The sequence below is a fragment of the Pseudochaenichthys georgianus genome, chromosome 24, assembly GCF_902827115.2.
Source record: "Pseudochaenichthys georgianus chromosome 24, fPseGeo1.2, whole genome shotgun sequence".
Lineage (NCBI taxonomy): Eukaryota > Metazoa > Chordata > Actinopteri > Perciformes > Channichthyidae > Pseudochaenichthys > Pseudochaenichthys georgianus.
In genome coordinates, this window is record NC_047526.1 from 7580944 (window position 1) to 7725122 (window position 144179).

General features: G+C 40.6%; 2 protein-coding genes across 4 annotated transcripts; one reads left to right on the forward strand and one right to left on the reverse strand.

Moving 5' to 3' along the window:
• Positions 1-2733: 2733 nt before the first annotated feature.
• LOC117440266 (uncharacterized) lies at positions 2734-4103 on the reverse strand. Its single transcript, XM_034076568.2, has 4 exons — positions 3993-4103; positions 3640-3826; positions 3244-3371; positions 2734-3076 (listed from the first exon to the last, which is right to left on the reverse strand). The coding sequence occupies exons 1-4, from the start codon at positions 4101-4103 to the stop codon at positions 2753-2755; spliced, it is 750 nt and encodes a 249-aa protein (XP_033932459.1). The 3' UTR covers positions 2734-2752.
• An 8859-nt stretch (positions 4104-12962) lies between these two features.
• Positions 12963-113664, forward strand: cnih3 (cornichon family AMPA receptor auxiliary protein 3). Of its 3 annotated transcripts, none has more exons than XM_034075497.2 (8): positions 12963-13469; positions 33615-33683; positions 46142-46189; positions 81106-81218; positions 92027-92170; positions 92675-92730; positions 93837-93883; positions 110815-113664. In XM_034075497.2, exons 1-6 carry the CDS (start codon positions 13392-13394, stop codon positions 92700-92702), a joined length of 480 nt encoding a protein of 159 aa, XP_033931388.1. In that variant the 5' UTR covers positions 12963-13391; the 3' UTR covers positions 92703-92730; positions 93837-93883; positions 110815-113664. The 3 variants fall into 3 exon arrangements, with proteins under 3 accessions (XP_033931388.1, XP_071058039.1, XP_071058040.1); XM_071201938.1 differs by having other exon boundaries at positions 81106-81217; positions 92023-92170; XM_071201939.1 differs by lacking the exon at positions 93837-93883 and having other exon boundaries at positions 81106-81217; positions 92023-92170.
• Positions 113665-144179: the final 30515 nt, after the last annotated feature.

A 144179-nucleotide genomic window follows, 5' to 3' on the forward strand; every position in this document is an offset into this window, starting at 1 on the left:
CTGTCCATCAGAAAAGTCCTGATACATGTCACTGTGTCTGGTGTCATGAATGTGTTGACATACTTCCTCATTCTTGACAATAAACTCCAAGGTCTTCAAGATGGGTACATAAATGAAAGTGTCGTTGACTGGTACCTGTTCGTATATTCCAGAGATTTTGTTTCTCTTTGAATCGAATCGAACACCCAAGTGCACTTCGACTGGTTCGACAACCCCTCATTTGTCACTGAAATATTTCTTCCATTTACTGTCTGTGTTAAAGTCAGTGAAAGAATTATGTACATTTTTGAAAACTTCCTCAACTGCGATGCGACAGGCATTATCAGGAGGCACTACACTCAACACTTTGTGTGAACTTCATCAACATACTCTTCAGGGGCGGATTTAGGATTGTAGGAGGTCCGGGGCTTAGCCCAGGAGTTGTTGGGGGGGGGGGGGGCGCAGGGCGACAGTGCTATTTTTTACAAGTGGGGGGTGGACCGAACATCCTTTAGGGGGGTCGTCACCTCCTCTCGGGGGTCCGGGGGCATGGGAGATGTCCCAATCCGATCACGTGATCGGGGATCGGAGCCGATCACGTGATCGGAGCCGATCACGTGATTTTCAAAAAATCGGGGATCGGGATTTTTTTTATTTATAAATTTTTTTTTTTAAATGTAATGTTACAAAACAAAAATGACCATATTCACGTCTTAAAGTCATCCTGAGGACTTAGTTTTGGTTTAAAATTACACAACATCATGTATGTGTTGCTTTCTTTGGGCTTGTTTTCAGACCTGCTTATTCCTCTCAGAGCAACAGAGTGGGCGCAGTGTCTAATAGCAGCAGCAAGCTAACGAGAGGCTCCGTCCAGCTGGTGACTCGGGAGTCGGGACAGAGAACATGTCAGGAGTTTGGAAGTATTACAAATTGAAAGCGAAGGCAGTGTAACAGCCAGATGCAATGTTTGCAAGGCGGAGGTTCCGCGTGGTGGAAAGAACAGAGCTACGTTCAACACGACCAATCTAATACGCTACCTGAGAAACAAACAACAACAACAACACGACGAGTACACAGCGGCCACTCAGGTAACGGCACTGAAACAACCGACACTTTCAGAGGCTTTCAAAAGGAAAGAGAAACTGCCCCAGAACAGAGAAAAGGCCACAAAGATAACAGCCAAGATAGCTGAATTCACCGCGTTGGATGACCAGCCGTTATCTGTTGCCTTTGTTTTCTCTTAATGCATTGCATAAAGATCGGATCGGGAAAAATCGGTATCGGCAGATTGTCAAAATCAAATGATCGGAATCGGATCGGGAGCAAAAAAAGGTGATCGGGACATCCCTACCTGGGAGGATTTGTTTTAAATATTGAAGTTGAAAGCATCAAGCTGGTGCACACACTAACCCTTAACAACACCTCAAAGCGGACACAGGGCACTGGAGAACTCTCATTCACCTTTAATGAAGCAAGCTAATGCCTTAACTCACTCAAACAGTCGTTTACTTATTTCGGTGAAACCAATGTGCGTAGAGTTTTAAAGGATGCGGATAGTCTCACCTTGATTCTGGCGCATTGCTTATCGTTTTATAGATCTATTCTCATCCACCATCTTTGTTTGTGACGTAAAGAGTGTAAGAGTCACGTTTCTGAGTGGATGCAGTCACAGCCAATCGGAGTCTGATTCAGAGGGTTGCCTGTCAGTTCTGTTGCTATGTGTACTGAAACGAGAGCCGGTATAATTCCACGCGCGAAAACAAAATAAAAATTGGAATACGTTATTTTAGTGTCTTAAAAGTAGACTGAGGTCTGAAGGGTTAACGTCACATCTGAGGATCACTTGTAGTCATGTTCTGTATAACATATAAGGGTATTGACTTAGTGTGGTTACTCCATGTTTACTAGCTATAACATTAACGTTACATCACTCTTTGTCACTTCTTACTCAGTCAGCCAGAGCGCAGATATCACCATGAGATTCACTGAAACATCATCCGTGTCTTCACTGCTGGTGATGACGTTGTCGTCAGCTGCAGCTGCTGCTGCTGCAGCTTGTGGCGCCGGCTGCTTCGATGACAATCACTTTCTAATATCCATAACTGTAGAGGCGATTAGCTTAAAACTCGTCACTCGGAAGGATCACTTCTTCTTCAGGGCAGGCTACGCAGTACGCAGGCTAATGTCCCGCAGTGGCTGCCTCTCTGGTGGACTCCGGTACTGCACATTACTCCCGAGACATTTAAAAAAAAAAAAAAAAAAAAATGTTTTAAGTGAAACATCCGGGGCTTTTCAGAAAGCATCCGGGGCTTGAGCCCAGGTAGCCACCCCCTAGCGCCGCCACTGATACTCTTCCATGCTTTCAACAACGGACAATATAACACTATTGGCAACACCACTGCCCTGTAATTTGGCTATAATAGATGCACACATTTCTCTCGACTGATCTTTAGAGATAGAAGATCCAGACCCACTGGCCTGCTGATTCGGCAAATCTTGATCCATGTCAGAATCACCAACATGTAAAATGTCTTCCCTGAGAATAACAGCTTGTTGGACTGGTGATGAAGGATTATTGCTTGAAAGGACCCCATCCTTATCATGGTATTTCTTCAAGTGTTTTTTAAAACCTAAAAAACTTTTGAACTGCAATGAGCAGCCATCCTGAGCGCATATCAAATTAAAATGTTTTCCTGGATACAAGCCATGAACAAGCTTAAGGTGCCGAGTTAAGGATCCATGCGTATCAAGCAATAATCTGCATATGTAACACTTATACATTACTCACAAACTTAGTTCTCAGTTCCTTGACCTTGGGGCTCTCACTGGTGGTGTCAACGTCTATGTTATAGACAGTTGTTTGCAGAAATGTGAACATGCTTTTGAGTGCTGGATCATAGCTAGTGCCTAAGACAAAGTGAAGCTTAAAAAGTTCATCAATTGCTGCTAAGGAAGTGGTAGCCTCACAGGGGATGAGCTTCTTGTCGATCAGAATGAAGAAGTTGCCGACAGCCTCCTTGCTGGTCCCTGAAGCAAGAAGATATGGCTGGCTCGTGTCCATATGGCTCTGAAGGTGCTCATCCAGACTCCTACAGGACTGAAGGACAAGGCAAGCAACATTTTAATTTTACATGGCTAACTATGCGCATGTGTGTTTTTAGGAATAGTTTATATTTGCACTAGCCTAGTCCTACTTTATCATAGTGACAGCTCTCTGTAGTAGTTCTGGTGGCTAGATCTAACATTCTGAAACCTGCCACATACCTTGTGAAATACGACCAGATGGTCAATGGCCTGAGCTACACTGATCTTCTGGGTTTTGTTCCTTCCCGCAGGCTGGGGTGACAGGAGGTGCAGAAGGAGGAGGATGGATGCCATATCACTGTCCCACTCTGTAAGAAAAGAGAACTTCAACTTCTTTTTTTTTTACCAATCTGTATAATGTCCAACGGTTCATAGTGCATGTACAAGCAAAATACAAGACATGAAGTCTCACAACACAATAAAGTATGGAAAAAGTGAAGTGGCCTGAATACTTTTCAAACCCACTGTACCCTGGCATTCTCCAACTGTGTGGTCATACACTCCCTCCAGCCTCACATAGACCATTTACAATAGGCAATAAGACATGATATGACAATGCAGTTCCTAAAACCATACCTGGTGATTCCAGTGATGGTTCATCAGCCCTTTGGTTCATGGCAGACAACAACAAGCGCTTCAGCAAGGGTGTGGAAGTCAGCATTTCTGCCTGTTGGATGACCTTTGCTTTGAAGGAGGTTGGCCACTTTTCCAGTAGTTTGGATGGAGTTTCTGACCCAAAGAGGAGACTGAAGTCTTGGAGAATCTAAAACACATATACAGCACAAACGCAAGAACCACCATCAGGTTTTCAATTTACTACCAATGTCAATTTCACAGATGTAGATCATCTCCATTTTACTGAAGGTTGCTTAAAACATCTATCAAAATCACATTCATAATAAGCAAAAGTAGGAGTAATAAAATATTACCAATCCTTTAGTGTCCAGCAGGCGCGGGAATACTGAAAGGACAGTGGAGGATCTGTCAGGATCGTGGACAAGCTGCTGTCTATATTCCAGTGTGTCTCTCATCTTCTTCATGATGACTTCTCTGTCGTTTGTATGATTCATCACAGATATGAGCTCTTGAAATCTCTGCTCATCTGGATGATCATCACAGTGGCCTATCTCTCTCCTTAGCATGGGGCCTCCATTCTCTTCTATTCGGGAATCCTTGGACCTCACAGGAAGTCGCGTTGCTCTCTGAACGGACTGCAGTCGCCACGCTAGAAACCCACCGCCTTTCTGCTCGTCATAAAAATGCTCCTGACCGAAAAAACCAAAATTGACAATTCACCCATTGACAAACATTCACATAACCAATGGCGGCAGCTGCCATGCAAGGTGCAGGCATGCTCATTGGGAGCAATTCGGGGTTCAGTGTCTTGCCTAAGGACACTTTGACATGTGGACAGGAGGAGCCGGGATTTGAACCACCAACCCTGCAGTCATTGGACTATGCGCTACCTCCTGAGCCACAGCCGCACAAATGAATTAAACTACCCTACAGTATATATATACAACTACAGGAATTCTTAAATGCAGTAGCATGTTATAGAAATCCCACAGCATTCAAGGAACCATGTAAGCCAGGGGTGTCAATCTCAATTTCATTGCGGGCCACATCAGCATTATGGTTGCACTCAAAGGGCAGGTTGTAACTTTAAGACTATATAAAATGTATTATATATTACATTATTGCCTCTGCATTGGATTATTATCAGATAGGGTAATAACTACAGAATTAACTACGTCTGAATGTAGAAGTTTAGGGCAAATCATTGCAAATCTCTTCAATGAGAATGTCACAAAATAATTTTAAAAGAAAAGCCAAATTCTGGAAAAAAAGTCAAAATAAAAAAAGGAGGTGAAATAAAAAAAGAAACATTTAAAAAAAGTCAAACTCTGAAAAAAAAAGTCAAATTTGAGATGCATTATGGGACATGTAGTTTATGGACAACGTGCTTCTGTAAATCATCATGTAACCATATAATAAACATATCATTCTTTGCAAGCTTTGCTGGGGCCACAGAAAATGAAGTCACAGGCCGGATTTGGCCCCCGAGCCTTGAGTTTGATACCCCTGATGTAAGCCATCTAAAACAGTCTACTTTGATCATAATCAAGAATAACTCACATAGCCTGTCTTCCCATGTGGATCTTGGAGCGAGGGAAACAGGGTAACAACCCCCAGTGCATACTTCTCTTTGGTCAGTCGCTGAGGGATTCTCCTGTAGAGCAAAAACAGTCATTTTCAACATTTCATTCATTTAAGTCTAAGAGACTCAGTTTAAGAACATATAAACTTAATGAACTCAATTTATGTATAAATACAATTGCACCAACTTCATCCACACTTAGCCTATACATACATGACACTTTCATGCAAAGCTATAACAAATTAGAATCTTACCCCTCACTCTGCACCATGTCTGCAACTAGAATGTTCACCATCACTTTTCTTGTGGCAGGACTAATTGTTCCTTTTTCCTCATACTCCTTCAGCACATCACTTCCTCCTGGTTTGGTCAGCAGAACCTGTTTTATCAGCTTAAAACAAAACACAACAAAACTGACACCCGTTAAGTAAGCAGTAGGGATGCTCCGATCGCCAATTTCGGGGCCGATCGCCAAAATCAGTATCGGCCGATACCGATCGCCGATCCGATCGAGTAGGCGGGGCCTAAATGGAAGATTTAAACATCACCTTAAATCTTCCATTTAAAGTGATGTTTAAACTCAGTTAATGGGGCTCATTCACTGGAGCTTCCACAAACAACAATCAACTTAATTATTACATTCAAATGATGTCCATTATTCAAGTTTAGATTAACTTTGGATAACAACACGGGAGAAATTAGCGGAAGCGCTCTCTTTTCCTCTCTCCCTCTCTCCGTCGTTAAATATGTTTAACACCATGATCCAACCCTGTACTATATAGTGTGTTAACAACAGTCGGTGTTAATCATGTTAAATGTAACACCAAAACCACAACACTTTACCCCGAAAAGCTCTAACACCAGGATTTTCACACTGGCGAATTTGCTGTGCAGGTGTGGCATATCAAGAGGCTGGTTAGACAGCATGATTATTGCACAGGTGTGCCTTAGGCTGGCCACAATAAAAGGCCACTCTGAAACATGCAGTTGTGCTTTATTGGGGGGGTCCGAAAACCAGTCATATCTGGTGTGAGGGGTAGGGTTAGGGTAATGTTGTGAATCGAGTGGCCTGTGTTCGTCGTCCATAACATACGCCTGCCCATACCATAACCCCACCACCACCATGGGCCCCTCGATTCACAACATTACCCTAACCCTAACAGCTAGTGTTAAAGTCCTACAACCATATGTTGCCATGATGCTAACCTTTGATCAACTCTCACTACAGCTGTGACTTGTTCATTCTGTTATATTCAAAAGGATATCCAATACCATTAAATTCAACTTGCAACATTTCAAACAAATTAGACCCTTCTTAACTGTCAATGCTGCAAAGTCATACCTCCACTATATGATTCTATCCCACATTGAATACTGTTTTACAAACTGGTCGTTTGCTGTTGCCACAAACCTGAAACCCATAGAACAGCTGTACAAGAGAGCTATCAAGGTGTTTGACAGAAAGAAAAATTCATACCAGCACTGTACCATCCTTGAAAAACACAATTTATTGAGCTTTGACACTTTTAAGTCTTTTAAGAGTATGTGCTTTTTTTATAAATGTTTACATGGATGGACCCCCCCCCTCAGGGGAATTCATCCACAAAAAACACACTGGACGCTGCACTAGGTCAGAAACCAGAGGAGACTGTGAGGTCCACCGCAGACGGACCACTTTTGGACAAAATGTCCTCTCCGTTAAAGGCAGCTCGTTGTGGAACAGCCTCCCAACTGAGACACGGGATCGTCCCACTCTCAATAGCTTTAAAGGTCAACTCAAAGAATGGTTGAGAAACAACCAGACGTGTAATCACCGCTAAATGCCCTTTAACACAGGGGTATCTCCTCTTGCACTTTATGCATCTCTTGTATCTTCTCTTGCACCTAATGTCGTTGCTGCTATACTGTATTACCATGTCATAAATACTTGTGTTTGCCGTTCTTACTCTTTTGCACCTTTTGCATATCATGTATTTTGTGTTTGCTATGTTTGTAAAATGTAAACTTCTTAAATGTTTTATGTGAGGGATGGAAATGAGCTCAAAGCTAAATCTGGCACTGTTACGCTTGACACATTTGAATGTTTTAAGTGTTCATTACTGTGCTTTGTCCCTGCTAAATAAACAATTAAACAAATAAATAAAAGCTACTTTTGAGGAAAAATGAAAGTAAAGTCTCCCTTGGATAAATAACCTTCGGAAACCATGCAGAAAAAGCTTCTTGATTGGACACAAAGGATTATTAGTTGCTGTGCAACAACATTGGAAATGCCTATGGGAAATGAGCCCATTATGGCCCTGGCCCCTTTCCAAACAGAAATAGGTGCTAGCTGTTTATGCCAATTTCTGCCGTCTGAAATGAGCTGTAAACTGCTAACAGGGACTCATATAGCATGTCTGTGGAGCGTTCATCACAAACTGCTGTTGGCACAACTCTGACATGTTATTTTAAAATGAACATTCTGTCATTACTCAGTTGAACACAGTTTCAGTACATACTGCATGAATTTAGACATGCTCTGTGAACTAAGGGCAGACAGCGTCAATGTCCCCTCTGATTTAGATCTCTCTTTTAGGGTCAGTCATGTGTCATCATGTGACGGTTGCATACAGGAAACCACATATGATTTAAAGTGCTGCATCTCTAATGTTTGGCAGGGAGTATCTGAATGTGTTGCTAAAAAGTTGCTTTAGAGAAGAAAGCATCTTTTATAGGGCCGCACAGTTAATGGAAATGTTATTGAAATCACAATATGGACTGGTGCAGTATCCGAACGCAGCTGCAATGTAGACAAACCAAGTGAAAATATCTGAATGTATTGCAGTGCTGCCTACAAACAATATTCTACAGACCTAATGAAAACATCTTGTTTGGTACAGATCCTCTATACAAAATAAATCACACTATGATCATTATATTTGTCAATGACACTGAATATGTCATACAAGCGGCCGAGATGGGTTTTCTCCGCAGGGTGGCTGGTGTCTCCCTTAGGGATAAGGTGAGAAGTTCGGTCATCAGGGAGGGACTCGGTGTTGAACCGCTCCTCCTTCGCGTCGAAAGGAGCCAGTTGAGGTGGTTCGGGCACCTAGTTAGGATGCCACCTGGGCGCCTCCCTAGGGAGGTGTTCCAGGCACGTCCAGCTGGGAAGAGACCAAGGGGTAGACCTAGGACCAGGTGGAGGGATTATATCTCTTCGCTGGCCTGGGAGCACCTTGGGATCCCCCAGCTGGTTGATGTGGCCAGGGAAAGGAACGTTTGGGGCTCTCTGCTGGAACTGCTACCCGACCACGGATAAGCGGAAGAAGATAGATGGATGGATGGACATGAATAATGTTTCAAAAATAATCATGATAATAGAAATACACTTTATTTATATAGCATATTTGAGACGGTTACAAAGTGCTTCCACATAATGAAACAGAACACACACAGAAAATGAAACCAACTGTTGAAAAAAGTATAGTACTCAGAGATAAAAAATAATAAAAACAATATAATAAAAACCACATTAATCCCTCAAATAAATCACAATTGCAATATCATTCAAAAATAATTGCGATAAGTGACTGTTTCCAAATCGAGGAAAAATATTCTTCAACCCAATTTGTTTTCCTTATACATGTAATGGTCTGTCCGCTTGCAGTATCAGAAAGAAAATTAAAAACTGAAAATGCTGAGCAATGACACCGCAGAATCCATCTGCTGAATCACTTGTTGCCGGGCAGACTCCTCGGGCAGTGTGTCTCTTTAACCTGGCTTTTTCCTCCTCACAGGCCTCCTGTCTGTCTCTCCAATTCATCTTCTTGACTCCAGCTGTTGCTCTGTAAGTTTGTAGTATGAGTGGACTTTTTTTCTTCTTAGTGGAAGTGTTTCCTCTGGGCCAGTTAAATTGTTGAGTGGGATGAGCTGTACGTTTTGTTTTGTGTTTCATGGGTCGCACAGGACCACATCTTAACGACACTATTAAAGCTTCAGATTTAAACATTTCAAATGTACATAGACATTTTTAAAGAGATGTGATACTAAATCCTACAGGATGTGTATTTTCTTGTAAATTGTGTAACTTAACTTATTTTGTATTATATTTTGTATTATATCATAACTTTTTTTTAAACTTAGGCAAACTGTATGCAAGTTTATTTATATAGCACCTTTCAACACAAGGCAATTCAAAGTGCTTTACAAAAATGAAAGACATTAAGAAAAAGGCATTTAAAATCAGAAATTAAAAAGAAAAGCCAATAAAAGAAACATTAAAAGAATAAAATAGATGGATAAAAGTTACAGCGCAGTCTAAGATGTGAATAGTTCAATTAAAAGCAGCAACAAAAAGATAAGTCTTCAGCCTGGATTTAAAAGTAGTCAGAGTTGCAGCGGACCTGCAGGTTTCTGGGAGTTTGTTCCAGATATGTGGAGTATAATAACTGAACGCTGCTTCTCCAGGTTTAGTTCTGACTTGGGGACAGAAAGCTGACCAGTCCCTGAAGACCTGAGAGATCTGGATGGTTCATCATTTAGCAGGAGGTCAGAAATGTATTTTGGGCCTAAACCATTCAAAGCTTTATAAACCAGCAGCAGTATTTTGAAATCTATTATTTGACACACAGGAAGCCAGTGTAAAGACTTCAGAACTGGAGTTACTGCTGTAACAACGTACATTTCCCCTCTGTGGGACTAATAAAGGGATTCTGATTCTGAGATCACTTTATATGTGACTGAGTTTGAGTCTATAAGAACAGAACATACGATACCTAGTGTCAGCAGAAAGTAATTCAAATAAGAATTCCAAAGAAATTCAAATAAATGCAAAACAAATACATCTTAAAATATATTTTAAGATCATGTTTATCATCTGATTCGTCTGTACATTGCTGTTTTAGTCTGTGTTCTTCTAATTAGTGTCTACAGTGTGGCTATTGAGCCGTTTTCAGCGACGTGGGTCAAGCCCCGATCTAGCCTCTCTCTCTCACGGGCCGTTTCTGCAGAGCCACTATTTCAAGTATACTACGTCATAAAGTGGCGCAGAATGCTGGGCATTTAGCATGCATTGAAACAGTCCTTCGGCGCCTCTAGATGACGTAGTATACTTGAAATAGTGGCTCTGCAGCATGTGTACTCGACATTGAGAAACGGCCACTGTCTAAGTAAATAGGTGCTGTAAAAACTACACTGCGTATGCTCAGAGTATTTTTTTATTCAATGTGTGCGGCAAAAAAAATAATCACCATAGAGTGGCGAAGTCCCTCCCCTTCCGGGGGAGCTCCATGGGACCTTATTTCGGGAAAATTATGTATTGAAGTCAATGGAGAGAGAAAGATTATCTTTCGATCCCGTTTGAATTGTGCCACAAATTACACATATGATGTTTGTCCATTTAAAAGATAATTTTGCAAGTCAAACAAATAAATATGTGTCGTAAAACTGTGAAGTAACACATTTGTTTGTGTGAAACGCTTAATGAACTACATCTCTGGTCTCGCAGACTCTCACAACAACACACGTCACCAAGATGGCCGTCACTACTGTCTTGCTAAACAAGGGATTGACTACCCTCACTATCACCACAATGAAACACGTCCAGAAGAATGTCATGCAAAGCTGCCTGCCTGCCTTCCTTTGATTCTCTCTGAACTGCCTGATCTTTGTAATGTTTAATGTCAACCATTTGTGCAGATAGCATGAAGTAGAACAGATCGCCGGTGCTAATGTAGCATTAGCGTTAGCATTTATTTAATGGTGTATTATAGAAGGATCGCACCGGTGTGACAGTACTCTTCAAAGGGTTCATGAAATATGACTACTACTTTTACTGTTTAACATTTTGGGTTACTTGATGTTACTTCATGTTAAGGCTAATAAAAATGACAAGGCTAAGACTGTAATGCTAACTAACGTGCTTGCTACTAGCTAGGTAGCTAACTTGATTCAGCCACTTCTAGTCCTTTCATCAGACGGGAAGCTAAAGAACGAGCAAGACCCATTGCTGGTATGATAACAACCTGGTACTAAGCACACAGGCATCATGTTCAAGTTATCTTATCTTAGCTATCTCTTATATTTAGCCGAGGAAAACAATTGAGACATCAGTTATGACATGACTCTGGGAGTTGTAGTCTTTCTAGTTGAGTATTTTTCATAGTCTTATATTTCAACAGTTTTACGACTGTGACTTTTTTGACATGGAAATGATTTTTTAAGATTGACAAACATCATGTTTGTGTAATTCGTGGCACAATTTAAACGGGATCAAAAGATATTTTCTCTCTCCATTGACTTAAATATCATTTTTCCGAAATAAGGTCCCTTGGACCGGAAGTAGATGGGCGTGACTTCGCCACTCTATAGAGTGGCAAAGTCACTCTTTTTGTTCTCCTTTATTCAATAACATGTAGCCTACATGTACACACAGAAATAAATATAAAAAAAATTGTGGGAAAAAAAACATGTGATGTCAGGTTTCCAATCTCCAATGTGCAATGTGTGACATCAATTTTGTTTTATCTCACCGGAAGTTACTTACTCATTACTCAGCAGATTGTGTCCCTCTTGTTCTGTCAGCCAATCACATGTGATGAAAGAAGGCTGCCGTTTAGTCAAAAATAACGATTGTACTGTGGCTGCCTTGAGCTGTTGCTAGGCGACACGGTGCCCATGTCAAGTTCAGGCAGAGCAGATAAATCTGAAATCCCGTTTGAACAAAAAATTCAAAATAAAAGTCGCATTCAGCTCTCCTAAAACTATTAAAAACGGTGTGCTCACAAGTCACAACATTATTATATAGACCTTTGCAAAAAATACAAAACAGGTAGATTAGGCTACCCCCTACATTTTACTAATAAGAGCTACATTAAAGCAAGGTCCCATAGCCTACATACTGTCACTGTGTTCCACCAATGATATGCGATATCAATTATGGATGGATGGTTTGTTATAGTGCCACATTCAATTCAATGTATTGCCATTACAAAAACATAATGCCATCATTCCAAGAACTTGTAAATATGATGAATAGGCCTATATATATATCAATGTAAATGTCATGACAAATTGGCTAACTGTAACTCTCTATACCCAATATACATCTGTCGACAGGGATATAATAACATCCCTTAATATTTATTCAGGCATATACAGTATGTTTCCCAGATGTCTAGACACAGCATTAGGCCTCTGTGAAATTGTAATTATTCCTCTGACACAAGTGCAATTTAGAAAAGCGACAGACTGTGGCGCCAGTGTCCCAGTTTAAGTGAAGGGTAAGCCTCAATCTAAGCAGAGGGTTCCGTCTCTCTGAAGTCATCAATGATACTGTAGTTGTATTACCTAGATTTACCTGCGTAAAATAATAGTGGTTTGGTGTCATTTTAGGAACAATTTTAGAACTTCCTGAACGTCTCCTTACCCACTGAGGTTGAATATATTGAATTAAGTGGTGAATCTAATTATTTATCACAGATGAGCATAGCAAATTGCGTGGTTTTATTTTTTGTTGCAGACTCAGCAGTCACGCAAATACAAATACAAATAGTAAACTGTCTTTTTGAATCATGCGCCAGCAAGTTCCAGAATAATTTGGTAATATTAAAATGATCCAAACCACAGGGAAGACCTTGATGTCAATCCCTTTTGGAATTGGAGCTCGACATTTGAACACACCAGCTTCCCCCATTTTTAAATCCACCTGTTCACGCGCATTGCTGTGCACGCGGCCGCTGATAGGTGTGTGAGGAAGCCGAATTTTTGAAGAGCTCGTGCAGGGAGACACATCAGAGCTCCTCCCGCCGCCGCTGAATGGATTACCTTCAGTTCCAGCTCTCACGGATGCTTCTCAGCACACACTCCTAACCTCACTCTGCCTTCCCATGATTCCATGACCAGCGCGTGGACACTGCTCGCGGACCATGTCAGTGATTTGAGCCCCGCTTTGACTCCCCATCCCCGCTGCTGCTGGCTGGACGCACGGCTCTTCCTGCGGGGAGGTTTTCCTGCAACAATTTGTTTTCTGAGGGTCGAAATCATGGTGCCTGTACCGCATCGGCTCCAAATGGCACTGTGAGAACTTTCCTCCTCCTCCTCCCCACCCCTCCCCCTTATTTTTTTTATTTTAGATGTTTGTCATTGGGATCGTGCTTCTTTGGGAAATTAGCCACCGTGTCCCCTTTCAATTATGTTCACTTTTGCTGCCTTCTGCTACATGCTGTCTCTGGTCCTCTGTGTGTCCCTGATCTTCTTTGCAATATGGCACGTAAGTACCTCAGCATGACTTTTGTTTGATGTCACCAGCAGGTCGTATTGGATGCATGCTTTATTGTACGCAGGTGTGATAGTTGTGTGTAACAGTGCCACATAGTCCAGAGCCCTGGGCGTTTATTCATTCATTTCAAATGCATATGCTCCAGCTGTTACAAATGAAGGATATTTTTGGCTGATATTTCCTTTAATATGACAGGTACACCTGTGTCTTCAGCTCTTGCTCCATCATTCAGACGTGCATCCATATTTTGTCCCAATTATACCCTTTTTATAATCTTCATTCATGCTGACCCAATTTCGCAGAAAGGCTTGTCATAGTTACATTAAATGGCCTTCCTTCTATATCATATACAAAATCTAATACTGTTACCCCCAGCCCCCCCCTATCATGTCTCTGCTCTGCTTCCTCTGCCTTTAATCAAACCTCGGCCGAGCTGCTCACCAGTGTCAGTGTGACTGACTGCGTTATTATATTTGAATATTCTAATTATTTGCTCGAGGAGCGACATCTCCATCATGCAGAGCCTTATGTAAAGACAGATTTGGGTCAGGTCTTACAGCCTACAGCCTATTGCCCCCCAATCTGCCTTTGGCACGGAAACAGAAACAGACCTGATGCACTTGGGATGAAGGATCCTCCGGCGATTACAGCTAATGGTCGGTCAGACTGTCTGTCAGACAGCGGCCCATGTGTTTGTTTACAGAGCAGAAATAAAGAGGCCAGGACAGTGAGCGGGCATGCAGCCATGGAAGAACAGACACAACTGAGAGATCATGCACAAATATATAACCCCTCAATGATGCTACTTCTAAACTGATGAGGAAAGACCTCGACGACTCGCTATAGATAGACAGAAACCCCTTCTATTCTGCCTTTCATGTAAAATGCAGCACTAGTGGAAGGATCACGATGAAACACATTATGCTGTAGCTTCAGCAATAATCCATCGCACCAAGCTTCATTTTGCATTCTGCTTAAGACAGCAGAAATGGTCGAGATGCCTCCACAGATGATTCCCAGTTGCGTTGACGTACAGACGCGCAGAATAATAAGCTGGTGCTCGATACCGCGAGGGAAAGTCATTACGAAGAGGTGGAGCTGTGGAGGAACCGAGGCTGCACATTAACACCTGCCAACTGCTGGGGAGAGGCTGGCGGTTACTCTTTCACTTCTATCAGCCACGTTGGCAGGGAGCCATCTCTCCGTCAGGGATTTTCTTTCTTGGATTTCACAATCTCACCTAGTTTCAAAACCACTGCTGCCTGGACAAAAGGTTAGATTTGAATGCCTTGAGCTGCTGTGCATTGCTTAAAAGAGCAAGTGTGCTGAGTCCAAGTACCCAGGGTGAAATCAAGCTATAAATATAGTGAGTCAGGGTAAGGGAACATACAAAGACAGAGGCAATGAAACAGGACAAATTGAAAAGACAATTAGTAATGAACTGCAATGACTCAAACATATTACCAGGTCGGCAGCTAACATGAGCGGCTGATTCATGGACGTCAGGGAATGACAAATGACCGCACACAGTCAGACTTCTGTCTAATTAGCCACAATCAATCAAACCATAGACTGCCAGCACAATTAGCTTGTTATCTACTCCTCCACTCATTTCCAGGTAATGATCAATGTGACGTACATTTATTTTGAAGTGGGAAACACACCGAGTCCTCTTCCGTCCCCTTTACACTCACATGAGGCTATTTAGCGAGACACCTGTAAGTCAAATAAAGGAGTAGTCAGGATTCTTTTGGCATATTTCAAGATGGATCCCACACTTCAGTGATTTCAGACCCCTTTTTTATGTAGGCCTATGTACTATTAAATTCCGTCAACGTTAAAAGGATAACGCGTGAGATGATCTGAAAACGATCAAGCGTTACGAAATCAACACAAACTAATCACATTGCCAAGTTGACCCGAAGTTGTTCCCATAATACCACCACGGATGTTTACCATTTTATTGCATGGCCGTGAAAATGGTGGAATTGACCAAAAAGACATGTGTTGAACTGACTGGAGCCGTCTTTACATCAGTTAGAACCATCACTACCTCGTTGTAACGGCACACCGGCAACCGTTCGCTTTAGTTGTGAAAACAGATTATAATGCATTTTTCTGAACCATGCGGCAGTTTCTTGAAGTTCCTCGGGAGTGTGAGATGGAGGACAAAAAGCTCCCTTGAGGAACAGATAGTGGTTACAGTGTGATAGCAGCAGAAAGAATGCCCTATAAGGGACTGACACATTATACAGAGAAGTATCACTGTTCGTGACAGTGGCTTGGTCGGAAGATTGTCTGACTTTGTGGCATACATTCCGAAAGCAGGTTATAATAAATATGCAACAAAGACTATACTTGTTTATTCCCCCCCCCAAAAAAAGAAGTCAAAACTAGTATTGAATCTTGAGATCAATCAGGATCAATCACAGATTATTATTGTGATTAACTTGATTAGACTTTTGAAATTGATTGACAGCACCAATACTGTTATAAGTAAAAGGGGGCCGGCATATTAAATAGATACTGTATATTCAGAGCAATTGACTGAAACTAATGATGATGCAGGAGAACTGGATCTGGTGTCTCACAAACTGAAGGTTTTAATTTAAAGGCAAACAGAAAGGTAACAAATAGGGGAATACAAGTGCAGTCACATGTGCCAATATATATTCTTCCAACAGCTTTTCGGGTCTTCATATTTACCAAATTCTTGACCTGGTCGTGAACATATTTGCGAAAAACAGAGGCAACACCAAAAGATTAAGATGGATGTCATCTCCCTGGTGTGACCTAGCGAAGACCTACCTAAATGATTTCTAATAAATCAAAGATATGCTTAAAATCTGATGTGTGAATATATGCATTTAGGTATAGTAGTAGATAGAGATTAGCACTTGAAGGTGACAACAATTAAATATGACATGCCTATGGATAATTAGCATGTGCCAGTATTCTCCCTGTGGAATATAATGGTGATCCACTTCAGAAAAGATACAGCAGTTGTCAGAATCATCCTGTTTATCAAATGAAGTTCAACAGCACCGTCACCCATGGGAGCACTCCTAAGAAGGCATTTCAATTAACATACAAGGTGAACTGTGACCCCCCCCTGAGCTCTCCGGCTCATCGCTAAGACACTCGCACTCTGCTTGAGTGATTCTCCTCCCTTGGAACCGCGGCCCCTAATGTGCTCTAAGTATCATTAAAGGTGGGAGCGAGCCACACACTCCTCCGATGCTCCTCGGATGGATGGGAAAGCCCCGCGGTGCCAATATGATGCAGAGGTTGTTCTGGCAGCGAGACAGAGGGCAGAATATCAAAGAATCAGTTACGCTCCCAGGTGGGCTTCCCATTATACCGCAGCAATGGCATGGAAGGGGCAGTGGGATTTGAAAGCATGATTTGTATTGATAATGCTGATTCGCTTATATGCATGCTAACGAATGTGACCGTTAGCTTAGCTCTCCTGAGGTCCGTAACAGGTTGGCACACACACCCTGTAACAACAAATGTTCTTAAACTTTGGTTTTAAATGAGAAAGAAATGTTTTTAACAACGTTTTTAATATACTGGAGGCATTTATTAAGTTTGCTGTTCTCTTTAATTGTGCGTAAAATGATAACAAGGTAAGATCTGATCGAGCTAACTAAGTCAAGCTAACCGTCGCTGGTATCTAGCTTTGTCACATGACGGTGGCAAGAGAGCTGAATGTATTACACACACAATCAAACTTCATTATTCAAGCAATTGGTTATAACCTAAACATCTTTATGAAATTGGTGCCCTTTAAAAAAAAAATAGTAGCTATAGTCACTTTATTTTAATACTTTTTTTTGTTATAGGTAAATAAGTAAAAAGGCAGTAAAAGTATCAGTACTGGAGATACTAGTATTTGTTAATTTATTTGATCAAATAAACACACTTGTGGTGTTGTGATAAATAAATGCATGACAAACTGTAAAGAGAAACCAAAGGGTTGTCATCAACATTCTGAATTATTGGCATGAAGTCCCACAATTGTCTGACACTTAGCTAAAGCATCAACAAAGCAGCTGTCTCTGAGAGCTGCTATGATAATTTGTGATACACAGGGCCAATGATCTCTACCACTATCATACATAAGATTATCCACTTTAAGAAACTGACTAGCACATGGTTCGGCAAAATGCCTTTCTTTTGTTTTCAGCGAATGTGTACAGTTGTGCCGTAAAAGCAATTTTCTTCCTGATGTTGAGTGGTCTCCAGTCAGTGCAACGCATGTCTCTTGGACTGATTCCTCCACTTTCTTTGCCTTTTCACAACCATTTGATTCATGGTCAACATCAGCCCTGGAATTACGGGAGCAGGGAATGTGATTAATATGCGGGAATTTGAATTGAATGCATTAAGGTTTCCAGATTAAACGTGAGCACTAGCGCGCTAATGTTGACAGCCCTAGATACTATGCTAATGCTTCAATACATATTTTCCAGTTATACAATGACAGGGCTCATTCTGACTGAGAATACATTACCTGTGTATACTTGTTGTTGGAGTAGATTGGCTGATACAAGTTTTGAATATGGGACCTTTTGCGTTTGATTTAGTTATTGAGTGTAGTATCTAACTTTGCGCAAATAAATTAGTTGAATACTTTTTCACAACTGCCAATACGTTCTTAGAGACAGCAGGACATCTACACAATGGGTGGTGCACGCATCTACCGATCATAAATCTATGGATTAGATTTATGATTCGAAAATTATAAAAGTAGAGTAGACATGTGGATATTATCCGGCTGAACAAAACGTGCATTCATCTAACAGGTTCGTTCCACAGACCTTATTTCGAGCTATTTTCCAAAATCCTATGGAGAAATCCCATTGCTTTTTTGTCGAGGGAACCCATGCGGAGCTTACTTCCTGGTTTTAGGACGCGTCACTGCACCTCTCTATTGGACCCTCTTGTAGGTTAATATAGCCTGGCAATGAGGGTGTAATGCTTTTATTCCTTCTTCCTTCCACCCGCTTTCCCTTTCTGTAAATCATCTCTGCAAAGTAAATGCTGGTTTAAACACCACAGATCATGATTGTATGCACAGTTCAGGATGGATTAGCAGGATAGCATCGCACTTGGCATCGCTTCCTCGGGAGCATGACTCTCCATCAGGCTGAGATATTGACGTGGCATTCACAGGTTTAACAGAAGTGTCATGTGAATAACCATTCACACTGGGCCACCATAACTCCCCCTCATCTGTGATTGTCTCTCTGGTGTTCTGATGTGCAGGAGGGAGAGAGAAGCTAAGGGTGTGGGACAGTGGAGAAGGACTTGGAAGGAAATGCATTGAGATGAAATGTAAAGGATTAGCGTTTCGAATGACAGGAGGTTTATTTAGCCCGAGACACAGATTTGAAAGTGTGGGAGAAAGATTGAAACTGAGAAGCCTACCATGCTTTGTGCTCATTTCACTCAAACTGCCAAAGACCTAAGAATGTTCCCTTGATCTGATGCTTCAGAAAGCTGCACGAGTGATGCTGGTATGATACGGTAGAACAGGGGGAAAGGCCAGAAAGACTTGCTTCTTTGGAGTTTGCACTAGAGAAGATTTGACATAGATCAAAATGATGATCAGGCATGAAGAAGCAGGAAAACAGCTGATTTGAAGATGTGAGCATGCAGCACTGCAGATCAAAGGAAGACAGGAGTGATAAGTAACACAATTAAACCTCTGTTAGGAGTATGAAGCTTCCTGGTGGGTTGAGACGGATCAAGCTTTTCTAAAAGACAAGGTTGACAGCATGGGATAAAAACGCGGAATAGATGAAGAGAGATAAAGAGCGTAATAATGAACTAGAGACAGAAGAACAGACCACTTCACACGTAACGCTTTGTGTTGTGGGGAGGGCACTCTAAGTTCCCACGGTCTTCATCTGGATTATTCATGTCTTAATAACAGCAATGAAATAAAGATGAAGTGCCTCCAGCTCTCCCCTTAATGTAATGATTACTACTCTTTGCCGCTTTATCCAAAAACAATGCTCTCATTCAATATTTACTTTACAATACATAGGGTTCCAATATAGGAGAAATGGAGTATTTTCAATCCTCTTTATATGCATGAGCTACTATACAGGGCCCAGGGAGCAGGGTGGGGGCGCGGTGAATATCTCAAGGGAACCTTCGACGGAGCCCTGGAGACAAACCGTCTCTCTGGTACCTGACCCAATGGAGGTTCTAGACACATTTTACTGGGGGGGGGGCAAATCATTTAATGAGAGGCACATTTAAGCGGGAAAAAGGAGACGTGTTCAAGATTTAAGCTTTTTCAGTTCAGTATAAAGTCATAGGCTAGCGCACAAGGAAACAAACCATTATTGATGATAACATCATTTGTGTCAATTACTTAGTTGTAATTTTTGTTTAGTTACTTACTGTACCATTAACCTAAATGCAGTTAAGGGAAATAAAACAAATGTATTTGTTAATATTTGTTGGTCTTTGTTTTAGTAACATAATTTATTTCTGGAACTTTGTTTCAACCTGGCCCAGGTTACAGCACAGTATTGGCTGCAACACGATGACAAACTGCATTATAATAGATGTATTCCTTTTGAGGGGGGCCACAGGAGGGTCCAAGCACAGTGTTACAGGGTCATTTGGCCTGTTGCACCTACCCTCAGAGCCGCCCAGGACCTGACCAGGACCTCAGACCACACTCCGTACTTGGTCAGTTTTGGTAATTAAACCCATGACCTTCCAAGTCAAGTCCTGTACGAACTGATCCACTACCAGTCTAAAACCTATACAGTTTCTCAGATGGCATTGTTGCTATCTATGAGTTAAAGGCCGGTCAGTTGTAATTTTTCCAATGCATTGTTCGATAAGTGGGTAGTAATTAGGGCTGCACGATATATCGTGTCGTGACGATAATCGCGTTATGCGCATTCACATCGCAGGACGTGCGATTTTTTTATAAAACATTTTAGGACGTGCCCGTGCGATATTAAGTAGGCAAATTAACTCAAATACGTCATGTTACGATTATTTTGCTGCTTGCTACAAAAGGAAAAGTTACTGAGTGAGTGACATGCAGGCTCTGCATGCACAGCAAACCACCAATCACAATCATTCTTGATCAGATCACAGCAGGATAACCGAGCTAGCTCAGCTTGTTGCTCTGATAACTTAAGATCCAGAAGTCTGTGACTAAAATCCTTCATCCGGTTAAATATTGTTTAAAAAAATACCAATTGTATAGCATTCAAGTTCAAGAAACGATGATTTGCGAACAAAAAAAAACGGTCTTTTCTTCAATTCCTATATCGCAATATATATCGCAGGGGAAGAAAATATCGCAATGTCAGTTTTTTCCAATATCGTGCAGCCCTAGTAGTAATACTCATCTCATAATTCATGAGCTGCTATACAGGGCCCAGGGAGCAGGGAGGGAGTTCTATGCCTAGTTCAAGGACACCTTTGTCAGCGACCCTTCGTTTCCCAAGCCAAGTCCCTGATGAACTGAGCCACTACAGTCTTAGATTTGCAAGATGGCAAGATAATTGTAGCTAGCCTTCAGTTAAAGACGGTCAGTTGTACATTTTCTAATGATTTGTGGATAGTTTGGGTCCACTTTATTGAGAATGGTCTTTAAAAGACAATGCTGATTTATTAGAAACGCAGTCTTTGTTTAAAGTTCCCACCACAAATTATACTGGTTGATATTGTATTTATCAAAAGAACACACATGTTTACTGCATTCATTTCTGATAGGATCTTTTTTAGCATCTTATGTATTTTCATATGCTCAATTGGTATGTTCTCTAATAACCATCAATGTAGCCGCATATGTGCTTTTTATTTGGCTTTGCTCCTTTGTACATACAGTGGAGCCATAGATACAGAATGTTCTGGAAGGAAGACATTTTATGTAATTTGATCTTGTCACATTAAGAACGAGGTTACAGGTTCTTAGTTTTAAACTTCCATCTATCATACAGTATCTACTGGTTAATATTGTATTTATCACAATAATTTCAAGGATTTTAGTACTTGGAGGCAAAGCTCTCATCAAGCAGCCAGGTTCTAGTGTCAACGACAACTTCACCTTGTTCTGAAATTCAAAGATGTGTCGCGTGGTGCCAAATTAATTATTTTTAAAAGAAAAAAACAAAGGCAATTAGAGATTTCAGGCAAGATTGATACGACATTTTCTTGCGGAGCTTGATCTTTTTACTAGAATAAAACATTGAAAATTGATACAGAAAAATGTTGACAAAGGTATTTGAGATGGACTTAGCTGTTAAGATTGTTGTAAGCCAACTGTTGCAATAACAACTTACAAACTCCATTAAGCCTTTGTTTACAAGATAGGGACTAGAAATCTGAAATAAAAACTGTTGACATTTCCAGTTTTGCAGTGAATATATATTATATTAAATCTTATTTATTACATAAAAAAGGGGGATAATAACAGTTTCATGTATTTTGACCAATGTAAACTGTGATGCAGGCTGGCTGAATTGCGCACTAATTAACGTCATAAACCTTGTGAAAAATCTGAAAATTGACTGTAAATGGTCAAACATTGAATACACAATAAGGAAAATAGCCAAACTATAATTGTTCATTAGTGTTTTTAGAATATATTATATCTTTATTATCCAACAGGGTGGAATGTAGGTAGTAGATGACGAAGAGTAGCAGAAGAGGAGTGATATTAAGCTGCCCTGTATGTTGGCCAAAACAAACTGACAATTGACAAACTGGTCGGCTCTGTGGCTTGAGCTTTCTTGCCATTTGAAATATTATTTTGTCTTACGGTCTTTGTTTAACACAATAAGAAACGTCTGCAGAAAACTGCAGTATTCGGTCGCCCTATACTAGGCTTCAACCGGAAGACACCAAATGTTGGTATTAATCTCTTTCTGCAAACGTGTACAAGTACAGCAGGTCAAAGTTTTACCAGGAAGTTATTTTGAACACTGTTCACAACAGACAGTTTGACTAACAACTGAATTGTTCACCTTTTCTTATTCTTCCTAGTAAGCAAGTAAAGTATATTTATAAAGCGCTTTTCACACACAAAGTCACAAAGTGCTTGACAAAACAAGTAAGAGTGATTAACAATTGTTAACCCACTAGGTAACCCTAATCTGTATGAACCTGTATAATACTTGTTTCCTGCCATGTCAGACAACTTTATACGCAATATCAAATTTTTTAGAGTAAAATGTTATTTTTACCAAAACACTAGGATTTGTAAGCACTTCTTTGGAGGATGCTCTTCTGTGGCCTTGAAAATGCCATGATGTTTATTAAATACAAAGGAGGACAGAATTAATGCAAATAAAAGGGGTATTGACATTCAATAAAGGGCAATGGCTTATTTCTGAAAGCAGTGTCTTAATGAAAGGAAATTGGAGGGAATATAAAGAGGAAGAATGTGCTTTAAAGAGTAGGACATGGCAAAAAGAGAAGTGGATTCCTGTCCTCTTTGTTACACCTAGCATTTATCATAGTCGTAGTGATTATCCACCGTGCTCCCCTGAACTGTACAAACTAGGAAGTAGCTCAGGCTCAAGGTGCCCTAGGAAGACATCAGGGGGGAGAAATGCATAGCTGATACAATTGATCGTAATCTCAATGAAGCAAACAGTCAACATGGCTTCCTGGCACAAGGCACCTGAGGCTATGATGGAGGTGGTATTCAGTGTATAGTTGGGCTGGCTCTGCATCGATCCACATGTTCATTAAACCCTGCTGCATCCTCATCCATCATCCTGACTCCACGCTCTCTATTGTTCCAGAGAGGCATAGACTGTGGGATTATATCAATGATCCTAGTCATCACTTCCTTTTGTTCTTTCATTCCTATTTTAACCGTCATCGCACTAGCTCTTCACATTTAAAGAATGACGGATCATTGCCAAGTTGGGTTGTGCTAGCTTTCCTTTTTATTTGTATTCATAGGCTGAATTATTATTATTAATTACTATTCATCACACTGGTGATGTTACTAAAGACTTCTGGCAGCTTAAGAGAAACCACAGCGCAGGTCGTCACATTTTGAATGGTGACTTTAGATGATCAGGTTCCCAAAGCCCTGACGGTTTCCATTAACCAACCTTATCACTGCTTGGATGAATCACTATTCCACATTTTTCTTTTGTCTTTATATTTAGTCTTTTGGCCAACTCACAATTGACAATGTGATCAATTCCGGGATTTAGAGGGAACTGTATTAGCATTGATTTTCTTCTTTGTGATTTAGACTGAACAAACACACTGTCTCTTTTCAGGTACAGTGGTTGATAATAGTCTGTGCTGACAGAAGGGCAAATGAATAACAGCATTGAAGCAGTTGGGTTTAACGGAACAATGTTAGTTTATTCAATTGGCTTATTAAATCATTCATTCTTTCGATCCTACATATAAAAATGACCTTTTATGTCCATATAGTTATGACATCAGGATAAGATTAACCATATAAAAGGTTGATTTTTTCTTTTTCTTTTTGTATTTTCTATATCATTTGTATCTGTATAAGTCCCTTTTTGTGAGGGCAAAAAAAAAAAAAAAACAACAATAAAAAGTTGGTCAAAAAAAAAGGTTGATTTTTCAAATAGTACAGATAACTAAGATGGCCGACATGTGCAATAGCGCTACAACGGCCAAAAACACTTCCATAAGGAGAAAAGTGCTGCCCCTTTCAAAACGATGCAAAAAATAAGAACACAAATGGATCAAAAACACATGCAAATAAAGAAACATCTTCACCAACTGAACAACACATGCGAAGCATTTATAAAAACAATCACCAACTTGATGTGCGGTGACTGTTGGCAGAGTTGGTCTGTTTCATAATTGTAAATGTTTTGTCAGAATATTTGAAAAGACTAGGCTAGCTACTAGGGCTGTGCATCTTCACTGGTCTCACGATTCGATTACGATGATCCTGTCTTCGATTCGATATCACGTTGCATCCTCAATTTTCTATATTACTGCACAAGGCTTCTTTTTCATCAACGAATACATACAATGTTTCCATGGTAATGCAACTCCTGTCATTGCTTTTTGGACCCACACCAATGATCCTGCAGTAATGTCAACGCAGGACTATTTCTTGGACAGTATATGCTCAATTGAAATGCTGTCTAATAACCATCACTGTAGCTGCATATGTGCTTATCATTTGGCTTTGCTGCCTTGCAGAGACGGCGGAATCATGCATACAGAATGTTCTGGAAGCGAGAGATTTCCTTTCATTTGATCTCGTCACAGTAAAGGAAGGGGGTTAACAGAAACTGCCAGCAGTGTTTATTAGCATCAGGGAACTGCCTCCTCCAGCTGTCTCCCCCTGCCAAGGTGTTCAGCACAGATACCGGCCGTTGGCGGTTTAAACACAAGCCAACCAGCCGCTGGTGACCACTGCCAGCTAGAGGAAGCCTGTGTTGGACAAAAAGCACATGTGTACCTCCCGTTTGCCATGTGAGTTCGACTTTGTGTTTCCCTGCTTCACTCAAACTAAACGTGATAGAAGGTAGGCGGGGCTTATTTTATGTAGATACCAACCACATTTTCAAGCAATTGATCGATCAATCAAAAATACTTGAACCATATTAGAATACAAATAAATACATATTATATAGAAATAAGAAGTATAATTAAACATGTGCAATAAAAGTCATTTTAGCCACAGGGACACAATGACCTAAGGTACTCTTAGGCACAGAAACGAGGCAGGACGTCCTCCACAGGACAGGGACCTTCTGAAGACTCGGGCTAATGGTTAAGACTTGGTGAAGCTCTTGGTGCAATCCTTGTCGGCCTAAACAGTACGGGAGTCATCAATGAAAACTTTAATGGAAAATGTTGTTGATGTAAACGTTGCTGATAGAAACATTTCCAGAACAGTCCGGAAGCCATCAATGGAAACGTTGTTGTCGGATATATCCTGGTGCAGCCATGTTTCCTTGAAGCACATTCAATTACAATGCAGATATTCCATGTGACTTCTAGCTAACGGCGTTAGCTCCTCCAATCCATTAGCTAAGCTTAGCTAGTTGCCAATGATCAGATGGGGAAACACCCCTTATATGTCTCCATACAGCCAAACTCTCTTTCTTCCTCACTTCTTTTAAAAAGCTTCATGTCCTGTGTGAAAACACCATAATACATGCAATGTGAGTCATGCTTGATATAAACACATTTATTCTGCTTTCCGAACATTTGATTGCTGACAAGATAATGTATCACAAGCCATAAGGACCGACTCTGGCTTCTTCACTTACAACAGACTATTCCCACTCTTGATTACTCTCCACTTGAGAACATGACTACTGTATGCCTCTCGTTGGGGAATTCGGCAGTCCATGTTGTAAATGTTGCATAATGCAGAGAAACAGAAAGACTGCATGTATTGAATGGAGTTGAAGACGAATGGTTGTTAAGAATATTTACTTGTATGGAAGGCTTAAAATCCCAATGAATAATTGAGACTTTAACTAATTAAAGTGGACCTTATAGTTGTTCACACTAGAGTGGAGGTTCCTCCGATTGCGGTTGTTCTTGTTGTTGTTGTTTAATCTTGTCATTTCCATTTTAATGCCTTGAAGGTTGGAAGGAAAAGCTTGCCTTTGGTTGGTCATAGCTACAACTGACTAAATGACAGCAACAATTAGCATACATTTACATCATTTCAGTAAAAGATAACTAATAAGGCAACACTATGCTCCCCTATATTTCCCTCAGGGACACACCGCAAGGTTTCAATCCCGAAACACACTCCGTCATTTGCCAAGAAAGTAACGATGGTTCCAGCTTGTTCCTTAAATGTCTCATATGCAGGCCACTGCTGTGATATATTATCTTCAGCAACTAAAAAAATATGCCTGTAGTACAAGGCGACGGGTTCATAGTACACAAGTACATTTATTAATAAGATAACTCTTAATGTAGCACTTTCAGAGCGCTAATTATGTTTTATATTCAGTCGGAATGAGCAGAGGGTGGCTCGTAGAAACTCAAGCAGCATTTCAATTGATTGGCAACACCTAACATTACTCAAAACAAACAGCGCTGGTTCAGAAACAAAACCCGTATTTCAATTTTATAATGGTAGCATATTATCCTAGCAAATGTGCTTCTTGTTTTTCTGCTGCATAGTAAGCTATCTGTTAGGCTTTGGGAGTAACGGATTACATGTTGGATTACTACAACATTTCTACCAAGTGGGGATTAGCAGGAATTACAATGATACTGAAAAACTAAAAAGAGCATATAGTGTTAATTGTAAAAGGATCCGATTTGACTACAATTCTGTAAGCTGTACGGTTCTGTAGGCTCATACTTTAAGTGTGAATCTACGCCTTCTGCCTGAATCTGCTTTATGGTTTTCACTTTCTTTGGTTAATTTTTCTTTATTCAGCAGGTGAACCTTTATGTTCATAAAATAGTGCGTGAGAGCTTTACGGAGCGTCCACACTACAGCTTCAAAAATAGCTTGGAGCTGGGCGTGTCTGGAGCTTGGGGATTTTATTCAAGCAACACGACCAACAACCAATCACATGAATCTCCCGCCCCCGACATACAAAGCAAAAACCCCCGGGGATTTTATGGGAGCAATATATATATATAAACTCCCCAAACAGGCGAAAACCTAACAGTTTCCCCCTCTGTCTCTGCCTCCTCCCTCCATGCCTGGCTCCTCCGGTTTGTATCCCGGTAGGTGAAGAGGGTCTGGTCATACAAAACCGGGTGATTTGCTACGGCGATAGTTAGTTTCTCCTCCGACTTTTTTTGAAATATAGAAATGAACGGCGGGATATCTCTCCCAGCTTAGACGCGGTTTGATTGGCTACGGCTTCAGCTGTCAGATTTTGGGAAACGGGATTTGATTGGCTGGCGCTGGCTACTCCGGCGTCTCAGGCGACAGAAGTTGAACATTGTTCAACTTCTGACGCCGGAGACGCCTGAGACGGACCGCTCTGCTACCCACAATTCAGTTCGGCGAAAAAGCGCGGCTACGTGACGTCACCCCATTGAAAGTGAATGGGCAGATTGGAGCTTTCGACGCTGTCGACGCTGTAGTGTAGACGGGCCGTAACTGTGTGTATTAAACTAAAACGGAGCATTTTCTGTCGGATCAGATGTTATTTCTGCTTTTTTAAACTGTAGTATGTGCTCATGGGTCTCAGTGTTGGTGTGCATAGTCTACTGCTAATATGCTTCACGAAAGGCATTCAATTATGAGTCTAAGGATAGAAAATGCTAATATTATTATAATGATAGTTTTCCTATGAATAAGATCATTTTTGATACTAAATACTTGTCTAAGGTCACATTGTTCTGTTGTCTTACATAATGCACTTTTTTCCTGCACTTTTTTTCTTGTATTTATTTGCATTGATATTGTGGTAAAGAACAGTTATCAGGTTACATTACTTTTTTATAAAACGGACAAGTCAAATCAAGCAATCTGATTGGTTCTTAGCCGTGATATACTGAGCGTATACCACGGGTAGAATTGTAAGTTACTTTTCACAACAAGTCAGTATCCCTCCGCGTCTGAGAAAAACAGTATACCGTTGGGCTGAAAAGCAAACTGCCTGCGTCGGGCCGAACCACGCCCCTTAGCTGTGATATAATGAGCATACCACGGCCTGTCGTGAGCTATTGCTTAAATATAAGTTGTTACTCAGATAAAAACATTTTTAGGTAACTTATAATTGTTACGGAGTACATTTTAAAGTTATTATTTTGTTCATCCTGTGCTGTGCGTAATTGATGGTCAGGAGGTGCATGTTAGTGCGGTTAGAAACCATAATAAAGTCTTCAGTGGTGTTGAAACAAGAATAATATGTCTTCAAATATTAGCAATTTTTGATCCTGAGCCTCATATGTTGAACAGTGAGCGCATTGATAGTCGTACTGAGTTGAATGATCCTTTAAACCTGCTCAGCTTTACACTCCATTTTGTCTATAATGTTCTTCTCACGTGCTGCGCATAAAGATATAGGGGCGTGATGTTTCTGCTGCACTTTAATGTGTGTGTCTATCGGGACTGGGAGTGCAATAGAACGTACAGTTCTAGGCTGGGATTTACGCACCCATGAAGACTGTTGTGTGTGTTTGAGCTCTCCTGTCGGCCATAAAGAATGGCCCGGGGGAGGCTAACACACTATAACGGAGCGAGCCAATGAGGCAGGATCACTGCCAGGATCCGTTGGGAAATAACATGTAAAGAGCTGCTTGTCAGTGTGGGGGCGAGCCCAGGGAAATAACCCGGGATTGGTGCAAACCTCTGATGTTAATTCCACATACTGGGCTAATGTTCACATGTACAAACCCACTTGTCACTTGCTGCCTCCGTTCCTTCCTCATATAGCACGGATAACATCTTCATAGCACACACACCATAATCTATATATCTATTTGTTCTTACTCACACACTCTGTAACACTCACGTTGTTACTGTTCCCCTGGGGGAGACACATTGTAGCTCATATGCAGATACACACACACACACACACACACACACACACACACACACACACACACACACACACACACACACACACACACACACACACACACACACACACACACACACACACACACACACACACACACACACACACACACACACACACACACACACACACACACGACCAACTACTCAAGCAATGACATTTGTCTTGTGCTTTTGCCTTTATTGCAGCACCGATGGAACTGTTGCGTGTTTTATCTGCTGTTCATCATTACTTGTTCTGGTTATTACTTCCTTTAGTGCAGACGTGAGTGGGCGGCAGGATCAAATGAAGCCAATTCAAGATGTTTTGATTTATTGCGTGTACATGTTGTGCATCTGGGCAGATTTGATGCAGCATTTTAATTGGAGCAGATGTTAATGATGAGGAGGATGAAAAGCTGATACTGTACACATGGGAAACTTAGATACAGCTGTAAAGAGCTGTTTTGCCCTTTTTATTAAGCTGACACATTTTCATCCAAAGCAACTGACAATAAGTGCAATAAACCAGAAAGATACACAAAACAAAATAATTCAGCGGCTCTACTAAATAAATTGAGGTAACAATTTGTGTTGATCTTTTTAAATATTTCCAAATTAATCGATCATTAAATTAATCCGAGTACCCATTTATAATCTGATTACCTCAATTAGTTCAGTACTACAAACATAATTTTCTTTAATATAAATATATCTATACACACTGTATTACAAATAATGAACTTTGACTGCATCTGTGAAACAAAGGATACAGGAGGATACAGCTAATCAGTATGCTATGCATGCTACAGTAGCTTAAAACAAGTCGCTAATGTACCTTAGAACTTGTGTTACAGTGTATATATGCAGTAAGCAGCTGTTGTAAATGAAGCTGAACAAAAATGGCTACCTATCAGGTAACTTGATAGATTATTAGGTTAAAATCCTGTTGTTCCACTGCTATCAAGTGTTCCACTTCCAGGATGAATGCAGATTGCTCCAACTCAACATGCAGTCTAGCAAAGTCTGGGAAAGTCCAAGCGTGTGTTCAGTTTTGAAACTATACCGATGAAACTCAATATATATAAGTTACTCTAACTTAGTACATCCCTATAGTTGAGTTGATGCAGAATTTTTTTTTCAAAATCATTACATTTGTAAGTTACATTTATTTTGTTCTTTTTCAGTTTGACTGTGTGAGCCTCTCCGCTCACAGAGGGTTCAAATATGGACGGAAAGAGCAGGTTGGTTTATTATTAGCTCCAAACAAAAGTATCCACGGGTCTCCAACGTTGCACGTGTGGCAACCTTCACAGGTCCTTTTGCGACCTTCCAGGATCCCGCCTACTGCAAAACAGACCAGAACCAGGTTACGACATGCTTTTATTCCGGCACTGATTACCCGATTCCGATCAGCTGTCTGGCCTCCGGCCGAGCCACTCCCTTCACTCCAGCAGCCGGCGCCCTAACCACACCCTGCTGCCACAGACTGACTTATTCAAATGAGTTGTAAACTAACTAAAATAAGTTGAGGTAAAAAACTAAAAATGTTATGTTGAAAAAGTATATATTTTTAAGTGGAATCTACTATCCCCATGAATCGTTTTTTAGAGTGTACAAACTCAGAACAACAAAAAATGCAGGTATACTGGTAGGGATGTAACGATGCATCGTAAATCGGTAAAATATCGGTACAGATGTTTGCATGGCTGTGTCTTTAGTTGAAAGCCCGATCTATCATACTGATCATACAATAAAGCCATCGAAAATAATATGATACAGTACAAGTACTTTTGGGTCTCTGTGTTTCATTCAATCTCGGCTCTGTGTGCATGTGCGATCGAGACTCGCAGGGGCGGTTCTTGGGGGGGCCAACAGGGGCCAGTGCCCCCGTAACACTGACCAGGGACCCCCCTGTGGCCCCCCTTCAAAAAAAAGGCAGGGGCAGGGGCGGGTCTTTATTTAGCTGGGCCACCATGCGAGGACACACTAGGATCATACCATTATGTGAAAGAAGGGTGGGGGGGCAGACGCTCCAAAGACAGCAGGTGTAGTGGTACAGGCCAGCTACACAGAGCGACGGGGAGCCGGATTTAAATGCAAGCGCGTCGGAAAAAGTCAAGAAATTAGCGAAAACGGAAAAAAGAAGCAGCATCTGGCTGCATTTCAGTGATATTGGAGAAAGCAAAGCTGAGTGCAGGATTTGTAAAATGAAAATAACCTTCAGAGCAGGGTTTTTTTTTGGTAACCACTCAGGATGTATTGTCAGAGGTGGGAGAAGTTCAGATCTTGTACTTGAGTAAAGTACCAGAGTGTAGGAATACTCGGTTAAAATAAAAAGTCCTGCATTCAAAATGTTACAAGTAAAAGTACAAAAGTATTATCATCAAAATATACTTAAAGTACCACCTGCAGAGGGATCTAGATGCAGGTGTTCTCTTCCCCATAGAGACCGCCTCGCTGCACATTGTCCCTTGCATAAAGATAGATTGTGGGTCCCTCATAACATGTTGTACACAGTGGAAATAAACATTCTGGTCACCTCAACATCAGGAATCTTATCCATGAAACTCCTGAATCAAACCGTCACGGCAGCCTTACCGTACTGATCCCTCTTAACATAGAAAACAACACGTTAATTTACCAGCAGAGAGAAAATGGATTATTAAATTATGAATGTGACTAATAAAGAGCAGTTTGATTATTAAGTATTATTCTGTTGATCGATGTCATTACATTTGGTGAAAAGCACATAATGACTTGTTTAAAACTCGTTTTGTCAAAGTTTAGGACTTGGACTTGACTTGAACTTGCCCATCCTAACTTGAGACTTGACTTGGACTTGAGCGCAAAGACTTGAGACTTGACTTGGACTTGCAAAACAATGACTTGGTCCCACCTCTGCTGGAGAGTGTTGAGAGCTGTATCCATATATCTAGTCTCTTATACATACAGTTCAAGCTGCACTTTATTTTTATTTATTTGAAGGGATTTTTACAGAAATATCTTTCAGTCATTTGTCCGCAGCTCATTCTGTTAAAAATAAAAAATAAATCGTGAGAAAATCGCATTGTGAACTTAAAATCGTGCATATACTGCTTCAAATCTTTGTAAGTGCTGTTTCAAATGGGCTTAACTCTTTGGGTACTTTTTTTCGGGGGGGGTGTGTTGAGTTTAATAGTCAAGTACAACAGGTGGGTTTCCAAATGGAAGATGTGTAGACTTTTTGCTGCCCTGATAAATGGGGAGCTTGGTATCAATTTTGTGTTCGGCCAATTGGCTGATGTAGAGTGCACGTGCTGCACTGTAAGGTTTACCCATGTCCTGGATAGAGAAAGGGCCTGATCCATTTACAGGTAGGCCAGGACCAGTGACTTGAAGTGGATTTGGGCAGCGAATGGTAGCCAGTGGGTGAGGGTGAAAAAACAGTGAGGTTAAAGCCAGTCGTGCTGCTGCATCCTGGGAGAGCTGTAGAGGTCGGATGGCACTTGCAGGTAGACCAGCCTGGAGGGAGCTGCAGTAGTGAAGGCGTGACACATGTTGAACCTGAAGTCACAGAGCAACACGTTGGAGGAAACAAGTGATAAAGAGAACTGGAATGTGAAGAACATCCAAATGTGGCTGTCTTTTTGTCAACAACTCATTACATTACATTCCAAAGAAACAAAACGAGTTGGCATCTCTCAGTGCTTCTTCACATACCTTCTCAAAGATTGAAATCTTTAAAAAAGGGTTACAAATATTTTTGAATCATTTTCAAATTGCATGGAACTGAAGAAGAAGCAATGCTCTCATGGTCAGCGTCTGTCCGATGTACTAATTAGAAAAAGGGTACATGGTGAATGTATTATGGTCATGAAAACAGCCACATGCAGCTACTAGCATGCTCTTGACTTTTGTATTGCTTAATTACATTTTAATAAAATCTCATTAAGTAATTTTTGGTAGGTCTTTGTATTGTATCATCTTATGGCTGTTGAATACATTAAACAGATATTGACAATAAATAGTGTATTGTTTGTGTCGTATTATCGACAGCCATTTTGTTAAAGTATTGAAAAAAACCTGTCATCCTGGTAATATATTTATTTAAAACAATGAAGTGGCTCATTTATGTTTTAGTTTTTGAACAAATGAGGGCTAAAACAAGGGATAATAGGGATAATTGCACTTGTGGTGGTGTTTCACTTTAAATATGCTATGATAACATAGAGGTATGGATCATCTCGATTCTGTGTGTAAATAACACCCTGCATTCTGATTGGTGGATTGCTGGTTGGGAGACATACATCAAATTGTATTTATACAGCCGAATATCACAAATTTGCCTCAGGGGACTTTACAATATTTACAGCATACTGTACGACACCCAAAGAGAACCTCCACCCCCTGACGACAATTAAAGGTTGAGAAGAGATATATCTCCAAGGACGGATATGTGTGCGTGTGTAGAAAATAAAAAACTTCATAAAATTACAATACAGAAAAATGATAATGTGAACATATATGAAGAAAGATTGATCCAGGTGATCCAAATAATGACAGTGTCGTTAAGCAGGAGGCATGATGATGTGCTTCGACATTCCACGTTCTTATTTGTACTGATTATAAAGTCCTCACTTCTTCTCCACTCTTCTTTCCAGATCACAGCCTTTGATGAGCTCCAGGCCGACTTCAAGGTGCCGATCGATCAGGGCAATCCACTCCATGCGGTACGTTTCCCCCCGAAGTATTTTCACCAAACACTCTTTTTATTGTCTTAGTTTATGTGGATAGAAATTGCAGGCTTATATTGAAATCTACTTGAAAAGACACATTTCTCTGCCTCGCTATTTGTCTTCCCCTGTCTACATCCCCATGCTTTCTCTTTCTCCATTAATGTTGAATCAAGCAGCTGGTTGTGCACGCCTTCCTCTCTTCTGTTCCTGGCTTAAGAGCAGACTCCTGTTATAGGACTTGAGGCGACAGCATGAAGTATGAATGATAATCTTTTGCAAACATATTCTTGAATCCAAATGTAGATGAAGTAAAGTGACAAACCAACTATAAACATGGGATCTACAGTTGGTTTCCAAGCCAAACCATCTCCACCCTCGCAGCTCGAGACTCAGTTCCCTAAAGCTGTCTATATTTTGGCAATCTGCATAAGCAGGGGTTAAATTGGGCCAGGGCTGTCTGGGTCTCAGCCTCGGCACATAGACAATCTCTCCTTCATCATTAGGCTCACGTGTTGTAAATAAAATGCCTTTTTAAAATGTGTACTCCGCTACAGTGGCCGACCTGGAACGTGCTACAACGGGCCAAACAACTTCCAATAACAACTTCACCAACTTGATGGAACATGCAAAGCATTTAATAAAATGTCTACATAAACTAAACGCTGCAAATAAAGAACACTGCAAGAAGTTCAAAACACAACGGAAACGGGGACAATACACACAGCTGGGACCGGAGGAAAACACAGACACTCATCACCGAGGTCTCAATATCAATCGATCCAGCAGAGCAATAGCCTGCTGTAGGCAAAACACAGAATAGCCGCGTTCACACTGCGGTACTTTTCCCACAAAGGTTCATGCGAACTTAGTTCATGCGAACTCTTTAGTTCGCATGAACTAAGTACAGATCGCGTTCACACCAGAAAAAGTCCCTGGGGGTGGATTAGGCAAATGAAGCCGCTGACGTCACTTCTTCTTCTTCTTCTGCTTTGGGTTTACTGGCAGGCCGCAACCCACTTCACGGCGTATACTGCCACCCAAAGTCCCCGGCCGGAAGTCCCCGGAGTTGGGGACTGGCTTCAGTAGAAGCTGCTGGGAGTCCCAGCAGCTTCTACTGAAGCCTTCCGAGTAAATCGCCAGAACACCGACACCTCCTCATCTCCACCGCTCCCATGTTTTATTTTGTGTTGCCATAAGTTAGTCTCTTTGCGTTTCTGCGCTGGGCTAATGCTAATAATGCTAATGCGAGGATAATAAAATGGCGGCTTCACAAAACTTTTTGGGAGTTTTACGGGGCGTGGTTTGCAATCCGCCCAGCCAATCAGGAATATAGCTCTTTTCTCACAAAAGAGCCGTTCGAAAGTCCCTGCTCTCTAGCAGGGACTTTCGAGGGGGTAAAAAGTTCGCATGAGTACCGGCTCTTTTTTGGTGTGAACGCGATCATGAACTAAGTTCGCATGAACCTTTGTGGGAAAAGTACCGCAGTGTGAACGCGGCTAATATCAACAAAATATATGACATAGAATGAACTCATCAAAGCTGAAGTGATGGTCAACCTCATTCACTTTCTTTCCGTTGTAATGCTTTTAATCGTTATACGTTCCTCTCTCTCGTCTCCTCTTCACTACAGGGTGAAAACTACACTTTTCAGCTCTCTGAATTATGAGAGGATGTTTGGTAGATATGCCAGTACAGTGCCCCTTTGGTGATTATTCTTTTGCCGCACACTTTGAATGCAGCACTTTGAAATACTCTGAGCATGCGCAGTGTAGTTTTTACAGAACCCATTCACTTAGACAGTGAGAGAGAGGGGCTAGATCGGGGCTTGACCCACGTCGCTCAAAACGGCTCAATAGGCACACTGTAGTGTGTAGTCCATACCCAATGGGTGACCTGCAAAAAAAGTGATTCGCGGGTGGTATTTTATTTTACTGGTAGCTCGCTCAATAAGTAGCTCGCCAAGCAAATCCAAAATGTAAAAAATACACCAAAAAAAAGGGAATGTAATTAAAAGAATCTACCCTATGCATAAACAAAACCTCAATCATAGCGAACTCTATCTACTTACTACAACTCTATATCTATCCAACACCCCTCCTCCCCCCACAATGAATATCGACCAATCACGTTCTTGCAACAGTTTAAAAGGGGAATGATTGGTAAAATATGCATAAATAAAAAGAAAGAATGCTAACTAGGTAACATAAGATAATAATAAACAAGTTTAAATGATTTGTTATTGGTTGTGATCATATTCTAAAGATGTTTGGATTATTGTAAAGTTTACAGCTCCCTTTCATCTGAGTGTTGAGAGCCGGATCCATAAATTCATTGTGGGCTCAAAGTGCACCAGATTGATGCTTTTAACTTCAACATTTAAAAACATATATTTCACGGGGGTGCATGCCCCCGGACCCCCCTAGAGTATGCCCCCCACCCCCCCCGGACCCTAGAGGATGTGAGGTCCACCCCCCCCGGACCCTATTTTTGGAGTAACGCTAGCCGCTGCCATGTTAACTGAGACTCCTGCCTACTAGTGGGTTGCCAGGTTTTGCGCGCATGGCGCTATAATCACCCAATCACGCAAATATTTCATTTTAAAAAGTCAAGTCCTTTCAAGTCATCTATCTCAAGCTTAAGTCAAGTCTCAAGTCATGAATACCAAGTCAAAGTCAAGTCTGTTATCAGTGTTGGTCAAGCAAGTCTCAAGTCCAAATATATGCAACTCGAGTCGGACTCGAGTGAAGTCATGTGACTGGAGTCCCCACCTCTGGTAAACATGAACATAATACTTAGGCTTAATATACTTTGACAAACTTTGACAAACTTTGAGTCTCTTCGAGGTATTTCTCCACTCAACACACGTCCTCCAACTACATGACAACTTAATAACCTTCCACTACTTTGTCACTCTAAAACTCTCGAAGTGAGGAAACAGGCGAGTCTGTTCTACTTCATCACACCTCAAAATTGCTGCAGCAGCTATCAGGAGAAGTGGTGGAGAAAAATGTACATTAGCTTTGGCCAGCATCGACGGCTGGGGGTGAAGTTGTTTGAGGATTTGTTCCTTTTAAATCCCCCTCCCTCGAGTATTTGGGCTTTTACGAACACGATTGGCTGTTAATAATGCATGGCGGTATAGTAGAGCACGAGCAGTTAGTTTGGAGGTGACTTTGACTTAAGAGCTCCGGATCGAGCAGCTTGACTTCCACACGAGCAGGAGAGAGAAAAAAGTTGGATAAGGAGATGAAAAGATTGCAAGAGGTGGGTTATAGATGGAGATAGACAAGAGGTGAAGATGCAAATAAAGTAATTATTTAGCTTGAAAGCCATTTTGAAATCAGTGCATTAGATTTCCCCACTTTCATATTTTGTGGTATTTGCATATCATTATGCAAATAATACTCGAAAGGGGTACAAAAGGTTCCATCTCATTTTCTCTTCCTGTTTCTTTCTTCTCCCAGTATCCCATGTTTCCTAAATCCATCCATCCTTCCCTTCCTGTCTCCTGCCTTTAGTATGCAATGCATCTGCTGCCCAGTTCCAGATGGAAAAAAACCATGACTTCTCCTCTGAAGATATTCATCTAATTATATATTTGAATACGGTTTTTCTCTGGGTTCCACAAGCCCCTAGACCCAATTACTTTTTGAAGGATTTTATTTTTCAAAGCAGATATTCAAACAATAATTATGTTTCAAAGAATTTCCAAATGTCATTTTTGTGTTAAAGGATTTCTTAAAATAAATATACTTAAAGGTAGCATGTATGTCCTTTTCTGTAGGATCATTAAATAACCTTTGTTTAAGGTTTGTTTTGAATAAAAGCATGTGAGATTCCTCTGCAACAATCAAGTGATAAATCACAATTGATATGTTTAGCTCCAGTATATAGCAACTGCATTCTTGTTTGAGTACTTTTGACACTTAACGCACATGTTTGCTATCTTTCTCAAAGTAATATAAGAAAATAAATTAACGCCCCCCCCCCCCCCCCCCCCCCCAAACACACATCCACATTGTTGAGTCTGTTTTTGTGTGCCTTACCATCATGCATCGATAGATTTAGAGGTGTTAAGTTGTTTTTTTTGTCTTCACTTTTGGTATAGACCAAGGCCAGCTATCAAAGCAATTCTATCCATGACCTGATCTGATGACCATTTAGCCTCTTGGGGCAACAGCTGATATTCAGTCCGCAAATATCAATACTAAGACCTAGTCTTATGTGGGCTGGAGGTGTCTTTGTCAAAAGCTGACTCAAAACTGCACCCCCGGCGCCAAAACATTACAACTCCTTTATTTGCCCCGCGACGGGGAATTTCTATTATTATTACATGTTACATTACATTACATGTCACTTGTTAGACGCTTTTATCCAAAGCGACTTACATACTCGGTACTGTGGGCAATCCCCACAGGAGAAATTTGGGGTGAAGTGTCTCAGGGACACAACGACATGCTGACTACAGTGGGACTTGAACCTGTGCCCCCCCTGTCCCGAACACCAACGCACTAACCCACTACGCCACACGCCTCCCTATTATGACAGCAGAAGTGCAGATAAAGTAAAGAGAATAGACTGTCATATATTTATATTCATTAAAAAAATAACTAAGTATGCACACGTTATTATTAATAAAAAAACACGATAAGTAAAAAAAACAAATAACAGATAAGTACACCATGGTCAAATAAAATGGCAGTATTTATTAAAACAAATTAAATTGTGACCATATAAAATTAAAGAAGTACCGGTTACTGTTTGCCGATTGTAAATAAATTGAGAGAAAAGATTAAGCATATATTGCACAAACATGGCAGCGCCATCGCTCCGACACCTCTCCATCAATGCAAGTGTTTGTCTCATTAAACGATATCTTTAATAGAGTGATTTCCCCTAGGGGATTAAAACCAGTATGTCTTTAAGTTATTCTACAGTCAGTAGAATGGTGTTCCACCAATTTGGAGGTCGATTGTTTGATCTGCAGTCAACATGAGGAATTGTCCTAGTAGGCAAGCGTGGTAGCATAGACTGATAAAGAGCTGTGCTAATGCATTTACCATACAAGCTAAATTGCAGGAGAAACAGCCACTGGATAATACAGTTTAAGGACGCAAAGTTAGGTCATGTAATAACAAGTTGAGCTTTTTCATTAGATACATTAGTTTGTTAGCAACAGCATAGTTTCTCCCCAGATACCAATCTTTTTGTTTGGAATCTAAAACTCTAATTTTAATCTTCTGATTTTAATCTTCTTCCCGTCTTTTGAATTCAGCAGTATGATTGCTGCGCCCTGAATACAGCTATTATCATAATTCTCCTTCCCTCTTTCTCTCACATGCACAGTCACACATTTACAGTAATCATCCATATGATCCGCTTCTCACTAGCTCTTGCATAATGTCTCCCACCCAGCATTCGTTTCTTTTCTGTAGCTGTCTCTCTGTCTTGAAACCAGGCAGTGTAATTAGCACTTTCTGTCAGCTTGCCTCCTCGGGAAGGGAACCTCCCATTGAGAACAGCATTTCCACACAAAAGTCGTACATGCACACACACACAAGCTCATAGGGGTAATCTAACTATTAGTCTTTCCACAGATTTGTAGTCAAATGTGAAAGATGTACAAGTTTCTCTTTTTGTTTCCCCTTTGCATCTGTCTCTGCCACTCATTCACAATCCATTCTATGTCCAACTTCTGTAGCAAATAGTACAGTACATTGGGTACGCTGTTGTTTTTATCCTGGAAATGAGTAGATTCCAAGAAAAGTAGGGCTGCTGTTGCTGGAGGAACTGTGGCTCTGGTTGCTGATGTTTCAAAGGCTCATGTTCAGTCTATATGCATGTATTACATCCTTGTGTGGGATTTCCTGCATTACCATCCCTGCCAGATTGTTAGGGAGTCATTTCCTTACACAGAATTCAATTACCAGTTTAACATTTCTTTTTGTATTCATCCAAAGATGTGTTCAACTTGCTCTATTCCCCTTTGATATGTATAGCTCTGAACCCTAACCCAACACTAACACCCACCAACATTTTGTTTAAGATGAATTTGCACACATTCCCAATACAAAGGACTCTATCAACTCCAGATCTGATCGCCAGCAGTGAATATATAATATTATAACTTATTTTCGAACAATTATTTCCCTCCATAAAGCCACCAGAAATCATTGACAGAAAAGATCAATTTTAGAAAAACACTATTTCAGGAATCCCAGTATAGTCGGCAGATATCCAGGGAAGACTTTGAAGCGTCCCATGGCGCTTATTTGTGCCGGAGGATGGAGGAGCGATAACGGAGGAGCGATAATCGAGGAACCATCCTCCGGTGAAATCCACTCGCCCCGCCCCCTTACTGTGTGTCGCTCACTGATTGGACGATGCAGCGCATGCACTGATCTGATGCTTCTTGACATCAGAGCAGTTTCCCAGCGGAGTGAAGAAAACACAATAAACTCACAGTTTATACTGTGTTTTGTTTCAATTCATGTTTCATCTAGTACAAATATGTGATATATCTGAACAACAAAGTGGACAGAAATAATGATATTTATTTATTGGAAACATTTTTCATGATCTCCAATTCATTTTTATTATGAACACAATACAATTGAAAGAGAGACAGATTTAATGTCCGTCAGCAGGAACAGCTTTTTTCATTTTACATTTTTATTTATTGTCATTTCCATTCAGTCACAGCTGAGACATGAATTACGTGATTTGTCTCAGTTTAAAAGCCAAAGCAACACAAGTGTAAGTGCTGTGACTTAATGTTATTGTTATGCCTACAACAATACCGTTACGATAATGCAACCAACCTCTGTTCACATTTATTCAACCCACAATATTTCTGTTATGCTTTCTCTTCTCTCAATTATTTTCCATACATCCCTGGTGAGATGTATGGAAAAACCGGTACCGGTATGTACAACCGGGTTTTAGCCAGTAGGCAGTAGTGGGTCAGTAATGGTCGTCCACCAATCGGTGAACCTTCCACTGTTACATTAGTGGAACACTAAAAAGACATTATTTAATAACTAACCATAGTAACAGTTAGTTGATATATACCAACCCTGTTATTGGCACGGCCATGACATCATATTTGTGTGTTTTTTTCTCTTTAAAAAAAACCCTGAAGTCAGAAAGCTTGCTAGCTATGTCAAGCTAACAGACCTTCTTTCGATGTTTACTCCATTATTCACTATATTAAATACAATATATAAAATGCTGAAGACAAAGTCCTAACGAGGAGTAAATAGCAAAGTACAGAGAAAATAAGAATGAGCTTGGAGTGTTATAGTTACATTCAGTGACTAGCACTAGCATGGTTCTGGGTTAGCCATTAGCTAGTGTACCACCTAGCTGCTAGCACGGCCTATTTCATGAGGATGTGCTCATTCACATTGAAGTGCAAATATCTGATGTGACAAAATGCCAACAGGTGTATCTTTAGAAAAGCCAACAACATATACATTCTGCTTGCTGGCTGTACATTATTTCACACATGCCACTCCCCTAACATTGAAACATATAAAATAAGTACTGTGATGAATTTGTCTTTATTTGTGTTCTGCTGTGGTCAGGATTTGTATTTCACATGCTACTGTAATGCCATATTTTAGCTTGAATACAAACAGTTTCCAGTGAGGATGTTCACTCTCACAGTACATTCATTATGAAGCGATAAAGCTATAAGCAGAAGCAATTATTATATCTGAGTCTAAATCAGAGTGATAACTCAGGATGGAGATGAAGGAAAGAGAGTCTGATGTTTGTTTGTTTTTTATCTTTTTTTTTAATGTGAATTTTAGTGTTTTCATTAGCATGAAGTGTTGACAGCTTCTGTAGCCTTTCACAACGTTTAAATCAACTCCTCATTCACCGTATCACTCCATCTCCCTCGCCGCTGCACGCCTGTCTACCCCGCTTAGGTTCAAGTCTTATTTGAGACAGGGGGGGACATTTATCCCAAGCATTTAAACATACTTGATACAAGTGGAACATTAGCATTAGAAACACCCTCTTTCACTCCACCTTTAGGGCTCAAATGCAATTAAACGTACCCCGTACACTTCCTGTTTGAAAATATTCTCTTAATTGGTCTTCATCATTATTTAAAGGTCAATGTAATGCCCTACACCCTTCAACTTCCCATCTCCCCTTCCTCCAACTCTTTATACTTCCGCGCTGCTCTCGCTTGTCAAGCAAATTCTCGCTAAGTAACATTTCAAAGAGACATCAGCATAATTGCTTGGTAATGAGTAGACAGTTGCGGGTTCGTGCACACACACATACTGACAAACACAGACACACAATGCTGTTTGAGCCGAATATATTTACGTGTCCTCGTTCAAACCCGGCAGGATATGAAGGAGAGGGGGGATGTGAGTTCGCCCATCTCTTGATAAGGTGCGCGGTCTCAACAGGAAATAGACATTAGCAGTGGAGATAATTGGCTGGGCCTTTCATGTGCGTGTTTGTAAGTGTATATATGGATACGGTGTGTGCAGGAGGTGTAGAATGAGGTCATACCAAGGGCAGAGGGAGGTTTACAATTATGCGTTTGGAAGAACTTGAAAGACTTCCTGTACGCGCAGCAGCAATCTTTGAAATACCACTATGAATACACGTCTTTAACCCAACCACACTATCCTGCCGTTACTCCTTCCAATAATGGATTCCCTTTTGTGCCTGTCATGCTGCCACCGTACATTGCACTTCAAAGTCTAACGTTTTTCAAATTAATTGGCTTTTTCTTTCACTTTGAGACCTTTGAAATAATAAAAGGCGATGGCATATATTCTTCCCCATTTGTTCCCACGCTTCCTTCCGTTGTTACATGAGGTAACGTCCCATGAGGTATTTCCAGGAGATGAGAGCCAGAGTCGTGATATTGTAGTTGGCAAGTAATGCAAACAAATCACACACACACACACACACACACACACACACACACACACACACACACACACACACACACACACACACACACACACACACACACACACACACCACACACACACACACACACACACACACACACACACACACACACACACACACACACACACACACACACACACACACACACACACACACACACACACACACACACACACACACACACACAATTACGTTCCAAGAATTGGACAAGAAATGTGATGCCACGCTTATATTTTGTGTGCATAAAAGCAGTATTCTTTTGTTGCTACTTGCGGGCTGCAGATTTGTTTTCCTGACATACAGTAGCCTTACGGAATTGCCAACAAGTCCTCCAACTCATACGACCAAATTGGTCGATTGTTCAAGCGCTTATTACGACCTATAATCGTTTTAAAGTTTTCTACCTCTCGTGCTCCTCTTGACTGCAAACACTCCGGTGGGTCGTTTATTCACAAATAACCCTCTCTGGAAAATCCTAAATTGTAGGATAGTTTGGCCATTAAAATGCTTTTTGATTAGATTTCTTGCGAGAAGTGTATATTGTCCTTTTAGAATACACGTCCTGGATGTGTGGGATCTATAGTTTGATAGATATTATGAAGATGATTTGAGGTCTCGCCAGGAGAACGTGTAACGGCAGCGTCCATGTAAAGTTAGCGTCAACCCTCACGGGGTGAAAACAGTTTTTCCGGTCTCGAAGTTTTCATAATAAAACTGTATTCCCCTCACTGTCAAATGATTAGACAGTGATATCTGCAGTACTCATCCACTAAAAAACATCAGTTTATCCTAGTTAACCCTTAAAGACCTAGACAGAATTTTTGCCTGCCTGACTCTCCTGTAACCTTTTCTAGCAGTCAGCATCAAGTGCCTTACTGTACCTCATTTGATTCAGGAGAACCTCCAGTTCAAGTCTGGTTAATTCAAGTCCACATCTCACCTTAACTGTGTGATAATAGCTGAATTTACTAGCACTTTTCAAAAACGCCAGTACAAATGTTGTGTTTTTTTACTGTTTACTCCGCCAGGATCATAGGAAATGTCTTTTTTTTTATTTATAAAGCTGCATTTAGATGTTTTAAGCTTCCAAATTAAATTGAATCTGCATATTATGTTTCCTGAGCAAGTTACAGCCATTTATTACAATATTATCCGTGGCGTTTTTCACTGAAAAACACCAAGGATAATATGGAATAATAAAAACGAAATGTATTTCCATATTTAAATTATTGATCATGTTTGTTCTGTCAAAAAAAGGTTGAGAGTAAAAAAAAAAGATATTAAACCATAAATTCTAAAAGTACAATATACACTTCTTGCTAGAAATCTAATCAAAAAGCATTTTAATGGCCAAATTAATCCACAATTCAGGATTTTCCAGAGAGGGTTATTTGTGAATCAACGACCCTCCGGAGCGTTTGCAATTAACCACTAGAGGTGCTACACTTTAAAACGTGACTATGGGTCGTAATAAGCTGCTGAACAATCAACCTATTTGGTCGTTTTCTGTAGGAGGACAGGCTGGGAAATGCATATTCATGTATGTATTTATTTGGTTCTGCCAATCGAATATTTACTGCTTTGCTTTGTTCTTTACCAAGTTCTTTTGGTTATTTTGCTCTTTAGTGACGATATGCTCCAGTTGGTTTACCAGGCACCTGCTGACTTTGTCTGCTGTGATGCTACTATACAGTCATTGAGGACCATTGTCACAGAAAACATCAAATCCACTGCTCAAACATAGTTAATAAAAGTGACAAGAAAAAAAAAAAAAGTTGCTCTATCTATGGTAGGGCTAGCTTGCCAAGTCAAAAATACATGTATAGTGTTCTCCGTCTTTGGGTATGACGCTGTTGCCAAGGTAGGGGGCCTCACTGTCCATACAGTGAGTTAAAATAATGTATCATGGGTACTGTGTGTTTTAAGTATGACTGCCAGTTGTGGTTGTGCGTATGTGTATTTTTTGTTCATGCCTCTAGGAGCTCTAGTAAGGGTAGTCCCCTCAAGTGTTGTTCAGAAAGTTGGTCCCCAATGCAAATAAAAACCAGTCTGTGTGTACATTGTACATACAGTCATTGTCTACATCACAGCTCTCTCCCTGTGCCACACACACACACACACACACACACACACACACACACACACACACACACACACACACACACACACACACACACACACACACACACACACACACACACACACACACACACACACACACACACACACACACACACACACACACACACACTCTCTTTAATGTTCTGTGTGGGAATTTTTTTTATACACTTCGTTCCCGTGGTGCCACAGTTGTTGACGTTTGCAGCCTGCTTATTAGAAGCAGAAATAAAGTCAAACTGACTGCCCACAAACAGCAGGACGCTCAGATCAATTTATGATTTATAAGCAGCCGGAGTTATGCATCGCCCCCTGTGGAGCCAAGTCCTGAATGCGTCGCTATAGGAATTAGTTAATATTTGATGATGATGATGATGATGATGATGATGTTAAAAGCTTTGGTGATGTGGCGGCTGTTAGAGTCAGCATTGTGGAAGGTGCTGATTTAAGCATTTCACAGCTTTTAACACAAGCTGAGAACACTCAAATATATTATAGAAACTTCTATAAACACAATGATAACTAAAGTGACTTGAGGGCAAATGCACTCTAAATCCTCCACATTTCTTATGCGTTAACTTCCTGCTGTCAAACCACATATGTGGAATAAAAACTAAATGTAATGTCCTCCTAAGCTGGTCCAGTGAGGTCTTCACTTGTCACACCTTTCAACACACATTAAAGTGATATGAGGAAAGTCATACATGACCCTTACAAACCAGGGGCTGATTACACATGATCTTAAATGTATCGACCCCAAGACACCTTAAATGCATCACCAATACATGCATCTTTTTTATGCACCATTTTAAAAAAAAAAAAAAAAAAAACTATATTACTTTGCTCGTATCAAGTGTGCATTCCATTCACTTTTATGAGGAACAGTTACATACATTTAAGTTTCAGTTGTCTTTGAGTTGTGTTTGTGTTCAATGTCCAGTATGTGTTCACTGAACCTTGAAACAGTGCACCTATCCTTGGTTTACGACTTACAGTTTTATAGAAGTCAAGGAGAAATGACCCAACTCATAACTTGATTTCTTACCTCAGTAAACATTGTTAACATCAATTGATTCTCATTCTTAATTGCTACTTTCAAGTCTTCCTTAATACACTATGATGTTAGTTAGTTTTATTAGGATTTGATATAAACGGTTAACCAGTGTATCCTTTAGGGCGGGGCTACCTTGTTATTGACAGGCTTTGTCCGGTCTGCTTTTCTTTTTCTCGTCTTATTTCAACCCTTTCACAATATTTCAGTTCATGAATTGTAATGTTTTAGTTGCATCTTTCACCCAATGTCATCATAATGAATTGATTTTCATGAGTAAGAAGATGTTCTGTGAAACCTAGTGAATTGCAATCGTATCTTTTCTGTCTCCTCACAGAGGGAGAGGCTGCGGAACATTGAGAGGATCTGCAACTTGCTTAGGAAGGTAAGCAGAGAGGGACACACATGTTGGTTTATAATTGGATTGGTACCGGTCTTGTCATCGAGCATATAACCCCTTTGCTCTTGCTTGGTATTGGATATACTCATCACTTTTAGGGAAATAAGGCTTCTGCTTGACAATGAAGAATTAGATTTCTGAATATGTGGGATTATACTGCCGAACAAAACATGCAAGTATCATAAACGTGTGATTGCCAACTTATCTCTGCAATATTCCAAAATCCTATTGCTTTTTTGAGAGGAAGCCCTGGCGATGCTAACTTCGAGTTGGCCAACAACAATCTGTCATCACTGCACCACTCTATTTAGAGCTATCAGTATTCTACAAGTCTGGTTTCGGTAGTTCAGTATATAAGACATTTGTGATTCACTTCTCGTCTTGCCTCATGTTGAAATCAAAAGGGAGACAGAGATGGAGAGCCATGCAGACTATGTTGTGTGTCTGTGTTTAGCCAGTTTTCCCTGAGGCTTAAAAGAGGCCTCCTCCCAGCTTCAATGTGACATCTGTTTCTCCCTCCACCTCTCTGAAACTCACACTGTGCTGCACGTCTCATGCATGTGTGCACGCCACTGTGTGTTTGTGTGTGTTTATGCATCGGTTGCACAGCTAATCTTGGTTATCAGTGTTGTCAACTCCAGCCCTCGGGCCCTCCGCTGGCCCCTGGGAGGGAACATCCCCCTGCAGTGCTTTTGCAGAAACAAATACATGCTTTGACACACAAATAAGAGATATAACACACACACACACACACACACACACACACACACACACACACACACACACACACACACACACACACACACACACACACACACACACACACACACACACCTAGTTGCACTGTCCTTGCAGCTGTGACAGGGATCATGAGTGGTAACTGCACATGTGCTAACGCCAGCAGCAGTTAAAGAAGTAGAGTATCACCCAGTTTATGTTTGCTCTATGGCTTTCCAGTCAATATTCAATATATGAAAAAACCTATTCCAAAGCCAGAGCCCCTCTAAACCTGTGATGTAATCAATATGTCATTGGATTAGGCACCTCAGGGAATTTTGATTTATGTCACAATTTCTTCCGTATCAGTTATGGTTTGATGTTTAGTTTAAGCAGGGGTCACCAAGCCTGATTAATTGCCTGACAGATCAATGAACTGGCCCTGGGGTGATCAAATAGATTTCTGGCAGGTACAAGTTTTTGGTTTTGCAGTTTGAGCAGTTCCACTGTCTGATTTCCCACATGGATACTTTCAATAATCCTGTAGTGTAGTGAACTTGAAATGTTACCGGAGTAGTGTTTTACCATTTGGTGGCGAAACCTGTAGTTTTGACTGAAACGTTATTTGAAAATTCTGCAGAAAAGACTGGTGCATTCCAAGTAATGAATATTTAAAGGTTCCCTATTATACTCTTTTTCCCCAATATAGTTTAGGTCACATATACAAACATGTATCTGAAGTGTTTGGCTCGAAATACCAAACAGGTCATTGCAGCATGCCATAAACCCCTCGTTTCAGCCCTGATTCAAAAGTGCTGATTCTGTATCCGTAGCTTTAAATGCAAATTAACTGCCCTCCCCACGCCCCTCTGGAGTGATTGGTTTAAAAAAAAAAAACCCGCAATGGTGCTGTAGCAGGAGATTCAGGTGATAAGGTGGGCGGGTGTTACCTTGGTTGGTTATTGGCTAAAGGTTGCACAAGCCAATAAAAACATTACGATCAGGTCAGCTCATTTGCAGACAGGTTTTTATGAAGATGGATCAGGATAGAAAGTATCCTGAAAGTTTCACAATCTCTTAACACAGAGGGGATACATATGTATGTATAGAAGACATGACAACTGGACTTTGCATCATAGGTGACCTTTCAATTATTTACCACAAATAAAAGTACCCAGAGAGTTCAAATCAGCTGATGATAAACCAAAGAAGTATACTTGTTTTTGGCTTATCAAAAACATTTAAGAACTTTAATATTGATGTACTAAAAGGAGCCCTATTACGCTTTTTTGGGTAGTGTTATATAGGTTTTTGTGCATGTAATTGATCTGCAAAGACTCCTTTCCTTTACTGCTGTAGCATAGTGACATCACAATGTTACACTCACACTTCTATTGGCTAACACATTGTACATGATAGACTAAGCGGCGGGACATCTCTAAACGGTTAACCAATCACATCATAGCCGGCCAGCTAACCGATCAGAGCAGACTGAGCTCTGGTTTCAGACAGAGGGTGAAAAGAGGTGCTGCAGCACAGGCAGTATGAGAAGAATAAAGAGATTTTTGAGCATTAGAGCATGGAGACATGTCCCAGTAGAGACACTACATACTGATATGAACCTGAACATGACCAAAAAAGGACCCCTTTAATCACACTGATTAAAAACAATCTCTAAATCCTGCCCACTGATTTGCATCATTGCCTCCAAAGCCCTCATACAACCACAGATATCTATTTCAGAAGAGGTGGTAGCGTAAGGTAAGCTCAGAAGGTCTCAGAAGTAATCTCACAGTATTGATATATCATCATTTTGTCTAATGTTTGGGGAGATTGACGATCAGTAGTTTCTAGTGACGCGAGAAAAAAACGAAAAGAAAGGACATCCCTGCCAAGTGCCTCAAGGGACATTTGACTTTTTCTTACATGTATTCAAACTCATACATCTTCTCACAGTTTATAAACTGCATGAACACAATTTATGATCTATATTTCGAGTCTGCTGACTGTGCCTGTCAGCGGGAACGCCTGAGGTCGTGATGCAGAAGGATCTGCTGCATTGTAAAGCTTTTTTACACATTTCTCCAGCGCTGGTTCTTCCTTTGCTAAATGTATTCAGATCGCTCCAACTGGCACAGTCTCAGCACTTTGGTCCTGATTGATTTAGTTAAAAGCTTTGGCTGCTTTTCTTTTGTTGGCATATCTATTTGATAGTTTTTTAAAAAGAGGCACACACACATGCAGACATATGGACTGATTCCATTTTTGTTCTCAATAAACTGTGTTTCGATGGGTGTTGGACGCCTGTGAACCTATTGAAGGATTCAGCTTGAAGGGAACTGTTTTCTTTACTCTCAACTGTGTGTACGTGTGCGTTATTCATTGGATATGCACTCGTGTGGCTGGAAGCAATGAGCCGGCACGTTGTCACAGCAACTAAGCAAACCTGAGTTTACTTGTACTCATTAGCGCTCTTCTGCCTTTATTTTTGGACCTGTCTTTCCCCTTTCCCTCTCTCTCCTCCTCTATTTCAGCAACTAAATCCATCCCTCTCTCTCTTTTCTCAATCCATCCATTCCTCTATCTACACCTTTCTAATTCTAGCAATGCGTAGGTGACGGAGGATGGGCTCGGCATGTCATCATTTAGGTTATTTTTAAGGTGCAGTGCGTATCTTTTTTATTAATCTGGAAACATTAGCCTGTTTAATCAAATTAATGTACATTTATCGCATCACCCTATCTTCCTTCAGCAATTCCAGCGCACATTTTTACCACTAATTGCATGGTAGCATAACGGGTGCAAGCTACATGTATTGCACTGACTAGAAACCACATGACATCAGTAAGAACCATCACTAACTCGCTGCAAGGGCACGCCTAAACCATGATAAATGGCAGTCGTTCCATTTAGGTGTGATGCCGTGCTGTCTATAAACTCAACTTTAGCTGCCTTTCACCTCAGTTATAAATGGAGTAACAGTAATGTTTGCATTGCTGTATTTTAATGCAGCCATGGAAGTAGTGAAGATGAAACACAGTCACAGTTTGGCGCTATCAAAAAATTACTAATATGTCATTTTTAAAAATGTTGTTCTTTGTACAACACACAAACATTTTGCCATTGATGTATTTCCAATCACAATCCAACACGTCCATGGCTTGCCAAAAATGCCTTTATTATGCCTTTGTCCTCCTTTAAGTGCAAGGTTCTTTTGGAACAAAAGGTCCTACAACATTCTATAGGTTGAGGTCGATCTCTTTAAATCAAACTCTTAATGTTCTGGATCATTATATATATATATACATGCACATACGTCTAAAGCTGTCTTACCGGGAGTGACGGTGTGCCACAGGGGTCCATTCTCGGTGCACTATTATTTACATTAAATACCATAGTTCCTTTAAATCGGTACTTTGAGGACTATCTTTAAGCAGATGATGCTCTTTCGCACTTCCTTGGTTCCCCTTCACCCTTGATGTCCTTACTTGTTTGTAATATACTTGTTTTGAATGCGGAATAAACTGGTTGGTGTTCTTAACATTTACCAGTTTTCCTGACTGCCCATTTAAGACTTGAAGTCACCTCTGCAATAGTTTTGAAATAATGGACACAGTGAACCATGGTTTGAATGAATCTTCTAAGTGTTTTGTTATTCATTCTGAACCTTTTGGCTGTCACCAATCGCATTTAAGATACAAGATAGAACTGCTTCGGATTCTCCTGACTAAGACCTCTTGTAAAACATGGTCTCCCTCCCCTCTCCTCCTTTTGCACCCCGCTATTTTCACTTCTGAGACTTTTCTGACTTCCCACCCCACTTACGTTCTCATTAATTTCATTGGGTTTTATGTTTTTCAGCTCTCTCTTTGTGCCCCTCCCTCTCCCTCTCTTTCTCTCTCTGGCTCTGAGTGTGTCTCCTCACATTGGAAAGAGATGAGACAGGAGTCAGAAATTGAGTGGTGCTGAGCTGTGATCTCTGCTTCTGTTAGATACGCTGTGTGTGTGTGTGTGTGTGTGTGTGTGTGTGTGTGTGTGTGTGTGTGTGTGTGTGTGTGTGTGTGTGTGTGTGTGTGTGTGTGTGTGTGTGTGTGTGTGTGTGTGTGTGTGTGTGTGTGTGTGTGTGTGTGTGTGTGTGTGTGTGTGTGTGTGTGTGTGTGTGTGTGTGTGTGTGTGTGTGTGTGTGTGTGTGTGTGTGTGTGTGTGTGTGTGTGTGTGTGTGTGTGTGTGTGTGTGTGTGTGTGTGTGTGTGTGTGTGTGTGTGTGTGTGTGTGTGTGTGTGTGTGTGTGTGTGTGTGTGTGTGTGTGTGTGTGTGTGTGTGTGTGTGTGTGTGTGTGTGTGTGTGTGTGTGCTTTCACATCCCATGTGTTGGTGGTAGTGCACATGTTTGTTCCCATTGTTCCAGCACCGTTGACTCAGTGTAATTGTGTTTGTGTGTGTGCACACCAGTGATAGTATAGATCCTAGTGAGTAATAAACAAACCGGATGTTTTAGTTTTTTGAGTATTATGTATTGGAGGATTATGCTGATTGACTAATGGTGGTCACCATGGTAACACCCAACCTATTCTGGGTGCAGGAGACTTGCTCGCTCCGAGATTTGTTCCAGTGCCTTTACAGTGGTGCACTGTCCAAACACAATGACCAGATAATGAAAAAAACTAAATTAAATGCAGTAGTTTGGATTGTATATTACAAATGTTCAGCAGACAAAAGTTTGCCAAACTTTTAATACACAAAATAAATAAAAATAAAAGTGTTCGTCTCATATCTGCTTGGTAGAGCCCTTTTATTACCAGCCCGACAGTGACACTAGTATTGTTTCCTCCTAGTGAGTCAGTGTATGAGTCATCATGGCAAGTGATTATTTCCATTACAACTTAAATAAGCTCATACGACTTGAATGGAAAAAAAAAAATAAAGAATTAAAATGCTTGGAAATGCTGTAACTGCCTGATCAGAACTCAACATGTAACCTACGTGCACATTTAAACATACCCACAAACGTCATGCTAAATAACACATAATATCAAAGCCCTGAAGTAAAAGGCAGTGCTATTTGTTAAAATGTGTATTGCAGTTAATGCAACTCAGTGTTGCTATGGTACAACGAGATCAACAGAAAGTGTCAATTTGTTGGCTAACTTTTACCAATATGTAATTTACTGATACAGACCATAAATAAACTAGCATCAGTTGTTTTAAGTGATAAACTAGTATTATAATAATTAATGCTTCATTATATGTGGTTTGCATTGGAGTAAAATGTATCATTTTTAATTATTATAATTATTTAATTTAATTTTATTTAATTATTTAATTATTTTTAATCATTTTTAGTCTGAAATGGAAATACATTTACAATACCTGTATAGTACAAGTATCTCATAATTGTAAGTATAGTACTTGAGTAAATGTACTTAGTTGTATTCTTCAGTGTATTTCAGTAGGTTTTTATGTTTTTATGTTTTTGTGAAGCAAGTACGATTGACTTGAAACAAGCAGGAAACAGGCCAGCAACCAACATCCTTCAGTGAAGTCCCTTGTCACACTCACTACACTGTTACATCCTTAAGCCCCTGTCACACTGTTCCGAAATTGACACCCGATGGACACACGATAAAGGAAATGTTCAAATTCTGCTCTGATCGTAACAACATCGGGCCATTCGTGAGGGCATCTAAGCCATCGTATGACCGCCGGTGGAGTTTCTCAGGCTCCGGCAGCAACTTCGTGAGCGGGAACTTCGTAAGGCACTCGTGAGGGCATCTTGTCAAATCGTGAGGGCATCTTGTTATCATCGGTGCCATCGGGCATTCACCCTCACTCTGATCGGGGCGAATGCCCGATGGCACCGATGATAATAAGATGCCCTCACGATGGCCTTACGAAGGGCAACATTGACACACAAATTCAACACGAAAATCAACCTTCACAAAGGTCCTTCGGCAATTTTTTGGCATGCCAAAGATTTTGCCACCGCTCACGAAGTTGCTGCCGGTGTCAGTACCAGATGTGTTCGGGGTACCAGATATGTTCGGGTGTATTTCCGTCGCTCCCGTCATCCATCATATCCGTCTACTCACCTCCCTCTGCTCCCAGCGCTCTGCTGCCACACACCGGCCGTCTGCGGAACTGCAGCCGGAGGAACTCGGGACAGCTTGTTATGTGTGTGTACTTGTGCACATAAATAATGTTTCTAATTATTTACAATTCAAATATATATATATTCTGCGTTACTTTAGCCAACACTTTTATAAGGCCACGAGATTAGATAATTACGAAATGTGTAGATAGAATACATATCTTTCAGGTTGTTATTTTGTCATTGTTTAATGTTTTATTTATCTTTTAGTATTTTTATATAGTATCTGAACTTTGAAGAGGAGTTGGGAGACACACGACACATCAAATCACATCTACAGATCAAGACGAAGCGAATGGAAGTACTCCTAGCGTGAACATGTTTGTGAAAACGTGTGCAAAGTCTCCGAAAATCCTAATAATAAGCTCATATTTGAATTCCCCATGAAAAACACACATCATTCAGTAAAAACAAGGCACCACTGATCATCTGCTCCCTGATCTCTCTGAGAATTGAAAGTACGTATTGCCGGAGATCTCATGCTGTATTAAATGTGCCAAGTGCTAGGACTGTCTTAGGGAAGAAAGCTTTTAGATGTGCAGCTCCACTAACATGGAACAGTCTGCAAAAAGAATGGAAAATTACCAAGCTAGTACCACTACATGTTTTTAAAGCTTGGTTGGATGCTACACAATCAGATGCTGTTGGCACCTGTACATGTGGATAGATATGTTGTTCTGTTGTTTATGTTTTGCCTTTGATGTTATTCCATCCCATTTATCTCAACTCAAGTTAGTATTAAATGCAGACAACTCCAAACTCATGATATTCTCAAATGGCAAAAAGTTAACTTCTTTTCTCCCCAACATTTGTACTGTTCAAGGGACTGATATTTACATTGAAAGGGTCACTACATACACATATCTAGGTTGTATTATTGATCAGAATTTATCTTTCAAATCACACACTAAAAATGTTGTTTTAAAAATTAGGTTTCTCCATTCAGACAAGGAAACATTTGATCTCTGCAACGTTTTTACCAGTATTGGATTCAGTATCTGCTTTACATGAATGTCTCTGACCAGTGCCTAAAGAGTTTGGATACTGTGTACCATTGAGAATTGTTTTATTACATATATATATTGTGAGTTTGGAATAAATATGCACTTTATGAAAATTATTAGTTGGTTACTGTTAGTAAAAAAACAGTAAGGTTAATACTGGATGTTTGTTACACTTGGATATGTTTTCATTGGACATTCAATTCAATGCCTTTATTTATCCAGTTAAAATCCCATTGATATCAATGATATCTTTTTCAAGGGAGACCTGCAGCAGTAGGTTACACATGAAGACATACAAACATAAACAACAGAACAACATATCTATCCACATGTCCAGGTACCAACAGCATCTGATTGTGTAGCATCCAACCAAGCTTTAAAAACATGTAGTGGTACTAGCTTGGTAATTTCCCATTCTTTTTGCAGACTGTTCCATGTTAGTGGAGCTGCACATCTAAAAGCTTTCTTCCATAAGACAGTCCTAGCACTTGGCACATTTAATAAAACCACAGCATGCAATCTCAGGCAATAAGTACTTTCAATTCGCAGAGAGATCAGGGAGCAGATGATCAGTGGGGCCTTGTTTTTACTGAATGATGTGTTTTTTATGGGGAATTCAAATATGAGCTTATTTTTAGGATTTTCGGAGACTTTGCACACGTTTTCACAAACATGTTCACGCTAGGAGTACTTCCAGTCACTTCGTCTTGATCTGTAGATGTGATTTGATGTGTCGTGTGTCTCCCAACTCCTCTCCAAAGTTCAGATACTATATAAAAAGTACTATATAAAAGGTAAATAAAACATTAAACAATGACAAAATAACAACCTGAAAGATATGTATTCTATCTACACATTTCGTAATTATCTAATCTAGTGGCCTTATAAAAGTGTTGGCTAAAGTAACGCAGAATATATATATATTTTAATTGTAAATAATTAGAAACATTATTTATGTGCACAAGTACACACACATAACAAGCTGTCCCGAGTTCCTCCGGCTGCAGTTCCGCAGACGGCCGGTGTGTGGCAGCAGAGCGCTGGGAGCAGAGGGAGGTGAGTAGACGGATATGACGGATGACAGATGCGACGGAAATACACCCGAACATATCTGGTACCCCGAACACATCTGGTACCTACACCGGAGCCTGAGAAACTCCACCGGCGGTCATACGATGGCTTAAGATGCCCTCACGAATGGCCCGATGTTGCTACGATCAGACATGAATTTGAACATTTCCTTTATCATGTGTCCATCGGGTTGTTTTCAAAATCATGTAAACATATTATGTAAATAACCCAATTTGTGTTCTGTGAAACTGAAAAGGATATAATATATTATTTTGAAGGCGAGTTGACAGGAAGTTGTTGTTGCTATGGAAACAACATTACGGAGAAAACTTAATATCTTCTACATATAAAGACGCATAAAGTAAAGAACAAAGTCTGAAGATATCAGTACAGTATCATAGTACTGTAACATAATTGTTTTTGGTACTTTCGTTGCAGTTGTATGTCTTAAATGTAATGTAAATGTTGCCTTCGTGTGTGGTTCGGGGCCATCTTCGTGCGAAATTCACAATTCCATATTCGTGTGTCTATCGGGTGTCAATTTCGGGACAGTGTGATGCCAGCCTTAATGGTTGTCATAGAGAAGTGATTGCTAACAAGGGCTCTGCACGCACCAACAGCAATCATTGGTTGAGGCCATTTCACAGATACTTTAAATGAGTGTAGCTGTGAGCTGATCTCAGTGTCCCTGTTTTAAGATCCCACAAGCTACATTTTCTTATTAGCATCTTATCTATTTATTTAATCGTTTATTTGGCAGGGACAATGGACAGTAATGAACACTTAAAACATTCAAATGTGTCAAGCGTAACAGTTTCAGATTTAGCTTTGAGCTCATTTCCATCGGATTTATATAAAACATAAAACATTTAAGAAGTTTACATTTTACAAACATAGAAAAAACAAAATACATGATTGGATTCATACGCACCTGATTTGATAGAACCAGAAGCACAATGTCATTAAAAATGAGTTTATTTGATAAAAATGTTTAGCTGGTTATGGCTGTCATGATTCAAAGATGTCCCATACTACGGGTTGAAGCGCTGTTGTCTTCATTATTTGAAACTAAACAGTACAAGCAACAAGATCATTATAATCCTGCCCTTTCGCCCTTCCTGTCTACCCCCTGTCTCTCTTTACTGACTCTATCTCTCATAAGTGATAACCCGCTGAGCATGGCGGGGTTCAAAGCAGTGGGAAAATCAACAAACCACTCACAGTATCTATGCTTGCTCAAATGAACTGTGACCTGGAAGGTGTGGACAATCTTCAGGACTAACCTGGCCTCTGTACACCTAATGTATGCCAATTGTAGGGCTGTTATTCTCGCGATTCATCTGGAAACCATTTTTAAAAGAACGGAAATTAATCATGTTACCGAGTTTGAGCGTAACCTCCTTCCGTAATTCAAGCGTGGATGTTCATTGCATGGCAGCGAAAAGGCAAAGAAAGCATGAAAGAAATTGGCTACATGTACTGCATGGACTGGAGACCACTGAACATCAATAAGCCGTACACTTGATACATAATCCATGATGAATGGCAATTGCACTCGTTCGCTTTAGACGTGGTGAAAACTGAGGAGAAACATTTTGCCGAACCGTGTGCCAGTTCCTTTAAATTGCACAGGAGTGGGAGATATCACCAAGCTCACCAATCTAGAACAGATGATGCTAACAGTATGATGGCAGCAACACGAATACCATTATCCGAGCATATGTCCTGCAGCGCACATTGTACAGGGGGCGATCACAGTGGCTTTTCATATGTATCGAAACAATTGCCCTCAGATTTCCCTTACCAGTTGGTCATGCATTTGTTTATCACAACGGCGTCTATTTGTTTAATTTCCCCCTAAAATACAAGTAAATAGTAACATTTCAAGATATTAAGTATTCTTAATCTTTCATTTCATGTGCAAGTGTTTTTTCATTAAATGAGGTAACAGATGGCAGTTACATGTGCAAATGTGAAACTGTGTCATTGTCAGGCAGATGTAAGTAAGTAAGTCAGTTTAATGTCATTATTGTTCACTTCACATAGTAATATGTTGTTAATATTGTTTCTGAAATATATCTTCATTCAGTAGCAACAACCTCATATAATATAAACCTATATTACATTTAGCCAAAATATGATGTGAATCCTACATATAAATTAATAAATGTGTCATCAAAGGAAAAATGTAATGTAATTGTTAGAGTTTAAGGTCTACAGTAAAGTAATAATGTAAGGTTTTGGTGATTAAGGTTGTTCAGAGCCAATATATAATAAGCTTTCAGCAGCTTTAGCCTACTGTTGAGGATAAACTAATTCGACTTTTTAACCTACATTATGATTCAGATTTACTTGCACAAATGCAATAATCCCTGAATAAAATAACCCTCTGATTTATAAACCTTTTGCTCTCCAAACAGGCAACATACGACAATGAAGAATACGTATATCCACACTTAGTGTAGCGTAGCTTTAACATGCATGAATACATACCGTGTACACAACGGAGAAAAACATCTTTGCATCAGATTATAAAAGGGACATTATGCAACCGCCAGACAGTAAGTAAACCAAAACAACAACAATGCCAACCTTTCTGCCGGAGAGAAAAGATTGCGCGTGTGTGTGTGTGTGTGTGTGTGTGTGTGTGTGTGTGTGTGTGTGTGTGTGTGTGTGTGTGTGTGTGTGTGTGTGTGTGTGTGTGTGTGTGTGTGTGTGTGTGTGTGTGTGTGTGTGTGTGTGTTTTCTTCTGTGCAATCCCTCATGCAGGAACAGTGTACATTCCACGTCAGTCAGAATAATGAGTTTGCAAACAGTCAATCGATCAATCAATGTTTATTTATATAGCCCAATATCACAACTGTTACAATTGTCTCAGTGGACTTCCCAGTTTGTACCGTGCTACCTTGATCCCACACACTGTTACCAGCAGAGGAGACATAAGAGTTGGAGGCAGGGATGGGGAGGATGTGAGAGATAACAGTGAGAGAGAGGGGGGAGAAGGACATGAAGGAGAGAGAAATTAAGGAGGGATAATCAGGAGGAGGATAGCAAGAGAGGGAGAAGAGAGAGGGGGGATGGGGAACTCCTCTTCGACAAGAAAATAGCAACCACTGTTAGGCTCAGCAGGAAATGAATATTAATAGTGCTGCATGACTTCCACTGGAAACAACCTAGATGTCCATGGTTGTATCGCAGTACATACTGTACTCTGAGATGTTCTTCCATTCTGCACAAGAATTCTTCAACGGTCTAATCTGGTATTTCTTTTAGATGCTGCTTGTAATTGCTTGAAGGTTATATTTCGGTGAAAGGTTATCAAATTCTTGAGCAAGGACCATGCAACAACAATATGTCGGTTAAAGATGTATTTACAGGAGATATTGTAATTAAGGGAAAGAGGTGAAGAAGGATCAGGGATGTTTTCTGTCAGGCTGGTCTGGAGAATGAGCTGAAGTCCAGGCAGAGGGAGACTCTCAGTACGAGCCCGTGGACTGTACCTAGAAGGAGATAAAAGGTATGCACCAGACTATATAGAAAGAGAGAATGGGAGACAAGAAGAGTGGATGAAGGGGTGTAGAGAAGCAGGGATGTAGTGTAGAAGGGAGGGAGTGATGAAGGTTTGAGGGGATGTTGGTAGGAAGGGGTAAAAGGATGTTGGGAGGAAGGGATGAACAGAAGGTGGGATATAGGGAGGGAGTGATGACAGTTAAAGGGATGTAGGCATGAAGTAATGGAGCAAGGGATGAATAGATAAAGGGATGGATGAATGGATTAAGCGATGTAGGGAAGGCGGGGATGAAATAGATGAATAAAGGTATGAGGGATGAAGGGATGTAGCAATGTGGCTGAAGATGAGGTAGACATGCGAATGGAGGTTGGGTCGGGGAATCGGAGACAAACGAGGCCGGGAGTGTTCCAAACCTAAATTAACAAATTAACTTAATCTGATCTGAATTTTAACAAAGCTCTTTCTGCCACAGAAACCCTTAACAGCATTGTTGGCTATTGGTGAGTGAAAGTGTCTCAAATATCCCTATCGACCCCAATCATCCTGATTCAGTCTAGTTAGTTTGTACCCACAGTGTGATTTATCTGCTAAGTGACTGTTACCAAATACACTCTCAGTCTTACAGTAATTGCAACATGCTAGCAATGTCATAATTATGCTCAAATCATTCTTTGAAATTATCACTTGGTACTAAAGTCCTTGTCTTCATTTGCTTCAGATCATTTTCAGAGTTTCAGTCATCATAATGTACTTGAATAATCGACATTGTTAGCAGGTGCCCCTCTTCTTTAATCTGAATGAATTGGTATGTATTCCACTAACCTAAACAAGTAATAATAAAGAGTGATGTAGGGCGGAAATCAGGGTTGATCGGTGTTTCCCTAAACATTAAGGATTTTTTCTTTAAATACAACCTTTTTGAAATTAGTTTCCAACTTGTGGCACATAATGCAATATTTCAAACCTGTATCACATGTATCATGGTGTCAACTCTGAATTTAAAGTCAGCCGGTCCGCCTGTCTGAAAGTTACCTCAGTATAGATTCAAGCCAAAGGCAAAACAGCACCCAATGCATTCTGAACACTTCATAAATAATCATGAGGATTGCTTAGTTGACACGTCGGGCAGCTTTGACAGTTCACATGTCAAGAATACTTAAATCAGTGTTCCCAACAACTTCCAATGGCAAGTATCTAAAGCCTGCTCCAAAATAGGATGGCTGTTGCTAGATTCTGCATATCTGTGATATCATACATTACATTACATTGCATTTAGCTGACGCTTTTATCCAAAGCGACTTACAATAAGTGCGTTCGACCAACAAAATACAAACTTGAAGAAAACAGAATCATATAAGTACATCAGGTTTCATAGAGCAAAAACATTTCAAGTGCTACTCAACTGGCTTTAGGTAAGCCAGTCCTTTATTAGTATATAAGTGCTTTGTTAGTAATTCTATCGCTCGAAGTGCATGGAGTCGAAAGAGATGAGTTTTCAGTCTGCGTCGGAAGGTGTGTAAGCTTTCTGCTGTCCTGATGTCAATGGGGAGCTCATTCCACCATTTTGGAGCCAGGATAGCAAACCCACGTGTTTTTGCTGATGGGAATTTGGGTCCCCCTCGTAGTGAGGGTGCAGCGAGTCGTTTGGCTGATGCGGAGTGCACGTGCTGGGGTGTACGGTTTAACCATGTCCTGGATGTAGGAAGGGCCAGATCCATTCGCAGCATGGTACGCAAGTACCAGTGTCTTGAAGTGGATTCTAGCAGTTACCGGAAGCCAGTGGAGGGAGCGGAGGAGCGGCGTGGTGTGAGAACATTTAGGAAGGTTGAAGACCAGACGAGCCGCTGCATTCTGGATGAGCTGCAGAGGTCGGGTGGCACATGCAGGTAGACCAGCCAGGAGGGAGTTGCAGTAGTCTAGGCGTGAGATGACAAGAGCCTGGACCAGAACCTGCGTGGCTTTCTGGGTCAGCTGGGGACGTATCCCCCTGATGTTGTAAAGCGTGTATCTGCAGCAGCGGGTTGTAGCAGTGATGTTTGCAGTGAAGGACAGGTTGTTATCTAGGGTCACACCCAGATTCCTTGCAGTCTGAGTCGGGAAAACAACAGAGGTGCCGATGTTGATTGTCAGGTCAAGAGTGGGACAATCTTTTCCCGGAAGAAAAAGCAGTTCAGTTTTGTCAAGGTTGAGCTTGAGGTGATGAGCGGACATCCACTGAGAGATGTCAGCTAGACAAGCAGAGATGCGTGCAACGACCTGGGTCTCTGAGCGGGGAAAGGACAGAATTAATTGGGTGTCGTCAGCGTAGCAGTGGTATGAAAAACCATGCGGGCTAATGACTGATCCAAGCAAGTTTGTGTACAAGGAGAAGAGGAGGGGACCAAGAACAGAGCCCTGAGGGACCCCTGTAGTTAATTGACAAGGGTCGGACTCGGACCCTCTCCAAGTAACCCTGTAGGTGTAGGTCTTTGAGGTATGAGGTGATGAGGACATTTTAGTTTTTTTAAAAGCAAGCCAAGCTTAACATAACCGTCTTTAAGTACCTTCTTCATTAGCTATTATTATTTTCCAGATGCTATTATGGCATCAATATCGGATATAAAACTACCCCTTACTTGAAAAACCTCTATAAAGGCTGTTATAAACTCTGTGGTAAGAGATTGTCATAAGTAAGAGTTCCAAACTAAATATTTCTTCTCAAGAGAGGAACGTTTAGGTGTGGAAAACAAGTGGCTATGTTGTTGCTAAGCTTTTTATTGACACAACATTGCAAAAACGGCTTGAAAGACTCCAGAATCTTGGCAGAAAGTTATTAAGCTGGCAACAATGGTGTTGTAGTGACTATTGGCATGACTTGTTGGTGAACTACTAGCTAGCAATCGAACTGCTAAAAGGCTAGTCAGCCAGAAATATGCTAGTGAGTTAGAACAGCCCCCCATATTTTCTCTTTTGATTTTTGTTGGGCTGTTTAGTCTCACTTGGCATTCTTTGCTCATTAATTTGTAATATATTTCAAATCAGAGCTACTCTCAAGGGAATGAAGGTTCACGGCAGTTTCACGGCATTTCGTGTTATAGTCACGAAATTAATCTATTGATTCGTGTTCACCAACACGATTTCCCCATTTTTTTTTCGTGTCACACAGAACGATTTAAAAAGCAATGTAAATAATAATAAAATTAGAAGGAAAAGGATATTTAAAAAAATACAGATTTCAGTATTCTGACACAGAACGATTTTAGAAGCAATGTATTTCTATTGGTAGTATGTTTCGTGCCTGCACCAAATAACAACAAATTAGAAGGAAACAAATATTTTTAAAAATACAGATTTCAGTATTCTGAGGCTATTATACATATATTTTCCTCACAGACGGCAAAAAAACTCCGACATTATACATTTTAAAATAAAAGGGATAGGGTTAGGCTTAGGGTAAGATATTGAGTAAGAAGATGTTTTTATGAACCCCACATCTTCTGGTCTTCCAAGACCCGACCGGACAAAAATACGTGGTGCAGGCAAGAAACATACAACCAATAGAAATACATTGCTTTTAAAATCGTTCTGTGTGACACGAAAAAAAAGGGGGAAATCGTGTTGGTGAACACGAATCAATAGATTCAATTAATTTCCTGACGATAACACGAAATGCCGTGAGACTGGGTTGGAAGGTTAGCTAAAGAACAATAGTCTCAAATTATTGTCATGACGCTACCGAGACTCAAGTAGATTATCTGTGTGTTTTTTTTTTGTCGTCTCCTGAAAAATACAAAATCAAAATGTTGTCTCAGCAGTTACTCTGACAAGCTGGGTGAATCAAGCAGATGTCTCAACACTTATGAGACAGCTAATTAGCTACGGCATGCTATTTCTGGACTAGACTCTACAGCTCTCGAAGATCAGCACCGTCGAGACACCTTGTGATGGCCAACAGCACAAATTAGCATGTTAAAGATTTGTGTTCGTATTTACCTGAACCCCACTTAAACCCCATCTACTGTCTAATGCGATGTCATTGAAATCAGTTAGTTTCTTCTCAACATCTAACAGTTATATTACATTCTAGTGTGACCAAGACTTAGTGGTAAAACAAAACACTGAAATATTTCCAATACATTACAATGCGGTAGGGCAACTTCAAGCCTGACATATATTTGAGATGAGCTGGGCACATACTCTGACCTGCTTCTCAGTCTCTCAACTCATCACTCTTTCCTTCCCTGCATCGCTGCAGGTCAGTGTCTCTGCTACTGTCATTGTAAAAAAAATGACTGTAGGTTTCGGTTGCATAGCACATCGTCCTCACACATTGGAGACTGGTCCTAATACCAACAAAAATACACAAAATAATATGTTGTAGCTTTTTAATCGAATATAATTCAAGCTCAGTTTAAGTTCAAAAGAAATGAAGCAATTTCTTGTCGAATTTGGATTTGAAACATGGATGGCTAATTTAGTCCCACCTCCCTGTTATACAAGTTACTGATGTTAAGGTGAAACCTGCTCAAGGTTCCAATCATGGCCAATCAGATTTGAGGATACAGCAGAGTCGAATGGGGAGTGATGGATATGAAGGGGGGTCCCCTGTGGTTACCATGTTGCTTTTGAAGTTTTAGTACAAAGGTTATCTTCAGCTCCCTCCCTCCCTCTCTATGACTCATTCTCATTTGCCTTGTCCGTCATCCAGGTCACATCCATCTCCTGTTCGAACCATAGACTGTATATATAAAGGGTTCGAACACATTCGGCATCCTCTGTTCATCTTTTATCTTCCTTTACAGACATGCACATACCATTTCAATCAGGAGAGACTTCATTTGGTTTAAAGAACATGTATTGACACATGCCATATGATAAATGTTAAGTCTTTTGGCGATTAGACCCCGATCCTGAAATAGTATATCTAAAGGGGAAATGCAGCCGTGAGCATATAGGGAACCCCCCCGGGGTCTAGACACTGGTGGTGATGCTGAAGATCTGGATTTGATGAGGAGATGGGATGAAGAGGAGGTGTGATGAGGTCTTTGGATTAGCTCTCCTGGCACTGGATGTGATGAAAGGAGGTGGATGGGGAGGAGGCGGGTGGCAGCATGAACACCTGACATCACAGCTGACTGCAGGAGAGAGGAGATCCATTTTAAAGTGTGGCTACAGCTCCGTGATTGGCTGCTGGAGATTGAGGTGAAATGTAATAGGTTAAAGAGAACGCCCGTGATGAGCTGATTATAAGCAGCTGCGGAGTGAATGTATACACACCCAGTCTTCCTGAAAGAACTTGCGCTGAGCTTCATATAAACACAATATATGTATAACCCAGCAGCTGGGCAGGCAGGTGATGTAGTCTGTGTGAAGTGTTCTCTCTGATGTGGGGCCACTGAGGGTCTGTCCTGCATACTTTGATTAAACTCTTTGTGTCCTGTGCCTTGGCAAACTTCAAAGGGAAGCTGGCTGTACGGGTATTGTTCCCGTAGGCTTCTATGTCGGCAGTCATAACCTCTGTGGATGCTATACATGTTAATATGAAATGCAGTAGTGGTGTCACTCAGGTCAGGAATATCGCATTTTCATTGCATGGTACAGCTCGACTCAACTTTATTTCTCAGCATAAGCACCGTTATCAGCTGTCAAACCCAACGATTTGAACTTCCCTAAACAAGAGAGTTACTGACTTCTTTTGTTTAAGGCTAACTATAGGAAACACCACTGCAAGGTACAGGACTGTTCTCATTTGGTTCCATACCTCAACATAGTATCCATAGGTCTAGGTTCTTTTACACAATGTTGCACCTAGCTATTTACACCCAATGCCAATGTAGGAAGTGTCTGCATTAGCATTTACTTTTTAAATGTAACAACTATTATACCACACAATCAATTTTGGCGATAGGGTGGAAATAATAGCGTGAACTTCTATGTAGTCATTTTGAAGCTATGAAACCCATTTAAGAGAAAAAATGTTCCATCAAATAGCTTGAGGAGATTGAAGAGGACCTTTCTTGCTTTGATACTGTTTTTGAATTTACCATTATAAATGCACTTGTTTCTTTAGTGCAAATAATGTGTGTAGTATCTGTTTATTCACAGCACAAGTTACAAAAGCGAGATTGCTTGTTTTTTTAACATTACACACTTTGACCAAATGCGTGCAGTGCTCGTTTATGCTTTAAAGACTTTAGCTGAACAAAATCTTGCCAATAATTAAGTATATTTTTGTGATAAAAGGAAACTAGAGAATCCATCTGGGTGAAATGGGCCCACCAGCCTGTATTTATTTTTGTCAAAAACACTTTATCAAAACCTTCTTCGACAATTGACTTCTCTGTAGAACCCGAGCACTTGCTTTCGGCAAGACATTTAACTGTGTGTCATAAGAGTCCTCACTTTGACTCCTTTGATTACACAATGGGACATCCCACATTTGATCTGACACATACAATGTAGAACTGGAACATTCAGCTAGCAATTATTTTAGATAAAACAATCCCTTTTTTCAGGAGAAATCTTTAAACAAAATACGATGATTTGAATAACATAATATATCTTCATTATTTATTCCTCCTAATGGCGTGTGTCCCAGTGACCATCATTGTATCCCAGCTGAAGTCAATAGTGCACATGTCGCCATTCTCAAAACTCATCTTGAATGTATGAGGACTTCTAGAATATACCAAGGCCTAGGGCATATGTCCTTAACAACTCATGTGGAAAGAGAATTTCATCAACTCAATTGCAAATTTAAGACGTTTCCAATTTCATGCCTATCATTCCTGGCCTCAGGGTGAAAGGTATCAGCAGAGTGCTGCTGCATACTGCAGTGAGCTCGGTTTGTTTAAGATGAACAAGATAGGCTTTTGATGCTTCAGGGACAGTGGAATATAGCTATTAGAGGAAAGCTATGTTTTGTTTTTATTTGTATTTGAGGCGATCAGTTCTTGTTGAACTTTTAGGGACATCAGCATTCTCCGAGATGTCGCCCTCCGTACATTAACAAACTCCTCCTTGGGATTTTACCCAATCGACTCCACATTGGGCGGGTAGCGTCTCGAGACCTGGGATGAAAAGTTATAATCAAAAGTCAAAATCTCAACTTATCATCGATGTGGCGCCAATTTTCACGTTCACTCGATGCTAGCCGATCCCTCGCCATGGAACACGATGATGTCATCTCAATGTGATCTCAACGTTTCATTTAGCATCATGTATTTTGTTTATAGATTGCATTTTTTAATATATAAATAAAGTCATTTAACCCTCCGGTTGTCTCCGGGTCAAATCTGACCGATTTACTACTTTCATCACTCATAACTTTTTTGTTTTATATTCAATAGCATTACGGCCTTATGAAATCCTTCACAGTAGACATTTGAACATATACAATTGCTGATCACCTCTGTCATTGCATTTTGGATGATTTAGTCAACTTTGTAACACCCATGGTGTTCCGGTCAAGACCGCCATAAAGTAAAGGAATTGGTAACCATCCGGATCAGATCACACACACACACACACACACACACACACACACACACACACACACACACACACACACACACACACACACACACACACACACACACACACACACACACACACACACACACACACACACACACACACACACACACACACACACACACACACACACACACACACACACACACACACACACACACACACACACACACACACACACACACACACACCATGTATACATCACTTCAGGGGACATTACATTGACTCCTGGAGACTTATCCTAACCATAACCAACACATGCCTAACCCTAACCCTTAACCTAACCCTTACCCTAAAATTAATGATTCCCCTTATGGGGACCTCCAATTTGTCCCCATGAGGGAAGCCAGTCCCCACACGTGACTATGTAAACAGATGTAGGTCCCCACAAGTATAGTAATGCTAGACCACATATACACACACACACACACACAACAATTTCACACATTTCCCGCTCTTATGTGCCCACCCCCCCACATGGATCACACCTGGCACACGCAATACATGTTCTTTGTATATTTACTGCAGTTTCTCATGTATACCAGTAGTCTGATACAATATGTACAGTTTGAAAGGGTGTTAAATTAAATTTGGTAAGGGGGGGAAACGAAGACAATAGCTGACAGGTGAGGTCCACGGGCTGCTGAGGGCCCGCAACATTGCCTTCAGAGAGGGCACTCCAGCTGGTCTCAGAGCAGCCAGGACCGACCTATCCCGTGGCATCCAGAAAGCCAAACGACAGTATGGTATTAGGACCAAAACACTGCAGCGCATCGTGAACACTGCTGAGAGGATCTTCGGTGCCTCACTCCGATCACTCCTGGACATTTATAACACCCGCAAAGCACTCAGCATTGTGGGTGACCCCTTCCATCCCTCCAACTGCTTCTTCACCCTCCTGCCTTCAGGGAGAAGGTTCTGCAGCCTAAGGTCGAGCACAACCAGACTGAAAAACAGCTTCGTCCACCAGGCTGTCAGGAGGCTGAACTCTCTCCCCCCCTCCTACCTCTCCCCTCTCTCCCTCTCTCTCCCTTCTCTCCCCTCTATCTCACCTCTCCACCCTGCCCCCACTGGACCGGGACTTTAACACCCCCCCCCACACAGACAGACACAAAACATCCAGCACCAGTCAGTTTTACGCTGCTATGGAAATGTTTGCACTCTCATTTGCACTATGTACATCATCTTTTGTATATATATATATATATATATCCTGCTTACTTGAAGTAAATTGTTATTTTGTTTTTTTTTGCAATTATTGAGTGTTCTCGTATTTTAATGTGTGTTTTGTATACCTCGGGACTGTGGGAAACAGTATTTCAATATTTCTGTGTGTACAAACATATTTTGAGATTGACATTAAAGTTGACTTTGACTTTGACTGACTTTGAATTTGAATGTGATCATCTCTGACATTGCCATCCTTATTTTAAGTTCAACATATAAATAATAAATAAATGTGCCTTCCCGTGACGTGTGTCTACCTTTTAAACAAGCAGCTGACATTTCCTGTAGTTTCCTTTAATGTCCAAAGTGGATTTCTTTAAATCATATTGTCAATATGTAGAATTTATACTTTTTTGTGGAAAGTATTCTGATGTTAGTGAGGGGTTCTATATAGGAAAATAAAACTAAATGTGTAGAGATCTTACTAATGTATGCTATAAATTAGTTGGTGTTTGTGGCCAACTAATCTAGTGTTGGTGAATCTACTTCTCACCATCTCAAATGTAATTTAATTGTTTTAATGTAACTTTAAACGTAACTGCATCAAAGTAAGGATAATCTCTCCCACCTAACAGAAGAAGCCTTTGTTTCATCTCAATTCTGTTAGAACAGCTAAATGAACCGTGTAACCCCCTACTCCACGGCATATCAGAGGAATATTAATCATTTAAAGGCCATCACATATTTATAATTATTTTTTGCCAACTTAATTACAGTTTACTGATCTGGAGGGATTTGAGACACTTTTTTAATCTTAAGCAGAGGAGGAAAAGCTGCTGCCGCTAAAAGAAACATACAAGCCCGATCTATATCGGAGGCGTGAACCCAAATGAATTAGGTGTAGAAGAGCATGGTGTACTTAATGAGGACGTGTTTTTTTCGAGATTTAACAAGGAGAGAATGACGTGTTTCCTGGTCGACAAGGTAGCTGTTGTACATCTGTTTCACCAGCTTGTTGCCTTTCCATCCTGTAATAGTTGTGTGTTTGATCGAAGCTAGTAGTTCGACAATCTGTTTGTGGTTTAAAATTGGTATGCTGCTTCTACTTCTGCTGATCTCTGCATCTTTTTTTCATACAGTAAACCGTATCATATGCACAGTGATGTACTGACATGTTGCTTGTATACCCTATAGTGAGGCTCACTAGACTCCTTGTGCATCTTGTATGTTGTAGAAATGGCACCTATATGACTGAAATAGATTACACATGGACTCCCATATCAGGCTAATTAAACTGAACACACAGTTGAAAAGCAAGCCCCCGGTTGTACTTCTGTTGGTGGCATAGCTGCCGAGCCTCACACCATTGACACTTTTCTCACAATTCCACGCGACATGTTTTTCTCATAAAGAAGAAAACAAATGTACAACTAATATTTCGTTGTCGGTTTAGTCTATGTTAAGCTAGCTAGGTGCCTTGCGCTGGAGTCAGAAATAATCAAGCTTTAACTTTGTTATTTTTGTTGACATTTCAGGTTCCAATTGTTTTATGTCTCCAAAGGGGCTTTTAATTATATATTGGATAGCCGTTGCTAACATGTGACAAAATGGGACTGCTAAACGCCATCACGCCAAACATTAGCCGCTGTTAGCTTAGCAGTTGGGATGCGTAGCCATGCGATTGAGAAGAACTTTTTCTGCTGATTGCATTTATGTTAAAAAATCCTTAAAAGGGGTGTTATTATGTGGAGACTCCTGCTAAACAAAATATGTAAGTATCATAAACGTGCCCCAAATATTATTTTCTGCAATATTCTGAAATCGAATGGAAAAATCCCATAGCTTTTTATCAAGGGTCCTGACCCGATCGTAACTTCTGAGTCGGCCTACAAAAGTACGTCATCACTGCAGCACTCTTTTGTATTGATCAAATTAGGTTTTCAAAAATATATGATAGCTAAAAGTGTGTGAGAGAAATATAAAAGGATTCAGCTTAACCAGGGTGAGATTGGAGCATAGAAGGCTTTAGATTTAGTTTGCTTGCTCAGCTGCACACAGAAAACATCACATATGTTCTCTGTCCGGTTCTCAGGTCTTTCATTCTCCATTTATTCCCCTTATTAGATGTGAGTGTTGCTCAGTGTTTTTACTCTGCGTCTCTCAGAGCAAGGCTGCCTGAAACATTTTGGAAAGCTCTCCGGCCTCTTTTCAGCTGAGAGTGAGCACACTCCGTGACAGGCGCCTCGCTAATTGGACCTGGAGAGGTTGAGGCAAAGTTGAGGCGGCCCTGTCAGGTTGCACTTGAGCTCAGAAAAGCGTGGACAGGAGCTCTCAGTTACCATGTCTGATGGTGATTTGCTATAAGAGGGAGCTTTGAGCCTCAGCAGAGAGGGTTATGGAGGGAAGTAGAGAAAGTGGAAGTGAATAATTAGAGACACTTCATTCTGGAGAGGGTGGATGAAAATACAGGTTGGATTGAGTAATCCTGCGACCTTTTACAATGAACACATCTTTACTTTTGTACATATTACAGAGAGGAGGGGTCAAATCTAACCGTTCAGGTCATTGACTCATAAGATGCGGTTTTTGAACAAAAAGGTTCATTATTTGTTGTGATTGTAAAAATAATTTGGGCAATTTAAATGTTCTTACTATACAATGCTTTTTCAAAACTGATTTTCCATATTGGTCATGCACATAAAGCTTTTAGAGTGAACTTGTTAACGCGTTCTTTCATTTTGTTACAATAGCTTATGTTATTGTTTTTAGTCTACGCTATCAGCAAGATGCAGATTACATTGTATATACTGTATTATTAATTGGCGGTTTTTTATACCAAACTAAGCTATGTTTCATAGTGCATTAGGAGAAACCAAGCAATTAACATGTGGCATTCAGCGGCCGTATATGAACTGAATGGGATCATCGTTTCAAAATGACACTATGTGACTATTTATATAACCCTATTGCACGGAGAGTGGAAAAGGCTAAAGTGGAGAGTGTGATTGATCTCAGCAAAATAGAGAATAGTCGTATTTCCCCCTAATGTAAAACTACTGACCACAAGTGTTACACATTCTGCTTTTTTAACAACAGAATTGAATTACACTCATGCACTAAAAGATGAGTTGATACATTACTCTAGGGACTCCTGGTTTTACTGGCCTTGGATTTCTATGAGCCTTACATTGTCAATATAGTGTTTAGTGCTTCTATTGGATTAATCAATCAATGGAAATTAAATCATTTTGATAATCATATAATCATTTGAGCCATTTATCAAGCAACACCACCACACATTTGCTTGTCCTGGATTACAACATGACGAGTTGCAACGAAAGCGAATTGTCTCGTTGGACAAATCAAGCAATGATAAGATTTCCTTTTCTTTTTTCGGACACAGCATAATCAATCAGTTGTTTACTTACAAACAAATCTGACATTTGTCTTATTTTACATTGAGGATAGCCCTATTTTTATTGTAAGCTTTGCAACAGTATGTGTTCTAAATATACAGAAAAAGCCTGGAGGCAATAAGCCAAGTTAGCATACAGACTGGAAGCAGAGGAAACAGCTAGTCTGGCTCTTTCTGAAGTCTAAAAATATGCCAACCAGCACCTCTAAAATATGTGTTGTTAACACAATGCATTATCTGGTGTGTTTAATACATTCACAAACAAAAGTCTAACAACACCAATTCTGATTTTAGAAAGAGTGTGTTGCTCTTGCTATATCTGCCCGGGTAATATCTGGATTCTTGCCCTTACTGTGAGATGTGTCAAGACTCCAGCAAGTGTGCCTGGCCACAAGAAGAACCTCAGACACAGCATGCATCCCTTAAAGGCCCTTACACACCAAACAAACATCAAAGAACTGGTTGCAACGGAGCCGACTGTTGTGTCGCCTCAGGTTGCCCGCATCTTGGCCGGTTTGAACACAGAGCAAAGACTGCAGCCGAAAGCCAACAATAGCACATACTCTCTGGTCTGTATTCGTCATCAACAAACAGGGAGATTGTTCAACTTAGGACTGTAGATATACAAACAAAAACAGCCTTTGCCGACCATTGTCACACCACTCTCACTCACCACGTACATTTATTCCAGATGGCCATGTCGTTATATAGGTCATGTATCACATGTAATGTAATGATCAGATAAGATGAAGACTCAAGAAAAAAAAGCCATACTTGCTTGAGTTGTTTGAATGCTTCTCATGTCAGTGTCTGTACAGATTGTGTAGTCGGGTATGCAGGTTGAAATGGCTCAGTGAACCATATTTCAATTCTTGTTTTTGTGGAATGTATTGGGTAGGCGTCACCTGTGGTGTGTGACTTTCATCAAACATGAAAAGGGTCTGAAATGGAAATATTGACTTCCTAGAATCATTATTTGGCTATTTGGTTATTTTCAATGCAGTTGTTTTACTCCAGATAGCTGTTCAAACCTTCTAAAACTAGCTGTTAACAATGGTTGATAAGATACGATTAACTTGTGGCTGTGGTTCAAGAGTTAGTGTTGTCATCTACCAATAGGAAGGTCGGTCGGTCGATTGATTGATGTTCTGTAGTTCATCTGGTTCCGGCGCAGACTGAAAACTCATCTCTTTCGACCCTACTTCGAGCAATAAAGTGAAAAAAAGAAAAAGCACTTATATACTAACTAAGCACTCATATGTGACCTGCTCTATCGAAATCAGTCGCATTGACCCGGAGACACATTTTGAGTTGTATACACTGTTGTAAAGAGGAGATTCCTAGCTTTCTAATGATATCAGGATTGTTGTTGTACTCCAAATATTAAGCAAAATATGTCACAGTATATAATGACCGAGTCATCGTTTTGAGAGAAAGGCCTTCAAAGTGTCCTCTTCTCTGGAATCCATCGATCTGATTGATTATTAGCAAATGATCAAAATACTACGGAGGGAAGATATTTTCGTTTGGATTACTGGTCTGGGGGAGCTTGGTGTGTGTGTGTGTGTGTGTGTGTGTGTGTGTGTGTGTGTGTGTGTGTGTGTGTGTGTGTGTGTGTGTGTGTGTGTGTGTGTGTGTGTGTGTGTGTGTGTGTGTGTGTGTGTGTGTGTGTGTGTGTGTGTGTGTGTGTGTGTGTGTGTGTGTGTGTGTGTGTGTGTGTGTGTGTGTGTGTGTGTGTGTGTGTAATTTTGCGTTTGTGTGTATTGTGTTTGTTTCCCGGGGAAAACACTCACGAGAAACACCGGCTGTTGTTATGCCTGCTGTGACGTTAAGTTACTCCGTTCTCCGCTTGTAATTATTAGGGATGCTCCGATCGCCAATTTCGGGGGTCGATCGCCGGAATCAGTATCGGCCGATATCGATCGCCGATCCGATCGAGTGGGCGGGGCCTAAATGGAAGATTTAAACATCACTTTAAATCTTCCATTTAAAGTGATGTTTAAACTCAGTTAATGGGGCTCATTTACTGGAGCTTCCACAAACAACAATACACTTAATTATTACATTCAAATGATGTCCATTATTCAAGTTTACATTGACTTTGGAGAATAACACGGGAGAAATGAGCGGAAGCGCTCTCTTTTCCTCTCTCCCCCTCCTGACAGCCTGTCAGTATCTCATGCAGCTCACTGATCCAGTAATGAGTGACCCGACAGTGAAGAATACATATATTTATAATAACTAGTTTAGCTAGTTCCAGAGGTAGATAAAATAGCTAAGTGTGTTAGGTCTAACTCTTGTGTGTTTCGCTCCGCTTACCGGTCCGGCGGGCGGAGCTGCAGGATTTCTGCTTCACGTTGCATATACCGCTATTTTACTGTCTTTTTCGGACACCTTAAAATAATGCCAGACCGGTGAAGCCATTTTGGCGAGCTTGTTTTGCCGCACACAGAGAAAAGTGTCATGTATTTTATGTCATGCGATCGGCTCTCGCGATCGGCATGTTTAGAGAGCACCGATCGATCGGTAGAGAGTGAGTATCGGCCGATCTCGATCGGTGACCGATCGATCGGAGCATCCCTAGTAATTATGCCGTTACAAGCTTCAAAGTTGTATTTATCATCTGAATTTGCCGAAACAAGTTTAATATTCTAAAAGCCAAGACTTTGTTTATTAGAGAACAGATGAAAACAAATTGTAACAGACCCTGCCGTGTTATCTATGATTACTATACTCTTACATTCATAATGTCAGCCGGAGGGAGGGGGGCGGCGCTGCGGAATAGCAGAGTGGCGAGTGAGAGCTGTCATCTTCCCTTTACAAGCTTCAAAAATGTATTTATCGTGTGATTTTGGAAATAAAAGTTTCATATTCTGAAAGCCAAGACTTTGTTTATTTAAAATCAGACAAAACACCCGAACCCCGAAAAACAATTTTTACGCAAATCCACAGTTATTTTGAAATGAGCCGTTGCGACTTCCAACTGATTTCAATAGAGCGGGTCACATAACAAAGCATTAAGGACTGGCTTATCTAAAGCCAGTTGAGTAGCACTTGAAATGTTTTGGCTCTATGAAACCTGATGTACTTGATTCTGTTTTCTTCAAGTTTGTATCTTCTTGGTGGAATGCACTTATTGTAAATTGCTTTGGATAAAGGTGTCAGCTAAATGCAATGTAATGTAATCCCCAGCCCTTGCAGTCAATGTTGATTTGTCTCCTGGGCAAAATACTTAACCCCACATAGATCCTGATGGCAAAGGGTGTGTTAGTGTGTGTAAATGTTAGCTTTCTTCTGTTATGTTGCACCTTGGACGCTATCCTAACCATGTTCCTTTAAACCAGGGGTGGGGAACCTCCGGCCCCCGGGCCGTATACGGCCCGCAAGACCATTTGGTACGGCCCTCGAGGTAATTTATAAACACACGCAAAAAAAATTAAAATAAAGAAATCTAGACCGCAAAATAATTAAACAAGCGAGTGCCTGTTTTTCATGGCCAAGGTCAGGGTCCTTGAACACAACACAAGCCTAACGTGTCACCACGTGGTATATGTCTCGTCTGAGAGGGGTGCAGTTCTGACGGAGAGCACCAGAACGCCACTTCACAAACTGCAGCACCCATAAGGAGCTGTACACATGCCGCAGTTTCTGCGTGCTGTGTCTTTAGTTGAAAGCCCAGTGGCGATCTGCTCATCTGTCATACTGATCATACAGTCAATAACTTTGTTGTTATTAGCATCTGGTTAGCTAGCTATGCTAACGAATATAAGAAGCTTTTTCTATTACCAGTGAGGTAAAGGCACATCTTTATATGATCATTATGGTTATAAAAAAGAAAACAGGCATAAAATACTATATTACAGTAAAAACAAGTTGTTATTAATAAACAAGAATACAGTTTAAAAGGAGAGTGATTTGGAAAATATTCATAAAGAAAAGTACATCTGCTTACAGTTCTGTTTCATATGTGTTGAGATGTATCCATAGATCTCTTCATTTTGCTCTCAAAGTGCATCAGATTGATGCTTTCAACTTCCCGGAGCATGCCCCCGGACCCCCCTAGAGGAGGTTAGTCCCCCCCCCCCCCCCCCCCCACACTTAAATCATGTGTCCATATCTATCTGTTTGGTGGTGCATGCATACGCGAGTCATGGCAAGATATCTGGATTAAGAGGTTTTGTTTTTTTCTTTGCACTGCATGAAAGAAAGGCCAAATGAATGGGCTGTGATTTTTAAGCAGAGGTCAATCATTTGAACGGCCCTCGGAGGATGTTGAAAAAAATTGAAATGGCCCTTGAGAGGAAAAAGGTTCCCCACCCCTGCTTTAAACGCATTTGTGTGAATGTGATTATATGTAAAAGTGCTTTGTGCATTTTGAAGTAAAGTCTAAAAAAGCGTTATAAAAATACAGTTGATATACCATCCATTAAAATTACATTCAAATCCATTTTACATTGGGTATGTGTTAAAGAAGTGTTCCTATATCTCCATAGTTAATCTCGGCTGTAGTTTGTAGTGTTGTGTCATCATAGTTGAAAAGTAACGTACATCCAATCATGCAACATAAGTTATTTTATGGATGTCCGTTTGGCAGACATCATGCTGCAGCTGTACAAAGTTTTCTGAAGTGCACTGATGCAGTGTATCATGGTAGACTTGTAGTGAGGGCGGCCCCCCGGGCAACACAGCCAGATAAACAGATCTCCAGTCCCAGCCAGGCACATTCCCAGATGGGTCCCTCTGTCAACACACACACACACACACACACACACACACACACACACACACACACACACACACACACACACACACACACACACACACACACACACACACACACACACACACACACAAATCATAGACAGTCTGCGATTGATTGCAAAATGAATACATGTGTACATGTTTACCGAATGCAAAGGCAGGCTTTCCATCAGTGAACAATGTAGTTGTATATCCTTTGAATGATGTGCTTGCTTTTCGTCCCAGCAACAAATATTCTCGTCACACTTACTGAGCTGTGAACTAAAAGACAAACAGAATGCTCAGGAGGATTGCAGGGTCGGGTCTGGACCTGGCATGGCTTCGGTTATGATTGACATACAAATACAACCAGTTCATTTGTGACAAAGGCACTCTTTGTCGATGGTAAATGTTATTAAAAAGTGATAGGATATAACAAACACAACTGTTCATACAAATTGACCTGACTGCTCACTGGACCTTGACTGAAGAGTTTGTGGTCAGAACATTGGAATCAAGGTGCAAATATATATATTATATTGTTAAAAGCAGAAAGGACATTTTGACCACCCGCGGTAATATGTCCAACTAACCAGATCTGCCAGACAAAATGACAGCCATGGCCGAGCGGTTGCGAAAGTAGATTGCCGTGTAGGGGGCTAAAGTAATCCAGCAAGGACCTCAAGCCTAATTCCACTACCCAGCCAAGTATTGGTGTGCAATCCCAGAAGAATAGGATAGAAGATTCAGAAACCTAGCAAATGGAGATCATTTTGCCCACATTGTGGAATCCTAGATGAAGCTGCAACCACACAAAGTGTGGGAATAATGCTTTGTGCTCAAATGTAGTCAAAGTTAATGGACAATTATTGGTATTGAGTTTTTTATATTAAGATACCGGCGGTATTATCTGCCAAGATGGAAAATTGTGTTTCCATTGCTGTTTTTTGCTTTCCTGTTTCTTGAATACGTGACTTCTTCGACAAACTCCGTGAAAGGTAGATGGTTATCCTCCAATCAGAAGGTCACTGGTTCCTTTTATTCAAGTATAAATCCTCTTTTTTTACAATCCAACCAGTAAAAATAATATTGTCCCTCACTGTCTTCCCACCAGCAAACCATCATTTATAAAAAAAATAGAGCACCTTTTATACTCTGATTTTTGGAGCTTAGATGCAATGACTTGAAGCAAAAAGGTTACGAGCAGACTACATCACAGTGGCATGGCTGCGCATCACCACCGCTAAGCTAAAGGCGGCTAATATTCAGCGTGATGACGTTTAGTAATCTCCGTCTTTTGGACACATAGAAGCTTAAGACATTTAAAAGTTGGGTAGTTACTGATATATGTTATGTTTTTGATCAAAACCTGAAACCACAGGTCTTATATCAGGCATCTAATCAAAACACGTTCAAAAAAGGTTGACTTCCATAGGAGGGAAACGAAAGTGCTTAAATGCTAACTTGTTTCCAGGTTTTAGGACTCATTCCTGCACCACTCTATACATAATGCTTTCAGACATGTACAGTACTGTAATGCTGGTGGTCTAAACCCTGTACATAACTGAAGACTAGCATTTATATCTTACATGCTTCCGTGCAAAACATGTACAACATTGTTACAGTTATTTTGCATACAAGCCCACTTAGGAACAAAAGGCTGTTCTCATGTTTTCAGTAAAGTTTCATGTTTTCTCTAGTGCTGCGTAGTTGCGTGTCATGCTTGTACCTCCATCTGAGTGCTGCCAGCCAACATGCATTAGGGATTTGAACAAGAAGGGGACAAAAAAGGGAGAATGTAAAGCTCAGTGTGACTATTTGTTTTTAATGAGCTTGTTGTCTGCGTGGGGAGGGGAGAGCTATTGTGTGTGTGTGTATTTGTGAGTGAGCGTGTGTGTGCGTGTGCAGGCGCCCTGCTGTACGTGTCACAGCAAATGGATATATTTAAAAGTAGTCTTAGCAGCAGCTTTCCTGTCTCCTGCTGTTAAAGACATATTCAGTGAAAAAGTGTTTCTGTTATGAGGCATGTAGCCACCTGAATTATGCATCCTGAACACCGCCTAGTTAAGGCAGCGTATACCGTAATGTTCGAGGCCAGGCGGTCATGAATGGCACCGTAATGGGTCGCCCTGTATGCTGTTAAATATACATGCGAAGTGAAGTGGCTTTCTTCCTGAATAACATTAACAAAGTCGTTGGAAAGCAAATTTCAGTGGACTAAGGCATTTTGGTTATCCAGGTGTTCAGTGTTTTGCATGGCAAGCAATTTCAAATGCACAGTCTGATTGGCCAAACATCACTGAAGGTTGGAAAGCCAAGCTTCATAGATCGCATGCCAAATCTTAAAATGGTTACAATCTGCCATACAACCAAGAAAGGACTAAGGCAAGGCAAGGCAAGTGTATTTATATAGCACATTTCAACACTAGGCAATTCCACCAAGTGCTTTACAAAAATGAAAGACATTAAGAGCATTAAGAAACATATGACATTTAAAAACTCATTTAAAAGCAAAGATACATGAATAAAAGTGACAGTGCAGTGTGAGATACACACATCTGGAATGTTTAGGCCCGACTCTCAATCATTGCCAACTTTTTAGCAGAAATAGTTTTATATCACCTCCCGTTCTTTCTATTTTCTTGTTTCATGCTAAACGAAACCCCCTTTGGAAAATTCTAATCTGACCCCATGGTACCTTTTAGTTGGACTAAGTGATGATGAAGCTGAGGGAGGAGTGGTCCTGTGGGTGGAGCGGGGTAAACACTGCTTCAAAACAGCTGCACAATAGTGAGTAAGTTAAATAAAACCACAAGGCTTAATTCTAATTTGTGATTTAGGACGACGTATTAACGTCATTCCATTTGAGAACTGAAATGTGAAAGGTTTGATCAAATGTGCCACCGTTTTGCTTTTAAAATGACAATACAGTTGTTGAATCTTGATTAGATTTGGTTATTTAGTTACATATTATTATAGACATTATAGACATCTTTGATCCAACTTTAATGAAAACAAGAGCAGAGCGACTTCCCTAAACTTTTGCTGCGATCAAATTGTTAAAACAAATCAGGTCCTACGTCTTTACCTAACCACTTTTCCTTAAACTCAGTGAACAATGTCATTGGGTTAGGGAAAGACAACCGTGGTGGACAACGTAAATGATAAGCCAGTGGATGTTATTGATATGCATTGGCTGTTGGAAAACGAACATTGGTATCTGTATATGGACTACTGAAAGTGCATCGAAATACACAAATATGTTTCTTGGGGTCTTTACAAACGTGCACAGCAGTAAATAATATGATTTCATTACGATGCTTTGGGTTATGCTTTACCCCTAACTGTCATTTGCGTAAAGTCCATGGTTAATCTTTTGGTTTAACCTTGTCTTAAAGGTTCTAAGCATCAACAACAAAGCACTTTGGCAAAATCTGGTATAAGTTGGAAAATGCACCGTATTTTGACATGATAGTAGTGGATGGTGCTTCACTTTCAATGTAGCTGCCGCAAAGACTTGTGGGACAGCATTATTTCCTTTCAGAAAGGACGGTCCAGTGTATCCTAAACTAAAGGAGATTATAAAGGAAGCATTGTAGCTCCTTTCCTATCTTCTAGAGCATTGTTTCTCAAACTTGTTCATACCAAGGACCACTTAACCAATACAAAAACACTTGCGGACCACCTAACTCCACAAATATCCAAAAACACATCGTTTTTTACAAATCGCCTGAAAATGGTACAAACAAGTGGCCACATGTGGGATGAAGGTGTTTATCTGGGCTATATCATGCAATCGAAAGTGTAACTTAAGCTCGCTCCATTGCGGAGATATTCCCACGATAGTGTGCGGAAAACTTAAATGTATTTATTTATTTCCAATGTGAAATGTTACCAATATACTCACGGACCACTAGGAGGCGCTCACGGACCACACTTTGAGAAGCACTGTTCTAGAGAATTCAGCTCTTATCGTGGAGGTACTTCTGGGTCTTTTTACTGTGTTAGGAACCTACAACTCCGCATGTCTAATCAAGAGACCAGACTCACAAATGGTGTTTTGTGTTTTTGTCAGATGGTGTATGTGGGTACATACAGCAGAAAAGAGTTCAGAGCATCACTGTAATGCATAGCCGACATGCCTGTGCTTTTCTCTCAGCTGTCTGGTGATATTCAGGTTCCCAGATGTAATCCAGCTGCTGCTTCATATTGACTCACTCATACATCATATACCTGGTTTAATTTGTTTGATTAATAGGATTAGTTGCCTATAGGTGAAACCTGAGACTAATTTGACACATCACTGCTCTAATCTGTTTACAACAACTAACATTTCCAATATTTTCCTCATGAAATGATGACGTTAGAGCAGATAATGTTGCATATCCATAATATGAAGGTTTCTAATATATATATGTAACAGTTGTAAATATGCAGTGGGGTTTATTTGTGAATCATTTAGTATAATCACACAAATTCCGTGTTTTATTTTTAAGTAATTCTGTGTTCTTCATTTTATTGAATGTTCAATACCTGACAAGGTCAGAGATCAGTGGGCGGAACCTCTGAAGTGTGTAAATGTTCCACGTGAGAGAAGTCACGGTGAGGGAAAGCTAATGTTAGACTGATTGTTGTATCTTTTGTCAGATTGTCAGTAATAAAACGGAGATCCTCAAAACTGTATGCTGGCTCGGGTCATCCATGAACAACGCAAAACACAACGCAGAGACCGCTTAGCGACACCGGTTACATATATAATAGCTTTTAACAAAAGTCGAAAATCTGCAGTTAATAGATCTAGTATAGTGTAGATCTCATAGCACATATCGTATGTAAGCGTAAATGCACTAATCATTATAATTAACAGTTGACACAGAAGGGAAAGTTAATATTGCTATTACATTTGTAACGTCAATAGAAAAAGGAGAAATACATTCAGATGTTGCTCTGTATATGCTGGATGTGTTAATTCGAGACGGTTTGCTAAGGGCATACAAAATCAAATAGTACGCTATAAAGCTTTACCAATTTAGGATATAGTCACATTGACACATATCCTTCCAAATAGGCAGGCTTGCTTTCCTAACCCTTACCTTAGCCCTGCATCCGTAGTCCAGAGTCTTCCAGTTGTTATGATCATTTGAAGCTATGCCATCACGATGTGCTTCCCATTGCGAAGTTAAGCCCTCCATAACATAGATCGGGGACATTAAGCCATTTGGAATACTTGCAGATGGACATATTTTCAGTGGCAAAATTCCAGGTAATGTTAGGTCTTAAAAGCTAATGATGATACTTGTTACTTGTTGGTGTTTTCTTACACCTGGGGGCATTCAAGTGATCATGTGGCATCTGCTTACCAACTTCACTAAGTGTTGGTTTATTCATGTTGGTCAGTTCATGCAGTTATTATCACGGAACAAATGTCACTCTGTCTACATTTAACTAAATCACCAGCAATGCAATAAACGAGTGGAAGAATAACGAGACAAACTCAAGTATATTCTGCTTCATCAGTGATTTATTGTATGTCTGAATAATCGGTTGTTCTTGGCTCCCCTCTTCTTCCCTCTGACTGTTCCCCCTCTTCCTCCTGTTTCTTGCATCCTTGGTCATAGTTGGTGCTGCCAGAGTACTCCATCCATGGACTCTTCTGCATCATGTTCCTGTGTGCCCAGGAGTGGCTGACCGTAGGCCTCAACATCCCCCTGCTCTTCTACAACACATGGAGGTGACTATACAATTCATACGTTTGTGTGTGGATGGATGGATGGATGGATGGATGGATGGGTGGATGAATGGATGGATGGGTGGGTGGATGAATGGATGGATGGATGGGTGGATGGATGGATGGATAGATGGATGGGTGGATGGATAGATGGATGGGTGGATGGATGGATGGGTGGATGGATGGATGGATGGGTGGATGGATGGATGGATGGATGGATAGATGGATACACTGTAGATGGATGGATGGATGGATGGATGGATGGATGGATGGATGGGTGGGTGGATGGATAGATGGATGGGTGGATGGATGCATGGGTGGATGGATGGATGCATGGGTGGATGGATGGATGGATGGATGGATGGATGGATGGATGGATGGATGGTGTGCTCTCAGGTTAGGGTTAGGCTTGTCCTTGTTGAATGTATAATATATTCAAATTTACTGAAGATTAAATTAAACTTGTATTTGTGTTGGCAAGTAGGCTTGCTTTTTGTCTGTTGGCAAGTGGCTACGATTCTAGTATTCCCAGGAATGATGTGCCTGTTAGACACAAACATGCATTCCTATAGCGAGAACTGTGAAAACATTGGAATAGAAAGTCATCTGGGTTTTTGCGTAACATTTCCAATAACAACTTTTTGTCTTGGACAATAATGGAATGATGCAGTTCAGATTAGAAATAGACAATTATAGGACCAATTAATGTTGGTTTCGGTTTTTAAATGGGATTTATTTACAACAAATACAGAATAATTGAGGATCACATTACTTCTTTGGGGGGGTTTTTCTGCTGATTTTTAATCACATCCAGATGCCCCCCACATTTATACTATGAAGATATCTGGCGTTATTTTCTGAGGATGTACAGACAAATGTTTATGAGAAAATGCACGGTTACAAATCAGTGTTCTAACACAAGACTCTGAAAGGCAATTTCTCAAAAACTGGGTCTCTACTCGCTGATCTTAAGATTTCTTTAGTTGCTTCTTCTTTGTCTTTGTTCCTTTTCTTTCCTCAAGTGTGTGTTAGATGTAGTCTGCTGGCAGCGTGATTGAGTTAAGCTCATGCGCTCAGCTGGTTGAAGTTACAGACTGAGTGGAGAGGAGAGCCAGAGAGAGAAAAGCATCTTGCTGTCTCATTAATTGGAGGCTGTGCCAGATGCCCAGCGGCTACAGAGGCAGCTTCCTGCGCAGCTGAGAGATGAGAGGAGAAGGAAAAGAAGGGAGACGTAGATTGAGTAGGGTGCAACATGACGGTGGGAAGTGGTAGGAGAAAGGACGGTGGGAGTCGAGTGAATGATAGGGTAGAGATCTGATATTGACAAGGTGATTCAGAGGAGAGGGAGGGAAGGAAACACTGATTAGTGATCACACCAACTTATATGGATGTGTTTGTATGTACGTTTGTGTATGTAAGTGTAGCTTCTCGCTTGTGAGTCCATATGCACATGTGACTCGCGGGTGTTGCTGGGAGGGCTACTTTAAAAGGCCAGATTGACAAAGTTGCTTTCAGCAAAGCTTGATAACTTTGAAGCTTGATTTGAAAGATGTAGTGCCTATAATAACGCGCCTAAATGCCAAATTGTGCGACCACATTTGTATCCGTGAAGCATAAACTTGGAATCATGGAACAAAAGACCCTACTTATAACTAAAAAAATAAAGTAATACAATAAAGCAACCAGTTATCTGTTCATCCACGAGTTCATTGAAATCAGGGACAGCTTATGGCTTATTCTGAACGTTTTTTGGGGGCCATAAAGGGCAAGTTGTTGCCCAAAGTGTAGCTCAATGAATCCATATCTACACTTTGTTAATAATCCCCCAAAGTCCCACAGTCTGACATTACAACCCCTCGTCCTAAATAATGTGTCACAGATTCATTTCAATTAACCTCACATGGCATTTTAACTCAAATAAATTAATATCTCTGAACCCTGCATATAAAACCAAAACTATTATAGGGTTCAACGAGATCGGATGCTGTAACCAGTGCATTCAAATGACTTTAAATACATTAATACCAAACTCCTCAAGTATAAACATGTCCTTATATGCTTACATACATTGCATTATCATTACATCATTTTCCTGTTATGGTTTTATGGAATTGTTTTTCAGACGTCTCCTAGTTGTCCAGAAGTTCAACAATGGTTATACAATTGTACATGAGCTATTCTTAGCTGTTTTTTCATTCCAAATGTCTCTCTCTTAATTCTCAGAAATAAAACCATGGTTCCAGATGACTCAGCAGTGTTCATGCTATTTTTACTGAAGTGAAGTTCATGCAGACTTAACTCTGTGCTTAACTCTAAATAGCTGCGTATAAGATGTATAACTTTATCAACTTTTACAAAGTAAGGCGATATAACCTTAGACGTAAATCTAGAACACAGTAGAATATTTAGACTGAGGATGCTCCTACTTCAGGAACCAATTGATATGAACACTGAAATAAAAATATCTATAGATGTATTCACTCTCTAATTGGGGTTGGCCAAATCCACAGTCTCTGGTATTCCAAAGTCTTTGTGTTTAAAAGTAATAGATACAGTCTTTCTGTACGGAACTGGCTCTTACTGAAAAGGACTGAATGTGTTCCCCATCCCTTCCATCGGAAACACATTCAAACCTATCCTTACAAACTAGTTGTAAACAAACCAAAATGTCTCCAATGACACTTCAATCATCATCATCAACATCGTGAAAATCGGTAGACCATGCACAACTCTATCAGAATGTTTGGTTGCCCATAGCAATTCCAAGATTTTCGATTCTGAAATCCGTAAAGATTAGCTTTTCACCCCTCAAAGGATTCCATGGGATAAGATCTCAAATGAGTTCACAATTGGCACGGAAACAGTGGCCAGCAAACCTAGAACCCCATTGGATTAGGAGTTGACCTTATCTGCTGTATTGTTGGATGATTCTTTCAGGATATATTTGGTATCCTGCGAAGGAGTTTGGTATAGCACCCACGAGACGATGATGGATTCGAGCATTAATTGTCCTCAGAGCCAAACATGACGATGGTCGTCGTGAACAGATACATTTTCATTTCATTCAGCCGGTCAGATAGCAATATTTTGTCCTGCAGGCTTTTCCGACCTTCAGATATGAACATTACCTTTGGCTAACGAACAACATGCAGGCAGACAGACAATGTGCCAGACATCAGTCGAGAAGCCTGACTGAGGGACATATCCATGTTTATGAATACAAATGCACAACTAAAAGCTTTCCATATGTGTGTGTGGGTGTGTAACGGGAAATTCCAAGAGAGGCTGGCCATGCTGTGCTTTCGTTTCTTCAAATGCTTTGGTCGCCAGCTGAATCCTTTTCAAAGTCTGTGTGTGTGTGTGTGTGTGTTCTTGTGTGAGTGCGGGCGTGTGTACGTGTGTTTCTATGAGGGGCCGTACAGGCCGTAATTCATACTGGTCCTCTCACACACATACTTTCTCCTTTTACATACATACATTTTCACTCTCACACACGTATATATTTACACTCACACATTCATACATTTTGCTCTCATATTCATATATTTTAACGCTCATATTATACATTTTGCTCTCATGCACATTCATTCAATGTTTACATTTAATATTATAAATAATATATGCATGTCTGAAGACAATGTATGTATGCAAGAGAAGAATCCTCTTCAGTTTACTTTTTTAATAAAGAAAAACAAATGGTCCGTAGATGCAAGGTCCGATAATGACCGGCCTTCCGTTTCAACCATACTCCTTCCGTTTCCACTACTTTCTCTCACACATACATGCATTCTTCTCTTGCATACATACATTGTCTTCATACATACATGCATTCTTCTCTTGCATACATACATTGTCTTCAGATATGCGTATATTATTTATAATATTAAATGTAAACATTGAATGAATGTGCATGAGAGCAAAATGTATAAATATGAGCGTTAACATATATGAATATGAGAGCAAAATGTATATATGTGTGAGTGAAAAATGTATAAATATGTGAGTGACAATATATGTATGTAAAAGGAGAATGTATGTGCGTGAGAGGACCAGTATGAATTACGGCCTGTACGGGCCCTCATATGTTTCTTTGTTTTTCATACTCTGGAAGGTTGTCCACATAAATGTATCTATATGTTTAGGCAAGAAGTGGTCTCAATATGAACATGTTTTATTGTCTTTTCTGTTACCTTTATCCAGAGGAGTTGTAGTTATTTATATTTTTATCAATTGATGAGCTAAATGTATATTGTAGTATGTAATATGTTACCTCGTCATCAGTCATTTATTCATGTATCTTCTGTACATGTGGATTACGCTGAATACATCAAGACTCATTTTCAAATGCATTGTTGAAAATGTCATACATGCATGAGTCATCAATGGACAAATGGAAATGTGAACTACATTGTAATTCATGAATGACAATCAAATGTATCATCATTTCACAGCTTTGAACAACCAATATATGTGAATTAACATACAATATGGACAGGCATAAACCATCTGTTAGCACGTTATATGACCCAACAGACCACATGCATAATGATGGTAGCTTCCTGGTTGAACTGCAATACCTATCATACATATCATATCAAATTTGAGTTTTCCGTGATGGGCTCTGTGGACTTACCAGAAAAGAAGCAAACTATCTTAATGCAACTGGTCTATTACATTAACATACAATATTTGTTTGTTACAGCATCCTGTTCATTTGTGTCAGTTCTGGGGTGAAAGAAAGGCTAATTCCCCCAATAAAAAGTAACGAGGCAATCATTTATAAGTACATAAACAGCTCTCTCTAAACCAACAGGCAGCAGTTGTAACCTTCTTTCTATGTCTACGTATATTATCATAATGACTTTCTTTGAGTGCTCATTTTTTGTATGACATATTTCCTGTTTAATTATAAGAGCCCCGCAGAAGTAAGTCTCACTGGGATGTAAAAGCTACAGGAAAAACCTCTCAATTCCCAAACCCGCTCTGCTATTAATCACCGCCAGGTTTCCTCTTTTGGTTATTTAGCACGTTTTCAACTTTCACTGCTTTATGAGAGAGCTGTTTGTGTTTACAAATATTGATTATGCTAAACACATAGCATTAACACATGTTTATTCTATTATAGGGTGGATTTCCCTTCAGGTTTTAAATTACTCATCAGGTGATAGATGTTAAATAGTGAGAATATCTTAAATTGAAGATTCAATATAAACTAATTTGTTATGCACCACAGTTGTAATTTAATAACTGAGCTTACTGACTAAGAATAAACCCCAGCCCTGATACTACAAACCTGAACTGTTTGAAGATATGTTTGAATATGCAACCACATATTTAATCATGCTTTGCCTTGTTGGGAACTTTAACTTGTTCCACCACAGGATAAGTTAACTATTGAGATATTCATACACCATAAATAAGGGGAAGACCTTTTACCCATATCCCCTTATTTACTGTTACCTGTCAAGCTTTGCACTTAAACATGTTGTCAGCTTAAACGGTCCAAGCTAATGTGTTGAAATTGCAGTCTGCAGGAATACTGTATTTAACTTTGGTCCCTGCACAGATAACATTTAAAGTGAATCTTAACTTCATCATAACCAAATCATGAAATAGAAAGCAGGCTAGAGGTCTTTTTGGATATTAAATGTACAATAACACTCTTGGACCAACCCAGTCTCACAGCATTTCGTGTTATAGCCACGACATTTAATCTATTGATTCGTGTTCACCAACACGATTTCCCCCTTTTTTTCGTGTCACACGAGCAATGTATTTCTATTGGTAGTCTGTTTCGTGCCTGCACCACGTATTTTTGTCCGTTCGGGTCTTGGAAGACCGGAAGCTGTGGGGTTCATAAAAACATTTTCTTACTCAATATCAAGCCACGATTATTGTTTTTATTTTAAATCGTATAATGTCAGACTTTTTTTGCCATCGGTGAGGAAAATAAATGGGGCTCAGAATACTGAAATATGTATTTTTTAAATATTTGTTCCTTCTAATTTGTTATTCTTTTCTAAATAACACACTGTTATTTACTCAACAATAACACACAATTATCCTTGTTTTTATTTATTTGTTTAATTCTATAATATCAGGCTTTTTTGCCGTCCGTCAGGAACTGAATTTCTAAATAAAGTCACCAGAAACAGACGTGCGATACACACCCACTGAACTGATTACCCAAGATCCTCAGCTATGGTTGAAGCTCGGTGATTGGATATTTTAGCCGCAATGCACGTTGGGATATGGTGTTAATGCGATATGAAATAACTATCAACAGAATTGTGTTGCCAGGCAAAAGCTTGGGGTGAATTCAGTATTTCCAGTCTCAAAGTTTGCATAGTAATCTGCAGTACTCATCAACTAAACACATCAGTTTATCCTTGTTAATTACACAACATTGATTGGTTTAAATTGTGTACAATGCTTTTGTGTTTTCCCCCTTCGATTCGGAGAAACAAATAGTTTTTTCAGAGTTTAGGATGGCCGAAGACACTACACTACCCATAAACCCCAGCTATCGTTTGGGACTACAGTTCCTTTACTTGACAAACCCTGCGATTAATCTTCAAGCTCTGTGATTGGATGTTGGAGTGGCAGTGTGACAAGGTTACGCCGAGCGTTAAACAGCTCTATGTGGGAGCAGAAGAGACACAAAATAACCCGGCGGAATAAAAATAAAGAATTTTGTCCGTAGAAGTAGTTGGAATGCTCCATCAGCATTCCCACTAAATAAGTGCTTCAACATAGTTAACATTGCAGGAAAGCAATATATTAGACGTTAAGTACTTTGTCAGGCTTAATATTTATCTGTAGATATACCCCCAAAGCTTTTTTCTTATTTAAAAGAAGACCTTAACTTAAAGTATTCTTTAATGTTTAAATAAAGGTTAATTAGTTTTTCTGTTTTGCACATCCGCCTATTCATATCTTTGTACATCGTGCACTAAACTGTTTTATTGTGGAGATCACTTACAGTATCTTCTTGATATTTTACATTCTATATTTCTATCATTGACCTTCTACTTTCCCCCTAGTATGTATGTGCTCTTAATATTTTTTTCATCATATATAACATATTCAACAAAAATAATTAAATAACCTGCTTTAACCACTAGGTGGTGCGGGTTAAAAAACGGTGAAGTTTAAAGTAACACAACAAATTATACTTTTTATTATTTGTGTTGGACACTTATGTATGTATGACATCTGATGATGTGTAGTTTTATTCATGTTTTCACTTTTACAGGATATTGCTATATTATTTGAAATGTTTTACTTCGACACATTAAGATCTGATTTGTAAAACATCAGACGGAAAGGTACATATTTTAATTGAATGGTAAGCTATTGACATTCTGAATCCATAGATGTGTGTCCCATGACCCAAAACCCCTGACTATTCTCTCAACTTTAAAAACTACAATTCCCTGTCTATCAGCTGTGCACCGCTACCTATCTACCAATTGGATGAAATATGTGACCTGCTCCAACGAAATCAGTCGCATTGACCCGGAGACACATTTTGAGTTGTATACACTGTTGGAAAGAGGAGATTCCTAGCTTTCTAATGATATCAGGATTGTTTTTGTACTCCAAATATTAATCCATCGATCTGATTGATTATTAGCGGAGCAAATGATCAAACTATTACGGAGGGAAGATATTTTCGTTTGGATTACTGGTCTGGGGGGAAGCTCGCGAGTGTGTGTGTGTATACATGTGTTTGTTTGTGTAATTTTGCGTTTGTGTGTATTGTGTTTGTTTCAACACAAGTTACTCCGTTCTCCGCTTGTAATTATGCCGTTACGAGCTTCAAAGCTGTATTTATCATCTGAATTTGCCGAAACAAGTTTAATATTCTGAAAGCCAAGACTTTGTTTAATTGAAATCAGATGAAAACAAACTATCTATGATTACTATACGCCTTACATTCATAATTCAGCTTGAGGGAGGGGAAGCAGCGCTGCAGAACAGCAGAGTGGCAAGTGAGAGCTGTCATATTCCCTTTACAAGCTTCAAAAATATATTTATCATGTGATTTTGGAAATAAAAGTTTCATATTCTGAAAGCCAAGACTTTGTTTGTTTAAAATCAAACAAAACACCCGAACCGCGAAAAACTATATTTTTTATACAAATCTACGTTTATTTTGAAATGAGCCTTTGCGAATTCCGACTGATTTCGATAGAGCGGGTCACATATAAAAGTCAGCCGAATTAGTGTTGATACTGCAACGAGACGTATTGTGTGAAGAGAAATTGAAGATGTTGTTTAATTGCTGATATATTTATGATTCACGTCACGTATTCAGTTTCGGTAGCAGTTCTTCCAGTTTGTCTAGAAGTCTTCTAATCAGGGCTCTATGAATAAAGAACTACGACAGATGTGTAATATTTAATGCAGCAGAACCGTGTATTACAATGCCGTTATGTGATGACTTCCAAAGAGAAAAGCAATCACACTCGGATTAAAGTATTATTATTTTTAATTTGTTTATGTTTTCAGATTTCATATCGCATACACACCATATCCCAACGTGCATTGTGGCTAAAACATCCAATCACCGAGCTTCATCCATAGCTGAAGATCTTGGGTAATCAGTTCAGTGGGTGTGTATCGCCTACATCTGGTTCAAGTGACTTTATTTTGAAATTCAGTTCCTGACGGACGGCAAAAAAGCCCGATATTATAGAATTAAACAAATAAATAAAAACAAGGATAATTGTGTGTTATTGTTGAGTAAATAACTGTGTTATTTAGAAAAGAATAACAAAAAGGAAAAGATCTGTAAAAAATACAGATCTCAGTATTCTGCGGCTCTGAGTCCCATTTATTTCCCTCACGGACGGCAAAGAAAGTCCAACATTATAGGATTTAAAATAAAAACAATAATCGTGGCTTGATATTGAGTAAGAAAATGTTTTTATGAACCACACAGCTTCCGGTCTTCAAAGACCCGACCGGACAAAAATACGTGGTGCAGGCACGAAACATACTACCAATAGAAATACATTGCTTTTAAATCGTTCTGTGTGACACGAGAAAATCGTGTTTGTGACAATAACGTGAGTGCTGCGTCTCAATTTGGATACTTCCCTATGTACACTGCCATGACGTACAATGTCAACCTTTGTGTAGTATGTACATTTTGACCATGCAGTGTTGTCTTAAATCGCACACAGCTGCGGTTTCATCGGATGAGACGATTGCAAGCTAGCTAGCAGCAATTGTTTGTGGTACCAAATCTTTAAAAGTTGCTAAAATTAACCCTATCAAATAAATGGTAGCTTCAGTACACTTGTATAGTGGTATATTACTTACATAGTGAAAACAAATAGCCTACTTGTATAACTCCCGCACAATCGCAGCTGGTCCTGTAACTTCCGCTACTTAGGCAAGATGGCGGCTGTTAAGTGCGAGACGAGTCCATTGTTCCACACTCAACGTTTTCACCTCTTATGAGTGATCCATCTGGGTACTCTTAACGCATGTTGCCATACTTTGCATTAGGTACACTTAAAGGTCCCATGACATGCTTTTCCGGTTATTACCCGCCCCCTTGTGTGTTATGAAGGTTTTTATGCATGTCAACGGCCTGCAGAGTCACAAAACCTCAAAGTACACCCTGGAGAGAGTAAAACTCTAACACAGAAAATACCTGTCTTTGCTGCCCCAGAACGCCTCGTTGGAGATTTTTCTTTTTCCATTTTCTTCTTCCTGGTCACAGTGACGTAACGCTGCGGAGCTCCGCACACACACACACTCACTCAGCCTTATATTTTCTCAGCCGCGGTGCTCCGTGGAGCTACACACACACACACACACACACACACATCTTTTCTCAGCCGCGGTGCTGCGTGCACACTCGAAGCTCAGGCTGTGAGTGTGTGCTCAGGCTGAGCTCCTCGCTGTCTCTCAGACTCCACGCAGCAACCAGGAAACGACACCAGTAATACAACTCACACTGTCCGCTCCTCGAGCCTCAAAGGGCGGAGCCGCGAGCCCCGCAACGTCCCGCCAACACGACACCCAGACCCCTCGCAGCATTCTCATCTGTTTGTCATTTTCTGGTTGCTAACAAACGCCATTGTAACACATAATCACTGATGTCCAGATGTAACGGTGGTTGACTAATCAGAACAGAGTGGGCGAGCTGACCAATCAGTGCACAGTGGGCTCATAGGGAGGGGGGGCAGGATCTCCAACAAGGTGTGTAGGACAGAGAGTAAATACACATACTATACAGCGATGCTGTATGAGAAACCAATGTGAGTTTGGAACATTGAACAATGTAAATCTATTCTAGTAGACCTCAACAATTAAATTATGATCAGTAGAAATGGCCATGTCATGGGACCTTTAACTTAACTAAAACGGTGAATGTATGTAAAACGCAAAACACACAGCCATAGGCTACTAAAGAAGATTGCAAGCTAGTAAGCATAACAGCCAATGTTAGGGCAGATTACGACACAATTTAATTGATTCCATTTTACTCAGAAACCTGCTTCAGAATGTGGAGAGTTCGAGCTTGACCGTCAGTGCATAGTTACTGTTGCTAAACCATGGACTATTGGAAGTGTTCTGGAAAGGGAGTTACGAACAGATTCAACTTCATTTTCACCATGTCTGCTGCATGATGGTAAATCCATAACTCATCATGCCATATTTTTCCATACTATCTCCTTCCCCATTTCCTCCCATCATCTCCCCCGCCTACCTCCAACCTCCTATCTTCCCCCCTTCCCTGGGGTCTGGAACGGGTCAACTACCCGCGATGTGGTCTTTGCCCTCTGTGGTAGGTACTTCCATTCGCCAACGGACACTAAGGAGCTACTCTACGACCCAGCGTCCGTGATGAACGGAGACACGCTCAAGTTCTGCATAAAGGAGGCCTGGTGCAAGCTGTCCTTCTTCGTCCTATCCTTCTTCTACTATCTCTACTGGTGAGCATGTGGCGGGCGGTGTTGGACGATAATTGGATTACATGTAAAGACATTACGTTAACCTTAATGATTACAGCTAGAGTAAAACATCTATGAAACTGTGATAAAGAGCACTCAAATGTTTGTTTTTTTCAAACCCTATTTCACTTGGTTTGTTTTCCTAGCTCTGATAAAGCAAAGTGAGTGCAAATCATTGAATAAAGCAACCATTTCTCTGGCAATCACATGCAAGTTATTTCACATACTGTAGCTCTGTCAGGCTAACTAGGTTTACTATAAGGCCCACTACTGCTAATGCGTGTGATGTTACGAAAATTGGATTCTTTACTTCATTGAGAAACTACCAGAGGGTTAAAACTACTATACATTGGTACAAAATGGTTGCACTAATGTTTTTGATGAAATGTTCAATGATAATAGTGCATAATGTTCCTGTTTCTTGTCTAATAATGCTGTTATTAATCACTCCGGATTCTTGTTCCTTGTGTCATGTGGTTGCTGCAGTGTGTGGAACCTGGATATATCCGTCTAATAGAACTTTTCAATGGAAACACTTAAAGGTACAATCCTTTTTTTTTACCTTTTATTCTGTGGTAGTAAAGACAGAATGGCTTTATTCTCAACACAAATAATTAAACCAAATGATCTTCCATATGGACACAGTTGACCTTGATCTGTATCGGGTCTAATTACATGTCAGGAAAGGCTGCTGTGACTATATGGATACAAGATTTAAGTGGATTTTTGTGGAGCCGTGTTGGTTACAGATTATAGTTTGTAGTGGCCAAACATGGCAGCATCAGCACAGAATTCTTGAAGACTAATTATCCCCAAAAGGATTGCAACTTTAACATGGAGTTGTTCTTTTATATGCGTGATAAGGCTGTGAGTAAACACTTGAAACATGCTGGCCAGTCCTATCCTTGCAAATGTGCTGTTGCTGTCTTTTTATGAAGGTAGGTACTTTGTTAATAGTGATGTCAATAGGTTTATCACAGCTTTACCACACGGGTCGAAAAGCAACATCATGAGCAATGGAGCCAGTGTTTGGTTTTTAATTACAAGTAGATGAAGATATGCCAGGGAGACGAGGTGCTGTTTCTTGATAATAGCTACATTTTCTGAGATATGTTCGGACTAATTCCAATTTTCTTTATTGCAATATACCCAAACCATATTCCCCTGGTAAAAACACCTTGTTGTCACAGCTATATTAAATTGTTCAGGTTCCAATATTTCTGGAAATCCCCTTTGTTTTTTAGTCACAGGGCATATTTTTCTTTAACATTTATTTAAGGAATCATAAAAAGTATAGACATGGAGTTTATAATATGCTTCCTCCTGGCATGGTAGAGATATAATAGTGGAAAGCATTAAAGAGCTTGTTTAATATCGATATGTATTTCATCCATTGTCATACCAATGCCTACATGAATCAGGAGATAGTCTGATTTAGTAGGTTCAAAACACAATGCACTTTTAAGGTGAAGTTAAAGGTGGATTTCTATAAAACTACGAATTATACTTAACATCACTTTCCTATAAGCTTTTCAAAATAGTTTTGAGAATATTTAATTGAACATGTTGACATGGGTGTAGTTGTAAACCATACTCTTTAACTTGTGCCATCTTGCTTCTCCATCTCACTTCATCCTGTCGGCTCTAGCTTATGCTGTGCTAGAGAACCCTGGCCACAGCAGCAGCAGCAGCGAGGTACAGTACTCTACAAAGCAGGGCGATGGTTCATTCACTTTCATTTCACTATCAGAGTAAGATATACTATAACCATGAAATTATTTTGAAAATATTGGCTTGTTTAACAAAGGATACCTGGCTTTCATAGTGTAGTGCCGATGCTTGTACCTCTTTTTCTATTATAGTTTACTTTATATATCTTCAACTGAGGTGATACCTCGTAAAAATGCAATGGTGTCATAAATCCAGATGTTTTTAAAGCAATTGCATTGGTGATTGGTAAGTTATCATAACTAACAGAAAATGTACACCATCACATCTAAGGTTGTAGGAACATCTTAAAGCAGTAACATGTTCAGTTGTCTGCTAAATTAGGCTCTTATGATCTTATGTATGGTCCTAACGTGGTCATTCTATTGACACGCAATGGCTGAAAAGCAACATCAATTTGGTATAGATCTTGGTGGTCAGTATAAACAGTAAACTAATATTAAACTGTGGATGAGTTCAGTATAGTGATGAATAGAAACTATTAATGAAAGCGAATTGGCCTGAAACCTGCTTATTGGGGCTTTTTCTGTGTTATTGCCTTGTCTCACTGACCATTCCTCTAACCTGCATCTGTGTTCTAAATATCCTTTACAAAAGTGTGCACACCAAATACAAACAGACCCACACGGGCACACAACCTCATGTATACACATTATGAACGTGTGCATGCCCTCTCAGGCACACAGATGAACACACAGTTCCACTTGAGCACTCGCCTCCACGCCCGGGTGAAGAGTGATTTCAAATCATTTTAGTTGCTTAGTGGAGCAAATGTACACTGGAATCTAAAACTGTTGGGTTTGTAGGCCGAAGGAAAAGCTGCACAGGCTCAAAGATGGGCTTAATTCTTTATTTTTTAGATGGTTTCATACGGCTCTTTGTGGAATGATAAGAAACCACAATAGAGTGGCGCAGGAATGAGTCATAAAACTGCATGGCCACTTCCAGTTTCTTCAAACATATTTTTGGTTCGATGCCTGAAATAAAGTCTGTGATTACCAAAACCTAAAGTGATTTTTGTTCAAGGACATAAATCACATCATTAAATACCTCACTGGGGAATATCCTAAGGGTCTATGTGTCATAAAAAAACATCTATTTCTAGTTATTGACTAAATGAGACCACAAAATGTCATCACGCAGAACATTAGCGGCCTTTAGCTAAGCAGTGTTGATACGTAGCCATGTGACCGTTATATAGTTTGTTTGTAGCCTAACGTTAGCATTTTACTTTAAAGTGTTGTAAATATGTGTAAATGATCCTGCTGAACAAAACGTGTAAGGATCATAAACCCGTGTTTACCAAAGAGCTTTCTTCTGCAGTAATCCATAATCCACTAGAAAAATCTCATTGCTTCTTCACAACGGAACCTACTAAATTTCAGTCGGCCTACAAAAATAGTTTCATATAGTTTCATATTGTGTCAAATGCAAATACTAGAAGAGAACCCCAGATGAGCGCTCTGCCCTCTCCTCCTAAACTGTAGCTCCTCTGACACCTGAAGATAATAAAGAAAACCTGACTGACTCAGGATCTCTTCTCAGAATGTGACCTTTTACCTTTACCCTCCCAACATTTCACCTTTCCTATCCTAAACTTGTGGTTTAGGATAGGACAGGTCACAGGGATTATTTGTCAAACGTGACGAGTACTTTCCCCTGCAAGATGTGTACACGATTCCCGTTTACCACTGTCGTCTAAAATAATGGTCCTCAGCATGTTGTATCCACGTGCTATCCTGCTGTGTGTTTACAGGTCTAACCTTTGTATAGTACTTGTTGTTCTTCACATCTTTAAGGGCATGAACATCTGTCCTCTATTGGTTCACACATACACACATGCAGGTATTTAAAGGGCACATTTGGGTAAGAACATGTTGTTCCTCACTGGGACAACTACTGTCCTCTAGAACAGTGGTTCTCAAACTTTTTTCAATAATGTACCCCCTTTGAAAAAATAATTCAGCCAAGTACCCCCTGATCAGCGCAAAAAAAAGCCTGTATAAAGAGGTACAGCACAGCGCTGCACCATCAGTGTCTGATTTATTAAAACAACAACATTGTAACCGAGAAACACTTAAATGCTACATTTCAAATGTTTAGAATCCATCACTAAATTCATAGCAAACCAATTTTAACATCATGCGATAACACCAAGACGACATTAGTTACATTGAACTGATCTTTTTAATAAGTTGTACTTACAATGTAATGAAACATGGGCTTGAGCTTCACTGAGGACCTTTGTCATTCTGACAGGGAGGCAAACTGCAGTTATTACACTTCACATTTTGAAATATGTGTAACTCAGTTAATATAAAACCCACACTGCTCAAACTTCCTTACTTTTCCTAAAATTGGTATATGTATTTATTTATTTTGGGGCGTGGGGAATGAAGAGAAACAAATATATGAGCATTTTATGAGCATGGGATTTTGACCCCTCATATACACATATGCATAATGCTGCGCTGTACTTTGCGGCCACACGCCGTTGCCAAGCAACGCTTATTGTTTAGGTGTCCTTTGATAAGCAGGCAGTCAAATAATTAACTAGAACTAGCTAGATCTGATAGATTTGGACATAAACGCGAGTGAAGTATAACCGGACGCGAGAGAGAGAGATCAGATCAGCTGCTGCTGACGGAGAACACGCAGCTCTGCATGATCACAGCTCCGCCGCTGAGATGGACCGTTGAGCGGAGCAAAATTAAATACACTAAGAGTTAGACCTAACACATTTAGCTAGTAAATCTACTCTGGAACTAGCTAAACTAGTTATAAATAATATACGTATTCTTTACTGTCGGGTCACTTATTACAGGTTCAGCGAGCTGCACGAGCCTGACGGGCTGTCAGAAGAGGGAGAGGAAAAGAGAGCACCCAGTTTATTTTTCCCATTTTATTATCCAGAATTACTGTAGACCTTTGAAGAAAGTAGTTAATCTACTATTAGCAGTTTGTTTAAATGCATTACTTTTGTTGTTTTTTCCATTAACATAAAATAAATCTCACATACCCCCTGCAGTACTCCAACGTACCCCTAGGGGTCCGCGTACCCCCATTTGAGAACCACTGCTCGAGAACAACATGTGGTCGATCATCAAAACACAATACTACAGGTGAAGCAGAAGCAAATGTGTTCATGCATTGTTTTCACTTGTATCACAATGGTCAATAAAGTGTATGTGTTTGCCAATGGACCGGATTAAATATAAATGTATGCCACTTTTGGTATTTCTAGGTTGGTAGAAAAAACACGTTGAGTTTGGCTCATTACAACCATTGGCAGTCCAGGACTCCTTTTTTATGTCCATGTTGTTGGCCCCCCGCAATAGCATAGCAAGTATTTTCTCGACAACAAGGAAGGAACGATTAATCACAGTAATTTGAATAACCCAGTTACAGTATCTTGCACATATCTCAATACGTCTATCAACTGTTCTGAATTGGGATCTTCAGGGAGGTTTAGGTTATGGATAACAACCAATAAATCTTTACCATAAAAAAATGTGTTTGCACATTCATATTCACCTCAGGAACAATTAATTATTTAATGTAATGTTATTTTTCTTCTAGCCCCTTCATAAGGGTTTCACTTTGTCCAATACTTTGGTTTATGACCTGCATTACTAACACATGCTGTGCTAACTAACACAAATTAGCACGCCAACAGACACAATTAAGATAGTGAATATGGTAAACACAATTTCTGCTAAACATTTTCAAGCTATCACAACCCAGTCTCACGGCATTTCGTGTTATAGTCACGACATTTAATCTATTGATTTGTGTTCACCAACATGATTTTCCCTTTTTTTCCACACAGAACAATTTTAAAAGCAATGTATTTCTATTGGTAGTATGTTTCGTGCCTGTGTTATTCTTTTCTAAATAACACACTGTTATTTACTCAACAATAACACACAATTATCCTTGTTTTTATTTATTTGTTTAATTCTATAATCTCTGGTTTTTTTGGCGTCCGTCAGGAACTGAATTTCAAAATATAATAACCGGAAACAGACGTAGGCCAATAAGGGACATTTCGAGCCTCATTGCAATGCACACCCACTGAACTGATTAACCAAGATCCTCAGCTAGGGTTTAAGCTCGGTTGTTGGATGTTTTATCCGCAATGCACGATGGGATATGGTGTTAATGCGATATGAAATCCGAAAAACATTTCAGAGTTTAGGATGGCCGAAGACCATACACTACCCATAATCCTCAGCTCTCATTTGGGACTAAAGTCCCTTTGCTTTACAAACCACGTTATTAATCTTCATTGGATGTTGGAGTGGCAGGTTACGCCGAGCGTCAAACAGCTCTTTGAAATGGAACGAAACCACGGCAGACTATCCAAAACTGGACTCGAACGGGACCAGCGATGCAGGCTTTACATAACATATAAGTAGCACTGTACAAACGACACACATACTACTATTAAAGGAATTAGCTATCATTAGCATCACTATTAGCTATAAATAGCACAGATCACCATTAGCTAAATTAGCACATTCAACTAGCTTCAGACCAAAAGTTACAAACTTCAAACATTCTGCACATCCAAATTGCACATGAATAACTCCGACAAATAAGAGGTTTCTCAATATTCTAATTTCCCCTCCTCGACTCCTCGGTCCTATAGTGACCCGGAAATGGATTTCAGCGTGCCATGTTGAAGGACATCTAATTTCTCTAAATGCACATCGAGGACCGAGCAGGCTCTCTGGAGGAGCTCTAAGCAAGGAGACACTGATGGGTCCTCCACGCCTCATCCGCGGATGCATTTCCGGGAACAGAGATGTTTCAAAGAGTCGTGACGCACGGCCGGACTTATCTCAGCTCTGCATGCATCCCCTGGATATTATTTTATTAACTGCTTTCATCACGACGCGATGTTTACAGTGAGAACAGCTGTGAGGTCCGTACAGAAAGCAGAGCAGTGCGTAACACATATATCACCAAGCATAACAGGCCTACATTACTCTCTGTATTTGTATGCTGTAGTTTAGTAGATATCTACAAACAAAGAGTCCATATTTTTCTAAGACCATTTAGTGCTTCACATAATAAAATACACAACGGCTGTAGCCTGATTATGCTTTAGGAGCAGTAGGTGTGTGAGGTATAGTGTGTAGGTGCGTGTTGTACAGTGCGTAGATGCGGCGGACAGACGGCTCTCAGTTGGTTTGGTGTATGCTTACTTTAGTTTTAATACTTGTGCAACTTTTGGCCCGTAATTTCAATTCCACATTTCAGCGACCAGAGAGAGGAGTATTATGAGAGTGCTCTCATACTTTAAAAATTGTATATATTTATATAAATATGTGTGTGTGTGTATATGTCCGCATCTGTAGCCTGTTATTGTCGCATTATACCGCACTGTGAATTAATTAAAGTAAATATATAAGTCGTCATGAACACATCTGTCCATCAGACTGCTGTGCCTCCTGTCATCATTAATGGACCCTCTTTAAAATGACCGCTCAGAGGAGAGGAGTTCTCATTTATCTCACTGCCTGCTGCTTCCCCTCCTCTCTCCTCGGTTCCCCTCCTTGGCTCGCATCTCCTGTGGGCGGGACTAAGTCTCTAGGATAGGAGTCAAGGATAGGAGTCGAGGAGGGGAAATTAGAGTATTGAGAAACCTCCATGGTCTCCAAGGCTCAAGCATCACAGACACAGTTTACATGACGTCTCTGCTCCATGTGTTGATCTCCATGCTCCGTTTACAAAGATCCTCGCAAAGTAGAGAGCGCTCACTCTGACACGCCCCCAGCAAACCAACAAAACCAAGGAGTGCTCACTCCGAGCCAAAAAACATGTCCCAACTCTATAAACATAGAAATAGGCAGCCGTTACGCTCCCTATTGGGCCGCTAGGGGGACCAAAGGGACACGACACGACCAGATTGGATTTAGTATATGTTACCGGTGGTTTATTTGTAACCCAAAACAATGAACACAGTAATATACACACGAACAGCCTGGACCAACAACGGACCAAACTGTTGTGATTTAACAAAAAGGGGAACTCCATAAGAGAGTTGCACAATATAATACAAAAGAAAGAAAGTACCTCACTTCTAAAGTGGAACAAAACACTAAACAAAATGAGGAGGTGTGGGAACACAGCTGTTGCTGATCAACCGGGCTAATCACCGGGGTCTAAGCAATACTTTCACAAATGCTGATCTACAGGCGCCAAGCTAACCTGGGTCTAAACTGTTTCACAATGTCAATATCCTAAATGCTGTTCTACAGGAGCTAAGCAACCTGGATCTAAGCAATACACACACACAACCCCTATACTAAACACAGAATACGACGACACACTGCTAATCAGTGTGCTCGCACAGAACCCTACTGAACACACCGCTAGGCAGTCTAACGGGGCACAGAATATCCACTGCTAGGCAGTCTAAGGAATCACAGAAAATGGCCTTGTCACAATGAGAGGCTTGAGGCGTCTGTCACACAATACAGAGCCTCCCGAATGGTGTCCGTGCCCGGCCTTTATACTCCTCCCCCGGGTGACGTGGCAGAAGCGGGTGACGTCCGTCCAATCACCGCGGATGTTGCGAGGTCGGTACGGCCACTGACAGCATAGGAACCGCACAGCTCATTTACATACACACACAAACAGAGTTAAGGGCACAAGGTGACAGCGGCTGTAACAGCAGCACACTATTGTTCAGTGTAATATGCCAACCTACTATGAACAACAGCTAGTGGTTCATAATAGGCTAGCAGTAACATAATTACAATTGCAATCTTATACGGGTAGTCTGCTATGTTCGGTCATTCATTGTAGCTGGCATAAAAACAATGTTTTCCCTTGCAAACTCATGTCTAGCTCTTGGTAGCCTTCTTTTTTAGCTCGGTAGCATACACGCTAGGAACGCCAACTATAATGTAATTAAGTTTTGCGACTGACCGTACGGTAAATCACCCGGAGTATACTGTCTGAGTATTTCGTGTGTGAATGCAGACATTCTCCTGCTATGAGATACATGTAAGGCCATCTGCTGACATTGGAGTTGATATATGGAAACGCTAGCAACTTAGTTTGCAGTTAGCACTGTGTCAATGGCTTAGCAGCCCGAAAAACGTTTACCCATTTAAACAGTTGTGGTAGATACCTTGTTTGTTTTAAGCATCATAAATACACAAACAACAATGAATACTTACAGGTTGTGTACCCGAATCTCCCGCTGGTCCAAACAAAGTACGAACAGCATCGTTCTTCAGTGCCCTACGCTGTACATATCCGGCATGAATCGCTGAAAGGTTTGTGAAGCTTTGTTTTGTGAAATGCTGGCAGAGGGTGTGGCCTCTGGGTATCCACACATCACAGTACCCAGGAAGTAAACAATGGAAAATGAGAAATCTCCAACAAGGCCTTTTGGGGCAGTGTGAAGCTGACAATTGAGCGGCCTGATCAAGCAAGGAGGCAGAGGCAGAACGTCCAAAAATACAACCCGGTGTGGGCATTTATTAAATCATACACATATGATATGACACAGCCTCAATCTGCTGCTCCTGTGTGCACCGTCACCAGCCACCACACTACCCGCTCCCCCACAGACAGGGAAACAGAGCCTAAATAACCACACACTAATCAGCAATTAGACACAGGTGGGGGGAGACAAATAACACAGGGCACCAGGTGCACACAATTAACAGCAACATACATGGGGGAAGGGGAACACTTTTCAACATAAAACCAACAAACAGAGACTGACAACCTAAAACACATACACACTACATACATTTCGCAACCAACAAAACTACACAATTCGTAACGGAGGCCGAGATCTATGGCCCCAAAGATCACCTCTGTTACAGGCAGCATAGACAAGTCTTTTCTGTGTTAGAGTTCCACTCGCTAGGGTGTACTTTGAGGGTTTTTGACTCTGCAGACCGTTTACATCAGGGGTGGGGAACCTTTTTCCTCTCAAGGGCCATTTCAATTTTTTCAACATCCTCCGAGGGCCGTACAAATTATTGACCTCTGCTTAAAAATAAAAAAATCACAGCCCATTCATTTGGCCTTTCTTTCATGCTGTGCAAAGAAAAAAGCAACCTCTTAATCCAGATATCTTACCATGAGTCGTTGTGGCATGACCATCAAAACCGAAAGATATGGACACAAGATGTGTGCAAATCTATTTAGTTTCCTATCCATGTGGACATGTCTTAAGTGGGGGGGGGGACCTAACCTCCTCTAGGGGGGTCTGGGGGGATGCTCCCCCGGGAAGATTTTTTTTTTAATATTGAAGTTAAATGCATCAATCTGGTGCACTTTGAGAGCAACATTAAGAGATCTATGGATACATCTCTCAACACCCATATGAAACACAACTGTAAGCAGATTTATTTTTCTTTATGGATATTTTACAAATCACTCCCCTTTCAAACTTTATTCTTGTTTATTAATAACAACTTTTTTTACCGTCATATAGTATTTTATACCGGTTTACTTTATTCTCTTATTTTTTTATAACTATAATGATCATATAAAGATGTGCCTTCACCTCACTGGTGGTAGAAAAAGCTTCTTATTCGTTAGCATAGCTAGCTAATCAGATGCTAATAACAACAGTTATTGACTGTATGATCAGTATGACAGATGAACAGATCGGCACTGGGCTTTCAACTAAAGACACAGCCACACAAAACTGCAGCATGTGTACGGCTCCTTATGGGTACTGCAATTTTTGGAAGTGCCGGAGCGACTTTCTGGTGCGCTCTGTCAGAACTGCACCCCTGTCAGACGAGACATACGTGATGACACGTTAGGCTCGTGTTGTGTTCAAGGACCCTGACCTTGGCCAGGAAAAACAGGCACTCGCTTGTTTAATTATTTTGCTGTCTAGATTTCTTCATTTTTTTTCTTTTTTGCGTGTGTTTATAAATTACCTCGAGGGCCGTACCAAATGTTCTCGCGGCCCGGGGGCCGGAGGTTCCCCAGCCCTGGTTTACATGCATAAAAACCTTCATAACACACAAGGGGACGGGTAATAACCGGAAAAGCATGACATGGGCCCTTTAATATTTTTTTCATCAAATATATCATATTAAAAAAATAATTCAATAACGTGCTGTCAGCCGAATTAGTGTTGATACTGCAAGGAGACGTATTGTGTGAAGAGAAATTGAAGATGTTGTTTAATTGCTGATATATTTATTTATTTACTTATTCTAGAAGTCTTCTCATCAGGGCTCTATAAATATAGAACTACGGCAGATGTGTAATATGTAATGCAGCCGAACCGTGTATTACAATGCTGTTATGTGATGACTTCCAAAGAGAAAAGCAAGTACACTCGGAATAAAGTATTATTATTATTTTTTTTTTGGATTTCATATCACATTAACATCATATCCCAATGTGCATTGCGGCTAAACAATCCAATCACCGAGCTTAAACCATAGCTGAGAAAATTCAGTTCCTGACGGACGCCAAAAAAGCCAGAGATTATAGAATTAAACAAACAAATAAAAACAAGGATAATTGTGTGTTATTGTTGAGTAAATAACAGTGTGTTATTTAGAAAAGAATAACAAATTAGAAGCAAAAAAAGATTTAAAAAGTACAGATTTCAGTATTCTGAGGCTCTGAGCCCCATTTATTTTCCTCAAGGCCGGCAAAAAAAGTCCGACATTATACGATTTAAAATAAAAAACAATAATCGTGGCTTGATATTGAGTAAGAACATGTTTTTACCAAACATATACCAATAGAAATACATTGCTTTTAAAATCATTCTGTGTGACATGAAAAAAGGGGAAAATCGTGTTGGTGAACACGAATCAATATAATAAATGTCGTGAATATAACACGAAATGCCGTGAGACTGGGTTGGCTATCAGTATCAGTGTTAGCATGTTAGCATGCTATCATGAGGATTTAGCTCATTGCAGCATTCTAAAGATAGTGCACAAATGATGTAAGTACAGAAAGCATATATACACTTTTTGCTTTCCATCCCCAAGGCCAAACTCCGGAGCTTCGGGGACAGAGCCTTCTCTGTGGCAGCCCCAAAGCTCTGTAACTCTCTCCCCCAAGACCTCAGTGAGTCTGAGGCTGAAGTAGAATAGTCCATTTAGCTTAGGAACCTTCCTAAAGGAGTGAAATGACCCGGAAGTCCCTCAGTGGCAGCCATGATAAGTGCCGTTCGAATTCTCTAGAATGATGAGAATGATAGGAAAGGAGGTTTCAAACTTCCTTTATAACCTCCTTTAGCTTAGGAACCACTGGACCTCCCTCACCGACAGGAGAAGCGAAAATTCTGCCCCACAATGCCTTGCAGCCGCAGCATTTGCCGTCACTCAACAGTCGGCCGTTCACGGAAACAACCGATTATGACCGACAAATGATATCATGAAAGTTACGGTGCTTATTAAGCATTTTAAAACATAGGTGGTAAGTTGCCAAAGTGCTTTGTTTTGAACGTTCATCAGTATTATAATCAAAAAGAGAAATATGAACGTTAGTTTTTACTGAAATTATCAAATAAAGTCAACATTTCACAGTCTTTACTGAGCTGTGTGGGGTTTGTTCAACTTTTAAAAGATGTTTGAATGGTGATATACACACTGATAGGTGTTAAGGACTAACGTTTATAATAAATACATCTGTATTGATTTTAAGATCTTTAGTTCATACAATCATACGTATTGGGATCATTGGTATTAATGTGCACCGGAGGGAGAGGGTGACGAGCATAAGTTTCACTTTCCTTTTTTATTTCAATTCCAACTTTGGTCATGAAGAATATGTTTCTCTGTTGTCCACATTCATAAAGCAAAGCAGCAGCATCAGAGCACGGAGCAGAGTCTCTAGATGAGTTTACAGTAGTCCCTCGTTCTTATTAAACATCCATGTTGTAGTCCGCTGTATAGAAAACTGTAGTTTCCATGGTTTCCCCACAGCAGCAGACGCACATTCATGACGTCCGCTGGCGCATCATAAACACGTGGGATAGTGAAAGTGCATTCGGATTCTCTAAAGTACCGCAGTCTCTTCTCCAAAGTCCTTTTGAATTCTCCTGTCCACTATCCCTTAACCCCGTGACGTTTCACTCAGAGGTCAAGGAATAGACGATAGGGTTAGAACTTAGGAGCTGATCTTTGGACTATTCGACTGCAGCCTGAGTCCCTCACCCTGTTCCAGTCCCGCCTCAAAACTCACCTCTTCAACTCTGTATATCCATAACCCCCCCCCTTCTCAACCAACTTCCTCCTGACTGCTTTTCTGTTTTGTTTTGTTTGTCTACCCTCCCTCCCAAATGTAAAGCGTCTTTGGGTTCAAGAAAAGCACTATAGAAATATAATGTATTATTATTATTATTATTAGGTAGCTCTTTCCTGGAGCGTCAGCTTCAGCGTCAGACAGCCGAAGACTGACAAAGAGTTCTGCTGGAGTCCCGAGCAAAGAGGAGGCAAATCCTACTCTGATTGAGATAATTACCGCATGGTGTCTTATTTTCTTTTCTTTACTTTTCTAGCCCCTCTTGCTAAAAACATGTGTATTTTCTCCATTCCTGTTCATGTGTCTTCTCGCAATTATCACTGGCCCCGTGTATCTCCTAATCGCTATAACCGGCCTGCTCTCGTCTATCCCACGTGCTCCACTGAGATCCAACATCTAGTTTCAGGCGGCCTGTTGAACTGCCAGTCAGCTGTTCCTAAGGCTGACTTCATCTCTGGCTACGCCTCCCTGCAGACCCTGGATTTCCTTGCTCTCACTGAGACCTGGATTACTCCATTCAACACTTCCACCCTAGCAGCTCTCTCCACAGCATATTCCTTCTCCCATACACCCAGACCCACTGGCAGAGGAGGTGACACTGGTCTCCTGCTCTCTCCCAAATGGAGCTTTTCCCTCTTCAAGCTACCTAACTTCACTCCTTCCACCTTTGAATTCCATGCCGTCACAGTAACCCATCCTATACAACTAACCATTGTTGTTCTCTACCGTCCACCAGGCGCCTTGGAGGAATTAGATCATCTCCTCTCACACATCCCTGAAACTGGCCCTCCCGCTGTACTTCTCGGAGACTTCAACCTCCAGACAGAGAAGACATCTGAACTAACATCTCTGTTAACCGCCTTTGCTTTCTCACTGTCTCCGTCCCCACCAACTCATAAAGCTGTCCTTGATCTCATATTCTCAAGGAATAACCTAACCTCTCTGTAAACCCGCTCCACACATCCGATCACTTCTTCATTTCATTCTCTCTACCCCTTTCCAAACATAACAAACTAATCTCTTCTCATCCTGCACCTGTCCACCGTAACCTTCGTTCCCTCTCCCCCTCTACCTTTGCCTCATCGGTGCTCTCAGCCCTCCCTTCCTCTGACTCGTTCCAACTCCTGCCTCCAAACTCTGCTGCAGAAACTCTCCTCTCTACTCTCTCATCCTCTCTGGACTCTCTCTGTCCTCTCACATCTTGGCAGGCTCGTCAGTCCCCTCCTGCTCCCTGGCTAAATGACGCACTGCGTGCTAATATAACCGTCCTTCGGGCAGCAGAGCGGAAACGGTGGAAATACAAACACCGCAACGACCTCCTAACCTATCAGGCTCTCCTCTCCTCTTTCTCTGCTTCGATCTCTCAGGCAAAAAGCTCTTTCTTTCAAGATAAGATCCAATCTTCCTATTCCAATCCCAAAAAACTATTTTCCATCTTCTCCACCCTCTTGGACCCTCCCAAAGCCCCTCGTCACTTCTGTCAAGCGACTTTGTTAACCACTTTGAAAAAAAGGTTGATGATATTCGCTCTTCTTTTTCTGACTCACCTTTACTCACCGATGGGTCACAAGACCCTCCTTCCACCCGCACACTAACCTCCTTTTCCCCTCTCTCTCCAAGTGAGGTTCTTACCCTCATTACCTCTGCCCTCCCTACCACCTGTCCTCTGGACCCTATCCCTTCAAACCTCCTTCAGACTATCGCTCCTGATATTCTACCATTTCTCACCCATTTCATCAACACTTCTCTAACTGCTGGTCACTTTCCAAACAGTCTCAAGGAGGCAAGAGTAAACCCTCTCCTGAAGAAACCCACTCTCAACCCGTCTGATGTTATAAACTACAGGCCTGTCTCTCTCCTCCCGTTCCTGTCTAAAACACTTGAACGCGCTGTCTTTAAACAACTCTCCTGCTATCTCCATCAGAACAACCTTCTGGATCCGCACCAGTCTGGTTTCAAGGCAGGTCACTCCACAGAAACTGCCCTCGTTGCTGTCACTGAGGAACTGCACACTGCTAAAGCAGCCTCCCTCTCCTCTGTCATCATCCTGTTGGACCTGTCTGCTGCATTCGACACGGTGAACCATCAGATCCTCCTTCACACTCTCCAAGAACTTGGAGTTTCAGGCTCTGCACTTTCCCTCCTCACCTCATACCTCAAAGACCGCACCTACAGGGTAACTTGGAGAGGGTCAGAGTCCGACCCTTGTCAATTAACTACAGGGGTCCCTCAGGGCTCTGTTATTGGTCCCCTCCTCTTCTCCCTGTACACAAACTGGCTCGGATCTGTCATTAGCCCGCATGGTTTTTCATACCACTGCTACGCTGACGACACCCAATTAATTCTGTCCTTTCCCCGCTCAGAGACCCAGGTCGTCGCACGCATCTCTGCTTGTCTAGCTGACATCTCTCAGTGGATGTCTGGTCATCATCTCAAGCTCAACCTTGACAAAACTGAAGTGCTTTTCCTTCCGGGAAAAGATTGTCCCACTCTTGACCTGACCATCAACATCGGCACCTCTGTTGTTTCCCCAACTCAGACTGCAAGGAATCTGGGTGTTATCCTAGATAACAACCTGTCCTTCACTGCAAACATCGCTGCTACAACCCGCTGCTGCAGATACACGCTTTACAACATCAGGAGGATGCGTCCCCAGCTGACCCAGAAAGCCACGCAGCTTCTGGTCCAGGCTCTCGTCACCTCACGCCTAGACTACTGCAACTCCCTCCTGGCTGGTCTACCTGCATGTGCCATCCGACCTCTGCAGCTCATCCAGAATGCAGCGGCTCGTCTGGTCTTCAACCTTCCTAAATGTTCCCACACCACACCGCTCCTCCGCTCCCTTCACTGGCTTCCGGTAACTGCTAGAATCCACTTCAAGACCCTGGTACTTGCGTACCATGCTGCGAATGGATCTGGCCCTTCCTACATCCAGGACATGGTTAAACTGTATACCCCAGCGCGTGCCCTCCGCTCTGCATCAGCCAAACAGCTCGCTGCACCCTCGCTGCGAGGGGGACCCAAGTTCCCATCAGCAGAAACACGTGGGTTTGCTATCCTGGCTCCAAGATGGTGGAATGAGCTCCCCATTGACATCAGGACAGCAGAAAGCTTACACACCTTCCGGCGCAGACTGAAAACTCATCTCTTTCGACTCCACCTCGAGCGACATAATTACTAACAAAGAACTGCTAACAGAGCACTTATATACTAATAAAGGACTGGCTTATCTAAAGCCAGTTGAGTAGCACTTGAAATACTTGGCTCTATGAAACCTGATGTACTTATATGATTCTGTTTTCTTCAAGGTTGTGTCTTCCTGGTCGAATGCACTTATTGTAAATCGCTTTGGATAAAAGCGTCAGCTAAATGCAATACACTGATGGAATACAATAATGATAACAACTACTGATTATATGTAGCCATGCGAAGTAATGTGATGCCATAGAAAGGGGAAAATAATGTATATAATCAAATTTCTTAGACATTAGCCATCCAGAGCAGCATTAAGCAATAAAGAAACATGCTTTAACCAGTAGTATTGCTTTGAGTAAATTGTTATCAGAATATCTGAAATTAAGTCAAATGGTATTATCAAACTTTCAAATTAGCTTACTGTTCAACAACAATTGTATGGAATGGAAGATATATGCAAAATGGATTTTATTTTTCTTCTTTTAGCCTTTGGTGTACGGAAGAAAATCCAAATGTGACAAGTCTTTGAAAAGGAATAATATATTTTTCTGAAGAACGTTATAGCTATTACTAATATAAAAATGTACGGTATGTGCAAAAGCGAAAACAAATACTCAGGAATATTTAGCAAATTAAACAGCTATATTTTCCCCCTTACTGTAAGTGTCAGTTTTCCTCTTTTATGCAGGATCTCATATACAAGTTAATATCTTAGCATACATTATGTTTAGTTAATGTCTAATTAGGCTGCGGAAGTAAAAGAGCTGTAATTTAAAGAGCTACAAGTCCATCTACTAATGATGAAGCCAGTTCTCGGAGGAGGTCAGGTCTCTGAGGAGCCGTTCACTCTTGATCTCTCTCTCCCTCCCCTCTCATATACCCTCTCCCCTCGTCCTCTCTACCCATGAATACTTGTGAGTCAACAGAATACATTTGCAGGCTCCTCAGCAGCAGAGATTATCAGAGGAGTTAAGAGCGCGGAACGTCCTCAGGGATGAATACAAACGTTTGGAATCATCAGTTACTGTCAGTGAAGTGCTGATCTGTTCTTGTCAAGTCTCAGCTCAGTGACACAAGTGTTGGATCCCCAATCTGTGCTTTAGGCTGTTGGTAATTGTTTCATGCAGTCCTGCAATCAATCTCTTTTTCAGGTTAACTTCACAGTCTGTGTTATTAGTAATACAAAAACAACAGTATTATATTGACCTCATTAGGAACTAAGCTCATCTCTGTCAATGGCTGGTAAAACAATTATATATTGGTCACTTTGCAGCAATGTGTGCTTCACAGCTTGCTTTGCACATGCTCATTGCATTACATCATGTTCATCAGCTTTTTCTTTGCATTCAGTGTCAACTTTTCCACAGTGACAGTCTTTCAGGGTTTTCCTTGTTTGTTTTTTTTATAGAGGAACATAAATGTCCTTTTTAAATAAACATTGGCATTCAATTATAGGCTGAGGTATGGAGCGGCAGTATATCATGTCATTAAAATACCTTTATCAGCTGTGATCGACACGTTAACGCATTAGTCATAATTCAGTCATTTAATATAAGATTCTGAAATGGGGGGTTGAGTAGTACTAGTCCTTTTGTACTTTTACTTAAGTAAGATGTTGAATGCAGGGCTTTGACTTGTATTTTTCCAATTTAGTACTGCTACATTTACGTAAGTTTCAAATCTGATTACTTCTTCCATCGGATGTTATTGTTTCATTAGTACTCTTAAACTAACCCAACAAACACAGCAGCCCCCTGATCTAGAGGACGAAGCAGCATTACTCTGAAAATGCAGATCATGACAGAAAAGCTTTAAAGTAAAATCAAATATAATAGTTTGCTGTCAGCAGCTAAGATAAATAAGTCTGTTTCGGAGTTTCGAACTTCGAAGAATCTCTCTCTCTCTCTCTCTCTCTCTCTCTCTCTCTTCTCTCTCTCTCTCCTCTCTCTCTCTCTCTCTCTCTCTCTCTCTCTCTCTCTCCTCTCTCTCCTCTCTCTCTCTCTCCTCTCTCTCTCTCTCTCTCTCTGTCAGCAGCTAAGATAAATAAGTCTGCTCCGGAGTTTCGAACTTCTAAGGACATAAACAGACATTCCGTTAAATCTGAGCCCGCAGTGTTGAGATGAATCAACAGGAATACTAGCTATGGATCAATGAAATGTTTGAACACACACACACACACACACACACACACACACACACACACACACACACACACACACACACACACACACACACACACACACACACACACACACACACACACACACACACACACACACACACACACACACACACACACACACACACACACAGTCGTCAAGTGTTTTAATCTTAATTTAGATTGTGAGATTATTTTAATTGTTAATTACCACTTTGTCCCCTTCTGTCTGCTTGAGCGTTTATTTACTTGGCATTTCCTGTTTGTTCTTCTTCTTGTGTTTCAGTATGATCTACTCCTTGGTTACCTCAACATAACAACTGATTTATCAGCAACTGGAGAGATGGGAAAACGCCTCTGGAAATACAGACCACCACTGTTTCGGTCTACAATCGAAAGACAGAAAATAGAAGATAGAAAAATGTTTTTTGCTGCAAAGCCAAACAATGAACTCAATGGGGGCGAAGCTTTTTCTCTGCTTTGTCCCCTTAAGAAGGAAGGTTTCATGCTTGTCTGTAAATAAAAACTGAAGTCTTGTTTACAGTTAGACCGGTCGTAGCTAGACCCAAGTAAATCACTGCCTGGCCAACATTTTGAACCAAACATCCACACACATCCACAGCCTCCTCTGAAGTGGTACCGTACATACTGTAAAGTTGCAGCGCTGGTAGCCCCAGAGGATACAGAGCACAGTAGCGTTTGCACAGTTTGTCTCAGGCACAGCATGGTGAAGCAATGTCCGGCCCAGCACGGCTCACCCCCCCTCAGTCATCCCCTCTCGACGCCTCGCCAACCGTAGCTTCACTGGTGAGTCAGAAACTAGGGACACATGGACGACTGCATGGACAGATAACACTGTACATAAAGCAGAACGCTTTGGTTGGAAACACACGAGTAGACGATATTTTCCACTGAATGGCACACACTGTCTATGGCCTGTGGGTTTTTCTTTCTAACATTATGTGAATGGCTTTTGTGACGTGTGCATTTTGGTGTATTATTTATCTAAAGGCATTTCTAATAGAAGCAAAAGGTATCCTATACAGCAAATGCCTTCTTCGTGTCATCCTAGTGTTGTTCTATTGTGGGAAAACGTTTCTAAAACTTAAAAGCTAACACCTGTCCAATTTTTTGATAGTAGAGGAGCACATATTCTTTGCAAAAATAGTCTTGCACAATATTTGCAATATTTGGCTATATATATATATATAAATATATAATAGAGATACATTATGATAGTCTAGCCACACAGGTGAAGGTCTTCCAATATGTAAATAATTATCCAGCCCTGTTTGAATGTGGGGAGAAAATGTGAATCTTTTTTAGCTCGATTTACACCATGGACCAACATGTTTATCTTTCAGTATTGAAATACATTTATTATCTATTTGTGAGATACTGATGGTTTTCCTCCTTTATCTACCTTAAATGAAATATGATATTCTAATATAACCACACCATGATAAGGGCCTGTGTCCACACACCTTTTTTCTGGCAGAGCCTCCTCCCTGCATTTTAAAAATAAAAAAAGTTCTTAGCGTTCTTCTGTGGCAACGATATCTTGACAACGTAGCACGACTAGCATCGCCCATTTGTATTTTATTATCTGTAAGTGCTTATATATATGTGTTTCATATTGTTTTCTCCATAAAGTGGTGCAGTGAGGATGTTTTTCTGTTAGCACCTGGAAGTTAGCATTGCATGTGCTCCCTTGAGAAAAACCAATTGGATATCCCCATTTTATTTGGGTATAATGCAAGAAGTAAATATTGTGGCCAACACACGTTTATAATAATGTTTTGTTCACCAGGATAATTTCCACATTATAACACCACTTTGAGATTTTTGAAGCATAAATACAGTCGGCAGAAGTTAAAAACTACTTCCTTGTTGCATGGCATCACCACCGCTAAGCTAAAGGCTGCTCATCATGTTTAGCGTGATGACATTTAGTAGTCTTATTTAGTCCCTTGTTACAGTAGCAACTGCTTTTTTTATGACATGTAGAAGCTTCGGATATTCAAGAGTGGAGTATTTACTTAAATATTTCATGTCTTAGAACATAACGTACAAATCTCTTCAGCTTGTGTTTATGACAGACCTTATATTAGACTTCTAACCACAACAAAAAACATTGATTTCTAGACGAGGGAACCGGAAGTGGAAACCTGCTAAGTCTTTTCCAGTTCGACATTGAACAGTTGAAACACTTAACCCTCGAAGCGTTCGTAGCGGCCGCACACACGGCGGACAATCAGGAAAAAACGCTTTTTCACGAGGCGTTGCATGCAATGGCAAACTCTCACTACCTTAAAGGTGGGGTAGGTACATTTCAGAAACCGGCTCGAGATACACTTTTTGTTATATTCCATGGAATGCTCTTAACATCCCGATAGCAAAGAATATCTTAAGTGTTTTGACAAAAAATCCATAAAAATAATTCATCTGTAGAAGCCGTAATACTGTAAAAAGTACAACCAATCCGATTGGATGGCCTACCTGCCTGTCAGCCTTCCATCGAGGCACAAACTTATCTCGTGCCCTCATTGGAGGGGCTCTATAAGGAAGTGGCAGATTTTCTCCGGTTGTGTATTTTCAAATGCTAGCGATCTCGAGCCGGTTTCTCAAACTTACCTACCCCACCTTTAATAGAAACATTTGGAAAAGATGCAGGCGCTCAGAAAAAGACACTCTGTGGACACAGGCCCTAAGACAGCATGTGTAGTAAAGATGAAGTTGCCAAAAGGTACGAGCATTGATCCGTCTTTCTCTGTGTTTGAATAAAAGCAACTGTAGCAGGGGATACATGAGATCTGTCTGAGTATATTGAGGAATAACTGTTTGATGAAAGTACCTCAGAGGACAAACTCACCTACAGATCATCATCCCCGCAGCTGGAACACATTCAGAGTCTGGCTCAGAGACACCTCGGCAGGGCAGGAGCTTGAACCTGAATCTCCCATGTGTAGCACAGTTTTCTAACTACCAGGCCACTCTGTAGATCTTCACCATCATCTTCACCCAATGAGCTCACTTTGTAAACTGCCCTTCAAAGAGCAGAAAGGAATGCCCAGTTCTTGTTGTTTTCTCTTATTCTAATTCAAGCATTTTCTATCCTTATTGTGTATGTGACCGACCGAGTTGAATTTAGATATTGTTTATGAAATAAAGTATTTTAAAATCAAATGGGGTTTTCATTTTTCAACATACCCACTTGTCATACTATTGCATATTGTGTTCCAATATGTTCCTTGAGCAAGAAATGCATAAAACAACATGTGGAAGCAACGAAAGAAGAAGGTGGGGGTAGATTTGACTGATAATGCATAATTGGCTATAGCTGTCAGCGTAAAAAATAATGAACGCAAATAGACCACATTACCAAGTTTCACCGCAACTTCCTCTCGTAATTCCTGCGTGGATGTTTACCAAGAAACGCATGTCAGCAAAAAGGCGATGCAGTATTATATTGACCTCATTAGGAACTAAGCTCATCTCTGTCAATGGCTGGTAAAACAATTATATATTGGTCACTTTGCAGCAATGTGTGCTTCCCAGCTTGCTTTGCACATGCTCATTGCATTACATCATGTTCATCAGCTTTTTCTTTGCATTCAGTGTCAACTTTTCCACAGTGACAGTCTTTCAGGGTTTTCCTTGTTCGTTTTTTTTATAGAGGAACATAAAATGTCCTTTTTAAATAAACATTGGCATTCAATTATAGGCTGAGGTATGGAGCGGCAGTATATCATGTCATTAAAATACCTTTATCAGCTGTGATCGACACGTTAACGCATTAGTCATAATTCAGTCATTTAATATAAGATTCTGAAATGGGGGGTTGAGTAGTACTAGTCCTTTTGTACTTTTACTTAAGTAAGATGTTGAATGCAGGGCTTTGACTTGTATTTTTCCAATTTAGTACTGCTACATTTACGTAAGTTTCAAATCTGATTACTTCTTCCATCGGATGTTATTGTTTCATTAGTACTCTTAAACTAACCCAACAGCCCCCTGATCTAGAGGACGAAGCAGCATTACTCTGAAAATGCAGATCATGACAGAAAAGCTTTAAAGGAAAATCAAATATAATAGTTTGCTGTCAGCAGCTAAGATAAATAAGTCTGCTCCGGAGTTTCGAACTTCTAAGGACATAAACAGACATTCTGTTAAATCTGAGCCCGCAGTGTTGAGATGAATCAGCAGGAATACTAGCTATGGATCAATGAAATGGTTCTCTCTCTCTCTCTCTCTCTCTCTCCTCTCTCTCTCTCTCTCTCTCTCTCTCTCTCTCTCTCTCTCTCTCTCCTCTCTCTCTCTCTCTCTCTCTCTCTCTCTCTCTCTCTCTCTCTCTCTCTCTCTCTCTCTCTCTCTCTCTCTCTCTCATCTCTCTCTCTCTCTCTGAGACCTGAGAACAGGTTTGTATACAGGACCTGTGTGCCCTTCTGGTTTGACATACGGGAGAGGGCATCAGCATTTGTGTTACATTGTCCCCTCCTATACTGAATGTCAAAGTGGAATGTTGACAGCCGAGACACCCATCGCTGGCCGGTAGCATCCAGCTTCACAGAGGACATCACATAGTTGAGGGGGTAGTTATCTGTCTGAACAGAGAATGGACGCTCATAGAGATGGTCGTAAAACGTGTCTGTCACAGCCCACTTCAGAGCAAGAAACTCCAGTTTGTGTGCAAGATACCTCGACTCGGCCGGGCTCAAGCCTCTGCTCGCATATGACTCTCTCAGCTCCATCCTGGACTTGAACCAAGACAGCACCAAGCCCCTGTCCTGGCGCATCGGTCTGAAGCACAAAAGGTAGGCTGTAATCCGGATAACCCAGTACTGGAGCAGTCGTCTCAGGGACTTCACACTCTGTAGTCCACAAAAAGGGCGGCTCAGGGCCCAAACTTGCCTTCCTTCCTCTTATTTTCTATCTGGGGTCACCCGTTGTCAGGCGGTATAAAGGAGCAGCGATGCTCGAGTAGCCACCAACGTACCGCCTATAATATCCAGCAAACCCTATGAACTGCAACACTTCCTTCCTGTTTGTGGGCCTCACCCAGTCCCTAACCTTGTTGATCTTCTCTGGGTCTGTCCTGATCCCCTCTGCCGATACCAAGTGACCCAAGTACTGCACTTCCTTTCTCACAAGCTGGCACTTGGAAGGCTTTAACTTCAAGCCATGTTCATGAAGCCGATCAAACACCAGCTGCAACCTCTCCAGATGGTCATCAAAGGTTTTGGATGATGAGGTCGTCAAGGTAGATCAAGAGGTGGGTGTAGTTCACGTAACGGCTCCGCGGACGTAAAGTAACGGCTCCACGGATTGGTCCATTTCGTTCCGGGGACGACATGACATCATGATGTACCCGGAAGAATCAAATGGACAGTGACGTATCTTTTTTGGGGAGGTATTTTCTGTTTTAGAGTTTTACTCCCTACAGGGTGTACTTTGAGGGTTTTGACTCTGCAGACCGTTTACATGCATAAAAACCTTCATAACACACAAGGGGACGGGCAATAACCAGAACAGCATGACATGTCACCTTTAATAGTAATAGCATGTAGGGACAGGTTCATCACTCTGACCGGGCGCAGTATTTCTTTACATCAGCCAGGACTTTGGCAACCATGAGGACCTGGGGAAGCTGCAAGGAGGAGTTGCTTTCAATGAGAGCAGCATAAGTCTTTCTCTGTGGGCCTGTCAAGGCTGCTACCTTACAACTACATAAAAAGTAAAAATTATGCATAGTAAATTCAAGTAAAGGTGTCTCCATAGAAAAAGTACTTAAAGCTGGGGTAGGTAATTCACTTCAGAAACACTTTCTGTTATATTCCATGAAATGCTTTGACAATAAATACATTACAACATTTAATCTGTGGAAGCCGTGGTGCTGGAAAAAGCACGACCAATCATCTGAGCCTGCCCGGCTAAAATAACTGGATGGACCTGGCTGTCAGCCTTCCATCTGTGCACAAGCTTATCTCGTGCCCTCATTGGTCATGTGCGCGTTCGTGTGTTGGAGGAGGGGCTCTGTAAGGAAGTCTGAAGGAAGGGGCAGATTTTTTCCGGTTGTGTACTTTCAAATTCTAGCGCACTCGAGCTGGTTTCTCCATTCACCACAACGGTTTCTCATTGTTTTGTTATTGTCAATACTAGTGGTGCAATGATGATGTATTTTTGTAAAGCAACCCGAAGTTAGCATTCCAAGAGCTCCCTCGACAAAAACAATGGGATTTCCCCATAGGATTTTTTGAATATAGCAGAAAATAATATCTGTGGCAAACACATTTGATACTTCCAATTTTTGTTCAGCATTATTTTTCTTCTTACCACTATTATGTACGGAACCCTGGAGGGTTCATAGAGAGAAAAATAAATAAAACGTGGCCACGCTTTAGTAACTCGTGCGCACGAGTTACTAAAGCGTGCGCACGAGTTACTAAAGCGTGCGCACGAGTTAATAAAGCGTGGCCTCGTTTTGTGTGTGTGTGGGCATTTGTTTATGATAGTATCGCTCGTTCCGGTGCACTCCGGCAAGACTATAGCACATCGAGATTAAGATTAAACGAATTTCTTTCACTTGAGAATACACATATAACTATGGAGAACCAGATTTGTGTAAATTACTGTTCGTGGTAATTTGAAAACAAATGCCGGTGGTGTCGGACACACACAAACACACCGAACACGCACACACAGAGCGGAGCTGAACACACACACACACACACACACACACACACACACACACACACACACACACACACACACACACACACACACACACACACACACACACACACACACACACACACACACACACACACACACACACACACACACACACACACACACACACACACACACACACACACACACACACACACACATGCCAGGACATCTCCTTCATAAAACGAGGGGGAATACTCTGGTAGTTCGATGTGTGTAGAGGTGTGTGTGGTTAAACGTAGCAGCCTCGATCTCTATTCAGTGGTTCTAATGAAGGGCAACGCAGTGAAGTAAACAGTAAAAGGCACCGCTCTTTGCAGCTGGTGCTGCTCTTCTCAGATTCTGCTGAATTACACGTTACTGCCTCCAGTGCCCTGTACGACGAAGCCAGTTCAACAGACCCTGGATATGTTCGATTTACCCGGCTTAACTAACCCTAACAAACGCGATGTCGCTAAGCGGTCCTACGAAGCTGGTTATCAACTCAGCAAATCAACCAGGGTTTCTCTGTCCGGTTGAGAGTGCGTTCACGTGAAAGGGACGGGGTTAGCAACATTTGACCAATCACAAACATGGAGACGCGTGCGGACAGCGCAGCATCATACTTCATGAATGAATAGTGTAAATAGCAAATCCTGCTTCGTAGTTGCAGAGTATTATCATCTGATATTTAAGAAGTGTGTTACATTTGAAATGGCAGAAAGTCTTGTTGCAATTTCCAGATATTAAAAGAGGTCCCTTGAGTTTCTCTGGTAATTATCAATAGTAGCAGTTAAGTGAATACTGTTCAAACAATACCTGTGTTTGTGTTTTATATTGATTTCTCTGTTTTATCCTTTCATAAATGTGAGGACTAAAATGGCTATAAACAAGGGCTGGTTGGAGTAAACAGGGTTTTATTGCTCTGTGGGGGAGGTGTAGGTATGCAGGACAGGGTGCTAGGTGGAGGAGAGTATATTCTGCTTAAGATCTCTAGCATGTCATGTTTCAGGGAAGTCTACATATCTTGAATAGTATATGTGTGGGTTTAATTACTTTGTATTAATAATAAGCAGTCTGTGTAACCAGAAGTTGGAGATATGAGAGATGAAATCGTTGTGTTATCTTTGTGAGCATGACCCAACTGTGGTCTCTGGAATGTGGGGGGATGTGTGTGTGGAGGCTGCAGAAATATGAGACAGTGAATGCCAGAGGTGTTTGTTTGAGATGACCGGAAAAGACGACCAGTTAAACTCCACCCCTTCCTGTTTCTGTTGGTATTGAGAGCCTGTTCATCCTTTTGTTCTGCCTCTCTTCTCGCGCTGCCCAGACCGGAGGGTCTTGCAGCACGTGAACAAGGCCAGGAGTAGGTATATTCCTGACATTACGCATATGATATGATATGGCTTTGTATGGTATGGTAATGTATTGATTGTATTGCATTGTCATATTAGCATTAAAGTAGATTATTGTTTAATGGTTACTTGGTAGCTCTGGATTCCTTCCTGTATGATAACCAGCTTGTTAGGGACGCGCGGAGATTTGAAAAGCGGACCAGTACTCCCTCAAAATCTCCATCAAAGTACAGGCCACTGGTGCCACAGAGATTTCATAAAGTGAAGGATGTTTTCCTTCTATAAAACAGCTGTGGGCAGCAGATGTGAGTCATGGACAGGAATCCCTCAATTTAAATAAAACGAGGCCATGCTTTATTAACTCGTGCGCACGCTTTATTAACTCGTGCCCACGCTTTATTAACTCGTGCGAACGAGAAAGTAAAACGTGGCCACGTTTTATTTATTTTTCTCTCAATGAACCCTCCAGGGCTCCGTAATTATGAGTTTTGGAGGCAGAAGAAAACATTTTAAAAACAGCTTAGAACAAAGATGCGTGTCACCAAGTTAAGGCGGCTAATGTTCGGCGTCATGTTTAGCTTCTCCTTTCTTCACTTGCTCACAACAGCTGTTTTTTATGACACAGATGTTTTGGACATATTAACACCACGTCTACAATGGTTGAAACATTAATGCAATTGCCAGAAATTGGCCTCCTCATGCTTATATAGTGTTAATAATTGACCAGCACAAGTAGAAATGAAAACAATTGTAACAAGAAAAAGTTTGACAAATAAAATACATTTATTTATAAAATGTCAATATAAAGAAAACATAGCTGCATTTTTTTTTTAAGTGTAACAAAATTAGAACCAGGATAATATATATATAATAGGGGTGTAACGGTATCCGTATTCGTCCCGTCACGGTTCGGACGTCACGGTTCGGCACATGCAGTCACACGACGAATACGCCTTTTTTTTACGAGTGGGAAAAAGTCATTCAGGGCAGTATCCATTACACTATTTATAATCCAGGGGGCGGTATTGCGCCTAAAATATGTTTGCCAGCCGCCCGTAAACAACAAATGAAGAACAAGAAGAAAACACAACAAAACGAACATAATACAAGAAGAAGAAAAGTTAGTATGGAGATTTCAGATAACACACAGGAGCTAGAACCCACCTGCTTCTTTTAAATCAGCTGTGTGGGAACATTTCGGGTTCCCTGTGGACTACAATAACGATGGAGTGTGCGAGTGGTGGATCGGACGAGGACGGTGTGTCGGCGTTGTTAGATAGCGGTGATGTATTGCTAATGGTAACACACGCCAAACATGCTAAATCATATCAGAAGGCATCACCCAGATTTGCCAATCACCGGAGCCCGGCAAAAGACAACGGCAGTTCAACAGCTGATCCCCGCTGTTTTTAAGAAGCCAATAGACACGAAAGCAGTGAGACCAAAATAAATAACGGAAGCTTTTGGCATATATATTTCAACGGCTATGCGCTCTTGAAACACTTTCTTATTATTTATGATGTAATATTTTCAAGACATTCTTTTTAGTTTTACAGTTTATTGAACCTTTGTGTTTGACATCAGACATTATATAATCTGGGCATCTGAGTGTGTGTGGTACTGTTTGTGGTTTGTTTTTAACAGTGTAATACAGTTAATTATTCAATATGTTAGACTTCCTTATTTTTAAACTGAAACTTGCACTACTGTTCAAAATGAATAACAAACAAACCTGGAATTATGCATTTGGGACTTTTTTTTTGCTTTTCCTTGTTGTACCGAACCCGTACCGAACCGTGACCCCTAATATATAATATATATTATAAAAAAATAAAGTGCATGTCTTTGTTTGTGTGTTTTGGTTTACATGACATGTCTCATGTTGTAGGTGTTTGTGGCAGATTTTGATGACAGAGGGAGGGGCTCCCATTTGAAACACTGTGGCTCAAGGTTTGCCATCTTCACAGTCATGATGGATGATAGAGTTTCATCAAGAGCCAAACTGTTTCGGGTTTTGGTTTTGGTTTTGTTCAGTCCCACCACAGAGAACACTCGTTCAGCATCAGCATTTGAATGTGGAAGTACCAACACCAACTTGGCAATACGAGAGAGCCTCCCACATCTGCTCATCCCGGTCACCTTTGAAAAATGTACATTGGAAGCCTAATTACTCTCAAGTATTTTTGTATAGAATTAAGCTGATTAAGTCAATGGGTATTTCAAAGGGTGCAGAATAATTCTTATCTTATTCTTCATTGATGCCATGTTCCCCCAAAAGCTCTCAATGTCGAACGTGGCTGGGTCTTCGGACATGGCAATGTCCATGGACTGGTAGTCCAGAAACTCCTCACTCAGTTTGTCACGCTCGTCAGGCCCATTGTATGGGAGAAGTTCAGGAAACCTAAAAAGAACACAATGTGCACTGATCTGGTAAAGTAATGTAGCTGAAACGGGTTGTTTTTTCAGATGTGGTCATTAAACTTTACAATCTATTAAGAAAATGTTAAGAAAATGTGACAAGAGCCAAGAGTCTTTAACCTGCTCTACTTATTAAGCATATTGAGATAACTTGTGTTATGATTTGGCACTATAGATAAATGTACTTGACTTGATACCCAATCTGCCTTTCCTTGATGGGCACAGCTGTTCTCATGTCTGCATATAGAGCACCAATAGTAGGAGGTGGTGGTGCCTAGAGTGATGAATGGCCATTCTGCTGTCCACTCCCTTTTAAAAGTGCACCTGTAGGTGGCTGCTCCACTCTTAGCACTCTGCTTTTTCCCTGTTTCTACTCTCATCTCCATTCTGCTGGCTCTTCTGTCTCATCCTCTGTGTCCTCTGGAGCCTCAATGTCTTCTACATCATCATCTTCTGTCTCCTCTGCAGTCTCATTCTCTGTGCCCTCTGGACTCTCATTTTCCTCCGCTCTGTCATTCACTGAGAGATCCAAAGCCTCCTCCACTGTTTCCTCTGACCTGGCAAGTTTGGCAGGGGGTGGTTGACCCTCCACTGCCCAGAATGACAGCATATCTCTCTGCTGCTTCTTCTTCTTACGTGACATCTTTCAGACTTTCAAACTAACAGACAAACATCAGACAGACATCGAAGTATACAGTTAAGGAATGAATGATCCAGTCTCAAAAGATAGCTACATCTTACTGTTTGATTGATTGAATATTTTATTAGATAGAAATGCAAACAGCACAGGTACAGTACTGTAAATTCCCTTAGCTCATAGTAGGTTTCCATTAGCTCACACACGCAAATACGTGATGATTTAACTAACACTGCTATTAGTCACGGTTGTTTGTTGTTAAACCCACCGCAGCAACCTGCCACACTGCTCACCAGCAGCCTGTGTAATGTTAAGTCTCACGTAGTCAGACCCACCGTTGACTTCATCAAAATAAAATTATTTGTAAAAATAATGTGTTTGTAAAGATAATAATAATAATAATTCCTTGCATTTATTATAGCGCTTTTTCCAGTGCTCAAAGCGCTTAAAATGAAGTGGTTACCTACCGTTTGACCTCCCGCTTCAGATGAAAATGTCAGTCACGGCATTATTGAGGTGCTGACACAGAGGTTTCACGTTTACTTTTCAATTTCTCCGCCATAAGTGTTGTTCTCATAGAGTTAGGTTGTTCTTCATAGGATAGAGACCCAATGACCCTCCCTAAGCTGCCTCTGATTGGTTTGTATACGTGGTGCCTTTCGTTGGGTTGATTAGATGTAGCCTCGAGCGCTGATGATTGGTTATCACATATCTCGGTCAGCCAATTAGGGGCAGAATAGAGAACCGCAGTGACGCGTCGTAAAACCCGGAAGTAAGTTAGCATTTTTAGCACTTCCGGTTCCTTCGCAAAGCAATGCATTTTCTCCATAGGGTTTTGGAAAATAGCTCGAAATAAGGTCTGTGGTTGACACAAATCTAAGGGATAAATCACGTTTTGTTCTACGACATTAAATACATCAGCAGTGACCCCACTGGTCATTTCTGAAAAACGATGGTTGTTACCGAGTGGCTGAATAGGACTACAGAAATTGTCGAGGCCGTTGTACGTCATTACGCCGAACACGTAAACACTCCCGCTAAGTTTGTTTTCCCCTGTGTTGTGCTTGAAAGCAAGTACCTGCATATCTATAGTATATTTAGTATCTGTATATCTATATCTGACCATTAGAATCTGTATTTTTGAAATTGTCATTTTTAACACCGTAGTTTTACAAATTATAGACTAATTAATTACCAGTGTTTTCCATTTCACCAGGAGACGATGCTCCAATTCAAACACTGATTGCATTGAACAAATCAATGACTGGATGTTTCAGAACTTTCTCCAATTAAACAAAGATAAAACTGAGGTAATGGTTTTTGGAGCCAAGGCAGAACGTATAAAAGTTAGCGCTGAGCTTCAGTCTGCAATGTTCAAAACAACAGATAAAGCCAGAAATCTAGGTGTAGTCATGGACTCTGACCTGAGTTTCAACAGTCACATTAAAACAGTTACTAAATCAGCCTACTATCACCTAAAGAATATATCTAGGATTAAAAGACTAATGTCACAGCAGGATCTGGAGAAACGTGTCCATGCTTTTATCTTCAGTAGACTGGACTACTGCAATGGTGTCTTCACAGGTCTCACTAAAAAATCTATTAGGAAGCTGCAGCTGATTCAGAACGCCGCTGCTCGAGTCCTCACTGACACTAAGAAAGTGGATCACATCACTCCTGCTCTGAAGTCTTTACACTGGCTTCCTGTGTGTCAAAGAATATATTTCAAAAATACTGCTGCTGGTTTATAAAGCACTGAATGGTTTAGGCCCAAACTACATTTCTGACCTCCTGCTAAATTATGAACCATCCAGATCTCTCAGGTCTTCAGGGACTGGTCAGCTTTCTGTCCCCAGAGTCAGAACTAAACATGGTAAAGCAGCGTTCAGTTATTATGCTCCAAACATCTGGAACAAACTCCCAGAAACCTGCAGGTCCGCTGCAACTCGGACTACTTTTAAATCCAGGCTGAAGACTTTTCTTTTTGTCGCTGCTTTTAATTGAACTATTCATATCTTAGACTGCACTGTAACTTTTATCCATGTATTTTTTCTTTCAATATTTATTTTATTAGCTTTTCTTTTTAATGACTGATTTTAAATGCCATTTTCTTAATGTCTTTCATTATTTGTAAAGCACTTTGAATTGCCTTGTGTTGAAAAGTGCTATATAAATAAACTTGCCTTGCCTAATAAATATTTCATGTGACACATACAATGGATTTGTTGATGGGAATTAATGTGAATAAATTAACTCTAGGTTAACGGTACTCTTGCTATCACTACTCACCGACACTATAAACCTTGTCCCTCATGCTAGCCCTGACAACACCGGTAAGCACACCTTCATCTAGGCTGCACTGTTTTACGTGTCCTGACTTGTAGTGGTTCTCTCCTCTATCTACACTCTTCTTGTCATCTTTGTAAAACGATATCAGACTGGTAATTGACACAGCCATGACTTCTAGTTAAATTCAGTGTGGCTAAAATGAAAAGCTTTGTTAAAATATGCAAACGCACGAAAGTCAAAGTCAGCTTTATTGTAAAAAATTCTACATGTGTTATACATCCAGAAATATCGTTTCCCACATAAACGGGGTATACAGTCTAAAATGTTAATATATTTAAAGTGTTCAAAGTGCAGTTTCAGTGCAAGTCAGTTGAAACGATCTTAAGTTGGCGTGACGTTGCAGTTGTGCGACCCTGCTGCTGTACTGGCTTGTAGTTTGTTTATAGCATAACGTTAGCATTTCGCTTTTGGCGACTAGATTTATGATTCAAAAATTATAAAAGTAGGGTAGACTTGTGGAGATTATCCGGCTGAACAAAACCTGATCCCTCTCTTAAATGTGTGTCAACCACAGACCTTATTTCGAGCTATTTTCCAAAATTCTATGGAGAATTTGCATTGGTTTTTCACGAAGGAACCGGAAGAAGTTTACTTCCGGGTTTTACGACGCGTCACTGCGGTTCTCAATAGGGCGGGCTCACCCTGTCCCTGACTCGAACTACGGCAAGCCTCAAGCAACAAGTTATGGAAATGTATCATTAAATAAAAAGCGTGTGAAATGGCAAGTGTGGCGTGAGGCGTGTGAAGAGGTTAAATTGCGTGACTCTTACTCTCAAAGGGTGAGACTTGGCAGCTCTGGCTAACGTGAGACAATCTACATGACGGTAACATGCCTTCACTTCAACACCGCTAAGCTAAAGGTGGCTAATGTTTGGCATATGTTTAGCAGTCTCATTTCATCACCTACTAGCAACCACTGTTTTTTATCACACATTAAATAACTTCAGATATTCTCCATTTGGGTATTATTCACTGACATTATTTTGTCCTATTAAAAAACGTGAACATGTTGTAAGCTTGTGTTAACCACATACCTTATTTCCCATTGTGCAGGTGAGTAACTGTGTTAGTCCAAACTGTGGTAGACAGGCACTGACAGATTGGTGTCGGCGTGTCTTCCCAGCATGCACCTGGGTGCTGCCACATCACTGCCGTATATTAATCATAATTAAAGTGGGCACACACTGCTGACCTCTTGGCCCCTCATCATGTGTGTGTACTTGTGCAGACTGGCAGGGATGTATTTAGATCCGCCCCCCGCCGTACATCCACCTCTCATCCCCCTCTATTTCTGTTCTCTTCCCGAGATCCCTGCCAGGATCCAGCCCTCCTCTTAAAGCTGTGAGATGACATTGAGCTCTTCGCCTGCGGCTGTGGCACACTGCGCTCAGCCGTCTGGAACCCCAGGTTGGTCTGTGAGACTCTTCTTCTTCAACTTTTAACAGCAAGGGAGGTCATTTTAATCCGGCTCTACATGGCACTGAACCTCACTGATGCATATTGGAACGTTTCTATGTGAAGGCCAGCAAAAAGGGTGACTGAGATCAGGGGTTAGATTGGGACTTTTATGTTTGGGGGGGCTCTGTGTAGATGTGTCAATGTATAATATTACAACATACAGTACATACATACTTTTTAAATATCCATTCCTTTCTTTGACCTTAACAAGTGATGATTTCAATTGCCATTTCTTTGCAAAGACAACTACATGTGTACTCACTGAATACACATTACCGTGCATTATAATGGCCAAAATTAAATAATGTAAAATATATAATATTTATGAATATTGACAATTATCTGAGTTTTTATTATTGAGATCTACTGCTTATTTATAGAAACTATTATTTATTGGTGTGAGACTTGTGATATTATAACATTACTTTCTTTTATATTTTCATACAATTCAATATCGTTTTTTCTGTTAATTTTACAAACAATACTTAGTTGTTTTTTCTCATATTTTTTATTGTAGTTTTATATTTGAATGAACAGAGCTGCAGCTTAGTCAGAACGCTCCTGCTTGAGTCCTCACTAACACTAAGAAAGTGGATCACATCACTCCAGTTCTGAGGTATTTAAACCCGCTTCATGTCTGTCAAAGAATTGATTTCAAAATACTACTGTTGGTTTTTAATGAGTGATTTGGCGCCAAAATGCAATTCTGATCTTCTGCTACATTATGAACCACCCAGATCTCTCAGGTCTTCTGGGACGGGTCTGCTTTCTGTCCCCAGAGACAGAACTAAACATGGAGAGGCAGCTTTCAGTTATTATGCTCCAAATATCTAATCCCAAATAGCTGTTTTATTGTTTGTAAAACCCTTTGAATTTTTTCATGTTGAAAATTAAAACTAAAACTTGCCTTTCATTGTCTATTACTTTTTTCGTGATACTATCGATGTACTATTCTCTAAATTAGTTGGCATACTATTAATGTTCTTATTTTTTATAATTGTTTTCATCCTACTATGTTGTTTTTTTGTTTTTTCGAAATAATATACCATTTCATTTTCAACATGTTTTTTTTAGGGATATTGTAGACACACAAAATATTTTTACAAAATATTCATTGCCCTCTCCCGGTTTCCTCCTGGGGTCATATTTCTCCCGCATTTCTGACAAAATCAGATTTACTCACGACTGTTTCCACTCAAACTTTAATACAGCTACACCATTGTTTGGTTTCCATGGTAGCGCGTCTCTTTAGCAGCGCGCGCAACTCAACGTATGAGAGGGTGAGGAGTCACAGAAAACTGAACAAGAATCAACAACTCAACCCTCTGCTCACTCCTTTCCTGTAAAATACAGGTCCAGCCCACACATATGCTCCATGGTGCTACAGGCATTGCACGTACAACTACAATAAGCATGTAAATGTTAATCTACAACTCCGGCGATCCACTAGCACCCGGAGTCTCCACCTGCAGACACAGCCATCCTCATCAACTACTGACTGTAGCGTCACTTGGATACGAGTCCAAACAACTCACAGACTGCATCGGGCGCTGACATTTCCGCCCTGTAACTATCAGATCTGACGACACTGATTGGCTGAAATTATGTTTCGGCGACATAGTATACAGATAGCAACAGTCAGCAATGTGTTGGCTGCTGCTGCTCTGGCTGAGGGCTCCTTTCTTACCGCCCAGACAAGAGAATGATACACGCTGCGGCCAGGCAGGAAACATGTGACTTATCAGTAACTTTAGACATCTTAAAACAATAAAACGAGATTTTATTGTAGATTATACATTTTACTGATACCAACTATATAATATTTACCTTGTTCATTAAAAATACCATGTTTTTGTTCATATTTTCGCCTTTGTCGTTTTTAACTCTTATTTTTCAACATACTATACTATTTCATTCCTTTCATATTTTCGACATACTATACAATGTAGTTTTTTATCATATTTTAGACATATTATATAATACGTCAACTTTTTCATATTTTCGACATACTACATACCTATGTCTTTTTTTTACATTAGTTTTATGCAGCATGTCCCGCTGCATGCTAGAAATAATTCTCCCTGACAAATCTGTGCTCTGTAGTGTTTGTATGCACCATTTAGTAAATCAGCTCACTTGGGACCTCAGCTGAGGTGATACCAAAAAAAGACCAGGTACCAGGCACTATCTCTAGAGGACATCCAAACCAGAGTGAGGTGCAGTACTATTCAGTGGAAATGTGCCACAAGTTAGTTAGTTAAGGATTGTTGATAGCATAGGATGTTCCCTTTGTTTGTCCCTCAGAAGTGTCTTAAATCTCTAAGCTTTGTGACATTGTGTTTATAGCCCTTCTTTTTGCGCACAGTTTGTCGCTCAAACACCTGTAAACTCCAATGCCATCTGAACACTTTCTAGGTAGCTGGATTCACATTTGTACCTTATAGTAAAAACTTCTGTCTTTGTCTCTTTCACTTTTTTCTTTCTTTACACATCCCTTCCCTTCTTTCACTGCGATTATTTTATCCTCAGACACAGAGACGAAGAGAAAGCGAGGTGTGAGGGGTGACAAATGCAGCTGAGCATTAAGGCCTTGACACATGTGGTTGTGCTGTCCTGCTGAGCTGGGGGGCAGTGTGTCAGTATCCTGTGTGCTTCGTATGGCTCCCCTGTCAAACTGCATTACACAAAACACCACTAGTGAGAGGTGGAGGATTTCACCATCTGTTCGTCTGTGCGTAGATTAAACAGTTGTGATAGAACTGTACGAATAGGTCAAAAGTCCACTGACTGTATCGTTAAACAAAATACTCCTTTGGTTTGTTGTATTTTTTAACCTGTTAAGCCCCAAGCCTGTTTTTCAGGTCTCAGGCTCGAAAATGACATTCCCAGAACTATATCTTCTCTTCTAAAAGGGGTATATTAATAATCTTTTTTCTCAAAGCAATGATACACCTGTGAGTTGGATGTAGAAAAGTCAGAATCAATATAGATTTTTTTATTTTAAAGTAAATTCAGATTGAATATAGTATATATCAAAACAAAAAACTAACATCTAATTTCAATTGTGCATTTCAAACACAGTATTTTACCACATATTTAAGTTATATTTATTTGGCTTTATGCATTCATGTATTTTTGATTTATGAATGTTCCATTCAAAAATGTTATTAAAAAGGCATGTACACCATAAAAGATGACTATTGAGATCTATTGTCAGGAATGTTAGTCTTATATCAAATAGTGAATGCTACTGCAGCAGAATGTTGCACGTCTGCACAGTGTTATATGTTCACCGCTCAGTGTCAGTAAATATTGTGCAGTTAGTATTGGACTACAAGATAGATGCAAGCCTGTACAGGTAGAGTTATTTAAAGCATATATGAGTCGGTTGGGTTCTGGAGGTGTGGTTGCAGCAATTGTGCTTGGTTGGCGTGGCCTGTGCCTGGTGGTGGGGTCCAATAATGTGATATATTTTCATGGGGTCCAAAATCCCTGGCGGCGCCCCTGGCTTCAACCATGTTGGGTATACACTCTCAAGCTCACTACACAATTCTTCTTTGTCTGCCAATCCACACAAAATGGTGGTTCAACTGCAAAAAATACAGGTTTGTTTCCAAGACCCACCCAACAACAATATTCTGAATTCAATAGGCCTCAATAGGCAACTGATTAAGGTACTTGGCTCCACTCACCAGGCTTCTAATCCTATCCAACATAACTCATAATAACCATAAGCCTTACTAAAAAGATGCACCAAAAGATGAAACATTCCTCTCATCTAACAATTGACGTAAACATCTTCAATCCACCTACAACTCATGTCCCATTTAGATGCCCAATTTGTAGAAAAACAAACACAATCCAAATGTATTGGCCAATCTACTTGGGAAATAGACTAGGAATACAAGGACGTCCCACACAACATCTGTTGTCAGACCCTGTTTAAAAACCAAAAGTCCTAGGCAGCAGCCTTCTTATGAAAACAGTGGTACACTTTTAACAGATCCAGGAATGGAGATGGCCTCAGCTTGGTCAGTCTCCATCTGTGGGGAAGCATCCCAAGAACTCTGTCTACATGTACATTTGATGTCCAAGGACTCTCCAATGATTAAAAGGAGGATTAGTCAAAAGGAAACTGCAAGCAGTATCCACTTGTTAAAGTGTATACTTGTTAAAGAAATGTATTTTTCAGAGAAATCTGAATACCTTAACTTCATCCTGTGATGAAACTCTTAGGGCAAATAACCGGAACATAAGGATTATCGAAGTCAAACAGTGAAGATTTATTTGAAGTTACGGCTGGAGAATTGACATTTGCTGAAACCCAGTAATGACTCGGCTCCTTCCAAACTCTGAGGTTCATTCCCCTAGACTGCTCTTATTTGCAGCAGAAAGCCGGTAACCAAACGTTCCATCAGCAGGACAGGATAAGTTCCTTACAGAGAAGCATGCTCCAGAAGCCATTGGTCTGATAAGATTCACTCTCTGACTCATAGCATATATTCAGTCTATTGATTATCTGAAGGAGATTATGTTTACGACACTGCTTTGTGCATATTTAGAAGTAAGGAGGAACACAGCTGATGAAGAGAACCTAGGCCTAACATCTGCTTCAGAAACAAACAGTGTAACATGAACTTAGGCCAGGGCAGAAGTGGAAAATAAATAAATGGAGACAAGTTAACTCAGTCAGTAGCAAATATTTTGACTCGGACTAGGAAACATGATCACATTCAGCAGATCCTGTCTTCGTTACAATGGCGATTTGTTCCTTTACCATTGATTCTAAAATGATTGATTACTTACAAAGCTGTAAGCGGGTCTGGTTTCGGACAGAGGGTGAAAAGAGGTGCTGCAGCACAGGCAGTATGAAACAAATACGGCCGCCGCCTCCCTGGTCCTATTAACTCTGTCTGTGTCTATGCAAATGAGCTGTGCGGTTCCCTTGATGCCATTGGCTGTCCCGTCCTCGCTTCCGAAGAGGTGATTGGATCAACGTTCTCCAATCCCAGCACACATCCGGCGCACACCTTCCGGGGGAGGATTACAAAGGCCATGGACTGTGATCATTCGGGAGGCTCTGCTGTGTGAACAGACGCCTCACGCTACTTGCTCTTTGTAGACAATTATGTTAACGGTGGTTAACTTGTGTGTATTAGTATTGTGTCTAGATTAGCTTAGCATTATGTTGACTGTTTGTCCTCTAGTATAGCTGTGTTTCCTAACAGTCTCTTGTTGTTAGCTTATACCCCCTTGACAGTGAGGGTTGTTTTGTTGCTTTTGTTTAGTATCTATTTCCTTGTATTTAACTAGGCTCCTTTGGTTGGTTCCTCATTTAACCCTGTGCCCTTTTTGGCCTTTGTTTGTGCCAGGCTGCACGCCTATGTTATTTTGTTTCCACTATTATATATATAAATAAATACTTATTATTATACCAATTCCATACTGGTGTATGTTGTTTTCCTCTACCCTAGAGGGGGACGTAACACAAATAAACAGCTTTTTAGAGATTTAAAGCAAGGTAGAAAATAAGTATATGTCCTCTTTATATTGTATTTCAAATGTGCAGTCACAGCTCTTATACTTGAGCTGCCTGATCAGGGCTTTGTCTTGTCTTTTTTTATTATTACATTATTATTCACTTTTTTGATCAACCTTTAAAGGTCATCTTTCTAATTAGAGTATGTCTTTGAGCTGCGTGGTAATAAAAGAGTGGAGGTTTGATAAAAGAGGAGATCATTATTTATTAATCCTTTCACAACACCATTCATCTCCCTGCCAAAAACAAGAAGAAGGAAAATGGGCATCATGGGATCCTGCAGCAAGTGTTTGCTTTTATCATCTGGACCCCCTGGAAAGCACCCAACACTAAATGCACTGGTGTTTTACTGCCCACCTGCCTGATGTAAATGCAGCTACAAAAGTCTCTATGTTGTCAAGATGAGCTTTCAGAAATAGATACATCTCATTATCCTTTGCTACTAAAAGGTACTTAACAATCAACCACAACATTGAATCATTCATAACCAAACTGGAACATTGTTCCACTGAGATGTCAAGAGGCCCTTTCTCACAATAATTAATGTTGCGTGTTGAATTGTTGTCTCACTTATAAGATGGTAGTCTTGAGACTCTTTGATTAATCACAGGTGATGTGTTTGATAAGCAGGGTTTCGGGCAGCATTGGTTTAGCTTAATTAAAACTGATTAATTATTGCAATGAAGAGGCAAACTGTTACCACGTTAGCCTCGTAGCATATTGTTTTTTAAAATGGCATGCAACTTTGTAGTTTTCATTTGTTATTTTACAATGAACACACAGCTATTTATGTTGCTAAACAGGCAACTGATTGCTTACACATTGTACAAATACTTTATACTACAGTGTTGTGTTCACAGCTGATTGCAATGCTCCTAAGTGGCCTAAAAATAAAAGAAATTCCAGTTTTGATTATTGATTCAGTGGTAGGAATACATCTGGTTAACGTGCGATTGAACATCAGCAGGTAAAAGTCCTTACTAAACCAACCAAGTAAATGTTATACACATAATGAACCTTTCCAGAAAGGTTTCACAAAGCTTAACTCACTATACAGTAATATAGGCATCACAAATGGAAGGTGTATTCTTTTATGTTGAAGAGGAATGCAATTTAACCCTCTTCTGAAGAGCAGTACATGCACAGCCTCTGGCCAAGACTCCAGTGATACATAATAATTAGCCTTTACTTCCATTTATTTAAATGCTCTGTTCCTTTAATGGAACAGAGAAGAGCCTTTAAGTGCGTCTCTTTCATGAGTTTCTTGTACTGAATGATAGTGTGCACTGGTTTTGAGGTGCGTGTGGATCTGGGATGGACCATTGGCTGAACAGTCAGACAGTGCTCCTTGTCAGAAATCTGAATCATAAATTCTGTATTTTTTACACAGCAGGAGCATTTACATTGTATAGTATAGTAGTATTCGTTTTATTTGTCCCCGAGGGGAAAATGGGTTACAGCACATCACAAAGGCATTTAGATAGATAGATCTTTATTTGTCAGTGTACAGGTACAATGAAATTACAATAGACTCAAGGTGCCAACACGCAACAACAAGACAATATAAAAACAACAAGACACTATAAAAACAATAAATGGGACTTAAAAAAGACATGATAGGGAATATGTACATACATAAATAAATTAAATTGCACGATTCCCCTCGTATTGCACGGAAGGCTTATATAATTTAAATATTAGCAGCGTTTAGTGCACATATGGCCCTGGGAAAAAAACTGAACTTGAGTCTGTTTGTCCGGGAAGACATGGTACGGAAGCGCCTGCCTGAGCGCAGCCGTACGAAGTGCTCGTTACCCAGGTGGTGTGGATCCTTGAGGATGTTGACTGCCTTCTTAAGGCAACGAGAGCTGTACAGTACCTCCAGGGAGGGGAGGGGGCAACCGATGATCTTCTGGGCCGAGTTGATGACCCTTTGGAGTGCACCCCTCTATGCGGCTGTGCAGCTGAGGAACCACACGCAGATGCAGTAGGTGAGGATGCTTTCCACGGCGCAGCGGTAGAAGGACACAAGCAGATCCTGTCTGAGGTGGTAATTCCTGAGTATGCTCAGGAAGTAGAGTCTCTGCTGTGCCTTCTTGACGGTTGCCGTGGTGTTGGTCCTCCAGGACAGGTCCTCCGCCAGGTGAACGCCCAGGAGTATGATCACTGAGACTCTCTCCACACAGCCTCCATCAATGTACAGGGGCTGCATGACGGTCTTCTTCCTCCTAAAGTCAATGATCATTTCCTGGGTTTTCAGCTTGTTCAGCTGTAGGTTGTTTACTTTGCACACCGCTAGCAGTTGCTCCACCTCTTCCATGTACGCAGTCTCGTCACCCCCTAAGATGCAGCCCACCACGGTGGTATCATCAGCAAACTTTATGATGGAGTTGCTGGTGTGGGCGGGGACGAGATCATAGGTGTAGAGGGCGTATAGTAGGGGGCTCAGCACGCAGCCCTGTCGTGATCCGGTGCTGAGTCTGAGGGACGCGGAGGTGTGGTGCCAATCCTCACTCTCTGGGGGCGATCAGACAGGAAGTCCTTAATCCATAGACACAAGGAATGGGATACTCCCAGGACTGATAGCTTGGTCACCAGTCTGTCAGGGAGGATGGTATTAAATGCAGAGCTGAAGTCCACAGAGAGCATCCGTGCGTAGCTCCCCCTACTCTCCAGGTGAGACAGGGTAGAGTGGAGAGCTGTGGCGATGGCGTCCTCCGTGGACCTGTTGGCCTTGTAGGCGAACTGGTGGGGGTCCAGACCGAGAAGGAGGGATGAGACGATGTGGGGATTTAAAAAGATAAGACAATACGTCACTGACAACAACATTGTTACAACAATGGGACATTGCCGATCTAAATACAAATAAAATAAAAGCGTATATATATATATCAATTAGGGCTGTCAAGTTAACGCAAACAAAAATTAACGCCACTAATTATTTTAACGCGATTAACGCATGTGTATTTTTTGTCCTCGGCCACCCCGTAGTTTCAGAGTGCATCGAGTTTAAAATACCATCTACAAGCTGATGCTGACAGCCCCGCTCCTGCTGCCCGCTTGCAGCAGACCACACTTCCACGCTCACCGGCAGGCACCGACTGGCTATTGGGAGGACCGGGAGGGTGTGTGTATGTGTGGCTCGAGGGAGCGAGAGAGAGAGAGACCTTACGTGCATTGTTGTTGTTAGCATCTGGTACTAGCTAGCTGCGCTAACGGATATACGGAGCTGTTTAAATGAAAACAGAAGCCGCGTTCACACTGCGGTACTTTTCCCACAAAGGTTCATGCGAACTTAGTTCATGCGAACTCTTTAGTTCGCATGAACTAAGTACAGATCGCGTTCACACCAGAAAAAGTCCCTGGGGGAGGATTAGGCAAATGAAGCCGCTGACGTCACTTCTTCTTCTTCTGCTTTGGGTTTACTGGCAGGCCGCAACCCACTTCACGGCGTATACTGCCGCCCAAAGTCCCCGGCCGGAAGTCCCCGGAGTTGGGGACTGGCTTCAGTAGAAGCTGCTGGGAGTCCCAGCAGCTTCTACTGAAGCCTTCCGAGTAGATCGCCAGAACGCCGACACCTCCTCATCTCCACCGCTCCCATGTTTTATTTTGTGTTGCCATAAGTTAGTCTCTCTGCGTTTTTGCGCTGGGCTAATGCTAATGCTAATAATGCTAATGCGAGGATAATAAAATGGCGGCTTCACAAAACTTTTTGGGAGTTTTACGGGGCGTGGTTTTCAATTCGCCCAGCCAATCAGGAATATAGCTCTTTTCTCAAAAAAGAGCCGCTCGAAAGTCCCTGCTTTCTAGCAGGGACTTTCGAGGGGGTAAAAAGGTTCGCATGAACTACTTTTAGTACCGGCTCTTTTTGGTGTGAACGTGATCATGAACTAAGTTCGCATGAACCTTTGTGGGAAAAGTACCGCAGTCTGAACGCGGCTAGAGGAGCGACATTTCGCCATAACTGCGCCGAGCACTTGACTTTATGCAGGAAGCTAGACAGTGGGACATTGTAGGAGAAGTCAGCACACTCAGCACGGATGGTGCGCAACATGATTGCAGCGTCCAGGCAGAACGATCACACACACACACACACACACACACACACACACACACACACACACACACACACACACACACACACACACACACACACACACACACACACACACACACACACACACACACACACACACACACACACACACACACACACACACACCATTTGTATTGTATTATTGTATGAGAGGTTCCAGGTTGAATTGAGGTGAATATTTGTAATGTTCAGGTTGTTGTGTTTAATATTCATGAGAATATTTGTCATTGTTCAAATGATAATAAACATTAGCATAAAGCATATTTGTCCACTCATATGTTGATAAGAGTATTCAAAACTTGAAAAATATTCCTCTAAGGTACATTTAGAACAGATCAAAAATGTGCGATTAATCGCGATTAACTATGGACAATCATGCGATTAATCGCGATTAAATATTTTAATCGACTGACAGCCCTAATATAAATAAAAAGGAAGTACACACCCATGGTAAAAAAGTTAATATACCATATATTCCTTTCAATTCCCTATGATGCTTTTGGGGTTCACTTCAGTAACGTCCCTGTACAACCCTGTCTCCTAAAAATTACGTTCCCACAGAACTAAACTGCATTCTGAATTACGTTTAGCTAGAAACGTATTTTCTCCCACGTTACGTTCCTTATGAACGTATCTTAAATACGTTTATTTTCTACATATCTTTGCCATTTATTGTCTTGCTTATAATAATGATAATAGTCATTTATAAATATCATTTTAGAGCACACCTTTGAAATCGACAATCGGGCTCGATATATGGTTAAATTAAAATCAGTAGGCGAGGCTGTAATTTCGCCAGCTGTTACTCTCATGAGCGAGGCAGAACATAATAGTTTTAACATGACAAAAAGCTGCTGTGTCGTTTATTGCACCTCAAACATTAAAACAAATCCAGAGTTACGTGTTTCTGTACTTCCTCTAAGAAGAAAGGACAGTAACAGAAGAGCTCTGTGGCTTCAGGCTTGATCGCTGTTCAAATGACAGCGTTGGTTTCCCCAAAAGTGGGCGGGGCTGTAAAGTGAAGTAGATTTCACTCATCTATTATTCAAAACCATTCTATTTATTCTAACGTATTACATGCCAGTGTTTTATCTTTTTATTTATTTGTTTTTATTTTAAATCGTATAATGTCGGACTTTTTTTGTCGTCTTTGAGGAAAAGAAATGGGGTTTAGAGATTCAAAATACTGAAATCTGTATTTTTTTAAATCTCTTCCTTCTAATTTGTTATTCTTTTCTAAATAACACACTGTTATTTACTCAACAATAACACACAATTATCCTTGTTTTTATTTATTCGTTTAATTCTATAATCTTGGGCTTTTTAGCATACTTTTTAGCCGTAAATAAAGTTTACGTTTTAAAGCCTGGTTTTGAATAATAGATGAGAGTAAAATCTACTTCACTTTACAGCCCCGCCCACTTTTGGGGAAACCAACGCTGTCATTTGAACGGCGATCAAGCCTGAAGCCACAGAGCTCTTCTGTTACTGTCCTTTCTTCTTAGAGGAAGTACAGAAACACGTAACTCTGGATTTGTTTTAATGTTTGAGGTGCAATGAACGACACAGCAGCTTTTTGGCATGATCAAACTATTATTTTCTGCCTCGCTCATGAGAGTAACAGCTGGCGAAATTACAGCCTCGCCTACTGATTTTAATTTAACCATATATCGAGCCCGATTCTCGATTTCAAAGGTGTGCTCTAAAATTATATTTATAAATAACTATTATCATTCTTATAAGCAAGACAATAAATGGCAAAGATATGTAGAAAATAAACGTATTTGAGATACGTTCATAACAAACGTAACGTGGGAGAAAATACTTTTCTAGCTAAACGTAATTGAGAATGCAGTTTAGTTCTGTGGGAACGTCATTTTTAGGAGACAGGGTTGCCCTGTAACACTTGAGCTTCTATTGGCTAGCACTTCAACATATTGTACGGGGCGGGACATTTCCGACATATCGCTAAGCGGTTGAGCAATCACAACAGATGCGGCCAGCAAACCAATCAGAGCAGACTGGCCGCTGGTTTCAGACAGAGGGTGAAAAGAGGTGCTGCAGCACAGGCAATATGAGAACAATAAAGAGCTTTCTGAACATTAAAGCATGGAGACATGTCCCAGGAGAGACACTACATACCAGAGGTGGGACCAAGTCATTGTTTTGCAAGTCTGAGTCAAGTCTCAAGTCTTTGCGCTCAAGTCCAAGTCAAGTCTCAAGTCTTTGCGCTCAAGTCCAAGTCAAGTCTCAAGTCAGGATGGGCAAGTTCAAGTCAAGTCAAGTCCTAAACTTTGACAAAACGAGTCTTAAACAAGTCATTATGTGCTTTTCATCAAATGTAATGACATTGATCAACAGAATAATACTTAATTATCAAACTGCTCTTTATTAGTCACATTAATAATTTAATAATCCATTTTCTCTCTGCTGGTAAAGTAACGTGTTTTTCTAATTTAAGAGGGATCAGTAAGGTAAGGCTGCCGTGACGGTTTGATTTAATGTATAAGATCCCTGATGTTGAGGTAACCAGAATGTTTATTTCAACTGTGCACAACATGTTATGAGGGACCCACAATCTATCTTTATGCAAGGGATAATGTGCAGCTATATTTTGATGCTAATACTTTTCTACTTTTACTTGTAACATTTTGAATGCAGGACTTTTTACTGTACAGGGTTCCTGCAGGTTTCACCAACTCAAATTTAAGACTTTTTAACACCTTTTTAAGACCACTTTGAATAGAATTTAAGAGCTATTTCACGGCAATAAAGTATGAAGGAAAATGTATATGAAAGAAGAAATACGTCCCATAATCACTTACAAAGTAAATGTATTCATGTTCAACATAAGAACAGTGACTGAACATAACAGCATAACAGTACAGAACTGTGTTAGCGTGTTAGACAAAACGTGTGTCTGTGTGTGTGTGTTAGGGGTGTGCAATTAATCGTATTTTAATCGCAATTACGATTTTGGCCTGCCACAATTACGAAAACAACATAATCGAAAAAAACGATTATTTTGCTTTGCTAGGTTGTGACAGTGCACTACAACATATTTGATCTAATTAATTTGTTAGTAATGTATCATTTATTTAATTAATTTTTGTATTGGTTTTTCAGTTGAATTATACGTTCAGGGTAATCAACAGTTAAAAAGATACTGTTCAAATTAGTATTTGTTTTAAAGATCAATAAATGGATGTTTTCAAAGTCAATGAATAATCGTATTTAATAATCATGATATGAATTATTAACCAACATAATCTTGATTATTGCCATAATCGAGCAGCCCAAGTGTGTGTGTGTGTGTGTGTGTGTGTGTGTGTGTGTGTGTGTGTGTGTGTGTGTGTGTGTGTGTGTGTGTGTGTGTGTGTGTGTGTGTGTGTGTGTGTGTGTGTGTGTGTGTGTGTGTGTGTGTGTGTGTGTGTGTGTGTGCGCGCGTCTGAGAGAGAGTGACAAGAGCTATATTCAGAGCTCTGCCGCCGTGGCTACACTATTTCATCGTTGCTGTTGTATGATTGGTGTTTAGCTACGATATTTAGCGTCTACAGCACCTCCGCTTTTAGGGTTGACGTAGACCCAAACTTCGCCCGGAGGTCCCCCGGTGTTGTTGCGGGAGCTGCTGCACTAGCTAATGTACATTAGCAAAACAAGCGCTAATTTCTTTTGCAAAAGGTGCAGCGGGCTTCAAACACGTTCCCTCCACTGGTTTCAACCAAGCACTAAATTAGATGTTTTCCAACCAAATACGGTTGAACTGACACTTCCCCATATGTATGTGTAAGTAGATTCGAAGATAGGCTACATCAGAGCCATGAGCTGAAGCTTGGTTGCTAGGTTACTAGCTGGGTGTTCTCCAATAAGGGGCCGGGGGAAACAAAGTTAGTGATTACTGGTTCCATGTTGATTTAATTCAATACAAATTGTGGGGGGAACTGAAAGGCTATTACCGTACTGGTTACTTTGCAGCCCGGACATTTCCCCCAAAACACATTTAAACGCTATCGCAACACAGAAGTACCTTTCAAATCCGATAATTGTTAATTCCTTCTAAATCTAAATCATATTTAAGACCTTTTTAAGGCCTTAAATTCAGATTAACAAATGTAAGGCTTTTTAAGACTTGTTAAGACCCCGCGGGAACCCTGATTGTAACTTTTTTTAATTGTCTGAACTTCTCCCACCTCTGACAATAAATCCTGAGTGGTTAACAAATTTTTTTTTACAAATCCTACACTCAGCTTTGCTTTCTCCAATATCATTGAAAAGCAGCCAGATGCTGCTTATTTTTTCGGTTTTTGCTCATTTCTTGACTTTTTCCAACGCGCTTGCATTTAAATCCGGCTCTGTGCAGCTGGCCTGTACCACTACACATGCTGTGCCCCCCACCCTTCTTTCACATAATGGTATGATCCCAGTGTGTCCTCGCATATGATTGACCGCATGGTGGCCCCTGCCTGCAAGGATTCTCAGCAAGAGTAGGAGCGGCTGCCGGCTGGAGATTCTGCTCTCCCCGACGGGAGACTGCCCTTCTAACGGCAGCTCGCGATCGGCGTGTTGGAGACCTCTGAATTAAAGTATCAAGTCACCTCAATTCAGAAGGCTCAAGTCCAAGTCAAGTCCCGAGTCATTGGTGTTCAAGTCCAAGTCGAGTCGCAAGTGTTTTGTGATGTTATCAAGTCGAGTCTCAAGTCATCAAATGTGTGACTCGAGTCTGACTCGAGTCCACACCTCTGCTACATACTGATACTGAAAATGAGCATAATATGTCCTCTTTATATTGTATTTCAAATGTGTTATTGATGGATCTTTTTGCAGTCACGGTCCTTATAGAATTTAACAACTTTCTTAATATTGTCTTTTGTTTATCTCAATAAAGTTAAGTTTATTCCCTGCAATGTTAGATGGAAGAGCTTTTTGAACATTAAAACATGGAAACATGTCACAGTAGAGACACAACATACAAATATGGACCTGGAAATTAGCAGAATATGAATATTTTTGCTGTGGTATTTGAGAGAATCAAACTTTAAGGAAATTACCAAAGACTGGAATAACTGAAATATAATCTCTGAATCTAATAAACTATCTATCAAAAAAGGAACAGAAGAGCAAAAGTATGCTGCATGGTTTCAAAATGTAAATCTAAAACCAATTGCCTAATCATGCATTCAAGGACAGTATGTAAAAATCAAACTGCATGACTGTGCTGTACATGTTGTTTTTGCATCTATATTGATACAAAGATGAAGAAAACTCAAACAATTAATACTTTTCTTTTTACTTAAAGATTACAGTAAATGAAGGACCTATTTTGAAAGTGCCAATGATAGAGTGTGTAGCTTGGATAGACACAGATGCTGGGCTCTCCGTGGGAGTGCTAATTACCAAAGATATGTTATTCGCCTTTACACTGAGCTGACTTTTAACAAGACTGGCCGAGCTCCACAAGCTCCCACACACTCTTTGACACACACATGCTGCTGAGAAATACTGTTACTCTCCTGCAATGCTGAAGGAGCTGTTGGCCTTTAACTAATGAAAACAGCTTTATAGAAGAAGTCCTTTCTCTCCATATGCTCAAGGCTGGTTTACAAGAGAAAATAATGGGTGAACCCCACACTCAAAAACTGTGCTCAAATCTTTCTTAAAAGATGCGCTAGTCAATATTTTACATCGTAGTCCAACACAATTTCTCTCTAATCTAATTTGTAGCATCTATGTTTTGGTTTTGCAGACTGCTGTTATTGCCCGGCTCATAGGCCGCAACAAAAATGGGAGACGAGATGAGTTTACTTATAACAAAAAGCCTATTTATTTACAATTGAAAAATACTTGACCGAGCCTTAAACTAACGTGAAAGTCAGTAATCAGTAATGTATATGTTATGGATGTGTGAAAATGTGTAACAATCAAAACAGCAGCTGTGTCCCAAAAGAAGGGTTAGCCTCCACTATGGGATGGGGTTTGGCTTTTATCTAAGTGTGGCTCATCAGGCTGATGACCTTGATCACCTGAAAGACAAACAAAGAGCCAGCAAGCAAGACCACTGATAGAGACCCCAAGTGGAGCGGAGGGGGCCATACAACTAGTTTAATTAGCCAAATTGTTACATGCAGCAGGCATCTGTGTTTGTGAAAAGGCTCTGTGGTCCAAAAGTCGGCCCATACCACAGATACGTTTCCAGTGGATTTCAATTTTTTAGTACTGCTCTTTTTTCCGCCATCCAGAAGTGCTACTTCATCCAACTTGATGGTAGAAGTAGCATATCAATCCTGGCCCACACCATGTCTGGGTTTTTACCTTGGGTGATGGGTACGGACATGTTTTAACCTTAAGGTTAGACTGATTGGGAACCACTGCTTAAAAGGAAACTAAAGAGTAGAGCTGTAAAGATAGTAAATGCTCCCCGTACCATAATATCAAGATAAAATGCCCAATATATGATTGTAACGGAGGTGATCTTTGGGGCCATAGATCTCGGCCTCCGTTACGGATTGTATATCTTCGTTGGTGTTTTAGTTTGAAAAGTGTTCCCCCTCCCGTCTTGTCTGTTGTTGCTGATTGTGTTTACCTGGTGCCCTGTGTTGTCTCCTCCCCCTTCACCTGTGTCTTGTTGGTTTGATTAGTCCTGTGTGTATTTAGGTTCTGTTTTCCTGTTGGTGTGGGTGTGAGATCCTGGTTGCTGGTGACGGTGTTCACATGGACAGTCATATTGAGGCTGTGTCATGTACCACAATGAGAAATAAATGCGCACACCGGGTTATATTTGGGACGTTCTGCCTCTGCCTCCTTGCTTGGTCGGGCCGCTCAACGATCAGCTTCACAATGATATTTATGAAAATATTAGAGAAATGACCTGAAACAAACTACCATCATTTAATAAGGAATCTGATGTGTTTTCCTTTTTTATTAGTATAAACTTCCGCTTTCCTTCTGTATATTAAATGTGACATGTTTTCACCCCCTATAAAAATAACCCTTCGACACCAACGTTATTCTTATAAATTGACAACTTTAGGGCTCGTAAAAAAAGCCATTAGATATCAGTTTTATAACACCATCACATTTTATTTGGTATTCCACTTGTGTTTAATGACCCTCAAGTGGAGGTGAAACACTGTGTTCCTGAAAGATTAAAATAATATATGATATTATGGTGCTTTGAGTCATGGAGGATGTGTTTTCGGTATTGTTTGCACTGAGTGATCTAAAATGAAATGGCAATAGAATTAAATAATACATTAGCATGTAATGCCTTGGGAGAATGTTTGTTTTTCATCCCATAAAATAGGAGCATCTTTTTCATCATGATTTAAAATATCATTGGATTTAACAAAGCACTAAGACCTCAGTGTTTGGGAGCATTATGTGCCCACCAGGCGTCTTTCATGTTGCGACAAAGAAGAAATCCAAAATAAGTGACGCTGAACCTGCAGATTTGAACGAAGTACTGTTATGGAAGTCTTTTTTACTTGTCCTCCCAAGGCTGCACATCTGTCTACTACTCTGCACACAGCTTTATTTTGGGCTCCAGAAAGGCAATTTAAAATTCTAATGTGATGTGTGTACCTCTCATTCACACAGAAAACAGTAGAGGTGGGTAGGAGTGTTGTGGAGGTTGAGTTGTTAACAAAGAGTCCTGGGGCTGATTCAGAAACAAGCGGTCCCAAAATAGTACAACGGTGAAGTTCTCCTTAGCTAGAGGGAAAGCTAACGACTGGGCCTGAAACTCTGATTGTGGGTGACTCTGCTGTAAGAGATGTAAAAAGTCTGTGTCATAAGAACAAAACCAAAGTACTTTTTTTTTTTCCAAGGATATGGTCTCTGACTTGGCTGAGAAGATCTTGTATATTGGGGCTGAACACCAGACTGTAGAAAATATGGTACTGCACATTGGAACAAATTATGTTGTGAAACAACAGTCAGAAGTGCTTAAAAAAGACTTTAAATGTTTGTTGGAAACTGTCAGCTCTCTAAATGCAGAGGTGTTCATCAGTGGCCCTCTACCGCCAGTCAGAAGAGGAGTGGAGAGATTCAGCAGATTGTTTGCACTGAACACCTGGCTTTCAATTGCCTGTACTGTCCATTCTGTCCATTTTATTGACAACTTTAACTTTTTCTGGGACCGCAGACATCTTTTTAACAGACATCTTTTTAACCTGCCCGAGAGGCCCCAGTACCGGGGCACTGCCGCAACAGTATCTGAGGGCATGTTCATTTAATAAACTATGAATGTTGTATATCCATGTAACGGGAAGAAACTCATCTAACTGATTATTATCATTTTTTTTTCAAAATAAAACCCTCAATGCTAACGCTGAGCCTCTGAATTAGCAACGAGCGAAAAATGCTAAAAGATTACTGCACCGAAATTCACTCACAAAACCTTATTATTTATCTTTGCACATCCAACAACACATCGTTTCACATCGTGAGGTGACACAGAATCGAAGGGTACCCTCATTATCACTCAATTATAGGAAATCGCGACTTTATAAACAAAAACAGACATCAAAACATGTGGCGCTAGGTAGCTAAAAATGCTAACATGGCTCACCTGTGTCTTTGTCTGGTCAAACGTGGTCTTCAATGGCATTAAAACGATAAAAACGCTGCTGAAGTTAATCCATAGGTTAATCCAATGTGTCTGTGTTCCTTTTAAATGATTTCTGATAATCCATGAGCAATAAACCTGCTTTTCGGTTTTCAGAAGTCAGAGCTAGAGACAGCTTCACTCTCATGCAAAACGGTGTGCGCGAAGCCCTCGCCTTTTTGTTTTACAGTGTGTGTGTGTGTGTGTGTGTGTGGGGAGATTCCCCTTCGATTCTATTGGCTCTAACGGTCAGAAAGAGATGTCAATCACCAAAATCGAGCAATGGGTTCCAGAGAAACTGTAAAAACACCATTTCCACCCAAATCACCTCAGAGGTGGAGTTTTTTTTGGCTAAACCTCTCTAAAAAGGTCAAATGTCACTTGTTTTGCATCAATCTTGATACAGGATACTTATTATATGTTGTACTTTGGATTCCTAAAGCTATTAGTCTTATTACTTTTAAATCCAGGCTGCAGACTTATCTTTTT

Excerpts from the sequence above, each read along its gene's own strand:
- LOC117440266 (XM_034076568.2), bottom strand. The coding sequence starts at position 4,103 with ATGAAGAAGATGAGAGACACACTGGAATATAGACAGCAGCTTGTCCAC. Across the intron at positions 3,372-3,639 it reads ACCATCACTGGAATCACCAG|AGTGGGACAGTGATATGGCA; the intron begins GTATGGTTTTAG and ends CTTTTCTTACAG. Across the intron at positions 3,077-3,243 it reads ATCTGGTCGTATTTCACAAG|TCCTGTAGGAGTCTGGATGA; the intron begins GTATGTGGCAGG and ends CTTGTCCTTCAG.
- cnih3 (XM_071201938.1), top strand. The coding sequence starts at position 13,392 with ATGTTCACTTTTGCTGCCTTCTGCTACATGCTGTCTCTGGTCCTCTGT. Across the intron at positions 81,218-92,022 it reads GCTCTTCTACAACACATGGA|GTAGGTACTTCCATTCGCCA; the intron begins GGTGACTATACA and ends TTGCCCTCTGTG. Across the intron at positions 92,171-92,674 it reads TTCTTCTACTATCTCTACTG|TGTGTGGAACCTGGATATAT; the intron begins GTGAGCATGTGG and ends TGGTTGCTGCAG.